Source organism: Asterias rubens, chromosome 13 (genome assembly GCF_902459465.1).
Source record: "Asterias rubens chromosome 13, eAstRub1.3, whole genome shotgun sequence".
Taxonomy (NCBI): Eukaryota; Metazoa; Echinodermata; class Asteroidea; order Forcipulatida; family Asteriidae; genus Asterias; species Asterias rubens.
The window spans coordinates 6,778,391-6,922,569 of NC_047074.1; the positions used below are offsets into that span (position 1 = coordinate 6,778,391).

A 144,179-nucleotide genomic window follows, 5' to 3' on the forward strand; every position below is an offset into this window, starting at 1 on the left:
ATCTCAGTAGAATAGAACAAATGAATAAGGGTTTATTGAATAGTTCAGACTTAAGGAATACAATTATGACAAAGTACAACGTCAAACGTAAGGGTGTGAGTGTTGTAATAGAGGAGATTAAGCAAAGGGTTAAGGCTAAGGCTGCAAAAGTGAAGAGGTATGACGACAGGGTTAGGCAATTTCACCAGAATATATTATTTAACACCAATCAGCGTCAGTTGTTTAAGGAATAGGAGACTTTCCAACGCTAGGCGGCAGCAGACATACCGGGTAAATTCCCATTGTTTACGTAGTTCTGAACATGCGCATAATTCTGAGAACAATGGATTTACCCGGTAAGTCTGCTGCCCTCTATCGTCCCAGAAAGTCTCCCATTGGATGGGAAGGCTGACAGCACGCAAGCGGGCCCGAGACCAACAGAGGCAAAAACTTTCTGGGGTGGTATTTGGGACAAACCAGTAAAACACAACCGACAAGCGGAATGGCTAACAGATGTGAAAGATGAATTGAGAGGGGTACAACAGCAAGAAGGGTTCCAGATTGACGTGGACAAGGTTAAGAGTCAGATAAAGAAGGTGCCAAATTGGAAAGCCCCGGGTATGGACCATGTGCATGGGTACTGGTTGAAGAACTTCCGTAGTTTGCATGAGCGAATGGCCCTACAATTGCAAGACTGTCTAGTACAGGGTAAGGTCCCATCTTGGATGACTGAGGCAAAAACAGTGCTGATCATGAAGGATGTCAAGAAAGGTAACATTGCCAGTAATTATAGACCAATCACGTGCTTACCTGTGATGTATAAACTCTTGACCAGTATGATTGCAGAAGACCTATATCGCCATATGGATGACCAGCAGTTGTTTCCGGAGGAGCAGAAAGGCTGTAAGAAGCGGTCCAGAGGTACGAAGGATCAACTTATCATCGATAAGGCTGTACTGAAGGACTGCAGGAGCAGAAAGACTAATTTGGCAATGGCGTGGATTGACTACAAGAAGGCGTATGACATGGTATCGCACACATGGATAATGGAATGTCTGGATATGGTTGGAGTGGCTGATGCAGTAAAACGTCTTTTAGGTGAGAGCATGAAGATGTGGCGAACAAATCTGACAGCCAACGATGATAATCTGGGCAAGGTATGCATAAGAAGAGGTATTTTCCAAGGTGACTCTCTGTCTCCGCTGCTGTTTGTTCTTGCACTGATGCCCCTGTCGATGATTCTAAGGAAGGTGAGTGCAGGTTATGTAATGAAGAAGGACGGATGTAAGATCAACCATCTGCTTTTTATGGACGATTTGAAGTTGTTTGCGAAGAATGAGGCCGAGATCGACTCTTTGGTGCAGACCGTCAGGATTTTCAGTGATGACATTGGGATGCAGTTCGGTCTGGAGAAATGTGCTTCAATGACCATGAAGAGGGGGAAGATGGTACATTCCGATGGCATTGCTCTGCCAGATGGTGCACAGTTGAGGGCTTTGGGTGAGGAGGAGAGTTATCGGTATCTTGGTGTACTTGAATCGGACCATGTCCTTCACAAGGAATCAAAGGTAAGGCTGAAGGCAGAATACATCAGGCGTGTAAAGAAATGTTTGAAGTCTAAACTAAACGGGGGGAACATGATTAAGGCGATTAACACATGGGCCGTGTCTTTGATGAGGTACAGTGCGGGTATTGTCGAGTGGACTAAGGAAGATCTGGATGTCACTGACAGGACAAGAAAACTAATGACCATGCATGGCATGCTACACCCGCGGTCAAATGTTAGTAGACTCTATCTTCCGAGGTCAGAGGGTGGAAGGGGGTTGCTTAGCGTGGCGGACAGTGTTAACATCGAGCGCAGAAGCTTGCATTGTCATGTCAGGAGGACCGAGGAGAGCTTGTTGGAAGTTGGGCCGAAAGAGTACAAGAGGGAAAGGAAGGAGGAAAGACATCAAGATTGGAGGAACAAACCACTTCATGGCCGGTTCTTGAGGTGTACTGAGGAAGTGGCCAGCAGCAAGTCATGGAATTGGTTAAAGAGTGGAGAACTAAAGAAGGAAACAGAGGGCTTGATTACTGCGGCGCAAGACCAGTCTCTAAGGACAAATGTAATGAAGGCAAGGATAGAGAAAGCAAACGTCTCTCCTATGTGTAGAATGTGCAATAAAGCAGAGGAGACTGTATTTCATATTGTTAGCGAATGCAGTAAGATGGCCCAGACGGAGTACAAAGGAAGACATGACAAGCTGGCCAAGGTGATTCACTGGGATCTGTGTAAGAAGTATGGTGTCAAAGTGCTTGCGAAATGGTACGACCATGTTCCGGAGAAAGTTGTAGAGAACGACCAGGTCAAGATCCTATGGGACTTTAACATTCAGACCGATCATGTTATACAACATAGGCGTCCGGATGTTGTGCTATTAGATAAGACGAAGAAGATGTGTCATCTCATTGACATAGCTGTGCCAGGTGATATAAGGGTAGCTTCGAAGGAGATGGAAAAGATCGAGAAGTACCAGGACCTGGCCAGGGAACTTCGTAAGATTTGGCAGGTAAAGGTAAAAGTAGTCCCCGTGGTGGTTGGAGCACTTGGCACCATTCCCAAAGCACCGGGGAAACATCTAGATGAAATAGGGACAAATGTGAGGGTAGATCTGTTACAGAAGGCAGCGCTTTTGGGAACAGCGAGGATCCTGAGAAAGACCCTTGAAATCTAAGGCTACGGGACGTAGCCCGGCTCGAGGAGTTACCGGCACAAAGGAAAATGAGATCTTTCTTTTGCATGCTGTGATAAAATGAAATAATAATAATAATAATAATAATAATACTAATAATAATAATAATAGTTGTGGCTTCGTATAGCTTTTTGTTGCAACCAACGAGGTTCTTATTAATGAAGTATGTTTGTGATTACGGTACCTTCCAAGGCTGTCAGCAACTATGTCACGGGGATGTGTTACACCCTGCCATACAATAACCCGTCTCTCTGATCCATCAGTTAATGATCGTTCGATCCTACTATTGGGACTGGTATCCGTCCAGAACATCAGCTGTTCCTGTGGGTCAAGGGCTACACCTTCGGGACCTGCATTGACGTCATAAACGGAACACAATTCAAAATTTTTAGTTTTGTTTTAACCTGTGTTGCACAGTTTACTCAGTACTTCCCCGAATCGTGTGGAAAAAAAATATCACAGGCATATTACACGAGTGGGATTCGAACCCACGACCCATGTAATTCTAGAGCAGTGTCTTACCAACTAGACTACCGAGATTGCCCGAGAGGCAGTCCAGCGAACTTTGGTTTAAAGAAACGAGGTATCAATATTCGAGTACATGAACAAATAAATGTTACATTTAGAGCATTACTGCATTGGGCCCGCCAGACACCCCCCTTGGGTTAAACATTGGAGGACCACCCGAAACCAAGTTGAAATGACCTATTGATATACGTCTTTGCCCCTGGTTTTCCTTGCTTGCCCCCCCCCCCCCGCCCCCATGAAAATGACTGCATCTTCCACAATGAAGTGACTGGCACAAGAAGTAATAATGGAAACATCAGATATTCAACTTACCGGATAGATTTTCGGCAACCAGTGTTTGTTGCAGAGACCCATCCAGTCTAGCCCGTTTGATTCTTGGTTTGTCCGATTGAGTCCAGTAAACCATCTTATTAATAGGGTCATACTCAACAGCAACCGGGCCTTTAACGTTATTTAGAGGTAGAGGGCTAAGATCAAAATCAACAAGACTCCCTACGTAGATGGTCGAATTGCCGTAATCTGCCACAAGCAGGAAGTCCGCTGCAGCAAAGTCAAATCAAATAACTTAATTGCAAAAACAGTCCAGTGTATTATCTGAAAGTCGAAATCGTTGTAAAGGTTACGAGAAACATAAACACATACAGAAATATTCACCCCCCCCCCGAGAAGGATGATTATTACGTCTTAATACCGTGAACTTCCCGTTCAGATTGTGCAGCATGCATATAGACAGGGGATAGCCCTACTAAATTCGGGCAAACGGTGGGAAAACTTCAGACCACAGCAAGGATAGAAAACCCAAAATAGGACAGAGAAAGCAAAATAACCTTCTTACCCTAGAATAGAAAGTAGGTCTGTAATGTTTGTATTTATTTTTTATATATAATGTCGGGCAAAGAGTCCCCACATGTCTACGCCCCTGGCAGCAGGCTATGTCAGTCAAGATCGTAGCCATATAAATGATTGCGACAGCTCATAAAAATAAAGAAGTCAATCATTCCAGCAGATTTAGGGTTCTTATTAAAAATACAGAACAAGTTGAACAAAATGTTAACTTATATGCCCTTCACAAAAATTACCACTACTGTGGATGTATGTTTGCTCATTTCTTTTTGCTTGAGACATGATCGAGTTATTTTAATTGTCATAAACTACACTCCACCCTACCCCTACCTGTTGTTGAAAGGCCCCAACACCGTGCGAAACAAACAGCAATAAAGAAGAGCTGCGATGCTAGATAAATTGGCTTCATTATTATGTGTCCTTTATGAGCTCCGGTTCCCTGCGTCCGATGGCGACGACGTCTACATAGAAAATGCGGAAGAAGCCGAAGAAAAACCCCAGTACATCCAAGAGCGTGCCGATAAGATCAGGAGTTTGGTTTTCTTTCCCTTTCCACGGTATGATTGCAACGACTAGGTCCGGAAACCATTGTCAATTCATTTGCGGACACATTTTTTTTAACAGAGTGAACATATTTTAATAATTGTAAACTAAGGATTGAAATGTTGTTTTCAGCATTTTTGAGGATTACATTATTACACTTTTAATTTATAAGTGAAAACACGACGCCATAACCGGCATGGTGCTTCTCACCATTCAATCTGTGTTTCAATAGACATGTTTACCACTTTACACTTATTGAATCTTGGCAGCTCCATTTGGATCGAAACCAGAACACAAACAATATTATTCGTCTGTTGTTAAAACACACGAGTGTCCGGGTAATAACAAACCAATTTCCGGCTTAAGTAAAAAAAAAAAAAAAAAAACAAGTAATAACCAAAGCCTACCAAAAAGTAAACCAAAACAGACATCAAAGTCTTAAAAAAACAAAAACAAAGCTGAATTAATACTGTAAACAGAGTTGTGCTTACATTGTCAGGTTATGAAGGAGGAAAGATAGATACACAAGTCACGTCGCCATTTAAATCTGAATAGTGAACTACTTTAGAGCCGTTGGGTTCTTTGATTTTATTACACACTCTGTTTACTAGACAATACATTGAAATGGTTCAAAATAAATTTGAAAAATATTGAATATTGCGGTTAAGAGTCATGAGTGCATATACTTGCCAGGTAGATAATGTTCTTTTGAGAACTTTTTTGAAAAACCACTCGTTTTGTCCGCCATTACACTCTTGCAAAGAGCAATGTGGCGGACAACTCCTTCTATAGAGTGGAAGACGGGAAATTTCAACTCCATTTAGAGTGAAGTTCGTTCAAATTTCACTCAGTAAGAGTGACACAGATTGACTTTCACTCTCAAAAGAGCGAAACTTACACCACTCGGACAACAGAGTGAAATGTTCACTCTTTTACTTAAGAGAGTATTCTACTATATATACCGTGGAGTAGAATTTTCGGAATTCGGAAGACTTCTAACTGAAAAGAGCTGCCCTACTTGTTAAATACCTGGATGCAGGATTTTGAATGCTCTTAAGTTAGTGATCACATAATATTCTGGCTTCACACCAAAATACAATACACCGCAGACCACTTGTTTTAATGAAGGTGTATTTTCTAATCATTTTCTACTGTCTTATTAGTACCATTCGATGCATATGACGCCAACTCTTGACCTCCAGTTTCAAAAGTGCTTTATGAAACCATGAAGATAAAACACACGCAAAAGTAAAGAGTCCTGGTAGCATATTTGTGTCTATTATGTGGGTCGTTCCATGGTCGTAGCAATCAATGAAACAATAGCATCATACATAACAACCACCCGGTGCCTGCATGCGCAGCTAACACCGCGACAAATACAAAGTGCTTTCAATTAAACTCATTTGCTCAGTTTCGTCTAAACAACCTGTAAATTCAGTCGAGAAACTGATTTTCAAGCTCAACAAGTTTGGCTGGATTTCCTGTCGTCCTATTTCAGTAACCCGGTAAGTTAAATACACTTGGCAGCTTTGGCAATGTAAAAAGACCAATATTCGCACTTGTGTTCAAACATGCATACAATAACAAATCTGTGAACATTTTGGCTCAATCGTCATCGAAGTTGCAAAAAAATAATGTAAAAAAAAACTCCCATTGTTGCACAATATTTTGAGTGCTGTTTATGCTTACAATTATTTTGACCAATTGGCAATAGTGTCCAGTGCATTTAATCGTTGAGCGCTTAAATTGTTTTGAAGTGTGTGCAAAAGTTGCAGTTCTAATTGCACATAATATTCAGTTCTTTTTTCAATTTGAGCCTCGTTTGTTTTTTTGAGTAAAGGAGAAGAACAAGAGACTAGACAGAAACAAATTGTGTTATTGTTCGTAAGCATATACTCTTATGTTTGAAAGAAAAAAAAATTATATTTCCAGGTGACTTTAACAGTTTGTATGCGTCTTATTATGAGCTTAGCCAGAGTATGAGAAGACGATTTGTCTTTTACAAAGAGTGCTGCTCTGCAAGTCTTAACGTACGAGAGCCACGGCGTTTGGGTTGATCTTGCTGCACCTAATCCATTGCCTTGTATACGGGCAAACATCAACGTTACAAGTTTTGATGGGTTTTGATTTTGCAAATATTTCCAACGTTAGCATTAATTGTAAAAAATAAACAATCTTTCTTCTTTTATCACTGTAACTTCACAGAATACGCCTGTAGCTGAAGAAGAAACCTTGAAAATACAATGGCATCACGAACACGTTTGATAGTGGTTAGTGTGGTGGTGTTGATGATGTTGGTTGGGTTTCAGGAGCACTCAGTAACTGCAGAGGGTGAAGTAGCTCAAAGTAAGAACACGGACTAGTATTTATCATGGAGGAAGAAACTATTTCCTTCCTCCATGTATTATCAATCGTAGGCTGGTATTCAAACATCGTTCTAGTTAAACCTTGACAACACCCGCTTTTTTCAAAGCGCCCTCTTTAATCTAAATGTTTGTTTTTAAAGTCACCTGGAAATAATTTTTTTATTTTTCCAAACATAAGAGTATATATATTTGGTAACAATTTTATTGTTTAAATTATAGATAAAGTTATTTAAGGGGTTGACTCCGCCTACCCCTTTTGTGACGCCAATCGAGGCAACAGACTTTGCCTTGATGCGTAGAGTAAACACTCGTGCAAAGTACATGCAAGTCCAAGCCGTGAGTTTGTACGTTTCGAAAAAGAAATTTTTCTTGCATTTTTTCCGGCAATGCCGACCAAGTGTATTGCTGATGGATGCAGCAAAACAACTAAAGAGTCTGCATGGCTGGTCAGACTCAGAGGGAGCAATAGTGCCGTGTGGTCCGGTCCGACGTCTTTTTTAGCGCTGTGCAGCATTTTATCTTCAAATATCGCGCCTCGATTGACGTCACGAACAGCACCCTCTCGGGTCGGGGTATACTCTTAAATTTGTAAATAAGATAACAACTAATTTTGTAGAACCTTAGTTAACTGTTTATTCACATTCCACACATCAAAACACATTTAATATAAGTGACAAAAGCTTTATTTTGACAAAATACCACTTCCAGGTGACTTTAAGGGGTTCGTGTTATCTAGCACCCATTCAAACAGATTCTGATTATGTGTTATTGCGTCTATATAGGTGGAGTCATTCCATGGGCATCTTGGGTTTCATACCTGAGACGTGAAGCGGAAGTACGTCTCCGTAAGAGAGAGACACGTGACTGTGACACCACCAACACCAACGAGGCCGCGGAACCTAACAAATAAGGTGAAAACTTTTAAATTTCACTTGATTTATCTGAGCCCCATCTATCGTGCCTCCGTTCGTTTCAACAACAATAACTTCCAATGCATTGGTGTACAAAAGGCACTGCAGTGATTTTGTTCCCTATAGAATACAGTTTAGCCATCATTCTCAAACAAATTCCGATTTTTTTTCAAGGATTCCCTTTTTTAAATCGATTTAGAAAAACAAAGTCCTTAAAAGTAACACGACAGTGGCAGTTTTGATGCAAAGGAAATAACATTGCCTATAGGCCTGAACCTTTCTGGTGTGTCATTATGCTTTATTTGCGTATTTTAAAAAGGTTCTTGGACATGGTTGGTAATTGTCAAAGACCAGTATTCTCACTTGGTGTATTAACCTAACATGATGCATACATTAACCTGTGAACATTTTGACTCGGTTGGTCATCGAAGATGCAAGAGAGTAGTAAAAGAAAAAACACACTTGTTGCACAAAATTGTGTACCTTCAGATGCCTATAATTGTAATAAAAGGCTTCAGGCATGAAGTCTTTTATTATACGAGTGAAAAATTACCTCTTTCTCAAAGACGACGTGACTTCAGAGGGAGCCGTTTCTCACAATGTATTGTTCTATCAACAACTCTCCATTGCTCGTTACCAAGTAAGCTCTGATGTCAACAATTTTTTTTAGTAATAAATACCAATCATGTCCAGTGCCTTTAGCCAATTTATTATTCATTTTCTATAAAAAATGTCAACATCAACGCATTAACAAAGGTGGACCCTTGGCGATTCCTCATAGTGTGTGAGCGGCATGCAATGCTTTTGGTGCATTCTAAACATCTTTTGAGCAAAAGCAGCAGTTTTATCCTAAATTCTGTTCTAAAAAACAAACCACCAAACAACAACAACAACAGCAACAAGAACAACAACAAAAGCAAACAAAACAACACAACCTGGGCCCGGGGGTCTTGGGCCTGCTCAGGGAACCGATTTAATTTCGAAATTAATACTCTCTGATGCGTTATGGAAGTTCGGCTTGTGTACCTGGATGTATGAGCACTAGAAGTTCAAATTACTCTTTGTTGTCCCGAATCTTCAATATTAGTAAATTCGCAATTTAGATTTCAAGCGTTCATTGTGTTGAGGTCCGATGCACGTTTTATTATAAGGGTCTGAAAAAATAAATGTAGGAAAATAAATGTATTCTCTTTTAATTTCTCACTCAGCTTTTCCGTTATCTTTTGGGCAAGGGGTGGGGGTTAACTCAACACAAGACGTAACAGAAAAGTAAATAATTATGTGATGACAAAAACTGCGGCCACGGAACAATTTGTATTTCGAACATAAACATTTATGGACGTTGCAGATCTTAATCACCTTTCTTTTCTGATTAAGATTCTGGTCTGTTTTTGATGCAGGTTTGGTTGGTGATCAATGTCCTGTATTATGGCAAAGTCTTATCTCTTAGTGCCACATGGTGTGCGCCATTAAACCAGCTAGCTGCCGAGTTCAACCCTTGACCCTGCACAGTCTGTTGGCGACATTGACGCATCACACAGGAAATGTTTTTGACTTTTATTATTTTAAAGACTTTCAAAATCTAATTATTAAGTTTTCTTTTCAACAACCTGATGAGAACACCGGGATACGAAACATGAGAAACAATGGGCCTAGCCTATACGGGAATGCATTGCGGAAACTCAACAGAGGCCCTGGTTTGAACAAGATAACAGGGCGACCATGGTAAAACAGCATAACTCAGACATTTTTGTTTCTTAAATATTAAGATAATTTCTGGTGGAATCGAGGGCTTTATTATTTTAATGTTTGAAATGCGTACTATGTTTGTTTGTGAATATAACTTGTTCTATCACAACCTCTTTTAAAAATTTCATCTAATTTTATGGCAAAAGAACATATCTCCGTGTTTGCATGATTTTCTCAAAATTGATTTTTTTTTAGTTGGGCTCTTTTGCCATATGGACGGTCCGAGGGGGTCGACAGTTTCCGGAATTAGGTTGAAGGGTGCACCCCATTTAATGAACTCCCATAGAATACAATGTACAATGCTTAATATTCAAAAACACGAAAAATACTTAGAAGTCTGACAGCTTTTTACAGTAGAGGGGATTATTCATTATTCTCGAGCCTGCATCAATACACCCCTACACCAGTGTAATTTTTCCAAACGTCCGAGCATCAATCTTGAAAAATGTCCCTAATACCTCTCAGCAACTAGGACCAGTTTTTAAGGGCCTTTATGCATATCATCCAAGTTATGTTATCAAGTTGGAAGTCAACAACCCCAGGTCACTATTCGGCCGTTGTTGAACCCCCTTTCGGAGGCCCTCAATGCTCAAACAAACAATTAGTGACATCGTTGTTTTGTTTTCTCCTTGGGGTGCATCCGGTACTTTTTGAAGCTTTGACGGCGGCTTGTTGCTCTGTCGAACTTGTTTCAATAAAATACCGACGCCTATAGACCTCTATCACGGTGTGTGGTCATCTTGATTTTACTTCATTCCAACTCATTACGGTAATCAAACTGAGGCTGGACGAAATAATAGTCTGGTGCCATGCGCAATGAATGTTAGCATTAATTACTGTTATTGGAAACAGGGAACTTGACCAAGATAGTGACAGCGTGATAAAGGTATTTATAGGCCACAATTTAGAAAAGAGACAAACGATGTGTACGTAACAATTTGAGAGTAATGACGTTATCAATGTTATCAATATTAAAGACATTGGACACTATTGGTTATAATAATTGTCAAAGACCAGTCTTCTCACTTGGTGGATCTCAACATAATGCATAAACTAACAAACCTGTGAAAAATTGAGCTCAGTATTGGTCGTCGTTGCGAGAGAATAGTGGAAGAAAAAAAATGCCCTTCTTTGTTAAGAGACCTATAAATCAAATTCTGGGTTTCGAAATCAAATTCAAATAGTTTAGAGAGAAATTACCTCTTCCTCAAAAACTGCTTCAGAGCGAGCTGTTTCTCACAATGTTTTTTTTACACACTGTACAGCTCTCCATTACTGTCGTTACCGAGTAAGGTTTTATGTTAATAATTATTTTGAGTAATTGACAATAGTGTGCCTTTAACGAGCCAAACACTCTAAACTCAGTTTGGGCAATAATGATTTCATTTTCATATACGGTAGAGTTCTGCAGATCACCTAACAATGAAATGGTGGTATAGTGAGAAGGAACTATACGCCTCTCTTAATACTTATGCATGACGTCATAAGTCTTACCCAAAATGAGGCTATGGGCGCACGTCCCCCATCACTTACAGTGGCTGCGCCCATCGCCTCGTTTTGAGTTAGCATTGTGACGTACCTCATGCATAAATTAAATATTAAGAGAGCCAATGTCGAACATCTGGAAATCGCATGGCAGCCTAAAGCCCGGTTCATACTTCCTACGAATGCGAATGCGATACGAATGTTGACCTCACAAATTCGCAACGAATAATTCGCAGCAGTTCAACTTTGGGCAACTCACTTGCAAATATCGCTGCGAAAGGAGGGTTGTGACGTCACATTTACGTCAAATTCGCTTCCCATTCGCATTCGCAGGAAGTATGAATCGGGCTTGATGCTACTCTCACACTTGGGGTAATATGCTAGCGAATGAGCTTACGAACGGAACTATTTAAACAATCGCTCAAACTTAGCAACATTCGCCACAAAGTCTCTAAACGTTCACAAGTCATTCTCCACCTCCTTACGAAGATCGGTCACTTTATGCTGCTCTCACACGGCGAATTATGCTGGCGAATATGCTATCGGAAGGAAATATTTGACAATCGCTCAAACTTCGCAACATTCGCCGTGTCTTTGTAAGCGTTGGTAACAAATTCGGAAAGTTCACAAATTATTCCCCACCTCCTTACGAAGATCGCTCAATTTACAAACCGGTTTGTAAATTTCAGCGAATGTTGCGAAGACGGTCATTGGTAACGTTGGTAAAGCGTGCGTAAGCGTTTGCAACGTTCGTAAAGGCATTGGCAAGCGTTGGTAAGCATTCGTAATATATTCGTAAGATATTGGCAAGGAGAGGGCCGGCCGAGGACGATCGAGGGGTGAGACTGAGATGAAAATATTCACTATCCAACCGACATTTTGGACGAATTCAACGCGAAATTCAAATATTCATGTTCGCAAGAACATTCGCCACTCTGTGAGAGGGGCAATACGAAGCGCTTCCGTACATTCAGCGAATGTTGTGAAGACGGTAATTCGCCATTGATTTGCGTAAGCATTTGGTAAGACATTGGTACTGATGGTAAAGCGTACGTATTATGCGTAAGATATTGGTAAGGAGAGGTTTAAGGACGACCGAGAACATATTATTCACTATCAAATCGCAACTTTTGAGCGAATTAATTATGGGTAGAAAGACGTTGTAAAATACAATGATCCTCACAAACATGCCTCGATATTGCACGGTTTTCCTTTTACCTCGTCGACTAACACGGTCGGCCATTTATGGGAGTCAAATTTTTTACTCCCATAAATAGCCGACCGTGTTAGTTTCGCACAGTTAAAGGAAAACCACGCAATTTCGAGGCAAATTTGTGTGGGCCATTGTATTCTACTTTTAAAACATCTTTCCAACCATATTTATTTTATAAAAAAGGGTTACGAACGCTTTTTGTAGACCAAATCATCCGATGCAAGGCAACGTGTTCCTTTTAACATTTGAGTGATAAATTAATCTTTCTCACAATCTACTTCCAACAACTCTCCATTGCACGTAAAATTAAAATAAAAAGTTGGAAGCGAATGCTCATAAGATTAACAAGATGGCAATACAACAATGGAGGTAACTTGCATCAGTGTTGGAGAAAGTCAATAACCCGAAAAAGTTTAGTTAACATCATAAATTCATACAAAAGAATGTTTTTAAGTATAATTAGGGCACGCAGATCGGGGAAGTCTTTAGGGTGTCTGGAAGAAGAACGTGTTCGCTGCTGGCAGAAGAAGGCCTAGTTGAACTGTCAACATTCGAGCACTGAGTGAACAGCACACAATGAGCAACGGCCGCAATGGACCATATCAGCAGGGACTCGGACGGCTGACACTGTATTACAAAAATGTACGAACAGTGTACACTTCGACGAGGCTGGATACTATTGCCATTGGTAATTGGCAATGACCAGCCGTTCTCATTATCTCAACATAAATGTATACATAAAATAACAAACCCGTTAAAGTTTGAGCTCAATTGGGTCGTCGAAGTTGCGAATTAATACCATAGTGAAAGAAAAAACACCCTTGTTGACACTACTGATAATTGCCAAAGACAGTCTTCTCATTTGGTGTATCTCCACAAAAATAACAAACCTGTGAAAATTTGAGCTCAATTGGTCGTCGATGTTGCGAGAATACGCCACTATCAACCTTTCCCCATTACTCGTTAAAATAAGGCTTTAATAAGGCTAATAAACATGTTGAGTAGTACCAAGTAGTGTCCGCCCCTAGTGTCCACGCCATCATAACCCCATAAGCCGAGAGAAGCAAGGGTCGCTCCGAGAGCTCCCTGCTGGTTGTTCAACGCATTGCATAGGCCCTAAGGCCCCTAACTATTATATAAAAACAAGTGCATCACTGAAACTGAACTTCATATTACCTTTATTTTAATACGAGTTAAGATAGATATAAGTTTACTTTTGACCTTTCTCTTTCGAAAGCATGCAATCAATCACTTTATAGTTAGTCAAAGTAAACAAAATTGTTTTGTTATAACGTCCTCAGCATTTTGTTGCAAGTGTATAGCTCAGACAGACTGAGTGACTTCTAAAGCTATTTCGTCAGTTTTTATTAGATTTAATCAGTCAGTGTAGTTGCTAAAGGTCTATAATTTGCTGAACAACATTCGGCCCCACGCAAGGCGATTGTTTCTCATGTTTCTTCCAGTTAAGAATAGTTCCTCCATGCTCCATGGATGGAACAACGAGCAGGTGCGGTGTGCACCATAGACCTTATCGCAAATACCAATGCGCAAGCGCAGACTGTTGAATGAGGTGCATTGTGGGATATATATGGATCAAATTTGGATACCAGCTAGACCACAATGCACCTCATTCCAAGCTTTACGCGCGCGCCCCGGTATTGCGAAAAGATTTTTATGGAGAGCGCCCTCAACTAAATCATAGAGGAAAGATGGCGGCCCCCGTGAACGACTTACTGTAGACGTTTTTTGCAACTTTAAAATCCTTACAACTGGACAAAGTCATCATTTGGTAAGCCCTGTCATGTGTCATAGTAATTTCATAAATGTAAGGAATAATACGAAGTACATTAGAGTAGTATAGGATCTTTCTAAGTGGGAGAAATTTGCAATAAAAAATATAAAACAAAGTACCACAGCCACACCACACAATTTGCTACCTGTTTATAATTTGCCTTTGAATATGAAAACTTCACACTTGTGACGGTGTTTAGACAGCTCGTCCATTTACCGGTTTACCTGTTTACCTGTAGATTCGGGCTCTGCATAATGAAGGCTAAATGAAGCCTTATAAAACGCCCATCCATATTCACACAAAACTTACTGCAAAAGTACTGAATGCAATGGAAGTAGCGAAGTCAAATGTGAGAGCAGAAGAGAATGAACTTAATATTTCCATATATCCTGTGGTGAACATCCTGCAAAACTGTACATGTCAATGTTTTTGGTGAGGTACTCATCATTTCATATGGCAATTCCCTTAAAGATGGAACAATTTTGGTTGCCCTCCGTTGCACCTTTTCTAACTTGTTAATGTCTCTCTTCAAGTAGGGGCACCAAACGCTGTTGGCGTACTCCAGATGTGGGCGAACCATGGTCTTGTACAATGCCTTGAAAGTCTCCTCATCCATGTAGTCAAAGGTCCGTTTTATTACACCTAGAATTCGAGTTGCCTTGTTTGCTATTGCTCCAATGTGCTTACTGAAAGTTAGTGACTTATCAAACAGGACACCAAGATCCTTTTCGTCGTCAATTTCTTTCAAATTTCTGGAGTGGTTTCCTTCTGTCATGGTGTAAGTGACTCTGTCGACCCCTTTCCCGTAGTGCAGTACTCCACACTTAGCAACATTGAATTTGAGCTGCCATTTTGAGGACCAGTCACCCAACCGGTTGAGGTCTTCCTGTAATTTCTGACAGTCGTCTTCTTCCTTGACTGGAGTGAAGATCTTGGTGTCGTCCGCAAACATCATTACAAGACTGGAAACTACATTTGGTAGGTCATTGATGTATATTATGAAAAGTATTGGCCCAAGAACACTGCCCTGCGGGATGCCACTCCTCACACTGGCCCAGTCTGATTTCTCACCATTTAAAGACACTCGTTGCTTTCTTCCAATCAAGAAACTTTTGATCCATCGAATCAGCTTGCCACCAATTCCATTTGCTTCGGCCTTCTTCAGGAGGCGCAGGTGTGGGACAGAGTCAAATGCTTTCCGGAAATCTAGGTAGACTACATCAATATCCGCACCTTCCTCCAGCAGTTTTGTCCACATTTCCATTAGAACGAGTAGTTGCTTTACACACGAGCGACCCTGTCTGAATCCATGTTGTTCCTCCTGAATGATGTTATGTTTGTTCATAAATGCCATAGTGTGGTTTCTGATGATAGACTCCATAATCTTGCATACTATCGAAGTGAGGCTGACTGGCCTGTAGTTCCCAGCATCTGCAGCACTACCTTTTTTGAAGATGGCAGTAACTTCAGCAACTTTCCAACCTTTTGGAACTTCACCTTCATCCATTGACTTTCTAAAGATGATGGCAAGTGGATGTGCTATCTCATTACATACTTCCTTCAGTACCTTTGGGTGCAGTCCATCCGGTCCAGGGGATTTTGTTGGGTTGAGTTTCTGCAACTGTTTCGCCACTTCTTCCACGGTAAAGACTACATCTGTAAGTTTATCGCCATCAAACATATTATCGGGAACTGGTACATCACTTAAATCTTCGTCTGTGAACACACTAGCGAAGAAGGAGTTCAGAATCTCTGCCTTGTCACCATCTGTATGTGCATAAGATCCATCTTCTTTTAGTAGGTCCTTCACTCCTGACTTGACTTTGGTTTTTGACCTCACATACTTCCAGAAGGCTTTAGGGTTAGTTTTTGTCTCATTGGCAAGATTTCTCTCGTAGTATTTCTTGGCTTTTCTCACTTCTTTGGTGGCTTCATTTCGTATATGGCAATATTCTTCATAGTACTTGTATTCTCTCGTTCTAGTATAACGCTTCCAGGCATTATATTTCTTCTTCACCTTTTGCATGACGTCTTTATTCATCCACAATGGCTAGAATTTCTTCTGCTTTTGGTCACATTTGGTAGGGTTGACTTTAGGAATGTGGTTTCCCATTGCATTCTTAAGTTTATTCTCAAAGAATATCCACGATTCGTTGACATCAAGGGTGCACATATCTTGTTTCCAGTTAACATCTCCTAATTCGTTCCTCATCATATCATAGGCACCCTTCTTGTACAGAAATCTTTCTTTAATTTTTGTCCGGTCGGTTGTTACAAAGCAGTCCAATTTGAAGAAGAGGGTGACATGGTCACTCTTTCCAAGCGGGCTGCTACTTTTCACATCACTAATTAGTGATTCGTCGTTGGTAATTAATAGATCTAGTAGACTGCTGTTCTGTCCTATTCTGTGTCTAGTGTCGCAATCGATCAGCTGGTGGAGGTAATTATCCTGCAGGCAGTCGATGAGTGCTGAACTACCATGGCCTTCACCTGCATTTGATGTCCATGATTCCCACTCTACATCTGGGTAGTTGAAGTCTCCAACTATAACAAGGTGCGAATACTTCATCTTGCTAGCTTTGCTAATTAGGTCCGTCAACCTTGTATTATTCAAATCTATGGAATTTGGACTTCTGTAGATACAACCAAGTAGTAGTCTCTCTTCACTCTGCAGTCTCATCTCACACCAAACACTTTCCTCATAGATTGAGCTAGTCAGGTCCTCAACGAGCTTAGCGTTAAGAGACTTTCTCATATAAATACAAACTCCTCTTCCTGTCTGGCCTGACAAAAAGCAATCGTAGTCCTCTAATTCTAATGCTGATTTATCAACATCAATATGAGTTTTAGGATACACTTCTGTGATCGCTATGACATCTGTCTTTGCTGAGGATAAGATGGCCGTCAATTCACTCCTTTTGTTAAGAAGGCTATCAGCATTCGTGTAAAAACAAGCAAGTCCACTTGATACTTGCAAATAATCTTTATCTTGATCGGGTGCTGTGCAGTGCTTACTGGCATTGGGTGTGCTAAATAAAGGTGCAACATCAATCAACTCATGTACAATGTGCTTCCCGTTGCCGTCTGATTTTTCTTTCGCTGGGTTAGCCTCGAAAAGGATCGCTGCTAGTGGCTGTGTCCTCAACATCACTGGCTCGAGTCTCTCCTTCCATTGTGAGTAGGGTAATTTACCCTTTCCTTATTACGAGGCGTTCTTCACCCAGTTCTCGTCTCCTCTTAAGTTCTTCTCTCAGCTCTTTATTTTTTTCTCTTTCCCTTGGTGTCATGTCTGGAGTTATAAATATCTCCTTCCAGTTCTGGGTATTACACAGCTTTTTAGCATTCCTCAGCACCTGGATCTTGCGGCAAACAGAGTCAAGGGTAACCTTTAACAATCTATGTCTATCGGGTATCCTCTTGCCTAATCTCACCACTGATGTCATCGTTACATCTTGGATTCCTATCTCGGAAAAAAGGTGTTCAATATTTCCTTTATCTTCTTCAACTCTATCATTTGCTTCTGGTTGTGTTGACTCTGACACCTGGTGTATGATGATATTACATTTTCTATTTTCTCTGTCTCTGTATTCCTCAACTGCCTGCTGTACTTTGTCATCGATTGAGCTCTCCAATTTCTCAACCTTTGTATTTAGGATGTTTAAGTCTGATCTGCATGAAGTCTGTTCATCCTTTACTCCACTCAAGACTTTGGTGAGATTCTTAATTGTAGGAATAGCGTGAATACATGAGTTGCATGTCCAAACAAAGCCTGGTATTTTGTCATCCACATCCATGTCATATACAGATTCTGGAACCCCTGAACATGCGAGGCATGACCATACAGCACAAAACTCACACTGCAGGGCTTTCACATCTTGATCCACTGAGCCTTTACAGCCTGAACAAAAGAATTCTTCATCATCTTCAGTCTCAGTTTGCCCCTTCGTATTTCTTCTGTTGGCTTGCTTTGGCTTTGACTTTGCACTTGCCTGCAATTTCTGGTTTTGAGTACTCTGACTTGGTTCAGCTAATGAAGGCATGCTTTTCCCCTGCCTCCTTGTGTTAGGTTTCTTTGCCTTCACGGTCACTTGGGTTCCGCTCATTTTGAATCAGACTTTCATAAAAGCACCAGTCTAGCTAGATAGTAGTAGCACTAGTTGTTGCAGTAATTACATGTCATGCATGTGGATGGCAGAATGGTACAAAACAATATCTCAGATTTCACTGCGAATACAACATTTTTCTCCGTTCAGCAATTTCAACATCGGGCATAGAAATGGAAGATCTACAGCAGCATATCATCAGAGACAAATTGTGGTATATCTATCAGTATCACTAGCACATCTTGGTTGAACAAGCCTTGCCTACATCTTACAATGCTGAATGTGCATCATGATGGATGATTCATACACAATCAACAATGTGATGCAATGTACTGTCAAATAATCCCTCAAAATCACTCAAAAAATGCAGCCATCCAAGCTCAAAATACTCAGGAATAGTCAATATATGTTACACACAGTACGATTGCAGCATGATTTTTGATATATGGATGATATATGGATGAGAAATAATTAGAAAACGAAAATCTTAACTGAAGCTATCTTCTTGCCCGTCCACCTCCACCTCGATTCAAAACCAAAACCATTGTCAGACAACTCGATCGTTCGCACAACTCGACGGTTGAGATAGCTCGACCATTCGGACAACTCGACAGACGGTTTTTTCAACTGTGCCAGACAACTCGACTTTTGGAATAGATTAGTCTAATATTATGTAGTAGGACTAAGCAAGACAAGACAAGTCGACAAACGACCGTTACGGGGCCTCAACTCAGCACTAAGCCCCACTTGTGTGTCCAAGTGCAAGGGTGCCTTGGCAACTCCCTTGGTCACACAAGTGGGGCTACTCAGCACTCTGCACAGGGCGCGCACAGGTCGGACCGGGAAAGGGGGGGGGGTAGGGTTGAAAATGAACCGTTTTTAGCATCAAGAACTTGTTTTATCTACGAACTCTAATCTAAAGTTGTCCCAGGCATGGAAACATTTCTGTATCACACCACCATTTGTTCATTCGATATGATATAATATAGTTTCTTATTAACCTCAATAAGATATCCCTATTAGTAAAAATGAGTGAAAAAGTGGTGGCAGGATACGGAAAGTTATCCATTCCATTATTTGCCCTGGCATTCAAATTTTGAAGGTGGATGGACTTACCCACTTCCGAACAAGACAACAGATGCATAGTGAGAGCTCAGCAAATTGCCTACATTTATAAGGAGGTCGATGACGACATCAAGCAAACCCCTGAGCGTACATGCGCATCAGTTGACTGGTTCCATGAACCCTTTTTCCAAATCTGTCGGTCCCCATACTTCCAGGACCTTGATTTTGAGGTCAACAGACAACAAGAACTGACTGTTGGACATGGTGACTGAAATATTCGTTTGACCCGAGATAGGCCTTCTTATAAGCTCAGCGATTTCTGCGCGGAGCAATTCAATCAATAGAATGCGTTTTTGTTATCACTAAAGTGTGATTGGCCCTTTAATGTCCTCTTACAGAAAGTAGGGTTGATGACACTTTGTAGATCTAATTACTCATGTGATATCTTAAACACACATGTGACCCTGTTTGACCCTGTTTGACCCTGCCTTACGGTCTAAACTGGAAGTTCAAATGGAAGTACATGTACTAAACATACTTTGTGCTTTTACCTTCACGGTGAGATGTTTTGCAATCAAGTAACCGCTTGGTATTTTTAAGTGATTACAATGAGCTATAGTATCCCCTAAAGTTTATATAAGTTTAGGTATACATACATGGTAAAGTTCTACTGTTTATGATTGTTTTGTCTGCAGGGACTGTACAGACAGTGGCAATGACGTCTGCCTACAGCCTGAGGCCATGTGTGTATGAGCCGTGTTTTAAAGGCAAGTAGTCATTAGTTATTGTATCCGACACAAGTAAGTTCTGGCCTCATATTGACAAGAGGGGCAATTCTTGATTCTGCATTGAATGCCCAAAAATGGTTTAAATCTGCCAGGGGCAGGCTGGGTGCATACAATGTAAATGAGCCCTTGGGGGTTGAAGCACTCTCACCATTTTAAAGGTACTTCATGAACATCTAAATCAAATTGCTGTGAGGCCACTGGCCTTCAAGTTCTAAGGCTATGGGGCGCATGTACATGTAGCTTGACTCATAAAGTTGCATATGTAAATGTACAGTTTACCTGTTCAAAGGAAAATCATGTTCTTTTGCATGGGAGCACCGAACTCAAAGCTGTGGTGCTTCAGCAGGGTGTGGGTTCGAGACCCGGTCATGATACTTGTGTCCCCGAGTAACACCCGTTTCAGACAGGGCGCTCTAGAGTCCCACCAAACTAAATTCTTAATTAAGTACATGAAAAGTTTGACGTCTCGACGTTTCGAACAGTATACTCTGCCCGTCTTCTGGAGAAGAGTATACTGTTCAAACTGTCGAGACCGACACCGGCTCTTTTTACAGCCAACACTCACCCTAAGAGATTTACACATGGTTGTACCCGCAAGTTTACTATTTATTTATAGTTTCTTCTTATGTCTCCACACCATGCAAAGCTTCAAACAATACTTACATGTATTAAAACAATCAAACGTTTCTAAAAACTAAAAGTATAATTTGCCTTTTAGTCTGTAGCTACGCTGATCCTTATGAGTTAAACTTATTATTGAATTTTTTCAGTGAGTGTCTGTCTTCATGAGCCTGTATGGAACAACACAAACGACTCAAGTAATATTTCTATTGAGATGTTGTCTCTTTGTGTCCTGCTTGAACAGATGTATAGCAAGGATCAAAATAAGGTAAGCCTCAGCTGAGTTTGGTTACCAGCAAAATTGAATTAATCTTGGTTTGGGTAAATCCTTAGTTAAATGGCAGTGGACGCTATTGGTAATTACTTAAAATAATGGTTAGCATAAAAACTTACTTGATAACGAGCAATGGAGAGCTGTTAGTAGTAAAAAACATTGTGAGAAACGGCTCCCTCTGAAAGAAGTAATTTTCCACAAATTTTATTTGTTTAATAATAATAATAATAACCCGTTTTTATATAGCGCTTTTCACACCCGGAGGGCGTCCCAAAGCGCTTCACATTATTACCCCTGGTCACTGGGCCTTAAATCACTCCTTAAACCCATCTCAGCTCCCTGGTGGGGAGTATACAGCCTTTGACAAGCAACAAGGGTGTGTTTTCTTCCATTATTATCTCAATGACCAATTCAGTTCAAATGTTCACAGGTTTGTTATTTTGTGCATATGTTGAGATACACCAAGTGAGAACACTGGTCTTTGACAATTACCATTAGTGTCCAGTGTCTTTAAAATTGAACTTCTTGTTTTAAAGGCAGTGGACACTAATTGGTAATTACTCAAAATAATTATTATCGTAAAACCTTTCTTGATTACGAGTAATGGGGAGAGGTTGATTGTATAAAACATTGTGAGAAACTGCTCCCTCTGAAGTGACATAGTTTTTGAGAAAGAAGTAATTTTCCACGAATTTGATTTCAATACCTCAAATTTAGAATTTGAGGTCTCGAAATCAAGCATCTGAAAGCACACAACTTCGTGTGACCATGGTTTGACAAGGGTGTTTTTTCTTTCATTAATATGTCGCATCTTCGATGAATTTTCACAGGTTTGTTATTATGCATAATATTGTGTTGAGATACACCAACTGTGAAGACTAGTCTTTGACAATTACCAATAGTGTCCAGTGTCTTTAAAATTGATTTTCTTGTTTTAATACCTGCCTGGACCAGAATTTTGTTATCGATTTGGAACTGTGGATTGCAAGATCTCATTAATGAGTGGTTTTGGCAGATGCTTCCAGCACCTTTTGTCTCTGGCTTAATTAGCTGAAGCATGTAAAAGGGGGAAACTGAAACCAGCAAATATTGTTGTAGATATCAAGACAGGTCTTGAGACCTACGTTTGTACATCACTAAATCACAAGTAAAGCAAATTGCTATAATTAGACCAACTCAGCATCTTTGGTGCTATTATAGCTTATGACACCCATGCAAAAATTATTTATAGAATGTCAGATCTATGACACTCGGCCTCTCAGATGATCTACAGGAAATGTGGGATTCTTGGAAGACTGCAGTGATCAATAGAAAGGTTATGCAAGCGTGCGGATATAGGTACGGATATAATAACCAAATCTGTTCACGTCAGTGGCGCGTTGGATTTCGTTTCGGAAAATATAGGTATGTGTCACCTCGCATTCATCATGAATGTTTCCCAACAAGCATGACCGATAGAGACCCTGTGTATTATACACTGTTTTTCTCTAGGTTTTGTCTGCAAATGACTAATAATTGTCTATCTATATCAAGCAGGATACCAGTGAAAGCAATTCTAAGAGATTTTTTTTTGATCTGAGACAAAAAAGACAACTAAAAGTCTGCAAAACCGTATTCGTCTTTCTTGACATGTATGACCACCTGTCCATCGCTTACTCCTAGGGCTGAAACAGGGTTACCCCTTTCACAGTCCATACGAATGTAGGCTTAGGTATCCTCAATCCGAAGCCTGGCCGGTAGCATAAATCACTACCTCCCCAATTGTACGTAGCAAGTGCTACGACCGGGATCCGAACCCACACCTTGATGATCAAACACAAGTGCTTGAATCCGGTGCTCTTAACCGCTCGGCCATGACACTGCTACATGTATGTGTGTGCAAAATACGATAGTCACGGATACGCGTCATGTGACCACACAAAGTGGCAACGTATTGGTATATATCAACGAACTGAGCACGTTGAATATGGACATCATAACTCTCAGGGAGACTAGACTCTCCTCACCTGGAAGTGTCAAGGAGAAAGACTTCACCTTCTTCTGGCAAGGAAGGCCTCCTGAAGAGACCAGGGTGCAGGGTGTGGGTTTCGCCATCAGAAACAAGCTGCTTATCTCCATCAGACAGTTGAAGAAAAGTGTAGGGAGCTACTTCGCCTTCAAAAACCTCACAAAGGCCTTTGACCTTGTAGCCCCCAACAAAGACACCGAGATGCCATGAGTTGAAGACTAACAAATTAGTGGTTTTTGCACTGAGTGCGTTAGCAATTGTAAGCCCAAAGCTTTTGGTTGGAAAAGACTAAATGAGAAAACAACTTGTATTACATATCCCAAGATGGGCAAGTCTGAGCTTAAAAAGTAGATTTGACTTAATATCTTGAATTGACCTACATTAATTTGCTTAAACTCTTTTGTAGCTACAGAAACAACGTCCGTGCTTGAAAAAGAAATTCAGCAACACATTTGAATCTCAAAGTAAGTAGTCAGTTCAGCTTCTTTTATCAGCCATTTACTTTTTTTTTATTGTGAATATATTTTGACTCATTGTTTTGACATTCAAAATAAATATCCAACGTAAATAAACAAACAAATAAACAAACAAATAAAACAAATGATACCAACAGGGAAACTAGTGCTCCATTAAAAATAAACTGACAAAAAGTTAAAATCATCAACTTCATTTTTTTTTTTTAGTTTTAAATTCCAGAGAATGGCAAATATGGGGTCAGTCAGAGTTTGTTTTTAAAAACATGTACAGATGTTTCACACATGTATGTGTATTGTATGTTAAAAACAGTGAAATACTATCATGTTTGTTCTTGTAAAACCTGCTTCATAATTGACTTTAATTTTACACACTATACATACAATACATACTCTTCTTTTGAATTTATTGAACAATTTGGTCATTGGATGGTGTGCATTAATAGGGGAATCAATGTGTGGTGAAGAAGTTTTCAACTAGTAGTTTAAACCCAACGAGGCCTGGTTCTTGATAATTTTACCGAGACGAAGTCAAGGTAAGTTAACAATAACCAGGCCTCGGCGGGTTTAAACCACTAGTTGAAAACCAATTCAACACACTTTTATTCCCATTCATAAATACCTTTTTGGTTAAAAGGCGGAATAAAGTAAGAAACTCTGTAAAATTTATCCGTTTCCGATGTGCTTGAGCTCTGTATGTTTCCACCGCCATGGTAGGTTCAGTATACATGTTACATGTGCATGTACGAAGTGTGTACACGTGTGTTATCGGTTCCGTACGTGCGCATGCATATTCCCTGGTTTTCCTTTTACACACAGCGCGGCCAACTCACCGACAGCGCCTGTATCGCCCGTAACAAGAAACGTCTTGCATCAAGACTAGCGCGGAGTCTCCGCTCACAACCGGTTATAAACAAAGGTTTAAACACCCCCACGTGACGCGCTCTCAACCAATAGGAATAGCGAACCTGTCTGAGGTATTTATGAATATAAATTCTTCCCTGCCCTGCCTGCCTATTTATGTGCTGTAACTGGTTTACATGGTCTGAATATTCTCTGACTATTTTGCTCCGTTCTTTCAGAACCGCTGATTGTGGACAGGATGCATACATGTTTAAGTGCATTGGAAGAGCCCAGTCTCACTATGAAGGTATTTCGTTTTAATAAGCCAGTATTTTCTATGTGCAAAACTAGTACTTCCCTGCCCTACAATATATTTTTAAAGGCAGTGGACACTATTGGTAACTACTCAAAATAATTATTAGGATAAAACCTTACTTGGAGAGCTGTTGGTAGTATAAAACATTGTGAGAAACAGCTCCCTTTGAAGTGAATCATTTTTGAGAAAGAGGTAATTTTCCACAAATTTGATTTCGAGACCTTAGAATTGGATTTTGAGGTCTTGAAATCAAGCATCTGATGAACCCACACAACTTCGTGTCACAAGGTTTTTTTTCTTCCATTATTATCTCTTAACTTTGACGACCAATTGAGTTCAAATTTTCACAGGTTTGTTATTTTGTGCATAATATGTTGAGATACACCAAGTGAGAAGACTGGTCTCTGACAATTACCAATAGTGTCCAGTGTCTTTAAAGCATGGGATCATCTTAGGATTGTTTGCACATATCTGGACATATTTGTACATATCTGGAATGGAATCTTCTGATGATCCAAGCTGAATGATTGGATAGCCCACCACTTCTAATAAGCTAACTTGTGCAGGAGATAACACTGAATGCATGTTTAAGAAATGATGAAACAGAGTTCCAAGGATGTTCATTTTCAGTTATTACGAATTCGAATTGACCAGAGTTGGCAGCAAATACTTTTTTGCAAGTCATAATATTGTCTTTACAGAGCAATTCTTTTTTACACAAAGCATGTTGTCTATTTTTGTTTTTGTAGGAATACTTTGAAAGGACCGGACTGAGTACGTTGTTTCCAAAAGTGATGTGTGGTTTATCTCAGGAATGTGTGCCAAGCTTGTCTCCTCTGGATGGTAAGCTCCTCACAATCTTTGGTAGTTACTTAGAACTAGGCCTACTACTTGTCTCCTCTGGATGGTAAGCTCCTCACAATCTTTGGTAGTTACTAAGAACTAGGCCTACTACTTGTCTCCTCTGGATGGTAAGCTCCTCACAATCTTTGGTAGTTACTTAGAACTAGGCCTACTACTTGTCTCCTCTGGATGGTAAGCTCCTCACAATCTTTGGTAGTTACTAAGAACTAGGCCTACTACTTGTCTCCTCTGGATGGTAAGCTCCTCACAATCTTTGGTAGTTACTAAGAACTAGGCCTACTACTTGTCTCCTCTGGATGGTAAGCTCCTCACAATCTTTGGTAGTTACTTAGAACTAGGCCTACTACTTGTCTCCTCTGGATGGTAAGCTCCTCACAATCTTTGGTAGTTACTTAGAACTAGGCCTACTACTTGTCTCCTCTGGATGGTAAGCTCCTCACAATCTTTGGTAGTTACTAAGAACTAGGCCTACTACTTGTCTCCTCTGGATGGTAAGCTCCTCACAATCTTTGGTAGTTACTTAGAACTAGGCCTACTACTTGTCTCCTCTGGATGGTAAGCTCCTCACAATCTTTGGTAGTTACTTGGAACTAGGCGTACTACTTGTCTCCTCTGGATGGTAAGCTCCTCACAATCTTTGGTAGTTACTAAGAACTAGGCCTACTACTTGTCTCCTCTGGATGGTAAGCTCCTCACAATCTTTGGTAGTTACTTAGAACTAGGCCAACTACTTGTCTCCTCTGGATGGTAAGCTCCTCACAATCTTTGATAGTTACTTAGAACTAGGCCTACTACTTGTCTCCTCTGGATGGTAAGCTCCTCACAATCTTTGGTAGTTACTTAGAACTAGGCCTACTACTTGTCTCCTCTGGATGGTAAGCTCCTCACAATCTTTGGTAGTTACTTAGAACTAGGCCTACTACTTGTCTCCTCTGGATGGTAAGCTCCTCACAATCTTTGGTAGTTACTAAGAACTAGGCCTACTACTTGTCTCCTCTGGATGGTAAGCTCCTCACAATCTTTGGTAGTTACTTAGAACTAGGCCTACTACTTGTCTCCTCTGGATGGTAAGCTCCTCACAATCTTTGGTAGTTACTTAGAACTAGGCCTACTACTTGTCTCCTCTGGATGGTAAGCTCCTCACAATCTTTGGTAGTTACTTAGAACTTGGCCTACTACTTGTCTCCTCTGGATGGTAAGCTCCTCACAATCTTTGATAGTTACTTAGAACTAGGCCTACTACTTGTCTCCTCTGGATGGTAAGCTTTACAATCTTTGGTAGTTACTTAGAACTAGGCCTACTACTTGTCTCCTCTGGATGGTAAGCTCCTCACAATCTTTGGTAGTTACTTAGAACTAGGCTTACTACTTGAGAGAGCAAATTCCTTTCGTTCTACATTATCAATGTGTTAGGGTTTCAATGACATCAATCTATTGGGGTTTTAGTGTTAGAATAATATACTGATGTGTTTCAAACTGTTTTCTTTACAATTACATGTTGTCTTTTGAATCTGTATGTTTTGTTTTCAGGATATTTCAGTCACTTATCAAGATTAAATCAACTTATGGTGCTGTGCAAACAGATTGCCAATGATGTCACCCTTGGCAACCACAAGTACATTGCACATCAGTTAGCACTGCTTCATGTAAGATATCAATTGTCCATTGATGAGTAGCTACAATCCCGGCCATATCTATTTGGGCCCCCCCTGCCCCCTTTCAATGTTGGTTCTGATTGCACGGTCTTTTGCATTACAGTCAACATTGAGCGGGGGGACAGGGGGAGAGATGATTATTATCAGTGGGAAGTGGACAGGGATTGGTTTTATGTAACGTTAGGAATGGGTGGCCCGAGCATTTTGGCTGGGATTGTAGTTCTGAATCTTCGTATGATATTAGCCTAATAACACATGTACATGTATGTGAGTACATTGTACTTCTGGATTCTCTTCAATTCTTGGCCCTAACAACACACACGGTCTTGGGTCATTCCGTGTCAAACCACCAAAGGGTTAAACCCTAGCCTCTACTCAAATTTGATAATTTTGGCTCAACAAGCTCAGATTTCAAATTGCAGCTCCATCCGATAAATGGTTTATCGCGCTACGGCATGGTTTTTCTCGCGTATTTCGGCCAAAATGCGCCTGACCTCAGATATATTCGGTAACCATTTGGTCAAATTGGTGTCTTTGGGGAAATTACATGAGCTTTCCAAATCTGGCATTACTTTTTGTAGAAACTTGGTTACTTTTGACCTCTACTTTGACCTTGAATTTGACCTTGTGGATCATGTGATCTGGCGATGAACTTCGGTGATAATTTACCTCCATATGTTTTCTCCACAATATCAAAAGATTAGAGAACAAATAATAAATTTGGCTTGCTTTCAAGCTCCACTCAAAGTTTCCTTACTTGCCTATTCCACTGCAAAGTATATGTCCATTATATACCTGTCCATACATGTACGTATGTAGGCTATATCAAGCAAGGCTATTCAATGCAAGCAAAATTATGGTACATACACATACGTATACATGTTATAATTTTTATTTAAGATCATAAACACCTAGTTTCGAATGTAATTTTTTACAGATTTTAAGTGATGTTTGATTACGAATGCATCACAATGTGTAATGTTTTTTTTAACAACAACCATGTACTACCTGTGCACTTGATGTTATTGCCTCAATATGTGTAAGGTTCTCTGAAAATCTCCTATACATGTGCATATTCTAATACATACATGTACACACAAGTTATATAAGGGGGCATACATGTAGCTATTTCCATACAATCAGATTAGAGCATTCTATACATGAGGTATATAATAACAAAAATATATTTATATGTAGAATGTACTACAGTGGTAAACTTGGCAAGTTTGTTGAATATTACAGCAACTGTTGAACCAGGTGTGGAGTGGAGACTCGCTGGTCAACATCAAGACTGACATTGAGACGAGATTCAGGAAGTTAAAATCAGCCATTGAATCCCAGAAGAAACAAACCAAGCCTGTGCTACCACAAGTATACCAGTCCTGGTAAGTTATGTTTCTAACACAAAACACAACGTCCACAGATTTACATTATACTTACACAGTTGGAAGATACCACCCCATGAGTGAGGAGACTTGGGTTCAATGAGGAGAAGCGTGGAACTTGATCGAAGATTTCTTGATGGAGTGTAAACTTAGGTGCTTTGTGGACAATGAGCATAGGCTTGAAGAATATTCGTTGAGAGATAGGGAGCCAGTGTAGTTGTTTCAGAAAAGGGGTACGCATTTTTACGATCAATTGATGCCATAAAGCATTGTTGTCACTTGTCAGATTAACTGCAGTGCATAGTGAATTGTTACAATTTGTACAATGGACGAAGTGACTGATTTATTCAATAGGAGACTTTCCAACGCTAGGCGGCAGCAGACATACCGGGTAAATTTCCATTGTTTACGTAGTTCTGAACATGCGCATAATTCTGAGAACAATGGATTTACCCGGTAAGTCTGCTGCCCTCTATCGACCCAGAAAGTCTCCCATTGGTTAAGGTTGATAATTGGGGGGAAAGTCCCGTCTTTCTTTGGACAGATGAAAATGTTTGATACAAACTCACCCTATCATCAGCATGTGTAATTGCTCCTTTTTGGAGAAGTTTATCAATTTCCCTTGAGATAATTTCAACCTCATTGGGAACAAATTTAATTGGGAACGATTGACAGGGTCGTTTCCCAAATTCTACTTCATAGTGCTTTATAGCAACTTCAGATAAGTAGGTTCTAGATCTAGAACCTACTTATCTGAAGTTATTGCTTGCCATTTTGTTATGAGCTGTGCTAATCTACCTACAATTTTGCTACATCTGATGTGTACTTACCAGTGTGGTTGTACTTATAGTGACATGAGGGCTTACTTTGCCGTTTCCACGTCTTACCGTGACTTGGCATTCCACCGAGTGTCTCGGTTTCTGTTGTGGCGCTGATAGTTTAAATGCTGACCACCTCTTCTGAATTGGCTGGGGTAGTTTGAGTTACCCCTGTGGTTGTGCATGGGTTGTTTCCGATCATGTTTGTCGTTTCCTATGAAAGTCCACAAGCCTACTTTGTTCCCAATTTGGTTGGTCTGCTGTATGTTCTTGCACTGTTGGGGCAGGTTGTCACCAAATAAAAACCCTGTTACGGCATATGTGGCGAGCAAGAAAATTTTTGTTAAGGTCGGGTTTAATCAAATCCCGTCTTCACACATTCAGTTCCTGGTTGGCGTGTTCAATAATGGCCACCGTATCCAATAGCTTGGTGATTTCACCCTTGAAGTCCTGTTTTACCTGAGTGGGCGGGTCAGTAGCAGCGGGTCTGGACATACGTGAGTTTATTACTCCAGCTACGGGAATAATTCCCCTAAGAAGTACATGTACCTGTTGCACCATCTGGAATCTTATGTCCTGAGAGCATGTCTTTGGCTTTAATGAGCTCCATATCTCCTGGAAACCCGTGTACAATCCAAATGCTTGACGTTTGCTGGTCTTTGGAGGGCCTTGAGCTTTTCCACGGTCTTGTCCTCCGGCAATTTGTGCGGACCATTTTATCCACTACTTTAGCCAATTTGTCATTGACTGCATTGGCGGTCGGTGCATCTTCTGCATATGGTTGTTCGAAATTGTCCAACAACTGGTCATCTTGGCATAAGGTGTTACCCCTGCTGGCTCTCTTGTAGGAGCTCGTCTATGGCCTTTGAGGCACTCTCCAGGTGGTATTCTGAATCCAATGTCAGTCAAGGTCGCTTGTTGGGTTGACTGAGAATCACTGTTTGCATGTTTTTGATAGCTTCCGCATGCAAGCTTCCCTGAAACATCTGCAAATTCTTGCCCGGAAACTGTGTCTGATGACAAGACCGTTGAGCGCTTAGGCTTTGGCCCTTTAACTTTCTGTTTGCCCGAAGCTGCGCCTATTGATGAATTGTCCGGGTCTTCTTGGGTATCAACTGCACCCAAAGGGGCAGCCAATTAACTCAAGGAAATCTGGTTCGACGGAGCTTTCCATGGTGCAAAGTGCCAACAAATACCTGTAAATGTACGAAGTATAAAATTTGATCTCCAGCACAGAAAAATGTATTGGGTTGCACGAGGCGTAGTCGGGCATTTATATCAGGAACATCTTTTCATGTTCTCTTAACTGTGTCTACATCCATGGACACTAGTGCCTCAGAAGACCCCCCCCCCTGATGCTGACTCAATTTGGGCTGAATGGAAGTGCCTCAACAGACTTAAAACATCAACTGGCCGGTGCAAAGTGTGTCTGAAGAAATGGGGATACCTAGACTCTGCATATGTGGGACAGAGCTACAAACTATGAATCACCTGCTGAGATGCCCCCTAATGGAGCGACAATGCAGAATTGAGGACCTTGCAGAGTACAATGATATTGCTAGGAGCTGTGTTCAGTTCTGGCTGAAACACAATATCTAGTGTGTAAACACGATAAGAAGAAGAACTGTGTCTAATTACTCCAGTGGAAAGTGTAATCTCATGTAAGTCCGAAGTGGAGGTGATGACGAGGTGGAATGCTGCCCAACCTAAGCTTTTGCAGACTGACACAGTGACAAAATGAACATTCTACCAACTAGCACACAATTTATTTAATCACTGCATTATTTGTATTACTTTCAAATCTTTTCATATGAATTTAAAGGGTCAAAAGATGTCTCTGAAACGACCTACATGTAGATTGCACCAGAGAGCATCTACTACCTAAAATTTCCCAGGTCCATAAAGCAAGCCCCGGACTCCAATCCTTGAAGACATATTGACGACCAAGCCTACATGTTGGCCCCATTTAATATTTATATACAGTGCTAACACACATCAGTGTATGGGTAAAAACCAAAATTTAATATTCCCTATCTCTGATGCACATTTAACATCTCTATGATAATTATGTTGTACTTTTTCAGGCTTCAAGATACAGCAACTTCTTTACTCGACATGATCATGGACTTTTCCCTGGAACTGCAACAACCTTTATTGCCTGCCATTGGCTTTTTGCAGCAGAGCCATCATACAGCATCCATTTCATGATCTTAAAAAATTATTTTTCAAAACATAAAGTGATGTTGGTAAGTTTTAGTATGATTCAATAATCAATGTCATAATGGCGCAGCCCGGATTATAGCTTGTTTGTATCCACATTCAAACCAGGGAGCTATAACAAAAGGAAAAATGGGTCTCGGGTGCCATCACAAAGAGTTGAACAAAGGAGGGTCCACGATTACAGGTGTTTACACACTTGTGTGTGTATGGGAATGCTGCGTGGTGCATGCTTCATTGATGTACGCGTTTGGACGCGCATACGGTTTGCCCCACACAAGATTGCAACTTTCATAGCAACAAAGGGATTATTCAATACAGATTTTCAGAACATTCATGTTTTGCTGTAGCACATTATTAAAAGTTTCATTAAAATTATTTTTTTTTGGAATGACATTTTAGAATGTGACGGACGGGCCTAGAATTACCTTAGAATTAAGGGGCAGGGTTTGAATCCAACCTCAGTAGTTTGTTTGTGGATTTTTTTGCCACAGAACTCGGGAAAAGCATAAAGTATATACAGTGCTTATTACTCATTGCTGTAAAGTAAAACCTAAATTTTATTCTTTATCCAAGATGAAAATTCTTACATATTTTAAAATCTCTTGAAAACAAAATGGCATCATGTTATCATCACAATTAAGTGATACTAATTTAATTCTTATACATTGTACATTAATAAACTGAATGACATAGTTTTGTAATGATTACACTATTTTGTATTTTGTATTTTATTCAAATAATTAATGTTTATGAGTGCAATGGTGCGAATATATTCATGAGTTGAAAGACGAGGCGTATTAATTTATTTTTCTAGTGCATTATTCAAAGGTAATTTTGTATGAGGTTTGCTTTTTTTAATTTTTGTTTATAAATTAAATCGTTCTTTATTGATTAAGATTTATTGATTATTGATTTATTCAGATTTGTATACAATTTGCTTGTGTACCTGAAATTCAAAGTATTTACATTAAATTTTATTTCCAATTCAAGTTATGTCTTTTTGTATAAAATGTGTTGGTTGTCTGGCCAAGTGCAGCAGACTTCAGCTCTGGTTGTGTCCGAGTTTGGGATCGGTTGAGAAGTAAAACCCTATGCGCTGTGTATACCCGTGACACTTATCTTAGAGAAGTATAAACCTTTATCACGTTGTGGCCGTCTTGATTTTACTCCATTCCAACTCATTGAAAGCAAACTGAGGCTGGACGAAATAATAGTCTGTTGCCATGTTTGTGCAATTAATGTTAGCATTAATTACCGTTATTGAAAATAGTGAACACGACCATGATGGTGATAGCTTGATAAAGGTCTATTTATGTTGAAGTTCAGCTGTTTCTACTTGTTTCAATCTGCATGCAGTCCAGATTTCATGCAGGTTGAAACAAGGAAACAGTTGAATACAGTTTCACCAAAAGTGTTTAAAGATGCTATGTCAGATTTTTGGCCCCAAACATTAATTTATTGTTTTTTTGAGTGAATGGTATTTCAAAGAGCATCACCTGCTCTAACGAAAACAAGTTTAACTTTTACTTTTAATGGTCAGGAACCATGACAAAAATTTAAAACGTTTCTTATAAAACACATAAGAATTGGTCACGTGATATATTGTCGGGCTCCCGACAAAAACTAATTTTGAGCACTTTATTTCACTGCTACTAATAATTGGCGGCCTTTTTTGAGCAATGGCTCAAATGAAAGCGTGTAACTTTCTCGACCCCTATCAAATCGGCAAAAAATCTGACATAGCATCGTTAAAGGGTGTGTACAACATTGGTAAGAATGGAAATAAAAATGTTCACAGATTTCCACAAACTTACATGGTACAAAGATGATCATGGTGGAAAACTTTTGCTTGAAATACCATAGTTTTATTAAGGGAATTGGTTAAATAATAGTCTTTATTTGCAGGATAAATTCCAATGTCTGAAAAGAGGTAAAAACACATGTTTTTTCACTGTTTTCTTATGACTCCGATTTAGCTTAAACTTTCACAGGTTTCTTATTTCATGTGTGTATGTTGTGTCACATCAAATTTAGATACAGGTCTTTGGTAATTAAAGACAATGGACACTATATGTAATTGTCAAAGACCAGTCTTCTCACTTAGTGTATCTCAACATATGCATAAAATAACAAACCTGTGAAAAATTTGAATTAAATCGGTCGTAGAAGTTGCAAGATAATAATGAAAGAACCAGCAGTACCAAGTAAGTTTTTATGATAATGATTATTTTGAGTGATTACCAATAGTGTCCACTGCTTTTAAAGAAGATAAATAAAGGGAGACAAACATCAAAGTTTGTCCAAACAAAGGCTGAAAATACACCAAAAACGGTTTATTGATCCCTTATTCCGGGTACCATCTTCGAGTGGCAATCTTCCCCTTCTGTCCGTTTTGCTCCTGACCAATGCACGCTCGCTCAATAGCAAGATTGATGCGTTGGAACTTTCTTAAAACAGCACTGTGTTGATGTAGCAATAGCGGGAAACTTTGTAAACTGATTATACCATCCAGGCGGCTAGTATTCCACGTTTCAAACTTTTTACTAGAGCAAGGTGCAACAAGCCTGGAGGAGGAGTGGCTATCTATGCAGCGGACTCTACAGATCTCCAACCACAAAAATGTGAATCTGAATTTCATTAGCTCAAGTAGCATTGGCAATAATTTTTATGAACATCGGAGTCATCTGTAGCCAATTAACGTGTTCTCTCAAGAGCTTCATGACTCTTATATAAAAAGAACTTCCCACTCGTTATATTATCTCTTTTAAGTAGAAACAAACTTCCCACTCGTTATATCTCTGTTATGTAGAAAGGATAACTAACATAATTATTAAACAAACAAAAACTACGCAACCAAGTTCAAAGAGACGTTCGAATCGCTTGTATACTGTATGCATTTTGAGAAAATCAGGGGTTCCCATTCAAAGAAATGGTTACTGTCTCAAAATCCTACATCAGATCCAGACCCGTTTTAGAATATGCCTCGCCAGCTTGGCATAGTTCAATTACTCGATCCCATGCAGTCAAAGAAAGAATAGTTATGTATCCAGAAGAGAGCAGTCCAGATAATGCATGGAAAGAAATACCATTCAGTCTACCTGTAGTACACTAATCCCCATTGTTATTTATCTGCGGGGATATGCAGCGTTTTTTCATGCGTGATTCTATGTGAATATTAATTAGTCAAAAGGGCTTCTGGAATTCGGTCATTTTCAGCCTTTTCTGAAAAGTCTCAACCAAAATAATGTACCAGTAAATTGAAACGAAGAGCATATCTGTCGTTATGTTCAAAAACAATCGGTGCAACTCAAATTTTAAAAAGAGAAATTTGTACGTAAAAAATGGCTTCCAAAACGGAGAAAACAAGTCACAAAAACACGGAAAATGTTCATGTTATGAATGTCGGCAACAGTCCCCAATTAGTATGTATGGATAGATTATTTCATATTCTACCTGGAAATGTTAAAATTAGCGTTTGGATTAAGTGGAAATCGCTGTATCCTGACTGGACTAGGAACGATCCGGTCTTGCTCATTGAGCCATAAGGAGCAGGCAGTTTTGTTTCCATTCTGCTACTTGTGAGTAGTAAATTGGGATTTAATAAAACCATGCAGTTAGGAATTGTCTGTCATATTTTGTTCTGATATTCTGCACCACAATCGCCTAAGGCCATCACGTTTGCCATATGGCTAGCAAAATGCCTTCAATGAGGCCAATCAAAAGACGAATACGACAACTGCCAGGTCGCGTGTTTGATAATAAAGTGTTTATGGATAATGTGCATGAAAAGCTGACAAGTTTGAGACAATGCGAATGGTAGTGATGAAATGGTACCGTGTGCACCTTTAAAGACAGACTGAAATTTAATTTATTTCAAACACCTTATCGGTAGTTGTTTTTTCTTGTATCCCCCTTCATTTTGCTGTTCCCTCTGATTCCCTAGTGTCCATTTCGCCTTTCTATGTTGCTTTCTTTTCATGAGCTTTGAGCACCTTATAATTATGCGCACTATAAATAAGGGATACTCAGCCAATGTTTCCCTTACTCTTCGATGAGTGCATAATTCCTCTGATCCGAGAATACCGACAGATTGTTACTGTTACATTGTTGCTGGTAATATTAGTTATATACATCGATATTCTAAAAGAAGAGCTCATACTTTGAAGTAGTTATGACAGGATATGGTTTAAAACACATTATAGTTTGCGTAGTTATTAATACATCATACGGTTGTATACAACATTAGTTTCTCCATGGTAGGGCCCCTAATCAAGTTCCAAACGTACTTGTACATTGTTGACATTCTAACCAAACCCAAGTAACAGTGAAATCAGACTTGGTGTTCTAAAAAGGTATAGACCTTCACAAATTCTTTCACAAGTATACACGATGGTTTCATTATGCGACTAATATAGAGGTTATGTGCTACTACACAACATTCGACTTTTATAGGCTAAGCTATAAATGTTACACAAAATTAATTTTAGCGTAGACACTTGGGGTCACCTCAACAAAAGATAGTCTCAGCTTACATAAAGGACTTTAGTTGTTGGACTTATTTTGAGTTATTACAAACTTAAGTTAAGTTAGGAGGAGTAACTCGTCCAAACTGGAGAAAAGACTACATGCACTGGACACTAAATAAGTTAGCGTAAAAAAATTATATTACAGTAGCAATGTGGAGAGCTGTTAATAGTACAAAACATTGTGAGAAACGGCTCCCTCTGAAGTAACTTAATAAAAAAAGAAAAAGTCAATTCCCCACTCAAAAAATTTAAAGCCTGTTACTGTGCATCTTTAATTTTTCTCTTGCAACTTTGATGACCAATTAAGTCCAAATGTTTACAGGTTTGTTATTGTTGGGATACACCACGTGCGAATGCTGGTCTTTGACAACCAAGTGTCCACCAGTGTCTTTAACCCTTTGTGAAATCAACCCCTGTCTTTGATCTTTACATGCACGAAGTCAAATTAATTGTAACGGACAAGAAAATCACTCTAAGTATTTGGATTCGGGTGGTGAGCCCCTGACAAGAGCTAAATGGAACGAACACCCACCCTGTCGTGGTGACGTCATGCACCTCGGGCCAGCCAGCCCCAAGTGACCCGTTCCGCAGGGTACTTGGGGTTGAGCCCCTGGAATGACGTCAAAGCTATTCAAACGTACATGTACCATGGGCAGATTACCTTCTGTAACACCTGTAAGTTATTTGTAAATCTGTGATTTTTTTTTTCTGTTCCGAAAGTGTCCAATGGCTTTAAAGACACTGGAAACTTTTGACAATTGCAAAGACCTGTCTTCTCACTTGGTGTATCTCAACATACACACAAAATAAAAAACCTGTACAAATTTGAACTCAATTTGGTCGTCGAAGTTGCGAGATAACTATGACAGAAAAAACACCTTGTCACCCGAAGTTGTGTGCTTTGGGAAGCTTGATTTCAAGACCTCAAAATCTAAATGCTGAGGTCTCGAAATCAATTTCGTGGAAAACTACTTCTTTCTCGAAAACTACGTTACTTCAGAGCATGGAGGAATAAATTGTATTCCTTCATGTTCAGAGGGAGCCGTTTCTCACTATGTTTCACAGCTTCATTACCCGTTACCAAGTAAGGTTTTATGCTAATAATTATTTTGAGTAACTACCATTATACTGCCTTTAATCACCATTAAATTCCCGTTCTTGTTGTATACCACGCTTGAATGTCAGTTTTTTGTATCGTCAGCATTAGATTTGAATAGTTGAAGGTAAATTTGGCTTGGTGTTCGTGGAGGATGCCGCAAATGACTTGCGTTTATGTGATTTACAACACTGTGTCTGCCAGATACATTTATTGCTGTCGCTGTGCTGGACTTGTTTTTGCGACTCCTACCGCATCTTAAATCTAACTTGAAACAAGATAGAATGATTTTGAAAGCTCTCCTGAATTCACGGTTTAGCAGACCATAGATGAGAGGGTTTACCAAGCTGTTAGTGTAACCAAGCCACAAAGCCACCTGGTAACAAACATCAGAGATTTGCCAGTCACATACAGTTGTAAACGTGAACATTGTAAAATACGGAACCCAACAGACGACAAAACAGCCCATGACGATGGCAATTATCTTAATGGCTTTGTGTTCATCAATTTGCTTGTGATGTGTGTTGTTACATGTACTTTCATTTCGGTAAGGGTTTACCATAACTTTCCCAATTGCTTTAGCTTGACGGTTAGCGATTAAAACAATCCTCACGTACACGGCACACATCAAAAATAAAGGAACAAAAAATAGTATAATACCGTCAAATAGATTATAACTTGTATTCCAGGTAAAAACACATCTGCCTGGTGTATCATAGTTTTGGACATGGCCGTTGGGGGTATTCCATCCAAGATGCACTGGTATAAATGAGACACAAAAGGAGACAATCCAAACGAATGTGATAACTACACCACTTTTATAATGATCCATTTTAGACTTGTAGGAGTAAGGTCTTGTAATGGCAATGTAGCGATCAAGACTTATAACTAGAAGATGAAGAATTGACGCAGTGCTAAAGAGAACATCACATGAAATGTAAATATTGCAGAAGATGACCCCAAACCACCAATGGGTAGTAAGAGCTGATATTGCACTAAATGGTAGAACGGTAACTCCCAGTAAAAGATCGGCAACAGCCAACGAGACCAGAAAATTGAATGTTACCGTTCGTAGTTTACAGCTGATAACTGGGGACAGACACACCAATATGTTGCCTCCAATTGTTAGAAAGATTATGATTCCAAAGATAACAGACAGTCCAACAATTGTTGCAGGGTTGGTTGGCGATGAGGCTTGACTATCAACAGAAGGAAAGGAGTGAGCTGTCTTGTAAGTACTGTCATTCTGTGAAACTACCAAAGCAGATATCATCTTGGCGACAGAAGAAGAATTCTCCATTGCAGAGTCATCAGCCGGTAACTTCGGAGATGAACAAATTAAAAATAATTTGAGTTTGAAAATATTTTAAGTTTTGTCCCTTGCCATCAACACTTTCCTTGAGATGTTCGGCATAGACAAACACTGCATAGAATCGATCAAGTCTTGCGTTGTGTCGAAAAAAGATTCCTGCAGAATATTGTTCATGTGAGTAAAGGATCCGTGGAAAGATTATGATTCCGAAGATACATGACAGTCCAACAATACCCGGTGTAATGAAATGGGCGATTATGATAGAAGATCAACACATGCATTAATCAACACAGGCGTAAAGTGTTATCCTTTCCCAGATTAAATCTTTTCACAGACCCATGGCCGACGTTAACCCGCTGAAATCAAACATAGGCGTTTCATGCATGTTTCGTTTCATGCAAATTTTCAAATTGTTGCCAATATATTGTGCGAGATCATAATCATCATCGTAGCCGTCCTCCTGAGGTAGGTCCCGGAGATGGCTTCCCAACAACTATGAGTCTCCATATGTCTGTGTTCCTTGTGTGGGATATAAGACGTGCAAAATATCGTAGATTCCTGTGAGGATAATATTCCGCACGATTAACCCGTCAAAGTCCGTCACACAAGGATTTAGAATCACTTGTCAATTTGTTGAGATTAACATCACATCTACAACAACATCTATCCAGCTACTAAAGCCTATTCATAGCAGACTGATACAATCATCTCTCCACACTGCATCGGTTATTGCTCTCGAGTAAACCCCAGGATGAAAAGTTCTATCCTTCAATTATCACGGATAGGCCTATAATTACAAATAAAAGTGCACGGTTATGGTTACATCAGCAGTGCAATTAAGGCTCCACACTGCGTCGGCTATTGCTCTTGAATTAACTCCAAAGATGAAACGTTCTATCCTTTATAACTTTGGATAGGCAAAGTGCACTGTTCTGGTTAAAGTTGCAAGACAAATGCTGTTGTACATTCCTTGCTGTATGCATAGAATAAGATCAGTCTTATGAGACAACGATAGTTGAAGCAGCTGGTAGTGTTTCTTGTGCAGGTCTACTCATCAGTTGAGCAAGGCCTCCTCCTTCGTAATGAATATTGACTTGCTTCTATCTGTACCGTACGATTTCCTTCCCATGGGCCCTTTGACATCAGCTCACAATAGTTGACTTCACTGCTGTAGCCTCATATGTCACTCAAGTTCATATCAATATCGATTCTTAACCAAGATACATGTTACCAGTATAACATCACAAAACAAAATATAATTATATTATGCCAAAAGGAAAAATTGAAAATGCAATATGTTACCCTGGCAACTGTGTATATAAAGCTACTATACAGCTTTTGCCGGACAATTTCAGCAAAAATGCAATCAATTAATATGCATGCATTCGAATTCACCCTTTCCCCACAATCCTCTCAAATGATATAAGGGTTTCTTCTTAGCTAATATAGACCGTAGTGCATTCAAATTAGTTAAGATTTGTTTCAGCCACTTTTTAGTTAATTTATAGGCATTCCAGAATACACTTTGATCATTCGTAAGTTGCATTTCTACAGTCTATTTATAGTTGATGCATTCAAATTTAATTAAGACCCATCCGCGAAGCGGATATGATTTTGTTGCTAGTTTACCTTTTCTGTTTTCGTGTATGGTATGAGCAATGAATTTCATCTTCTTTGCTCTCACATTAAATATAAGATATGACCTTATGAATGCTGGAAACTGCAGCTTCTTTACTGGTGCATAAAGTTGCCCTTTAATGAGGTGTTACATTCTATTTACATCATGTGTTTTGAATTGTGACAAAAAGAAGTACTTTTTAAAATAAACCCAACATGACACATACATTTTAATGAACTTGTTTTATTCTAAACACAGTTACTCCATATTTTCCACCAAGGGAAACCCCGACCAAATACATATATATAAAATGCCTCTCCCAACTTGGGTTACAATCATAAACCAGTTAGCTATAACTCACCACCGTCACCTTTTTTTGCTCAAAATAATTAAAAAAAATTCTTTCCCAAAGAGCAACCCCCTACCCAAGTTACAAATCCAGAAATGAAAGTTCCCAGCCGGACGGATGTCATTTGGAAGGAAACACATCTGCATAGACACAGTGCATAGACACAACAGTACCCCTTTTAGCCAATTAAATGGGGCTGATTTGTGTACAGTTGTTATACCGCCCTCTATTGATTATAGTTGTTAGTTTTAAAGCTGTTAAATTTGCATCAGGGACAAAGAATATTTATTTTGGTTATTACCCAAATACACTGCCAGAGTTCTGTGAAAAAAAACATCACAGATTACTTGGGTGTGATTCGAAACCATGACCTTTGCAGCTCTAGAGCAACTAGACCACCGAGATTGCCTGGTGGCTAGATGCAGTTCGAATCCTATGTTTTAGCAGCGGGAACTGCAAACGATTTAAAGAAATTAGTTAGTTTCTATTCAAATCCAAGATGTCTGATCAGCGATAATAGACAAATCATTAAACCAACAGATCAGTCTGTCTAGTGTGTCAGTGGTTAAGCCTAAACACCACAGATGGGTCAAAACTTAACTTGATCAACCCTGGTGCATGGTGACATACCTCACAAAGGCATTGGTTGGCCATAAAACTCAATTGTTTGGCAACTTGGGAACAGTGCAACATCTTATCCAAATACTGACATAAAAAAATAACACCCAAACCTCACGAAAGCCACTTGGAGGGGGGAAAGGAGGCAAGCTTATTTTTAAAAAAGGGCCATATATAAAAAAAATTACCCAAAACTTAAGCTGATATTTTGTGTTTCGTTGTGCCCGTTTGGTAAATTATAAAAGGAAATTCAAACATAATGTGAGGCACTGGCTGACAACCACACCCCAAGGTGACCCAAATTCACATACAGTTTTACTTCTGTTGGATCTTTGAACAGGCTTCATGAAAGCTGTTACTATTTTGCATATCAAGTTTGTGGGCACTAATTGGATTAAAATAATGCGAACGCTGGTGGTTACTGCGACTGCACCAACCAAAATGTCACAATGTGGTTACAATCTTTGCTCTTAGTAAAACTTCATCAAGTAACCAATAAGTTGTCATTACTCTGTGTTTCCGTATCTTTGCTATTATTGTAAATATAAATAGCCAACAGCACTATTGGCGCCTGCAGGAAAAACTCAAGGGATGGTTTGAACCCCATTAACAAAACAGACAATGTTATTACCACTACAGTGAGGATCTGCGCTGATAACACATGAAACATGTTGTCTCTGAACTTGAGTATCAACGCTACTGTCAGCCCCATGAAGGCATTCACAAAAATCAGAAGACATGAGAATTCGTTATAACCATGAAAAAGGCCACACTTTGTGACACGTTCCCAATATTTATCAATGAAAACAATTGATGATAAATTAAAAAACACACCAAACAGATAAAGTTTAGTGTTCTGAATATAGATACTATCCTCCATTCCATGACCCTCTTTAAATATCTTTTCGTTGTAAATGTTTGCCATTGAAGATAAGAAGCACTGCAGTAAGACCCAACAATGTCCTTCATATTGGCCGAGTAGGGATAACTTGTAGCGCCAAGAAGGTAACTGAATAATCTTTGTTGAGCAAATAGGCAAACCGTCTGATGAACAATAGTCGCCAGGTTGTACATTGCATTTGATGGTTGGGGATGACTGCTGGCTGTCATTATTTTGTCCTTGTTTATTATGATGCATAAGTTTACCATCTGAACTGCTGTGTGTAACATTTGCCTGTCTCGATAGACACATGATGGCCAGGAACAGTATAACAAGTGAGGCCCACTGTAACTTCACAAGTTTTCTCCTGTAATTGTACAAAAAGAACACAAATTGTTTTAATTGACAAACACATCATACATATCAGACAATGAAAATCCAACATCAACATTTTGAAAAAATTGCAGCGATTCGAAGTTTAAAAGATGTGATTCTAGGCATATAAATTTCTAAAAGGATTTTGGTACCTTTTGAAGGACACAAAACACAATGTCCACATATTTACATTAAACTTACATGGTTTGAAGATACTTGTATTTTAATACAAATACTGGTATAGGAAAGCTTTCTACCACCATTGTCTTCAAACCGTGTAAGTCTACAATAATGTGGACATTGTGTTTTGTGTTACAAAAAGTACCCAAACCCTTGAAATAATGCATTATGAATAAAATGTAATTTTACATCTTGCGCAACCTTTTGACATCAGTGTTAACTTCTCATCTAGAAAATAACATTTTAATATGGCAAAAGTTATAAACTCTTAATCAGTGTATTTCTTCACCCAAGAGTGGTGTGATGATGTCATCCTCTCATAGAGACACACAAGATTGAGGCCACTACTCTTTTAAAAACAGACGAGCATTCACCAACATATATTTAAAGCAAAATCCAGACAATGACTTTATGTAGGGTGGAATTGAACCATATAGTGCCATGAATGTTAATAATATTATTTTGAATGCTCTCGGTACATCCTTCACTGCATCGAGTAAGCTCTACCTCAACACGCATCTCCACTTCCAGAGCCCAACAAACAACAGTTAGACCTAGACACCTCAACCCCGGTTCATACTGCCTGCGGATGGGAATGTGATGCAAATTTGACGTCACAACTCTATTTTCCCTGTGATATTCGCAAGAGTTGAGCACAACTCAACCCACTGCGACTTTCGATGCGAATTTGTGACGTCAACATTCGTATCGCATTCACATTCGCAGGAACTATGAACCGGGCTTTAGACAGTCCCTCCAGTCCACCCTCAACTCAACCAACAAGATTACGCCAAGATTCAAGATATCAACCTACATGTAGCTTCAACCCAGCCATCATTTCAAGGTACCCCCAAGAAACAAGTCACCAAATTCACCCAGCTTTGATCCAGCAAAAGAGTCAAGTCCCCTTGCAAAAGAGATTTAAAACAAGAGATTTCCGTGGTACTCAGACCTTTGCTATCAAGCCCCATCTCAGTACACCCTTGTGAACCACAGTCATTGCTGTCTCACCCCAAATCTAACCAATGTTCCCTCCAAAGGCATGAATTTCAGCCCCACGTACACCTTGCACGATTTCAAGGATGCTCTAAAACCAGTTGAAATCCTTGTGTCAATCGGTATAAATACTACAGACACTCATTCATTTGTCGTAGGAAAATCACACCTGCTACTTTCAGAAACAATTAATGGAGAACTTAAATGTGAACTTACTTTAAAATAAGTCTAAACAGAACTGCAGTTGATATGATTGCAAAGTTGTTCAAGAGAACCACCATAGCCTGGACAAAAATAAGATAAATCATTAGGTTATCATCTGGACAAAAATGGATTATTAAAGACAGTGGACACTATTGGTAATTGTCAAAGACTAGTTTTCTCACTTGGTGTATCTCAACATATGCATAAAATATCAAACCTGTGAAAATTTGAGCTCAATTGGTCGTCGAAGTTGCCAGATAATAATGAAAGAAAAAACACCCTTGTCACACGAAGTTGTGTGCGTTTAGAAGGTTGATTTAGAGACCTCAAATTCTAAATCTGAGGTCTTGAAATCAAATTCGTGGAAAATTACTTCTTTCTCGAAAACTATTGCATTCAGAGGGAGCCGTTTCTCACGATGTTTTATACAATCAACCTCTCCCCATTACTCGTCACCAAGTAAGGTTTTATGCTTATAACTATTTTGAGTAATTACCAATAGTGTCCACTGCCTTAAAAAGTGTATAATTGATCCAACAGCTCCAAGTGGTGATAGCAGGGTAGACAGGAGATGATAAATAACATGTTTAGAGAATCCTCAACCAGGCAGGGACTGTAGTGTTGTGCCTCCCCCCCCCCAGCAAAGTTGCCCCCAATACATTATAAGACAACTCCTAATTCTTTTCTTACAGTTACATACAGGGCGACTAAAAAAACTCTACACTTTTGAAATGGCTGCTGAATATGATTCTGGGGGAAAGGTTTAGATGTATGGATAGCTTATGGACTAAACTTTATTATAACACACCTCTTGCTTGTTCTGTATTCTGGTTGGCTGAAACACGGTCACGTGGGATGAACTAATATAGGCTAGTGAACGCGTGCGTTTTTTGCGGGATAGTACCAGAGCGGGCACTAGTCTTTGCAAATAGTGCCCGCAGTAACAGCGCCCTCTCTTGACTTGAACCATGAACAACAACTACAAAACTCCTTTTTCTGTTCTTATTTGACATTTAAAGCCGAGCTGTGTCATAAAACACATATTGACTGGCATAATTTGGTAACTAGTGGACGTCTATTCAGGCTCGGGCCTGTGAGTGACCAGTAGTGGGGCCTATATAATTAGGTCGCTCTTCTGGTCACTCAAAGTCCCTCGTGGGAATAGATGACACTAGTTACCACGTTGCCAGTCTATATGTGTATAATATGACACCAACCAGTCCGAAAATAATACATGCTCGGGTTGTAATTAGCTTTTCAATTTGTGAGAGGTAAGTCCCTTGGAGCTCACAAAACTCACACTAAGATGTAGGCTACTTATTCTTCAGTGAGTGGTGTTCATCCAAGCATGTATTTTTTCCAGACTTTTTGGTGTCATAAAAAATGAAAGTTGCAGCCATAAACTATCCATACATCTAAAACTTTCCCCCAGAGTCATATATTTTTCATTCAGCAGCCATCAAAAGTGTATAGTTTTTTTGAGACACACGATACAAATGTATAAACACAGGAAATGTATGAATTTTGTGTGTTCCTTGTAATCCTCCAGCCCAAGGAGACAGTGTCAGGGGAGAGTTTTTTTGTTAGGGGCATTACAACCATGACAGAGCTAATTTGATGGGGTATCGGGGGCAATTTGGTTGGGGTGGTTTTTGTTGTTGGGAGCAAAGCTTACTAGAGGGTGAGATGACTATCATTCTTTATTTCACATCAGATAGACCAATACAGCTAAGAAGAGGAACATACATGTTGACATGCATGGGGTGCTATTCCTATTCACCAACATGAATGTAACTTAAGCTATAAGCTGTTAGATACCATGCATGACATCCAAGACATCACAATGGGTGCGTTCGATTAGCTTCCCCAGGTAGACCCTGCGGTGCTCATTCGGTTGAGCCCCTGACAAGAGCTAATCGCACGATCACTCGCCCTCTCGTGGTGACGTCATGCACCTCGGGCCAGCCTCAAATGACCCACTCCACTAGCAAGGCTATTGGGGTGACCCGGGTGAGCCCCTGGAATGACGTCAAAGATATTCGAACGTACCATGCCAGACCATGGTTGACCCAGGGAAGCTACTCGAACGCACCCATTGATAAGAAAAATACTAAAATATTCATCAAGAGCAAGGAATATAATGTGTAACAAGAACATTATAATTCATGGCGTACCGGTTCAAATGAAGCAACAACATAAAAGGTGATGAGGTTATCAAGGAAGTAAAGTAGACCAGGTACACTCCACTTGAAGAGTCTTAAAACATCTCGCCAAGAAACGCAAATTGTAAGTTGCTCTGAAAGATAAATCACAAAAAAGAGTATTGTTTAAGTTGCCTTAAAGGCAGTGGACTATATTGGTAATTACTCAAAATAACTGTTAATATTAGCATAAAAACTTACTTGGTATCAAGCAATGGGGAGCTGTTGATAGTATAAAACATTGTGAGAAACAGCTCCCTCTAAAGTAACAAAGTTTTCGAGAAAGAAGTACTTTTCCACAAATTTGATTTTGAGAAAGCAAACAATTTTGTGTGACAAGGGTGTTTTTTCTTCCATTACTATCTTGCACCTTCGACGACCAATTGAGTTCAAATTTTTACAGATTTGTTATTTTGTGCATTAAAAAACTATGTTGAGATATACCATGTGAGAAGACTGGTCTTTGACTACCAATAGTGTCCAGTGTCTTTAACAATTCAAGGTGACCACTAAAGAATGCCACATCTCAGAATAAACAACTTAACGACGGAAATAAAACATTTTTACTGTGCCTTTGTGTGGTGTTAATGTTTGGAAACTTTAAAATAACAAAACAAAATGTTCTCTTATTTAGTACACTATTGGCAACTGAAACAAATTCTTATTTTACCACTGCATTTTTACTAGTTTAAAGCCATTGGACCCTTTCGGTACTGAAAAAAAAAAACAGATTTACAAATAACTTACAGGGTTTACAGAAGGTAGTGGTGAAATACTTCTTTTGAAATATTATTCCATGAAATGCTTTACTTTTTGAGAAAACAGTAAAACAATATCAATTCTCGTTAACGAGAATTACAGATTTATTTTAAACACATGTCATGACATGGCGAAACGCGCGGATACAAGGGTAGGTTTTCCCGTTATTTTCTCCCGACTCCGATGACCTATTAAGCCCAAATTTTCACAGGTTTGTTATTTGATTTAGAACTTGTGATACACGAAGTGTGGGCCTTGGACAATACTGTTTACCGAAAGGGTCCAATGGCTTTAAAGACATTGGACACTAATGGTAATTGTCAAAGACCAGTCTTTTCACTTGGTGTATCTCAACATATGCATAAAATAACAAATCTGTGAAAATTTGAGCTCAATTGGTTGTCGAAGTTGCCAGATAATAATGAAAGAAAAAACACCCTTGTCACACGAATTTGTGTGCGTTTAGATGGTTGATTTCGAGACCTCAAATTCTAAATCTGAGGTCTTGAAATCAAATTCGTGGAAAATTACTTCTTCCTCGAAACTAGGGCACTTCAGAGGGGGCCGTTTCTCACAAAGTTTTATACCATCAACCTCTCCCCAATACTCGTCACCAAGTAAGGTTTCATGCTTATAATTATTTTGAGTAATTACCAATAGTGTCCACTGACTTTAATATGTACATTAATAATAATGTCAAACAAGTCAAAGTGCTTGCTTGTTTATTTTTTTAACAAGAAAAGCAGAGAAGAAAAAATTTCTGTAATAAGTTAAGAGAAACTAAAAAAAGAGTCTTTGAAGTTTACCTGAGCCTTTCCTGACAACATTTACAGCCATTATGCTACACACAAGTAACTTGATCATCTCAGCACATAAATTGACTGTCACTGGTAAATAATCAAACTTTCCATCTGAAAAAGCAAAATAAAACCATTCCTGCTGACTTTACAATACCACCAACAAAACAGTGATTAAATTAATATCATAATTAATGAAACATTTTTGGGGTTGAACAAAGAATTTACTAGAGTGGGATTTGTACCAACGACCTCCGAACTAACCATAGAGTTGCAGAAGGAACTAGAGGGCGCACTCGTGATGCTTCGTGCACAAACACAACGGGACCGCAAGGAGACACGCGCGCACCATTCTGTATGCACGTTGAATATGAAGTACACATTGGAGTTTGTGTTTATTGAAAGCTACGCGATGTTGTTTTGTCAACTTACAAAATGGCTGCACAAACACACGCTGTGCGATGCATGTTTTTCAACTTAGAAAATGGCCACCTGCGTGCATGCCGGGGCGCGTATATAGGCCAGTGCGCCCTCTAGTTCTTATATACTCTGTAGAAGTAACTGAGCTATCAAGCCCAATATTGGCGCTGTCCCTATTTTGTCAATATCTTTGTTCGGGGTAGCCAGTCAGAAGCCATACAACCGTTAACTGCCGTGTAGCCAGGGATCACACCCTGGATTACAATACAAACTGGGAAGCCGCAGCCAGGGGATCAACTTAAGGGGATGCGGGGATCATTCCTTAAACCATCTCAACTCCCTGGGTAGTATTATATAGCTTGTGCGACAGTTATAGTGCGCTACTTGGCTAAACCAATCACAAGAACCATCTCTGCCCTCACAGGTACCCATTTACCCCCCGAGTAGAGAGAAGCAATTATAGTCCAAGATGCATTGTGGCAGATGTTTGCTACAGGCGCAATAGTAAAATTCACTTTGAAAGGATTGAAAGATTTTGTCACTGATGTCTGATTGTGTTTCGGAAGTAAATTATGTTGTTGTGAATAGTCGTGAGCGACACAACTGGTTCACCAAACCGACAGTCGCAATCACTTTTGTAATCAGTGCGATTATTTTTGTAGTAGGCATGGTGGCACATCTAACCGAGTCGAGACTCAACTTAGCAAAAAGTTGCATCTACGACAATAATGGCACTAGTCGCCCAGGCTTGGTCAAATGTGAAGGTGAGTTATTGAACCTTCTATTGTTTTATTACAGGAACTTTATGCAAGCAGTCGTCTAATAAACCCACCTTTATTAGCAGAACACTTTATCAGCAGTAAGCGTAATCCTCCAAATGTAATAAAAATGGTTGCCAAGGATGTTGTTGTAAAAAGTGCCCATCGTCTTGTCACTTCTTCCACAGCCATTTGTTTGGGACATCAATGGATAGGAAGTAAGCTATAATTATACAAAATACAAAAAGTAGAAAATTTTCAGTTTGCTACATAACAAAAACAAGGTGTTGTATTCTTGAATGTCATCAAATGATGATGTCACTAACTAAATGATGATGTCATTAAATAATAATTTACACTCATTACGATGTTGAACGGTTCCGCATGTTTCAACTTTAACTCACTCACTTTTTAGCTGTGTCACAGTGTGTCATAACAGTTCAGATTGAAATATATTTTATTTCATTACTTCAAAATTCAGTCCTTCAAAACTCAAAACCTCAATACAAAATTTGTATTGAAAAATGTTTTAATCTATAGACTGATCCATTAGGCTCCGCCCATGACGCACAGGTGAGCATAAACATGCGAGCCTCTCCAATGCCATTCTGCACAACACCACCGCGTGCGCCAAGCATACGCGCACGCATGTTGGACTTTATTTTGTCAGACTTTTGGTGGTGCAATGGGTTGCGATTGGTCAATAAGCCATGGGGCGGAGCTTAATGGATCACTTTATTTGTTTTACTCTTCAAAATCTCACATGTCAAAACACAGAATGATCACCAGTGTAGTTGAGGTTGTGGGTATGATATTTTAAAAAGCTGTTTGAGAATAAATTTGAGAAAGTAAGAGCTTCTTTCAAAAAAGGAACGTACGTATATGTTTGGTTATTACTCTTAAAAATTCAATTGCAATAAAAACTTTTTGGTTTGTACAGCTGTTATCCACCTGGTTCCCAGACGCGTGTCCTTATGTTTGTGCAAAAGGAATTTGTTCTTTAGGACGAACCTGTGCAGATAATTCTCCATGTTTGTCCTGGGAAAAAACATGTGCACGGTTGGGGACAATCAGCATTGTGTAGTGGTAAACCCGAGTAGTTGGGGACTTAATTACCGAAAAGAATTTATCATTTTAAACAATTTTTGAGATTGCGGAGTTGATTTTCTAACGCCCACAGGGCCAATGAGAGTTTTAAAGGACACATAAAACAGCCTAATTTTGGCAAAAAAAGAAAGAAAAAAAAGGAGATTTGCGCAGCAAAATTTAAATGAACCATATCTTTATTGTCTTGTCAAATATTATAAAATATAAACCTATTATTTAGTATTAGGCCCCCGAGGTCATGCTACAGGAGACGATAGCGGAACGAAACCGAAACAGTTCTTGTCTGACATTAGTTGCTATATAACGTAACCCTCCTCCCGTGCGGCCGTCGGGAGGAGGGTTTTTACGTTATCGCAACTAGTCTGACATGGTTCTAGGGAGGTCCATTCAACTGTCGGCTTGTCTTGGCAATCTGTCAAGTTGTCTCAATGTCGAGTTGTCTGAACCGTTGAGTCGTATGTATTTACTTGTCCGACCGATCCACCGAGTTGTCCGACGGACGAGTTTTCTGCTGACTCTGACATGTCTGACATTAGTTGCTATATAACGTAACCCTCCTCCCGTGCGGCCGTCGGGAGGAGGGTTTTTACGTTATCGCAACTAGTCTGACATGCACATCCTTCAAGACGCAAGTAGTTTCTCTAAACTGTCCTAAGATAAGAGTCCAAGTTCACCTAAGTCATAAGTGGAGATTAGACAAATCGACGGTCAGACAACTCGACAGTTGACAGTCAGTTGACGACGGAGTGCCAAGCAAGAAAAGTTGAAAGGTGTGTGTGTGGGTGTGTGATCATGGGGCTCCGCCGAACAGCCGAATGGGGCTCCACTCCAGCAGAGTTGAAAGTTCGGCAGTTCTTCGCCACTGACGAGATAACCGATTGAAATCGCGCGGTACATAGTCATCGAACTATTAAAATTATGGGATAATACTCCAGACTAATCCTTATCAAAAAATGAATTACTTACCACTCAATTACTTTCTCTCTCGTCGGTACGTGGTCACGGTTGTTTTTGCTGTTTGGTTTTTATTAGTCACCGATAGAGGGCGCAACACATCGAATGGCTCGGTCGGAAGACTTGATTCAAGTCCTGTTCTCTGTCAGAGTGTTTATTGTGTCAAAAAGAACTAAAGAAGGTTGTTACATGCCAGCTCTCAATTGATCATTCTTCAAACGTCCCTTCCACTCTTTCGGGGTGAGTGTAGACTTGTGGACAAGTCGTTAAATCGGCCCCACGCGCTGAGACAAGGAGTCGAAATCGGGGAGCCATCAGTTCGCGCGAGAGCAGTGATCTCGGGGAGCACTATCTCAGCGCGTGGGGCCGATTTAACGACTTGTCCACAAGTCTAGGGTGAGTGAGGTGCAAATCTGGTGACGATAGAGCATGGTGTGAGAAGCCTTTACTCGCTCTTGCAAAAAGCCATGGCGGAAAACTGTTTTGAGAGTGAAAACAAGTACTTTTAACTCGATTTAGAGTGAAGTTCGTTTCAATTTTACTCAGAAAGAGTGACCGAGGGACTTTCACTCTCTCAAAAGAGCGAAAATGCCACCACTCTGACGACAAGAGTGTTCACTCTTTTACATTTTTTAGAGAGCACTTTAACTCGCCTTGCATCAATTTGGTGTCAAGGGCCCGGCTCTGAAATGGCTTCAATCATATTTATTTCAGTATAGGATCCATTAAAGTGAACATTGCTGGTATCCTGTCTGACTTTGATCCACCTTACGAGCGAGCGTTGCCGTTCAATGAAGACCCTCGCCTTCGGCCGGCCCTGGCCTTTATCGCACGGCCACGACCCAGTGCCGATTTTAAACGGCAGTTAAAAGGAAAACGTTGCCATGGGTCCCTCTTCTGGTCACTCTAAGCTTCATGCTCAAAAGAGGGCGCTAAAAAGCGCGAATGTTTGTACACAGTTTGCCATAATGGGGGAGGGGAGGTGAATCTCGGGGGGAAAGAATCTCCTACCACACCAGTCTATCCCCCTCGGGCCTGTGAGTGACCACGAAGAGGGATGTATGGGTCCCTCTTCTGGTCACTCAAAGCTACATGCTCAAAGTCCCTCGGGGAATAAACGTGCACTATTTACCTCATCGACAGTCAATAGAGGGCATGCGTTCGATTAGCTTAAATCCCAGGGTCGACCCCGCGGTGCTCACTCGGTTGAGCCACTGACCTAATCGAACGATCACACTTGCCCCCTCTCGTGGTGACGTCATGCATCTCCGGTCACCCCAATGACCCAATCCACAAGCAGGGCGGGTGGGCTGACCTGGGTGAGCCCCTGGAATGGCGTCAAAGCTATAGACGATGTGACCTCTGACGTCACACGAAAACCATAACATGGTTCGCGCGCATACCGCCGGGCAAAACCTTTGTGTTTTGGCAGCCAGCTAGAAAGTGTACGCAATCTTACTATGACTACGCAACTCAGTGCCCGGCGAAACATGACGTATACAGTGTTTTGTCAACAGAGGGCGGTTTGAATGTAAACACAGGTCACATCGTCTATTCGAACGCACCTGGGGCAGACCGGGGTCGACCCGGGGAAGTTAAACGAAAGCACCCAATGTGTATAATGGAGATATGGAGATTAATGATCTCGACGCGGGTAATTATTTTAAAAACAAAATTGATTGGTTACGCAGCGCCCTCTCATGATGTGAACGGTGAATAGAAACTAATAAACAGAATCTTAGAAATCTTCAAGCGTTCCTTAAGTTTCTGAATTGCTAATGATTTAATGCTCATAAGCTGTTTGGTGATTTAAAAAAGTTAGAAAATATTGATTTTTATTGTATTTCATAATTTATACAGCATGTTGTAAAGCAATAGGCACTGACATAATCAGTCATCAGTGCACATCCCCCCGTCCCCCCCCCCCCCTCGGGCAGCATGCTAGTCACCAAAATAAACACATTTTCCGACCGCTAAGCTTCGGTTCCTTTTCTTGTCACTCAAAGTCCTTCGGGGTGCTGATTATTGACCCCATTGCCGGTCCATAGTGTTTAGAAAAATGAAACAGAATACGGCACATTAACAACTGCCACTAAATGGCGAAACAAATCCCGACATATTTACATAATATTAACAAAAAGAACCTGCACAATGTATACCCCAAAATATCATACAGTTAATGCTTTATATCTACTTGCAGGATGATTGTTGATCATGATCTACATTGTTCTAAAATATAGGCCTGACAAACATCCGACTAGCCTGAACATCTGAAGTCACACTAACTTTGAGGCTCGTGAATATTCCAGAGACCTACATTCATTGCACAAAGAGATACGCAGTCAAATTCTTTATGCACCATGCCAACATTGAATACATGCAAGTAAAATACATGCATGTATAATGTACTGTATACATAATAACACATACGTGGACACATGCAGACGACCGAAAGTAAGCTGTAATATCTGTGTTTTGATTGGTCGTCCGAGGTGACCTCAGACCAATCAAAACAAACCCAGATACAGTAGCTTTTATTCACTGCATGGGTGTGTTCGTTTAGCTTCCCTGTGTCTACCCCGCGGTTGAGCCCCTGACAAGAGCTAAACGAACGACCACTCACCGCTCTCGTAGTGACGTCGTTTACCTGAGGCCAGCCCCCAAGTGACCCACTCCACAAGCAGGGCACTAGGGGCTGACCTGGGGGCAGACCGGGGATGACCCAGGGAAGCTAAACGAACGCACCCATTAATTTATCCAATGATATCTTTGTGTCCAATAGAATCACTTGATCTGAGTAGCAGGTACCTGCCTTTATCCTTGCATGTAGATAAAGACAGGGGCCAAGTCTAACATCCGGCTAGCCGAGGATACACACCCAGATGATTGATAACCCTGTCGTGGAGAGTTTAGTTTGGGTAGGGCTTACCAATTTATTTTGCTTACTTTTTATTATTACAAACCTAATTATTTTGTTTAGGCCTCTACAAAGATCCAAACCCGTTTTGTCAACAATACGTTAATATTTCGCGGTCAACGATTAACAATATAACATTATTTACAGCATCATCCAAACAACCTTAATAGTATTAATTTTTAAAAGGTGTAACTGATTTCGCAGATTATTCAGCATCCATTAAATTAACTGTAACCTGTACATAAGTTATCACCACTTAAAGGCAGTGGACACTAGTGGTTATTACAGTACTCAAAATATTAATTGGTAGCATAAAAACTTACTTGGTAACAAGCAATGGAGAGTATAAAACATTGTGGGAACGGCTCCCTCTGAAGTAACGTAGTTTTCGAGAAAGAAGTATTCCACGATTTTGGTTTTGAGATCTCAGAATAAGATTTTGAGGTCCCGAAATCAAGCATCTAAAAGCACAAAACTTCGTGTGACATGGGTGTTTTTTCTTCCATTACTTTCTCGCAACTTCGAAGACCAATTGAGTTCAAATTTTAACAGGTTTGTTATTTTGTGTACATGCCTATATTGATATACAACAAGTGATAAGACTGTCCCGACGAGTATTATTTTTTTATACATTTATATTACAAACCTGACATTAAAGGCAGTGGACACTATTGGTAATTACTCAAAATAATTATCGGCATAAAACCTCACTTGATAACGAGTAATGGGGAGAGGTTGATAGTATAAAACATTGTGAGAAACGGCTCCCTCTGAAGTGACGTAGTTTTCGAGAAAGAAGTAATTTTGCACGAGTTTGAGTTCGAGACCTCAAGTTTAGAATTTGAGGTCTCGAAATCAAGCACATGAAAGCAAACCACTTCGTGTGACAAGGGTGTTTTTTCTTTCATAGTTATCTCGCAACTTCGATGACCAATCAAGCTTTAATTTTCACAAGTTTGTTATTTAATGCATATGTTGAGATACACCAAGTGAGAAGACTGGATTTTGACAATTACCAATAGTGTCCATTGTCTTTAACGATGTTGCCTTTACAATGACTATGGCTATTATGACGAATCACTGCAGCATGTGTTCTGTGACCAATTGATTGAAGAAACCTTGGTCGGTAACCAGACCTGTCTATGGACAACGCCTTAAGTCTGGATCTACATCCATACTGCTACTCTTTGACAACAGGAACGCGCCAAAATAACTGCCCGGTCCGTTATCCTTTGTGAAGTAGTGTGAGCCACCTTGTAGAGGGCGCACTCCAACTCGATCGTTGGCCGCCAAGTAAAATACACCACCGCCATATCCACTATCACCACTCGGTGTCTGCCCAGCATTGGGGGTTCTGTAGACAGCAATATGGGGAAATAAATATTATCCATACTGCATCGTTTTATCACTATGCATGGGTATTGTAAAAATTCTATGGAATTTCTTTTTTCCAATCTATGCTAGCACCTCATAATCATTACGGTGGCACATTGGTTCATTGTTACTTTAGATCATAGATAGTTTTTACTTTAAATAATTGCACTTGCACTTTTATGGTTACACTTACACTTGCAAAGCTCTAGATTCCAGAATAGCGAACTCGTTACCATCGCCACAATCAGGTCTAACCACCACTTCATGGCCTATAAAATTACCTCCTCGTCCCGCATAGGTGATCTGACTGTACACAAAGTAGTGTCCAGGCAGTTTTATCTGTAATGGTAAACGAAGAATACTTCATCTTATTGACTTATTGCAAATAATCAAAACAGAACTTACATAATATTGGGAGAAGGCTCTGTAAAAGTGTTGGTAGTTGTTTGCATTTCTTGAAGCTCAGTGTGTCTGATTTTGTTTACTGCTTTACACGTGGTTTTGTATAATATAAAAGTAGTAACGGCTTGTAATCCGAACAGTTCAGCTGCACGGTAGTTAAAGGCATTGGTAATTACTCACAATATTTGTTATCATAAAACTTACTTGGTATAAAGCAAAGGAGAGCTGTTGATAGTATAAAACATTGTGAGAAACGGCTCTCTCTCTGAAGTAACGTAGTTATGGAGAAGAAGCTATTTTTCACTTTAATATTTGATTTCGAGAACGCAGAATAAGATGTTGAGGTCACGAAATCAAGCATCTGAAAGCACACAACTTCGTGTGACAAGGGTGTTTTTCTTCCATTATTATCTCGCAACTTTGATGACCGATTGTGTTCAAATTTTCACATGTTTGTTATTTTGTGCATCAAGTGAGAAGACAGGTATTTGACAATTGCCATGTTATGGTAGCGTTGTAGTGAGACCTACCTCTATGAATTGGTTGTGCACAAACACCAGGCTCTCGTGTGAGATTCTGCCCAACATTCCAGTATCACTACTCGTATGAAACGTAAACCAGTTCACTGAAATAGTTACAAAAAAAACATCATCACTAGACAACAATTGTTCCGATCGGTCAAAACGAATCAGTGCACCTGCCAGGAAAACGTAATTAGTGATAAACACTTTATCTGGTTCCTTTGCGAACCAGTAAAAAAAATACTGGTTTCCATTTGGGCACTGCTTATTACATTGTTAAGAACAAACAAATTAACACATTAAGAAGTAAATATACAAATCACATTATAAAAATAACGATTTAGAAGTTGTAAACTAAGCGTAAATATGTAAGAATCTAAACGGAAAATTAAAAGCAATATAAACAAATAATGAAGAGTACAAAAATCACTAGAGTAAATTTCATAAAAAGAAGGCTTTTAAAAAACAGACCAGTTCAAAACAAAATAGACCGGTCCCTGTAATAGACATTCAGGAATTTAAAAAAAGTTGTAATTTAGATGAATGTACAATAATAAAAGGCGGGAACTGCTGTCAAGAAGTATAAAGCAAATCACAATCTACAGAGTACAAATTAAGCGATTAAGAATAGAAAAGCTCAGTTTTTTCCTCGGACTAACTGGTACCCTTGCTCACACCGCACGACCCAACCAGTATACACTGTCACATCGCTCAACACCTGTCGTACGACTAATGTGCACAAGTCATCCGCACTCGTACCACTTATCCGCATGCGGAACCGTGTCCGCATACGGCCTCCGCATTCGGTTGTGCACGGGGGGGGGGGGGTGGTTATACTCATTATACGAACAGTGGTAACCGGTGGGTTTTTATAGTGGCGGTCTTTTTCGGAGTGAAAGATTCGACTGCCTTGAGCAAGGCTAACTAACTGGCAGATCGTTCCACATTTTGGCAAAGCTTGAGCACAAGCTTTCTTGAGCACAAGCTTTCTTGAGCCCAAGCTTTCTTGAGCACAAGCTTTCTTGAGCCCAAGCTTTCTTGAGCACAAGCTTTCTTGAGCACAAGCTTTCTTGAGCACAAGCTTTCTTGACCAACTCTCAGAGTAACATTAACATCTTCCTACCTGTACTTTGTTCCAGATAGTCCTGCTGATTACCGACAACATGAAGAGAAGGAAGGCCATCCGAGAGAAGCTGATATTAAAACGAACATGACAAGGAGTGCTCATTTAGCTGTTTTGTCTTACATTATTTGTAACATCAAATCTTCATCAGCTTCTTTTGTGTGATATGACGGCAAACCGGCACTTAAAAGATTCTCGTCTAATCAGAACTGCCTCTATAGGAACCGGGCAATCTCGGTTGTCTACTTGGTAAGACACTGCTCTAGAATTTCAAGAGTTGTGGGTTCGAATCCCACTCGAGATATATGCCTGGGTGTTTTTTTTTACAGGATTTGGGAAAGTGCTAAGTATACAGTGCTATAACACACATCGGTGTACGGTAAAAACCAAAAACAATATTCTTTATCCCCGATGCAAATTTAACATCTATTATATATAAATATCGTTGCGGTACCCACTGCCAAAACATATGATTAGAACTGCCTCTATAGCTACCCGGGCAATCTCGGTAGTCTATTAGGTAAGACACTAGAATTGCAAAGGTCTTGGGTTTAAATCCCACCCGAGTAATATGCCTGTGATTTGCTTTCACAGAGCTCGGGAAAGTACTGAGTATACAGTGCTAACACACACCAGTGTATGGGTTACAGCCAAAATTAATATTCTTTATCTCCGATGCAAATTTTAACATATTAATCGCGTATGAACTAACGTTTCATTATGGGTTTAAGCTTTCATTCAAATTAGAATTCAAAAGCATCGAAAGAGCATGCGGCGTGATACTCTTCTTCTTAATATTTCAGTCTCTCTTCCGATGTTTTGACCTTGTGAATAAATCAGATTTGTTTTTACTATAAGGCCTGCAAATTCTACTAAAGCATACACCCCGTTAGTCAGCCTTTGTATACTCAGTGAGACGTTCCTTTCCCCCTTCAAAATCGTACCAAGTGACAGATTAACTACAAATTATAGTCTATAACTTACCGTATCATAATCGTATGAATACGTATCTGCAGAAATGAAACAGATTTTAAAACAATTCATTAATAAAGTACATAATAAAATAGGCTAGAAATACAAATGTGCTCTTCATAGGATGGACGAAGGAACATGTAGCATAAACTGTTTCAAGCCTAGTTGGATAAAAAAATCCTGTAATGTTGGTATATTGTTGAATTTAAGTGCTGCTAGAATGATTATTACTCAAAATAAAAAAAATATCTATATAAACCTTTCTCATTTTCCGTATTTACCCCGCCCCCTATCTCCTCGAAAAGCCAAACTTTCCAGGAAGTCCGGCTGGGGTTGGGGGCGGGGGGGGGGGGTATCCTTGATGTCGAACCGTAAGGTGGCCAACCACCAAGCCGGGTGGTTGCGCAAGCCCACGGGGTCATGGTCTTTGTGGACGCAAAGGGGATTGAGGGTCCAAACATAATCTTACCTGATGAGCCACCGACTTGCGCTTGTCTCCTTGATCGCTGTCTTGTATTTAAGTTCACATTGGAATCCTATATTGAAATAAGAACAAGATTAATATTGGACTCAAGTTCGGACGTCTGAAACAGTCGCCCTTGTTATTGTACACATCTATATAACACAATCATTCTACGGGCATATCTTTGAAGAATGCTTAGATTAATTGGAATTTTTGAGTTTTAAGGCCTGTAATGTAAACCATTTGGTGCTTATTTTTGCTATGATACAATATCTGAAAACAACTAAATTACAGCCTCGTATCCATTAGGCCTATTACGTTTGCATATCCAGTGCTCAGACGGCGTTTCGTCCCAAAAGGGCAGATCTGTCAGGATGGAGCATGCGAGTGTTAACGTCCGGGGAAAATTCTGCATTCTAACGGTGCAATCTTAAGCCAGTTTATAAAGGCCTATTAACGAAACAGAACACATGCCTTCGAAATTTGAGCAGAAGAATTTTGGCCTTTTGGATTTTGGAAAAAATATGTCTAATTGATAGCTTGCAATGTTTGTATACGCAAGGTTTACTGAAAAAGAAAATCTTTAATCACTTTAAAAAAGGAACGAAAGGACGGTGACAAATTTGTGTCTGTATTCGCTATTAATAATACCATGTGCTATATTAATAAGGATAAGGACAATCAAATGTAATTCAAAGTTTTGTTTCGTTCTAATCGTACTTTACAGAGGCTACTCAATCTGTATTAGTTGTCTTCTTCTAACACACCTAATTAATTACTCCTCTCTAATGTAGGTTTTCCCGTTCAATTTCGGAAAATGAGCGGCCAATTTAACCACCAGCCTCTTCTATTTCGCACGAAATCGAATGCCACTGAAAAGGGTAATTCGATTACTTTTTAAGACTAGTCAAAGGTACTTTTACGTCATTCGGTTTAACAAAATAATCATTCAATTTAACCATTCATCGAAGCTGCATTCAAATTCGCAGCATTTTTTTGAGGCGTGCGTTTAGTCATTCAATTTCATTTTGGGCAGTCAATCCTGGAATGTGTGCAATCTTTAAAACGCTTGGTTAACTTTTTGTTTCCTTACGAATGTTAAAGGCATGCGGATAATTTTTTTGGCACCCTTGAACATATAGGTTTTCTCGGTCAATTTCGGAAAATGAGCAGCCAATTTAACCACCAGCCTGTTCTATTTCGCACGAAATCGAATGCTACTAAAAAAGGGTCATTCGATTTCATTTTAAGACTAGTCAAAGCTACTTTTACGTCATTCGATTTAACAAATAATCATTCAATTTAACAATTCATCGAAGCTGCATTCAAATTCATAGGAATGTTTTTGAGGCGTGTGTTTAGTCATTCAATTTCATTTTGAGGCAGTCAATTCTGATAGTTGTGCAGTCTTAAAAACGCTTGATTAACTTGTTGTTTCCTTATACGAATGTTAAAGGCATGCGGTTAATGTTTTGGCACTCTTGAACATAATATGCCAAGATGTCTGGGCACGCCAACAGATGGTTGGTGAATATTTACCAAAAACAACAACTGGAAAAACATTCAAACCCCCCCCCCAAAAAAAAAAAAAAAAAACCAAAACAAAAAACCATTCAAACACATTCAAATGTCAGGTCTTGGTCAGTTAACCATTGATGGTCTCCCGAAAAAAATAAAGAAGAAAACAACCCTTATGGGGCCCAAGGTAAAGTCTACTGGAAACATAAAATAAAGAAAATAAATTTTAATTTTTTTAAAGATTGATTGTTCAACTCGACTTCGCCTTTTTGAAGGGAGCATTCCATCTTGAACCTGTGAAGGTACGAAACGGTTTGCCTCATACAGTTTTTCTGTTTACTCATATTTCTTTAGTCGTACTTATTTGAATCCCCGGTGAGCGAAATTGACTGCCTCTTTACGAAATTGAAAATGATTTAATCAGCAAAATCTCTAGTCGAACCAGCTTTGCGAAATTGAATGATGATTGTGTGTCATGAAAAAAAAATGAGTGTGCTAGGAACTTGAATGCCTCAAAACGAAATTGAATGACCGAATTCTGAATTTGAAACGCAGTAAAAACCGATAACTATGAGGCGAGCTTTATGAACTTTTACTTAAATTGCCATAACGATTAAATATTGATGCCCATGCGGGACACAGTACAAAACTTTAGCTTTATGATGAAATTTGTCAAAAACAGGAAGGGGGGGGGGGGGCGAGGGGAACATAATGTCCCAACTCTTCACCCCCACCTTTTTGGGGGACCGGGGGTGGGGGATCTGTCAACGATGGAACATCCAGACGTGAAGTTTTTCCGAAAATTGTGCACTTTAGATGCACTGTGTGGTGCAATCTTATGCCAATTTGAGGGGGGACATTTGATATTGTGGTGTCCCATCACCCAACAGTTGGTGGGGGATCATCCCCCTGTGCCCCCCCCCCCCCTCGATTGACGCCCATGATAAGTAACCTTCGAATACAGAGGTGGTGGCGGACTACCCAGGGCTGCTTTATTCTCGCTCCTGTCCAGCATGCACAGCACAGCCAATATTTTACGTGTAGGACCTACTTATTTAAAGTTGATGATGGAAATTATCTTACCCATTTTAAAGCCACCGGTGAACATACCGTAAAGAAAATCAAATGTAACTTACTTGAATAATTTCATCTTCTGCTTGTTGGGTTGGCTTATGTTGATCATCACGCCAATCGATACCTCCCATCCGTGTGTTCTCATTATGCAACCGGGCAAGATCATACCTGAGTTGAACTACTTGTACGATTAACCAAATAACGGCTGTAAAGGAAACTACGTGAAGGAGAAGACTCGTGTATGATATTTGAAGTCGGCTCGCTTGTGTGTGTTTCGAATCTTCAACATGTCCGTTGGTAGTCTTCTCTCCAGTTGCTGTATCTTCAGGTACATAACATGCTTCCACATTGCCATTGATGTAAGATGATGCCATGATGCTTTTTAAAGATGTCTATCGAGTGAAGGCTGCTAGGAATAATACTGTCATGAGAATTGTTCCACCAAATATATAGGCCTACGCTCAAGATGTGAAAACGATTTTAACATCTCTAAATGAAATGTGCGTGTTTCCAAAAAAAGATTTGAGATTACAAAATATGGTAATCTCTGAGAGAGAAAGTGACTTTGCTTTGATATGAAGTAATTTACACAGAGCGAAGTTCCATTGGATGTAAGATACGGGGAATTACCCGATTTGCGGCAGAGCATGTTCCAATGCGCGTTAAGCAATCGATACTAAACTGATGTGCTGCCGAGTCGCTACATCAAGATTGCACATGCACTGGGTCGAGTTGACAACCAGCACGGGACATGAACACATCAGATTCAACACACCATAATGGGAGGAGCGACTATTGTACACAAATGGCCCCGTATTATGAATAACGTATACTACGGAGTAATTCTGAGCAACGATGTAATTCACTGAAAAATAAACATCAAATTGATATGTTCCCCGGTTTTCTAATAAACTTACAAGGGCTTATTTTGAGATGTGATAAGCTCGTTATCTTATGTTGCCAGTTTTTTTTTGATCTGCTATTTTAGTTGTCAATCTTTATTATGTATACAATGTATAATCAAAGGCATATGTTTGTCGATAAATTGAATAGTATCGTCATTTTTATATATTTTTTTCTCTTGATGTGGAGTTATACTACTCCGTTTATTCAACAACAAACATCAGCAACAACATACATCAATAAAACAAGACTAATAAATACTGCTATTAAATAACAGATACAATGAGCTACAGGAGGTAATACAAAGGTATTTATTCTTTTATTTATTCATTTATGTAATTTATCTCCAGTGATAACTATGTACAATCATCTTCCATAACTTTAACAGAGATACACATAGATCAATACATACAAAATGATAATTAAAATTACAATGAACAAATGGTGATATTACATACCAAACAACACGAACATCAACACACGATAAAAAAAGTAAATTTAAGTACATCGTAGAAAACGATTAACTTAAGACGACAGTAAAAGGACAGTAACTGTTAATTTATTTATTTATTTTTCTCTTTTTAAAATATTTTTTTTGATCATTTCTATTTTTGTATTTATTTATATACAAATATACTTTTTAAAATAATTATAATTTTTTAGGAGTAGGCTGATTGATGTATCGAACCATTCCATTTTGTTAATTTGTTCGATTTTTTTTAAGCCAAGGGTTCATGACCTCCAATGGTTAACGCCACTGTAGAGACTATAGGAAAAAATACAATAATTATTAATAGTGTCCAGTGCCTTTTATAGTTAACCAACCTTAAACTGTCCGCTTCTCGACTCATTTATGAGACGATGTCCAGCAACAAATACAACAGTGTTTGAAAGTTCGAGCACCTGTAATGGCGATGTTATTATCAGGGACTGTGTTGGTTTCTGCTTTATCCAAATTCGAACGTTCTTCCGTAATCGCATAAATTTCCACAAGCAACGCTGTAGTCTTGACCAAAATATTGAGTTTTAGAAAATATTAAAAGCATTGCACTCGTGTTGTGTAATAGAGCCGTGTATACAGCTAGTATAGGATGTGATTGCAAACAAATTCATAGACCAATAACATCGATGTTTTATTTATTTGAATTTCCTCTTGCATCATGTGGTTAATCTAATACTGTACGAAAGTCCTATCTAGAAAAGGAAGGACTAGACACTGCAACGCAATAGTCTTCGCCATAATACTAAATAAGACACGGCACTAGTTTTGTAAAGGAAATCATTTATCTATGTTCATGGTGATGTAATTTTCTGCTTTAGGTCGCAAACAATTTCGCAATATTTCACATGGCTAATGATGGTACAGCAATGTCAAGGAAGAGCTGTGCGATGCTTCTATAGCTGCGGTCAAAATTACGACCATTTGGCTGCTATAATACAAGTTCGTATTATAAGTATTGTATATATAGAGATAGTGTTTCATTTTGTATTATTTACGAGTGATGTCGTTTTTTAAGGTGTATACCGGTTTAGAGACTGACGGTTGCAAAAATGAGTATGACGATTGCAAATTTAATTTCAAGACCTCTGCAAGATTGTTATCATACCTTGCTTATTTATTTTGTTCACAGGTCCGGACAAATGATAATTTTTTTTCAAAGACACTGGACACTACTGGTAATTGTCAAAGACCTGCTTGGTGTATCTCAACGTATGCATAAATTAATAAACCTATGAACATTTGAGCCCAATTTGGTCGTCGAAGTTGCGAGATAATAATGAAAGAAAAAAAAAATCTAATTATGAGGTCTCGAAATCAAATTCGTTGAAAATTACTTCTTTCTAGGAAACCACGTTACTTCAGAAGGAGCCGTGTCTCACAATGTTTTATACTACCAACCTCTCCCCATTACTCGTTACCAAGTAAGGTTTTATGCTAATAATTATTTTGAGTAATAACCAATAGTGTCCACTGCCTTAGAAGTAATGCACGAAAATGGAACAAGATGTAGCTACAGACCACTGTTGAGACCACTTTCCGCATATGCAACCTGGTTTATGATCTGATAATACTGCCATACAGTATAGGCCTAGGCCTATTGATGACATTGGGTATTGTCTGCACTGTTCTAGTACATAGACCTTTACGTCTCATTTCAACCCGAGTCACCCATCTGGATATTTGATATTAATAATAATGACATTTGCCCGGAGCACCCCTCAACCACTTCGTGTTATTTTGTGGGTGTGCAGCTCTTTTTGTAAGCAAATCTAGTGCATGAAAAAACACAGGTGCTGTCCCTGGGTGCTGTCCCTATTTAAATAGGGAATATTAAAATAGGGACTGTCCCGGTTTCGAGTGGCCGCGTATACATAATGGTTGTAATGTCTGGCCTTGAAATGACATGTTGATAAGCTCAAGCCAAAAGGTTGGCAACCTATTTACTTAGGATAATAAAAAAAAGGCTCAGAGAAAATCACAACAAAGCCCAAACAAAAAACATAATTCATAAATACCTCAGACAGTTTCGCTATTCCTATTGGTGGAAAGCGCGTCACGTGGGTGTGTATAAACCTTTGTTTATAACCAGTAAAAAGTGTTGAAACATGGGCGTGACACGCGAGCTTGCACCTGTGCTTATAAGACAGTTTCTTCATTCCTATTGGTCGAGAGCAACGGCTGAAACAGTTGTGCCACATTACGCGATACGCGCGACGCGCACAGCAATCTCCTTATAAGGAGTTGTTTACCCGAGGGCCTTACCATTTCATAGCTGGAGGTGTTGTGTTGAAAGAAATCATTGAACAATTCCCGCCAAAGCCTGGTTCTTGATAGTTTACCTCGCCTTCGTCTCGGTACAATAATCAAGAACCAGGCCTCGTTGGGATTAAACCACTAGTTGAAAACTTCTTCACCACACATTGATTCCCTTATTTACTACCAATTAATGCCATGAAAATAACAGTAAAAACTGACAGAAGATGGACAGGGTTGTGTTTTAATTTAGAAAACTAATTTGTTTATCTCAAAATATCGACTTAAATGTACTTAACACTATAAGTATAAAATTATTACTCAAAATAATGATTAGCAAAACCTTATACTTGGTAACGAGTAATGGAGAGTTGTTGGTAGTATAAAACCTTGTGAGAAACGGTCCTCCCTTAAAAGTGACGTAGTTTTCGAGAAAGAAATAATTTTCCACGAATTTCGTTTCGAGACCTCAGAGTTAAATGTTGAGGTCCCGAAAACGAAGCATCTGAAAGCGCACAACGTCGTGTGACAAGGGTGTTTTTCTCCCATTATTATCTCGCAACTTCGACGACCAATTGAGTTCAAATTTGCACAGTTTTTGTTTTTTGCATGTTGAGATACACATAGTGAGATGACTGGTCTTTGACATCTACATGAAAATACGTTTTTACAGGCAATACAATATTCGTTTCACGATCACTGAGACGAAAACTATTTTCAAGACATTGTTTTACTCATTTATCAAAAACTACAGCACCTCAGCACGTAATATTTTCAGGGAAGCTAATCATAATCTTCAAACTGTGTAGGTTTGATGTAAATAATATGTGTGTTTTCTGTCCTACAAAAAGTACCCAGACCCTATAACCAAGGTGGATATAATAGTATAGAAATATTGGCTTTTACAAGTAGGCTGGTTTAGACAAGTGACCCCTGGAGTGTTTTATTTTCCCGAAGCTGGGGAAAAACTTTACTCTTGGAAAGGGGACTACCAAGATTTCTCCACATTTCAAGTTCCCGGCCACCATTAAGATCTTATAGGAGGAGGTGAGAGTTGACCAGGAGCAGGTCGATGAAACACTTTTGTTTCGTCAATGTTGAGAGACAGCCCCTGACGTTGGGACAAGGATGGGTTTATTTAATGTTACATTTTGTGAAACCCCTTTAATAACATTTTGTACATTGTGCTTGACAAACGTATTTTCAATAAAAAAATCTCATGAAGAAGCTGGAAATACCTTTATTTTCAGCTTCAAATTATTTAGCTAGAGTCGGACAACTTCGCGATCTCCCTTATCTCAGCCCGACTTCACGCCGTGCACAGCGCAAAATCCACGGCGCGTGAGCTAGCTCAAGTCTCAGCTAGAGTCGGACAACTTCGCGATCTCCCGTATCACAGCCCAACTTCACGCCGTGCACAGCGCAAAAGCTCAAGCCTCAGTAATTTACGTAGTCTAACCATACTCTAAATTGTAGTAGAACACTGGAAAATCTAACAGTAAATGTGATTTCGATCAATGTCACAACATTCAACTTCATACAAAGAGCTTCGTGTTTAGTTAAAAGTGTTATTTATCGAAAATGCAGCAGATTATGATCCATCGGTACGAGTCTTCCCATGTCTTTACTGTGTATTTGTGACTTCTCTACCCAATATAGGTCACGTGATCACATGTGAACATTGGTAGTTGCAAGGAAGGAAAAAACACCCCTGTTGTACAAAGTAGTGTGCTTTCAGATAGGAATAAAAGGCTTCTGGCCAGAATTCTTTTATTATTTTAGTGAGAAATTACTTCTTTCTAAAAAAACTATACGTTACTTCAGAGGGAGTCGTTTCTCACAATATGTTATACTATCAACAACTCTCTGTTGCTCGTTACCAAGTACATTTTTGAGTAATTATTACCAAACGTGTACAGGTCATTTAAGTGTCACTTAATGTTGCCAGGATACCACTATTACTTCAGTACGATAAGCCATGTACAAATGTTGCATGCACATGTAGTTTGTGTACATTGTCCATGACATTTGAGAATTTGTTTTTGTATGTTTTAAACTTAAAGGAACACGTTGCCTTGGATCGGACGAGCTGGTATACAAAGCGTTTGTAACCGTTTGTTATCGATGCATGGTTAGAAAGAGGTTTTAAAAGTAGAGTACAATGATCCACACAAATATATATGCTTCAAAATTGCGTGGTTTTTCTTTTACCTCGTCGACTAATAACACGGTCGGCCATTTATGGGAGTCAAATTTTTTTGACTCCCATAAATGGCCGACCGTGTTAGGAAAACCACGCAATTTCGAGGCAAAATTGTGTAGATCATTGTATTCTACTTTTACAACATCTTTCTAACCATATGCATTTTATAACAAACGGTTACAAACGCTTTTCAAAGACCAACTCGACCGATCCAAGGCAACGTGTTCCTCATCATCATCTCTAAAGCTTCGTTCAGAATATTTTGTTGGCAGGCAAACCTTCTGAAGGACGCGTTGTTGTTCCCATCGATACAGCAACGTGTGGAAACCCATTAATATAATGGGCGAGACCTGCATGACGTTTACTTTTTTTAAACATCTGCTTTATCTTGTACATACGTGATTAATAACAAGTTTTGGTGATGTATTTTGAAAGTTTTAATGTATTTTCGTTTTATAACGAATCCAACCGTATGTGGTTACTAATAACATGAACATTACATTTTGTTTTTTTGAAGGTTCTACTGGCCTGATAAGAAGTAGTTGCAAACATTTTTAGTCTTTGTTTTTACAAAACACCCAAATGCTGTAAAACGGGCCTCTTTATTGATATCTGATAAATTTACTATACAATAGCCAATTACTCTTTAGTTTAACACTATGGCAAGGCGTGCTTGGCACGAAAAATACCTAATTATACGCTTGCCAAATGTTAAATCAGCTGTGTCTATTTTCCCACCTTTTGGGTAGTCTTGGTGCAAGACGTTTTTCGTTTTCCTTCCGCGCACAGCATGGCCAAAATATCACCAAACCGCCAGTACAATAACCTGACTTTTTAGCCCACTCACACGCCCGCGAGAACGCGGGGGTTTGAGTGGGCTAAGTCAGGTGAGTGTTGATGAGCGCGGGCGATGCGGGAGCTGTTGGCGAGTTGGAAAACGAGAAACGCCTTGCACCAAGACTACCAATTGGGTAGAGAAACTCTCAACATTAATGTATTACCTTGTTGAGTTGGAAAACAACAATACTCCTTCGTGACGTCATGAATGCTTAGGGAACACCGCAACTCCCATTGATAATGAAAGCACACGGGAAAGGGTGCAATGTTGTTAAAGAAAGAAAAAACGAAACTAACAATGTTGCATTCTGAGGGTATATCCCTTCTACACCATTGATTACAAATATTAACCAAATGTAAGGAATTAAAAATGTTTATCTCAACATAAATCTAGGCAAAGTTATCAAAATAACAAGATACAATAAAATTAACCAATATGATAGTTTCTTATTTCACTTCTTGTTGAGGAAACAGCAAGAAAACAAAGAAAGTTTTAACAATATTTTCAACAAAATCGTACCTATTTACGTTTAGCGCATTGACAGTGGGCAACAACCCGATATCTCACTGAAACATTCAGAAAAATGGACGCAGGGAAATTGTTTGAATCTTCAAAAGTCGCCTTTGAGTGATCTTTGGTTTTCAAGTATTTCAAAATAGTGTTCGTGATTATTTCTAATTAACGGGGATATAAATCATTTCGCACGGTGCTTCCTACTATAGGATATAGGATAAAAAATTTAAATAAAAAGAGAAGCTAAATTAATATCATTGAAAAAAGTCATTCATGGGACTCACTTTGCCAGCATTCCATTGTGAGTCCCGTTTACCACACGCCGAATGAGATGTTGCTGTCTCTCAGAAAATCTATGCGGTTGATATTGTGTAAATACGAAACCACAACGAAAATGTTGACGTGGAACCAGACTAACATTTTAAAAAGTAGTCATTGCACGCACGCTAAGGCTTTCAAAATACCGCCACCGAAAATACACAAATTCAAAACAAAAAACTCCACCAAAAACAGTGGCCGGGAAAAAAAGTCACCGACTAATAGATGTCCTATGAAAGGCACCAACTTTGACTTATAGCTATAAAGTTTCTTTGCTTCTATATAGTTCTTTTGTCAGATACTAACAATCAAGTGTGTTAAAGATTAAACAATTCTCGGCTTAAATAATATGCAAACCCTAAACATTTCACCAAAAGCCAACCCCGTCGTCAACTATAATGTACACTTACTAAACTCAAATATTACAGTATACCCATGACTTTGTTAAAGGCACTGGACACATTTGGTAATTTTCAATAACCAGTATTCTCACTTGGTGTATCCCAACATATGCATAAAATAACAATTTGGACTCAGCTGGTCATTGAAGTTGCAAGAAAATGATGAAAGAAAAAACACCATTTTGTATAAAATAAGTGTGCTTTCAGATGGGAATACAAGGCCTCTGGCTAGAAGTTTTATTTTATTTTAGTGAGAATTTACCCTCTCTCAAAAACTAAATTACTTCAGAGGGAGTCGTTTCTCACAATGTTATATCAACAGCTCTCCGTTTGCTTACCAAGGAAGGTTTTATGCTAATATTTTGAGTAATTACCAAACGTGTACAGTGCGTTTAAAACGTAGCCAAAACACGAGTGCAAATGCTGAAATTGACTATACATGTATTTACATTATACTAAATGCCTATCGGGTTGTACGTGCATTATAAAACAACGGATGATATAGCCCCTTACTCCATGTTGGTGCATCTTTGGGGTTTTAATGCAATAGTAAAGAAAGTGAGTCATTGGGTGCGTTTGATTAGCTTCCCCGGGTCGACCCCGATCTGCCCCCGGTACGTTTGGGCTGACCCGGGTCAGCCCCAAGTGCCCTGGAACGGGTCACTTAGGGCGACACAGGGAAGCTAATCGAACGTGCCCATTGTTTATTGAAAAGTGCTAATTGATGGAAATCCCTGAATAACATCTGTATTTAAGAACATGACCAAGCGATAGGCAGACTCTGACTTTCAACATTTCAACAGTGAATTTTAGGAAAGTTTAATGAGACCAAAATGAGTACTATCTGGATGCAGGTTTATGACCCGATTAGCGTATGACACCCTGATCCCCACCTTGTCACCATTGTTGATTTGTACAACACCCCCAATGTAGCATGTGTTGAACTTACGATCCCGATCCACTGTACATTCTGTGCAGCTGAATCGCTTCTGCTCTCCAATGTACAGACTATGTCCCATAAACACACTAGGGTCGTAGTACAACATCTACAACAAACAAAACAACATAACATACACATAATTGATACCAATGCTAATGTGTGTTATTTGTATATAGAAATGAGGCCTCGAATCAAAATGCGTTAGATTATACGTCCAAACAAACTAGAAAGTTGAATAATATAGACACAACGTTAAAGACGTTGGACACTATTGGTTATTGCCAAGACCAGTCTTCTCACTCAACATTTTATGCACAAAATAACAAACCTGTGAAAGAAAGAAAAACACCCTGGTCACACGAAGTTGTGTGCTTTCAGATGTTTGATTTCGAAACCTGAAAATCGAATTCTGAGGTCTCGAAATCAAACTCGTGGAAAATTACTTCTTTCTCGAAAACTACGTCACTTCAGAGGGAGCCGTTTATCACAATATTTTATATTATCAACCTCTCCCCATTTAAAACTCGTTACCAAGTAAGGTTTTATACTAACAATTTTTTGAGTTATTACCAATAGTGTCCAGTCCATTTTTAATAAAAGGAAAAGCTGAGTTTGATCGGAAATCCAGAGGTCAAGTCAAGGTAGCCCACCGTGGGATGATGTAACGTCAAGGGTCTGTAAAACCACTAGCCCACCCTGTGGGAATGATGTCCCCCACCGCTATAGTATTTGTATAAATCACAATTGTTTTGTTAGAAAACTTTTGTAATTTCATCGTATGGCTTTTCACACTACATCCATTTCGAACCGCGTTGAAACCTGGTCCTCTCCGGTTCAGCCTCGCTTCTTTCGACACGGATCAGAGATACGCAACATTCACACTGGGTCCAATTTCACAGCGCTGCTTAGCGGCCGATTTTGTGCTTACTGTGCAATTTCTATTTCATAGCGCTGCTAACCATAAGCACACGAAAAGGCATGCTAACCTTCCGGTGCTTACCGCACGAAAATAAATGACATCACAATGCAAATCCACGGTAAACACGCAATATGGCCGCCCAATTGTTCTGCTAACCTGTGAAATACGCTAAGGCTTAAGCATATTTTTCACCGTTAAGCAGCGCTATGAAAGTTGGCCCAGGGTCCAATTTCATAGCGCTGCTAAGCACACAAATTTGCTAAGCATGTAATGTCTTCCTTGATAAAAACAGGATAACCAACCATAATTATTTCCATTTTTTGCATATTGCTTGTTGCTTGTATTCAACTGTTGTTTGTTTATCCTCAAAACCACGTAGAAATTTGGTTAGTAATTTTGTTTTTATCGAGGCCAAAATTTCATGCTAAGCACATTTTAGTGCTTAGCGGCGCTATGAAATTGGGCCCAGGTCTTCACGTGAACCGGCTATGCGCCCGTATAACAATTAACGCCGAAAAATGCCATTTCGATCCGTATTGAGATTTTCAACCCTGGTCACTGCCTGGGTTGATTTCAGTCCGGCTAGAGCATGCGACCAAGATCGGAGGCGGATTTAATTTGTTACCGTGTGAAAGGGGGGAACAAAATCTCTGGTTCGGAACCGGTTCAAACCCTGAGATTTTGGACAGTGTGAAAAGGCCTTATGATAAGTTCAAAATGTTACAAGAGAGCCCAACTAAAAGGCTCCGTTTAACGGTTGGACCATTCACTGTGGAGGTATGTATATGATTTCCTACCTGGCTGTAAACATAGTAGATTCCCCCCTCTGTTACAGTCACGTTGCCTGTTTGACCCAGGATAAATCGTGACCTTACATCTGAATCCATCCAATCAGCATACTTCCAGTAGGGAACCCATCCACCTTAAACAATCAAGTTAAGAAACATCACAATACAAATCATGTTGGCAACATTAACAACTAGCAGGGCGCTATAGAGGTGCGTTGCTCCCCAGAACAAGGTTCTGCAAATTTATTCTACCATTTTGACGGATGAAGCTATAACACTTTTAACTAAAAACGAAGCCCCTTTTTATAAAGTTGACTGTTGTGATTGATTTAAATCACATTTGCTGTTTGATTTTTCTCAGTATTCTACTACAAAAGAGGTTTATTTTGAGAGTATGGTTAGATTACGCAAATTACTGAGGTTGAGCGAGCTCACGTGCCGTGGAATTTGCGCTGTGTACGGCGTGGGGTCTGGCTGAGCCAAGGGAGACCGCGAAGTTGTCTACTCTAGCTGACAGCTACCCCCTTCTCAAATCAAATCATTTGAGGGTGAAAATAAAGGGATTCGCAGCTTCTTCTGAAGATTTTCACTGAAAAAATTGCAGCAAAATCATTACAATGAGATCTATGTAAAACCACAGTTTCCGTGAACAAACACATGACATCGTGTAAACATTCTCGTAGAATTTCCTAGTTGGTGGAACTGTGTTTATCCTTAACTGACGTTGTTCAGCCACCAGTCCCCCTTGGCACAGCCCGACTTCACGCCGTGCACAGCGCCAAATCCACGGCGCGTGAGCTCGCTCAAACCTCGGTAATTAATACGTATAGTCTATAACCATAATACTCTCATATCAAAAGAAACCCCTTTTGAAGTAGATTACTGGGAACATCAATCATCAAATGTGATTTAAATCAATGTCACAACATTCAACTGTATAAAAGGGCTTCGTTTTTAGTTAAAAGTGTTATTTATCGAAAATGCAGCCGATTATGGTCCATCGGTACGAGTCTTCCCATGTCTTTACTGTGTAGCTTTGTTTTTCTATACTCATTACAGGTACAGTGATCGAATGTAAACATTGGTAGCGCAATCGGTTTGTTATAAGATAAAAAAAAGACGTTTTCAATGTGCTTTTAAAGCTTCCGAAGTTTGCTTTTTTGGGGGGTAAAATGACAAGAAATTCATTTAGATTGCAAGGAAGTGGGCACAGGGGCGTACATTATACAAGTTATCAATTGTTGAAAAGGGGTTGAGCAGAGGTCATCAATGATTTGAAATAGAGCCAGATGTTTGTCGAGTGATTTGATCCATGGGGGGATGAAGGAAGGAAAACATATATTTACTGTTTAAAGGGAACGTACACTATTGATAATTGTCAAAGACCAGTCTTCTCACTTGGTGTATCACAACATAAGCATAAAATAACAAGCCTGTGAAAATGTGAGCTAAATTGGTCATCAAAGTTGCGAGAAAATTATGAGAGAAAAAACACCCTTGTTGGACGAATTTGTGTGCTTTCAGATAGGAATAAAAGACTTCTAGCTAGAAGGCTTTTATTATTTTAGTGAGAAATTACCTCTTTCTCAAAAACTACGTTTTTTTTTAGAGGGAGCCATTTCTCACAATGTTTTATAATATCAACAGCTCTCCAATGTTTGTTACCAAGTCAGTTTTTAAGTTAATAATTGTTTTGAGTAATTACCAAAAATGTACCTTCCCTTTAATCAAAGTCAACAACATGTTGGTCTTTGACAAAATGGACCCCTTATTCCTAAAAAAGAAGAAGAAAAAAAAGGAACCCAACTCAAAAAGCGTAATATAATCGATGCTAAGATTGGGGTTAGGGGTTGGGTTTGGGTTAGGGTTAGGTTAGGTGTATTAAAGGGAGGGCTATAATGGCTAGGGTAGAAACAAGAACATGCACTAGGTTTGTCGGAACACATGTCGGACGTTACATGTAACCGTATATGTCCACACAACAAATTTCACGCCGATTACGTGAATGTGTTGCGTAGATAGAAAATCATACAGTCATATCAGGGTTTGTTTCAATCTTCAGAAGCAAGTGTGCATTGTGTTACTATACACGGTCCTCAATCACGTCTGCGAAACAGAACCATGCACGCTGATCATTGCGAAAACAGAACCACACACACACACACACACCAAACTACATTACTGTATACTCTCCTCAAACTTGGCCATGCTCCAGCTTTAACATTGCCTTGCGTGATTAGGGGGATTCCCAAAATGGTAAATTTGTATGCAATACGATAACGTACCTGGATATGACACAATGCACTGCACAAACAACAAGTTATTTATAGTACATTGGACACTGTTGTCACACAAAATGCTTATCAGTAAAATCCTTGGGCAGAATGTTTTTCTGATGAGGTTTGACTATACGCACATCATCACCAGACTGTGTCATTGCTTTTATATGAACGTAGTTTTACGATCAATAGCAGAACCTGTTGCTCTATTGTGACTCAATTGCAGAAACTGTTGCTCTATTGTGACTCAATTGCAGAAATTGCTGCTCAATTATGACTCAATTGCAGAAATTGCTGCTCTATTGTGACTCAATTGGCCGACCGTGTTTGTCGACAGGGTAAAACGAAAACGACGCAATTTTGAGGCATATTTGTGTAGATCATTGTATTCTACTTTTACAACATCTTTCTAACAAACGGTTACATAGCGCTTTTCAAAGACAACAAGTTTGAACCAACATTGAAAGGGGGCAGGAAGGCCCAACAAGTTGGAACCAACATTGAAATGGTGCAGGAGGGCCACACGAGTTGGAAGCAACATTGAAAGGGGCAGGAGGGCCGTACGAGTTGAAACCAACATTGAAAGGGGGCAGGAGGGCCACACGAGTTGGAACCAACATTGAAAGGGGACAGGGGCCAAACGAGATATGGCCGGGATTATAGATTGCTAGTGTGTCAGACACTGAGAGATGATGTATATTCGTAAGTGGGCAGACAACATTTTCGAAAAAAATACATACAACACCGCAACAGCACCCAAACCAACAAAAAGAAACACTTTTATGCAGAAGCTATACCCTGCATCAGTGATGAATTTATAAATTCTGCCACAAACTGAAAATTATAAATTCTGAAAAATAAAAGCTACATACCATCGAAATCACTTAAGTCGACATATCCCCTGTTTATTGGATCCCACCCTAAAATGAATAGAAAGACAATAATTCAGTCAATGTCCAATGCCCCTCACATGTCAGATCCCTCCATGGGGGGTTTGAGCAGTTAACCCGAAAACTTGGATAGGACAGTTACTTCTCTATAGTGTAATTAATTGTTTAAAACAAAGAAAATGTGGTTAAACGATACGTGGGAAGTTTAAAATTTGAAAGTCAATGTTCAATGTTTCCCATAGGTTTATTTATTAATTTGTTGTATGTATTCAAATACACATCCAACGGCACTAGCGCCGAAAGAACGATGTTGAGTGGGAATGTTCTGTTTTAGACATTGGAGGGAAACCCCCCAAAAGGGGAAACCTATTCAATTAGTTAAGGATTGAGAACCCAATCCCAAAGCAAGGCTTTGGTCTGAAGTGGGATTCGAAGTGGAGTCCACAGAGGTAAACATTATAGGGAAATACACCACTGAGACGACCTGATCCCCAATAGTCCTTTATGGATCGAGATAAATTGAAAATTGTTTGATCAATTTGCATTGAATCTTACATTATATCAACTGGTCCAAATACTCAAAACACTTTTTAGCATAAAAACTTGGTAAAGAGCAATGGTATAAGAGACAAAATTGTGAGAAACGGCTCCCTCTGAAGTAAGGTTTAAACCTTTTGAGAAAGAAGTAATTTCTCACTCACATAATCATTGTTAAGAGACTTCAGGCCTGAAGCCTTCCTAAAAGTACATACATTTTTTGCAACAAGGGTTTTTTGCACTATTCTCTTGCAACTTTTATGACAAATTGAGTCCAACCAGTGATAAATACTGCGCTTTGACAAAAAGTGCCCGGTGCCTGTGATAATATCGTGTGGTTGTGTATATAGAATGACAATAATTATTCAACTACAGTATTTGCCCCTTACCCATCAACATATTATTTCAAACCACTTTTCATGCAACTTTCATTGTCTGACAACAGTTAATGTAATCAAAACTTGCTGTTTATGCACTATAAGGTGGCAACCAATGATGTAGTCTTTCGTCAAGGCCCTCGTGGCTAGGACAAAGTTGTTTCGACATGCGCAGCGAAACCTCTCGAACGTATGGTTTGAAGTCCCTCTCACTGCGCGGCTACACAGCTGTCTACGCCACGAAGGCCTCGATGGAAGGCTACCAAATGATAACAACCAATAGTATTAGCATACATGCGCTGTTTGTTTATTGTTGACTAACATTTAGAGAGATTTGATTTCTCACAATAATTTGTCTGACAAGCTTTCAAAATAGAAACAGTTCTTGAAACAAATGTGAATCAAATGTCAGAATTTATGAATTTGAATTATTGATCAAACTTTTGATACATTGCAAAATTAATTATGACCAATATTTGTTCTTACCAATCCCGGTCATATCTATTTGCCCCCCCCCCCCGCCCCATTCAATGTAGGTGCTGATTGCACGGTCTTCTGCATTCCAGTCAACATTTGGGAGCTTTCGTTTTCGACGACGGATATTCCTGCGACGGTAGGTAGTTTACAGCCAAACGTTGTCGTTTTCAGCACAACGCAGATTCATCCCATGTACCGTCGTAAGAAATTGAGGGCGACCGTTCTGCATGCGCAGATGACGCCAAACGTCACCATTACCGTCGCAGAACCACCCGTCGTCCAAATTGGGGGGACGGGGGTCGGGGAGAGAATGATTTGTCAGTGAGAAGTGTATGTGGAATGGTTTTTTATAATGTTAGGAACGGGTGGCCTAAGCACTTTGGCCGGGATTGTGGATCTCTATAACCCCTTCCCAATGCGCTATACAAGAATTAGCTATTAGTATTATTAATATTATTATTATTTTGTATATTGATCTATAAACATGATGATTTGATACAAACTTACTTTCCACGATTGCAGGGGATTCAACATCTCCTTCAAAATGAGCAGAGAGTATCACTGAGTATTGATGGGGCTAAAGGGTTTTAAACATTATACAATAGTTACCATTAGACATATAGAAACTGTGTGTCAGCACTAAGGTCATTCTACTAAAGACCGCGGCCAAAATACTAGATATGATTCACAATAAATGCCGTGCACACAGGAAAAGCACACCGAGAGGCATCGTCCACTATCATGTTATTAGAACAGGCGAAAAGGAAGCAATATACCACACTGATTGTTTGTATGCAGTTAAAGTCTCCTTGCATAAACCACGAAGTGTGTCATTTTAAAGGAACACATTGCCTTGGATCGGTCGGGTTGGTCTTTGAAAAACGTTTGAAACCATTTATTATGAAATGCAAAAAGTTGGACATGCACTGGTTTTCCTTTTACGCCGCGAAGAAACACGGTCGGCCATTGTGTGGAGTCAATTTTTGGCTCAATAAAATGGCCGACAGTGTGAGTTCGCGACGTTATAGAAAAAAACGTGCAATTTCGAGTGATACTTGTGTGGATCATTATATCCTTATACTTTTTATAAAAAAACATCTTTCTATGCATTTCATAACAAACGGTTTCAAATTCAAACGCTTTTCAAAGACCAACTCGTCCGATCCGAGGCAACGTGTTCCCTTTAAGACGTGCTCGAGTAAATCGGGTACCTAAATTTAAAAATAGTGTACGTATCCACTGCGCCTCAGATCAAGAATTATAAAATGACTTACTCTGATCATGTTCGCTGTTTTGTTTAAATAATGATGTGTATGTGAAACCAGCATTTTGACTCGATCGTCTAAAAGAATGAACTTAGGTGACACACGTTTTCAATCGACTTACTTTCACTAGTGTTGATGGTAGCATATCTGCCTCCCTCAAAGTGTGCCGCAAGTAACGCTGGCCATACAAGCTGTCCTGCGCCCTGTACACCAGGACACGAAAGCGAGTCAAGTTTCAACTTATCAGGCGCACAGTGGATACTTAAAGGCAGTGGACACTATTGGTAATTACTCAAAATATTTATTAGCATAAAACCTTACTTGGTAACAAGTAATGGGGAGAGGTTGGTAGTATAAAACATTGTGAGAAACGGCTCCCTCTGGTGTAGTTTCCGAGAAAGAAGTAATTTTCCACGATTTTGATTTCGAGACCCCAGATTTAGAATTTGAGGTCTCGAAATCAAGCATCTGAACGCACACAACTTCGCCTCACAGGGGTGTTTTTTCTTTCATTATTAGCTCGCAACTTCGACGACCGATTGAGCTCAAATTTATACACAGGTTTGTTATTTTATGCATATGTTGAGATACACCAAGTGAGAAGACTGGTCTTTGACAATTACCAATAGTGTCCAGTGTCTTTAAAGGTAGGATCATAGTTTGGTAGAGAACCCAGAACAGAAACCACGGTATTTACTAAAAAAAGAACTGCTTTAAAGATGGCAATGAAATCAAGCATCCTCCAAAATTATTTTGTTATAGAAGTTGATAACAAAAATAGCAAACAATTATTACAGATGCTATGTCAGATTTGTTGCCGATTTGACCCCAAAAATTTGATTTAAAATTCAATAGGTATTTTGATGGGGGTCGAGAAAGTTACAAGCTTTCATTTGAGCCATTGCTCGAAAAAGTCCGCCAATTATAAGTAGCAGTGAAATAAAGTGCTCAAAATTAGTTTTTGTCGGGATCCCGACAATATATCACGTCACCTATTCTTGATAAGAAACGTTTTAAATTTTTGTCATGGTTCCTGACCATTAAAAGTAAAAATTACACTTTTTTTCGTTAGAGCGGGTGATACTCTTTGAAATACCATTCACTCAAAAAAATATTTTTTTAATGTTTGGGGCCAAAAATCTGACATAGCATCTTTAACGTTTAATAGCATCTTTAACGAAGATCGCCCGCAGGCGACTTTAATTTCGAGGGTGTCCGTGTGAAGCGCTTAATACAGAGAGCGATGCGGTTGGTACCCGCTATCGAAAAGGCGTTACGGTGACGAAATTCAAACGCTGAACAAAACAAAATGAATCGCGAATATACAGGGTGCGTTCGATTAGCTTCCCTGTATCGACCCCGCGGTGCTCACTCGGGTGAGCCCCTGACAAGAGCAAATTGAACGACCCCTCACCCTCTCGTGGTGACGTCATGCGCCTCGGGCCAGCCCCAAGTGACCCGTTCCACAAGCAGTGCACTTTGACCCGGGTGAGCCCCTGGAATTAATTCAAAGCTATTCAAACGTACCGCGGCAGACCGGGGTCAACCCAGGAAAGCTAATCGAACGCACCCATGAGATCTGACTGCTGATTAGGATTCGAACTGCCGCTAGATAGCCACCATGCAATATCGGTGTTCTAGTTGGTAAGACACTGCTTTAAAATTGCAAAACTCCACCCGAGTAATATGCATGTGATTTTGTTCACAGAACTCGGCGGGAAAAGTACTGAGTAGCTTGTGTGTTTCTTCGTTTGTTTGTTTGTTTGTCTTATTTTCATTCATACATGAACATCCATTGTACATAAATAACAGTTTGTTGAACTCCAAACAATGGTTAATAAATGCAGTTGAACAAACACATAGTAAATGAATGGGGGTACCATCCAAAGGACTATGACCTTCTGTTATCGGAGCATCCCAAAAACTGCTGTCAACAAAAGTCATATTGTCACATAGCATTTCAATATACTAAAATAAATTTTAGTTAAGGAAAGGTATAACAATTGCAGGGTGGGGGCCAACATCATAAAGTAAAATTTATTTAATTTTTGTTTTGTTTTTTTGTGGAACATATCGTTTCGTTTTTTAGTTGAAAAAGTTCATACACTGTATGTAATGATTAAGGACGTAAACCAATTTATCATTCGGCTTTGAGATTAACTGAATCACCCTACACCATTACTCTGTGCTCGAGGCAAATCTGCTAGCTCTTTTTAGAGGCCAAGATAATCTAGCCTGAACACCTGATGCCACATTTCGAGGCTTGTGAAAAACGCCAGAGATCTGCTTTGAACCTACGCCAACCCCCGTACATAATCATCTTTGACACTACACTCACATATATTTTACATGGAAATTCGCAGTAAAATCCTACGTACATTGCACGACCGTAAGTGGTAGTTGCTAAACATCACCTGGGACTAGTCAAAACACAGATATAGAAAGTACGTCATTGCACAGCAATCTAATGCAATCTTCGTATTCAATGAAATCATTGCATGGTTCTGTAAGAACAATTCCTGTCTTTATCATTGCGGACGACAAAGACAAGTGACCAGTCTTGGTAGCTTTTGTATTAAATAACGCTAGAGGGCGCAACATCGACATGCTCGAAGGCTGGTTTGGAGGGACTGGGCAAGTCAATGAATCTTGATCGAAACCCAACCGTTAGTTTCGAGCAGAAGTTAGTGTGTTACAATCTCCAGTAATCCACCCTTTCATACTAAACTTCCTTTGTACTCCTATCGGTTCACAGCAACCAATTGTTTCTGAAATAGAAACTTGATTGACTATATTTTCCCCACTTTTTTTCTGGATCTTCCCATAATCCCTTTCCCCTCTTTTTTTTCTATAAATGGATAATGTATTTGTTTGTACTTGTTTATGCCTCTGCAGAAGGTCCAAGTTGGATCAAAAGCTAAGGCCATCTACCCTATTTATTATTATATTTTTCAATATAATATATATTTTTGAGGGGGTTTGCGTCAACAGTATGTGTAAAGTTGACAGGTATAGAGTTTGTTCTTAACTGTCTTGCTATATAATATTCTACTACCGCGTAGTCTCCTGCTGGCGATGACTAGAGAAAGCTATAGTCGGAACGTTGAGAGACCAATGCTTACTCCGCGATAGTGCAGTTGATACGCCTCTCTCAATACTTATGCATGACGTCATAATTCTTACCCAAAATGAGGCTATGGGCGCACGTCCCCTATCACTTGCAGTGGCCGCGCCCCATCGCCTCGTTTTGAGTTAGCATTGTGACGTACCTCATGCTTAATATTAAAAGAGGCGTATTGCGATCACAAAGCTAAAGTAGTAGTCCTAGCCAACTTGCGACCTTCCGCCTAGTAATTAAAACAAAAAACAGTTCTTTTCAGAACTGAGAAGTCTCCCGAGAAAAAGAAAAAACTACTCCGTGGTAGTAGAATACAGGTATGGTAGAATAAAGGAAGACAGTTCTCTAACCATGCTCTAACTAAGAACAAACTCTACCTGGCAAGTACATATTACCGCAAACCTCACCATGCAATGCATCAAATCCCATCGTGTACAAATTTCCTCTGAAAGCGCCCTCTTTTGAATCCTATTACTCGATCAAGCCCACGTTATAAACTAATATTATGGTGCAGCCATCTTAAATTTACCTCATTGATATAAATGTTACCAAAACCGAGGCTGGAAGAGCAAACTAGTCTGGTTCCTAACTGAAAGGTGATTATTAGTATGCATTGTTGTTATTCGATACGAGGGACATGACCATATGGAGGCAGCATACTCATAGGGAGCTTTCGAGTCAGTACAGGATGAGCAAGGGGACGGTAATAAACTCGAAGCCTTAAACACACAACAGGGTGGATACGTGCACTTTACAAGTCCTAATATTTTTTTTTATATGTTTTTATATTATTATTAAGCGGGGGAGATGAGGCCACTTAGCATCAAGTTGCGTGTTTTACCTACTATCTCACGCGGTGCAATTCCAACCAAGCATGTACCCAGTCACCTGAACAAAGACGGAAGACGGTTGCAATCATTTTGACCAAATAGTTTACGTGTCTGTGTATGCTCGGTAAAAAAATGCTCCTCGAAATGACAATAATCTTCAACGCGGTTGTGCTCCCTACAACCGCTTAAGCACTGTGCTGTCAACAAAACTTATATGGCCACACAGCATTTCGTAGTATTTTCAATATACAAAAATATACAAAAATAAATTAAAGGTACATCAATAGCACATTCTAAATGATTATAACTCTAAACCATAAGTGTGACTAATTACTGCCTCGCTGATTGAAGAAATGAATAGCAATTGAATTGTTTTACTTATAAATTTTTCTCATTTCAACAGTTTTTACACACATCGGTGTAAGGGAAAAACCAGATAATGAGTTTTTCTTCCGGGTCCATTGGCATCCTATGGTGTGTACCGTATCAATCTACGGTTCCTGGCACTGTCACCGCTGCTGCCTCCAACCCAAATTAAAAAAGAGTGTATAGTTTGCTTACGAAAATCTACCCATTGTGTAGGCTCATTTTACAAAAATGTCACAATTTAGGATACCCCGGATGGACAGAAAGATTATTTTACGGTAGCGTGTATATATGATTCGTTTCTTTCTGTTTTTGTTTTGTTTCCAAGCAAAGAGATGTTCACCAGCTGCACACACCACCGCTGGTTTAGTTTGTATGGACATTTTTCAATAGGGACAATAGGCCCTCACTAGTCGGTACTTTGTTTTCATGGGTCCTCACTAGTCTTTTGTGTTTAAAACTAATCGGGATTGCTTCAATACAGGAACACCAGAAAGTACAACAGGTGTTCTCTAACGTAATGGGCAAACACGACTGCGCGTGTGTGGTGTTTCTTACCATCAACGACGTCACGGGGTCATTATACATCAATGTCATAGATTAAGCAGTTTTTGACTTCCGACTGATAAGCCGCGCAAAGAGGTGCATTTTTGCTTTCAATTCTGTATTACTAAAAATTAATACAAAAATGTTAAATTAAAAATAGTTAACCGGTATCTACGATGCCTACTCAACCATGCCAAGGTTATAATAAATAAATTATTAAGAGCATTTTAAACGAATTACACCCGGCTTTTTAAAAGCCGGGTGAAATTAATAGGTTTGTTCTGAGGATTAAAGGTTTGTTATAAGAAATGCTGTTTATAAACTATAAAAATGGGGAATTTTTCGTAACATTGCACACATTAAAAGCATGTCCACTTTGCAGCCTTAATAGAAGTTGCAAAAACTGTGGGTGTACAGCAGACTAGAAACGCTCGCGTGTGACGCAATGACTGACCTTGTTTAGCGTCACACGTGTGCGTGTCTGTTGCACTCCGAGATTTCGCTACTTCCGGCTCCGAAGTTTACTTCGTTCTTCGGATGGGACGTAAAGCCGTTGGTCCCATGTGGTGTGTAACGCATGTAAAAGAACCCAGCATTTATCGAAAAGAGAAGGGGGTTCGCCCCGGTGTTCCTGGCTGTGGCTGCTAAATGCGCCGTAGCACCTTGTAAACCCTTATTAATATAAGGTGCCAAACAATTGGGTCTCGGAATTCATCACTGCAATAACCTATCTTTCTGGAAGTGTGTATATACTCAGCGCCTTGAGTACCTTGTTTGGTAGACGGTGCGCTATATAAGACTTTGATATTATGAATAAGATGTGTTTGAATTACCTGTGTGCCCTGACGAGGAGTAGTTGAGTCAGTCGTGGTAGAGTGTTCACATTCCCCTGGAGGGCCTGCAAAGGCAATACGAAACCTCTCAAAATGAGCTTGTCACTATGACCAGCAATATACCTTTATCGCGGTGTGGTCATCTTGATTTTACTCCATTCCAGTTCATTGTAACCAAACCGAGGCTGGACGAAATAATAGTCTGGTTCCATGCGCTATGTTAGCATTTATTACTGTTATTGGAAACAGGGAACATGACCAAGATGGTGACAGCGTGGTAAATGTCTATTATATTGGAAGTTTTAATAGCGGTGCATCTTAGACCTATAGACCTTTATCACGGTGCCTCCATCGTGGTCATGTTCCTCGTATCGATAATGAATAACAATAATGAACGCTATTTTTCATTTTGAAAATAGGAACCAGACTCTTTTTCTTCCAGCGTCGGTTTGGTAACATTGACTTCAATGGTAGAAATTCAAGATGGCTGCACCGTGATAAAGGTCTACATGTATATGCTCATATCACAACAATTGATTATGAGTACGAGAAATTAGGATTTGAAAACAGTGGACACTATTGGTAATTTTCAAAGACTAGTCTTCACAGTTGGTGTATCTCAACATTTGCATATTAAAAATAACCAACCTGTGAAAATTTGAGCTCAATCGGTCAACGAAGTTGCGAGAAACAATAATGAAAGAAATAAAAACACCCTTGTCACACGAAGTTGTGTGCTTTCTGATGCTTGATTTCGAGACCTCAAATTCTAAACTTGAGGTCTCGAAATCAAATTCGTGGAAAATTACTTCTTTCTCGAAAACTATGTCACTTCAGAGGGAGCTGTTTCTCAACCTCTCCCCATTACACGTAATCAAGAAAGGTTTTATGATGATAATAATTTTGAGTAACTACCAATAGTATCCACTGCCTTTAAGTCCTCGACATTATTCCGAGCTTTCCCGACTTTTCATGACGAAGGTTTACTCGTAACACAAACATTGCCATTTTGGAGAAGTGAAAGGTGTATAATAACCAGTCACCAGTGTTACATTAGGATGATGTCAACATTTAACTTAATATAGTATGTTTTGTTTGTTTGAATGATCTTCCCATTCAGGGAACTCGGCAAACTCCCACAAAGGGATATAAACACCAAGCTGGCAACAGCCAATCTCTCTCATACAAACTTGATTATGAATTACACAAATCCAGAAATTGTGATTCAGTATCTAGACGACAATATTTATTCTAGTCATTGTGAAATCAGCGGTTAGCTTGGGGGATTCGAACCCACAACCTTGTGATTGCAAGTTCTGCAGTCTAACCACTTGATCACGGTGACTGTAGTATAAGATAAATGTAGTCGCAATAGGACCCGGCATTACGGTGTGTACGTTGTAGACCTATACCACGTACCTTGCTCTCCAACGCGACCTAAAGAAAAAAACACAATGATCAAATAACAGCTTCATAATAATATAAAGTATTCTATTCAGAAATTAAATCAGAAAGAATAACTTTATATCCCAGAATAGTGGCATAAACGCACTCCAGTGGCAAAATGCCCCTGGTTCTACTTTCTATTTATATCCTCAGCTATAATTAAAGGCAGTGGACACTTTTGGTAATAGTAATTACTAAAAATAATTATTAGCATAAAACCTTACTTGGTAACGAGCAATGGAGAGCAGCTGTTGATGGTATAAAATATTGTGACAAACGACTCCCTCTGAAGTAACGACGGTAGTTTTCGAGAAAGAAGTCATTTTTCACGAAATTGATTTCGAGACATCACAATTAGATTTTGAGGTCCCGCAAGCAAACATCTAAAAAGCACACAACTGCATGTGACAAGGGTGTTTTTTCTCCCATTATTATCTCTCAATTTCGACGACCAATTAAGCTCAAATTTCCACAGGTTTGTTTTTTTATGCATATGTTGAGATGTCCGGAGTGAGAAGAATGGTCTTTGACAATTACCAATAGTGTCCAGTCTTTAAAACCCATCTTGTCTATGATGACCCCCCCCCCCTATGATTGTATGTACTTTAGGCTTCTCACCCCTGTGACCTCGTTCTCCTTTTGCTCCCTTTTCCCCTCCAAAAGACGTACGTCCAGGCTCACCTTTTTTACCTTTCACAAATGAAACGAAACTACAATTAACACATTAAAGCACAATATTAAGAAATTTCTCATTAATATTGGAAAAACATTATATATTTGGTTTGCGGTAACACCATTGTCTGTATCTACTTGCCAGGTAGAGTTTGTTCTTAGAGAACTGTCTTTCTTTATTCTACTACCGCTGAGTAGATTAATCGGATGTTCGGGAGACTTCTCAGTTCTGAAAAGAACTGTCCTGCTTTTTAACTACTACCCTGGTGGAAGGTATAGAAAACTCGCTTGGGCTGAAAGATACACAAAAACTCGTGCATACCTTTGCATCTTTTGCATGCTTTTCGTCCTTCTGTAATACAAAGGAAATATCAGACAATAAAGGTACGTTTAATGTGTGATTACATAATGACAGAATACAAGAGAGTACGTTGAACAAAATGAGCAATTAAGCAAGCTAGACAACATACCTTTATCGCGTTGGTTACGGGTTGATCGGAAGGTCCGAAGATGAAAATCATCCTTTTCTTCTGATCTTGCTTTTTCCTGACAACATACAAGAACGATTATCAACACAACGAGGGTTTAAAGGCAGTGGACACTAATGGTAATTAGGGAGCTGTTGATAGTATAAAACTATGTGAGAAACGGCTCCCTCTGAAGTAATGCAGTTTTCGAGAAAGCAGTATTTTTCCACGAATTTGATTTCGAGACTTCTGACTTGATTTTGAGGTCTCGAAATCAAGCATCTGAAAGCACACAACTTGTGTGACAAGGGTGTTTTTTGTTCATTGTTATCTCGCAACTTCGACGACCAAATTGAGCTCAAATTTTCACAGGTTTGTTATTTTATGCATATGTTGAGATACACCAAGTGAAAAGAATGGTCGTTGACAATTACCAACAGTAATGCGCTATGGTACTAATTCTACCTCCATCATACTACCGTGCGCAACTTACCTCCGTGACTCTGTCGCCTTCTATGAAGGCACCATCATCACCCTTAGCCTTTCTGTCTCCAAAGACCTCTGCATCAAGTGCTCCTTGATTTACGGAGTTTGGAGGCAAATCACTGGTAGATAGCCTTCTGGCAACATGATCACCGTCAGTCTTCATTGGATTGTGTTCCTTTTTATTCAACTTCCATTGTATATTCTCCAGCACCAGATGCAGGTTTCTGTTCTGTATTTCAAGAATGCTAATTCTTGATTCCTGAGCTCTCAGGACTGAATGTAAACTACTGATTTCGCTTGATGACTGGTTTACAATTACGATCATGCCGACTAGTCCACAGCTCACCAAGCAGGCGACGACTAAGCCTAATTGCCAACTTCGTTGCTCCTGCATGGTTGGCGGACTGCAACCTTTGTTTTACTTTTCCAGAGCAATATGATCTTTCATGACATTTAGAAGATGGGTCCCTCAAGTGATTAGTCCTAAATATACTGCGCACATTTCAGTGAGAAATGAGCAACCGGTGCATGCAGATTTCTACCTCAGCCGTTGGCGGCAAACAAACCAGGTAGGGATTTCCCGGTGCTGGATTCACCGAACAAACATATAGCCAGAACTTTGGATAGTTATTTTATTATTCCGATGCAGGGGCCATTGCTGCAAGTTACTTTAATAAACTGTATTGATATCAATAACAATACAACTGGGCGGAGTTTGAAATGTGTCCCCGTAAATGGCACCGCCAGTCCACGAAGTTTTGGCCCCTCTATGCAAATTGACAAGTATTGCAGTCGCGACAGTAATATGATCTTGCATATGACTAGCGATAAGGTCCTTGCACACAGCAGCCGGGGTTCAGGGAAATTCAGGTTGACTTCGTTTGTATAATGGTACCAGGAAGCTACCTGTTATTGCAGACTATGGGACAATCAGACACCAATTGGACGTGCGTCCCTGGATGCGTATTCAACCTTAACCTTCCATTTCCAACTAAAGTTCCTTACCAATAATTTGGGCTGTGCTGGTTCACCACGGGCAGGAGACGCTGGAATGCTTAAAGGAACACGTTGCCGTGTATCGGACGAGTTGGTCTATAAAAAGCTTTTGTAACCGTTTTTTATAAAATGCATATGGTTGGAACGAAGTTTTAAAAGTAGAATACAATGATCCACACAAAATATTTGCCTCGAAATTGCGTGGTTTTCCTTTTACTGTGCAAACTAACACGGTCGGCCATTTATGGGAGTCAACAAATTTATGGGAGTCAACATTGCATTAGAGGGTACACGCGAAGACTAGTCTATGGAAACCACGGCCCCTTGGTTTAACGTGTGATGTTCCCCCATGTAAATGCGCACGCGAAGCCCCATTTTGTCACGCGACAATGTTTATAGGGTGCACAAATAAACTTCCATAGCATACAGTGAATGCTAAATATTTAAAAATACATGACAAGTACTTCAAAGTCTCCCAGCGTTTTACAGTAAAGGGAAAATAAGTCATTGGCTCTTGAACTTTAGTCCTTGGCCCGTCGAGTTATTTCCCCTCCAAGCCAAAACAACCCTACACCAGAGTGTATTTTCCAATCGTCCGAGTAGGTTCAAGTGCAAGTTCACAGCTCGTGAGAGCAGTAGTCTCGCGGGGCCTGTAGTCTCGCGAGAATACCACGGGAATCGCGGGGAGATTCGGAACGCTATCACCGCCAGACTTGTAAGGTACCGACTTAGAATCCATTAAACTTGTGGAAAAGTCGTTAAATGTCATAGCATTCCAACTCCCGCGGTATTCTCGCGAGACTACTGGCCCCGCGAGACTAGTGCGCTCACGACTACGGTCCCATTTAAGGGGGAGTAGAAGTCGGCAACCAGCAGTTCGCGCGAGAGCAGTGATCTCGCGAGAGCACCGCCACCCTTGACTATCTCACCGCGGCAGACCATTAACGACTTGTGCACAAGTCTAGGCATCCCTGCATAGGTCTGGCATTGCATTATTAGCGAGAGAAAAGAGTGTTGATAGCTCTGAGCTCTATGGTGCTGACCCACCGGCCGATCTGGCAGGGTCTTCCATCGCATTGGAATGTACCATGTTGCTGGAATTCAAGCTACCTTCTTCGGAGCTTCATAGTTTGTTTGTTTGTTAGTTGATTTAGATGTCCTCTCCGTCAATATTGAACTTGGCAAACTCCAACAAGGGGATATCGGATATAAACGCCAAGCTGTCAACACCAAATCTCTCTCATATAAACATTGGTTTCTAGTTTGTGCATAAAATGCTTCAAATAATAACGCGTCAAGAAAATGATTGTTCTACGACAATGACATGAACAATGTCGGTTTTTTTGTTTGAATGCTACCGGACTGCAGGTTTTGTTGAAAACGTGTCAGTTGAAAGCTCACCCCTTCTAATCAAACCCAATTTAGAAACTGTATTTAACCACCACTGGTTGATTTTTGATGGCATGACATACCCTAGCTTCCCGTTGTGCCCCTTACCACAATACATACTTGTTGTCTTGACTCGGTATTTCGCGTTATTTATTATCAATGAAACAATAACCGCAATGGCGCTGTCCAACATCAACTTTTAAAACCGAAAACCCCATTTCACATCTATAATTACTTAGTGCCTATCATATCGGGCACATAACATATCCTCGTCCGTCTAATTCAGCGCAAACCTACCTTGCTATCGATGTGCAACACCTCCCCTCCATGGTCCGCCTTCGTCAATGAATTAATGGACACTCCATGGAGCTACAGAAACTAAAGCACACTCGTCTACCTCATTCACCGCTTACCTACCTTGCTATCGTTGTGCAACCCCTCTCCTCCATGGTCCACCGTCGTCAATTATAGACACACCATGGAGATACAAGTACTAAAACATTCTTATGGTGTGCCGAGATTCTAGAACGTCCATCACTTGCAAAGAGAGGAAAGAAACGATCGCCGGCTATAGCTCTCTTCATATCATGGGTCTTAAAACATAACTAGATAGCGACTCGACTTGTCATAGAACCAACCATTGAACAAGTAGCAGCATTAGTAAAATAATATGAAAGAACTGAGTACGTAAAGCGCAAAGAATCATTGCGAAATGATCAACCTTGCACATGGGGGACGCCCCGTGTGTTATTACCCAATACGTGATTGCGCAACCCCGCGCTTAAATACCCTTATTTTGGGTGCGTTCGATTACGATAGCTTCCCTGTATCGACCCCACGGTGCTCAATCCGGTGAGCCCCTGACAAGAGCTTATCGAACGATCACTCACCCTCTCGTGGTCATGCACCTAGGGCCAGCCCCAAGTGACCCACTACACTAGCAGAGCACTTGGGCTGACCCTGGTGAGCCCTTGGAACGACGTCAAAGCTATTCGAACGTACCGGGCAGACCGTGGTCGACCTAGGGAAGCTAACGCCTTTTGCCGCTTCCACAAAGAAAGTTGGTGTGGCCACAAAACGAAAAACTCATCATGTATTTATCTGGGCCTAACATGCGTCTAGCAGGCCTTCTTGAGCCTAGACTTGGTCCCTATCTTTCCCTGCAAGGATCCAGTGAATATCCATTGGATACAATGATATCAATGGATAAACGTAGTGACTAAAAGCTACCGTAGCTGTGTTTGTTTTGACTGGTCTGAGGCCAATCAAAACACAGATATGGAAAGCTTACTTTCGGTCTTCTGCATGTGTCCACGTGTACATGCATGCACTACATGCATGTGGATGTACATGTACTTGCAGGTAAACGCCAACTACACTACTCGCAATACCAGACACTACCCGCTCACGACTCCGACCAAATCAGGAGGCCCGTTTCAGACAACCAGCCAGACGACTCGCAACATGGAGTTCGGGTGACCGTTCGCCGAGAGCGTAGCCAATCGCGGAACTATCGTGGGCCAAACGTGGGAGGATCTCCATGAAAGTGGTTTGGTCGGGGTGGGATCACCTATGTCGGGACGCTGCAAACTCACCCATGAGTATGTTCAAAATAAGCGTAGCCGGGTCGTGGCCAACAATAAGCGGGGTACAGTCGTAGTGGGAACGCCATTATCGTACACTAATAATTTAATAATTTGGGGGGCTAATCATCCTTACTCGCAGCTAAGAGCTAAATTGCTAAGGACGCGGCTACAACATGTTCGAGAAGCAGGCATGCAAGGGCGCCTTAGGGTTGCCAGCCACATCAACCCATTATGACCACGGAGCACAGCCAAGATCGAAAGTGTTTGATTTTTCACGAGGGAGGAAAACCGGATGGTCTGGAAAACCCTCGTGGCACATCAGAGAACCAACGCACAACTCAACTCACATATGGCCCCAGCCGGGAATCGAACCTGGGTCACCTTGGTGAGAGGCGACCGCTTTACGCACACGCCAACCATGCCACCAAGCAGCATGGTAGCAATGTGGTGAGATATGTGGTGAGATTTCTGTACACCGTCGGCAACCATTTCGAATAGAAAACCGATTGGTCGGCATTGGTCTTGGTGAAATCGTCAGTAATCGTAGTGGCAGCGAGTCAGAAACAATGTTTACGTATAGAAAGCAGTCAAGTTGGGCGGAGTCTTCAATCTGCCAAATTGCTGGATTATGCCGGCGATTATTATTAATTAACATTTATTTCATCGTTGTCCATTCATCTTACAATACATAGATTAACATTACATTCAGTTACACAATAACATGTTTATGATAAAGTAGGCTATTACAATGTATACGCAATATAACTAATAGATTAATAACAATTTTATATGTAATAAGCGGTAGGACAACAATTAGGTTCAGGTGAAGCCGTGGCTTTTGTTCCTTAACCTATGGACAGACGAACACAAAAATAACAGCACCAGCACATATTGTACAGACAATAGACTTGACAGACAAACACAACAACGGCTAATGTAAGGTGTGTTGAAAGATAACATAACCTAGGCAATGCAGAAACAGTCATAATCTATGAATATCCATCAAGTAGTTGCTTTTTCAAATTTCTTGTAAAGACAGGTAGAGTAATTGATTTTTTAATTGAGTTCTCAGACCATTCCAGAACCCAACTCCACGCTGAACAAAACTCTTTTGGTATAATGATGTTCTTTGGCGGGAAACAAACAAATTTGTCTTTGCAGTACTTCGAGTATTATATGAATGGACTTTTGAAGTTAAAGTGAAAAATGAACTAAAATTATACCCCGACTTGCTAAATGTTTGCGATCGGGGTGATTGTCATGATCTTAGTAAGGTCGTAGTGCTGTGTGAACGGGGTATAACAAACTACGCGTAGCAGATTGATATTTATCTCACTTCCCAGACCCATGGGTGTGGGTCAACTTGCTGGTAATATCTGGCCTCGCTCGTCGCGTCTGTCACAACATTTCTGTTTTTTACTGTATATTTTTCTGTATAGTAATGTGCCTTTAAGTTTTAAGGTTATTATTATAGTTGCTTTGAGATTGACTTTGAGGTTGACTTTGCTTGTGTCGGTGCCGTTGCTCATGGCGTTGCCCCTACCATTGCCGATGCCATTGGCCGTGGCGTTGCCCCTACCGCTGCCGATGCCATTGGCTATGGCGTTGCCCCTACCATTGCCGATGCCATTGGCCATGGCGTTGCCCCTACCGCTGCCAATGCCATTGGCCATGGCGTTGCCCCTACCATTGCCGATGCCATTGGCCATGGCGTTGCCTCTACCGTTGCCGATGCCATAGGCCATGGCCTTGCCCTACCATTGCCGATGCCATTGCCCATGGCCTTGCCCAACCATTGCCGATGCCATTGGCCGTGGCGTTGCCCTTACCGTTGCCGATGCCATTGGCCGTGGCGTTGCCCCTACCGTTGCCGATGCCATTGCCCATGCCGTTGCCCCTACCATTGCCGATGCCATTTGCTGTGGCGTTGCCCCTACCATTGGCCGTGGCGTTGCCCCTACCATTGCCGATGCCATTGGCCATGGCGTTGCCCCTACCATTGCCGATGCCATTGGCCATGGCGTTGCCCCTACCATTGCCGATGCCATTGGCCATGGCGTTGCCCCTACCGTTGCCGATGCCATTTGCCGTGGCGTTGCCCTTACCAATGCCGATGCCATTTGCCGTGGCGTTGCCCCTACCGTTGCCGATGCCATTTGCCGTGGCGTTGCCCCTACCATTGCCGATGCCATTGGCCATGGCGTTGCCCCTACCATTGCCCATGGCGTTGCCCCACCATTGCCGATACCATTGGCCATGGCGTTGCCCCTACCAATGCCGATGCCATTTGCCGTGGCGTTGCCCCTACCGTTGCCGATGCCATTTGCCGTGGCGTTGCCCTTACCATTGCCGATGCCATTGGCCATGGCGTTGCCCCTACCATTGCCGATGCCATTTGCCGTGGCGTTGCCCCTACCATTGCCGATGCCATTGGCCATGGCGTTGCCCCTACCATTGCCCATGGCGTTGCCCCACCATTGCCGATACCATTGGCCATGGCGTTGCCCCTACCAATGCCGATGCCATTTGCCGTGGCGTTGCCCCTACCGTTGCCGATGCCATTTGCCGTGGCGTTGCCCTTACCATTGCCGATGCCATTGGCCATGGCGTTGCCCCTACCATTGCCGATGCCATTTGCCGTGGCGTTGCCCCTACCATTGCCGATGCCATTGGCCATGGCATTGCCCCTACCATTGCCGATGCCATTTGCCGTGGCGTTGCCCCTACCGTTGCCAATGCCATTTGCCGTGGCGTTGCCCTTACCATTGCCGATGCCATTGGCCATGGCGTTGCCCCTACCATTGCCGATGCCATTTGCCGTGGCGTTGCCCCTACCGTTGCCGATGCCATTGGCCATGGCGTTGCCCCTACCGTTGCCGATGCCATTTGCCGTGGCATTGCCCCTACCGTTGCCGATGCCATTGGCCATGGCGTTGCCCCTACCGTTGCCGATGCCATTTGCCGTGGCATTGCCCCTACCGTTGCCGATGCCATTGGCCATGGCGTTGCCCCTACCGTTGCCGATGCCATTTGCCGTGGCGTTGCCCCTACCGTTGCCGATGCCATTTGCCGTGGCGTTGCCCCTACCATTGCCGATGCCATTTGCCACGGCATTGCCCCTACCATTGCCGATGCCATTTGCCATGGCGTTGCATCTACCGGGATTCGAAAGCGTCCTTGGGAGAATGTATTTTGGAACGTAAGCATATCTTGGAACGTAAGCATATCTTGGAACGTAAGCATATCTTGGAACGTAAGCGTAGCGGGGTATCTTGGAACGTAAACGTAGCTGCGTATGGAACGTAAGTCTAACTTGACTCAGGATTGAAAGCGTACCTTTTGAGTTTATAGCGTAACTTGAAGGAACGTAAGCGTATGTTTGAATGTAAGCGTACCTGAGTAGCTGCGTAGCTTGGAACGTAAGCATATCTTGGAACGTAAGTGAGCTGGTATCTTGGAACATAAACACGAAACTGCGTATGGAACGTAAACGTAGCTTGACTCGGGCTTGAAAACGTACCTTTTGATATTATAGCTTAACTTGAAGGAACGTAAGCGTAGCTGAGTAGCTGCGTAGATTGGCGCGTAACTGTACAATATCTTTTGGAACGTAGTCGTAACCATATCTTTTGGAACAGCTCATGGAAAATTGCGAATTTTGATTGCATATTCGAGTCATAAATTCCACTAGTTGCCCAATCTAATCATTACCTCAAAAATAACACTTCATCCACAGAATTAAAAAATAATATTTTGTTTAACAAAATTACGCTTTGGGGGAATTTTGTTTTATCATTATTTTTGTTTCAACCTTTAATAACAAATTCTTATTCACCTGTCCTTTTTAGGTTCGTTTTTTATTTAGAAGTTGAACTGGCATGACTGAATTTGAAGTTGAACTTGCATGACTGGATCGAGTGGAAGTGAACATTAAAAACAAAAAAAATGCGGTATTCCTACCTTTTGACACATCAATCTTTTTGAATTACCTGAAAACTCCTAACAAAAAGAACTTAGATGGCCATGAAACAAAACAGAGCATATTGGAACGTTGCGATCATAAGAAATAACGCATTCGACACGAGGTGTACCGACTGACAAACCCACGATGACAAAAATGTACTTTGATGTCTGGCTCCCAACCCCTCCCAAGCTCACGGTGAGACCCGCAAGCTGGGAGTTCATAGCGCCCGGGGCTTACACCTCCAGCCCCCACGAGACACGGCATGGGCGGTACGTGATATGCCCCGAGGCTTACGTTCCGATTGCTCCACGCCGTGGGGCCATATAACAAGCTTTCGTTACACGGACTCTCTGAATGCTAATCTTACGTTCGATTTTTGACCATTATCTGAATACGTAGTTTTTTTTGTCATATACTCATGAATAATTGTAAACAAAAATATTTATATTGGGTTCAGCGAATTAGCTTTTCTACGGCTCGAAGTAAAACTAACTCGGAAGGTCACGTCATTATTCTAACCACTTTTTAGTACAAACTATCACGCGACTCTAAGTATTTGGAAAAGTGCTCAAAAACGGCTAAATTTTATGATTTTCTTTAGTGACTGCTCTCCTCCAGACCTTTGAAGTCATAGCTTAGTCTATTTTGTAGCTCAAATAGCCCAATTCAGCCGGTGTGCCCCTTTAAGCATGCGCATATTATTTCCGAGAAAAATTGATGTTACCTGGTAAGTCTGCTGCCACCAAGCGTCCCAAAAGTCTCCCATTGTTTACCAATTAAAGAACTTAATCAATTGTTCATGTCACTGAATTGTAGTTAATGAGCAGTTGAATAAGTAATTTGCAACCATTTTCCCCAGATTGTTTTTCACATACTAGTGCAGCTGCAATTCAAGCTTAACTGTCGTCCATATGTAAAAACAGCGCCACATGGCAAAATAAAAACAAAAACCCGATTAAAAATTAAAAACAGAATAACCAATCAGGATGCAAAAATACAGACTGCCACTTTCTGCTCTTGCTTGACCCTGATTAAAAAATAAATATTTCTGATTATGTTTATTTTTATACAATTCCTTTTTACTGTTGAGTTTAAAGGCAGTGGACACTATTGGTAATTACTAAAAATAATTATTATCGTAAAACCTTTCTTGATTACGAGTATGGTTGATAGTATAAAACATTGTGAGAAACAGCTCCCTCTGAAGTGACGTAGTTTTCGAGAAAAAAAAAGTATTTTTCCTCCAATTTGATTTCGAGACCTCAGATTTAGAATTTGAGGTCTCGAAATCAAGCATCTGAAAGCACACAACTTTGTGCGACAAGGGCGTTTTTCTTTCATTAGTTTCTCGCAACTTCGACGACCGATTGAGCTCAAATTTTAACAGGTTTGCTATTTTATGCATATGTTGAGATACACCAACTGTGAAGACTAGTCTTTGACAAACCAGTAGTGTCCAAATCCAGTGTCTTTAAGAAGTAAGTTTAAGTTTTGACTCTACACAAACAGGAACTGGCTGTGCGATAAAGTGTTAACACACTGCGACAGTTATGTTTCAGACCACTGTTTAAGGTGATTGGTTGTGACTGGTGATCATCGTAGCATGCTGTGTTGAAGCGATAGGCTTAATCTCTACCTTAATGCCCGCTAATTTTATAGTAATGCCGGTAAAAATGTCAAGGAACGGCTGTAGAAACTCTCAACACAAACTACTTTTATTCACGTTGTCAATAAGCAGCGGCATTTCCGGAAGTTACAATGCTTTTTTTGTGCACGCAATAAAATCGTCATCATTCTATACACTACTGCAACATTTTCTAGGCATCACGCACCAACAAACGCAAACTTCAGTTTTTGCCTACTTAAGAGAGCCATTCGTGTATACACTTTCTCTCATTCTCAAGACCCCTGTGCTGCCTGCCCTCTTCAAACAACTTACCACTCTCACTCCAAGTAACTAAGCATACCAAAACTATGCTTACCAGAATAAGGTTACCGGCTAAACTACCATGTCACGTGTACAATTTGTGACTGGTATCCTAGTCAGTTCTGTTTAGCAGACATTTGTTAAGCAATATTTTCTGCTGAAGCATCTTTATGAAATTGGGCCCTGCATGTATTTATATACTATTACTAACAATCTCCACTCTAGTATAACACGAAGGCCGCCAGGGCTAAAGGCATTCTTCGCTTATAGAAAGCCATCGCTGAAATTTGGCGCTTGCATAGTGAGCGGAGAATGGTGATCGTATAAGCGAAGAAATCAGCGGTAAGCATGGCAATGAAATTTAGCCCAGGTCTTGACTTAAAGGCAGTGGACACTATTGGTAATTACTCAACATAATTATTAGCATAAAACCTTTCTTGGTGACGAGTAATGGGGATAGGTTGATGGTATAAAACATTGTGAGAAACGGCTCCCTCTAAAGTGCCATAGTTTTTGAGAAAGAAGTAATTTTCCACGAATTTGATTTCGAGACCTCAGGTTTACAACTTGAGGTCTCGAAATCAACCATCTAAACGCACACAACTTCGTGTGACAAGGGTGTTTTTTTCTTTCATTATTATCTCGCAACTTCGATGACCGATTGAGCTCAAATTTTCACAGGTTAGTTATTTCTTGCATATGTTGAGATACACCAACTGTGAAGGCTAGTCTTTGACAACTACCAATATTGTCCACTGCCTTTAATCTTTGTTGTTCCTTTCACTTGGACTACTCCAGCAACACTCTTCGTTTGTACATTATGTGAATTTAGAACATTTTATTCATTGCTGATTATAGTTCTCTGGAAAAAAAAATGTTGTGTTTTTCAGCAAGAAGTTCGGAGTGTTTACAATTATACAGTTTTAAATTGAAACCGCATATGATACGAATAAACTGTGCACCTTCACTGGGGAAAAACTGTCAATATCAGTATCACTTAAATATGTTTGACACTAAGGATATGTGAAGTTGCAACTGTGACACAGTGAGGTGTATATGCTTGATTTGTAGACAGCGGGAGGGAGGTGTAGATGGCGTCTATCTAGTAATTCCATATACCCACATCATTCTCGCAATGGTTCAACCATACACCTGCTTCAACGTATCACTTGTTTCTAGAGAACCGACTGATATGATTTTGCTCCTGCCAATGCTTCCCGTAATGTGCTACCAAATCAGCTAATTGACAACATCTCCGGGAGTCCAACTTTTTAGCAAGGAAATGTCATGATTTATTCCTGAATGGTTGGTAGACAGAATCAAGCTTTCGAACGCACACAACGTGACAATCCTGACTCTTGCGTGGAAATATACTTATCATTGACGATGCAATACAATCAGAGTTCTCTATAAATCAAACTTCCATCTTTAAGTTAATTTCAAACAACTACCATGGAAATTCGTGTGTTGATCATCGGTTATGGATTTACTGTCATGTTTTTGTTCAGTATTTTAGAAGCTTCAACCGTAGATGAAAATCGCCAGTGCACCCGGTACTTCTACACAGAAACTGTCCGACATCCAAAGAAGGATTGCAACGAAAAGGTATTGTAACTTTTGTTTTGTAAACTGATATGCATGTGTATACCCGATCAAGAGTAATATTTAACTCTAGGCAGTGGACACTATTGGTAATTATTACTCAAAATAACTATTAGCATAAAACCTTACTTGGTTACGAGTAATGGGGAGAGGTTGATAGTTTAAAACAGTGTGATAAACGGCTCCCTCTGAAGTAATGTAGTTTTCGAGAACGAAGTTATTTTCCACGAACTTGATTTTGAGACCTCAGAATTAGATGTTGAGTTCTCGAAGTCAAGCATCTGAAAGCACACAACTTCGTGTGACAAGGTTTTTTTCTTTCATAGTTATCTCGCAACTGCGACAACCGATTGAGCTCAAATTTTCACAGGTTTGTTATCTTGTGCATATCTTGAGATACACCAATTGAGAAGACGAGTCTTTGACAATTACCAATACTGTCCACTGTCTTTAAGTAATGTTTAGCCTCCGAGAAAACCTCTGCTATTGGGTCAGAACGTCAGGCCATGAATAGCATTTTTAGTATTATTCTTATTTGATGAAAACATTACTCTTCAAGTGTTTTTTATTTCATTTTATGAACCCCTTTTGAGACCCACACATACATCGGTAATGGCTTGATTAAACCCACAGCAAGCTGCAGCTAATGAGCATAATAATAATAGAGCCATGTAACTTCGTTATAAGATAAAGTGAGAGTTATCCCGTTGGTGGTTGTCTCTTGGCCACCATTCCAACAAGAGAAACATCTCTGTCAGAGTTGAGCTGTTGGGATAAATCTGAACAAATTAGTTGTGTCTTCAGCAGTTTGTTGAACACGAGTAAGGGCTATGTAATAACCAAACGAAACATAGCAGCCTTGGTACAGAGGGTTGGGGTGAGAGAGTTTCAACCTTTTATGTATTAAAGTAAGCGATGGCCAACACAAAGGTGAGAACATTTCTGAAATAAATATGGTGCTCAGTCACGCACGGTCATACAAAAAGAAGAACTGTTGTTGTTTTTCTGTTGGGAACGGGAATCAATGGAGTTCTTGAAGAATTCTGAATTCATATTTTGCTGTTCCAGTGATTAGCGTGTTGTTTTAAAGGATTTGGGTACTTTTTTTTAAATGTCCATTGATTTACATTAAACTTACAGGGTTTGAAGATAATGATGGTGGAAAGCTTCCCTTCAAATATTACTTACAGAGGTGCTGTAGTTTTTGAGAAATGAGTATAACAATGTCATGAAAATACGTTTGTAAATGCTTAAAATAATTTTCGTCTCATGAGACGAAAATTAATTTCATGCCATTGTTTTACTCATTTCCCAAAAACTACAGCACCTCAGCACGTAATATTTCAGGGAAGCTTTCTACTATCATTATCTTCAAACTGTGTAAGTTTAGTGTAAATCTGTGGACATTGTGTTTTTTGTCCTACAAAAAGTACATACACCCTTTAAAGTTGTCCATGTTTAGGGTTAGGGTTATGGTCAGGGTGAGGGTTAAGGTTAGGGTTAGGTTGGGGTTAGGGTTAGGGTTATAGGGTTAGGGTTAGAGTTAGGGTTAGGGTTAGGTAAGGTTATGGTTTGGGTTTGGGTTAGAGTTAGATTTAGGCTTATGGTTAGGGTTAGTGTTATGTTAGGGTTAGGTAAAGGGTATGACAATTAGGCTGCAAGGTAATATTAGCCTTCCAATTTTTAAAGGTAAGTCCTTTGGAGCTTACAAAAATTCACTCCAAGATGTAGGCTACTTCTTCAGTGAGCAGTGCGCACCCAAGTATGAATTATTTTCGGACTTTTTGATGTCATTGGAAAGTTGTTCCACCAGAATCATATATTTTTTATTCGGCAGTCATTTCAAAAGTGTATACAGTATTTTTTATAACACAGGATGAATGACAACACACATTATACCCATAGATTATACAAGAATGTTGAGTTATTGGCAAGAGAGCATGTTGGGAATTTGCCGACGGGCGCGACTGGTTTTTGGGGCCGTCTGCGGTCGCTAGCGGATTCATAGGCGACAATTGACGGCAACACACGATGATTGGCGGCAAATTCAAAATAAAAATTCACAGCTGGACATAGCTTGCCGTACCCCCTATTAGTCATAGTGTTAGCCAGCCTCAAACGACTGGAAAATAATGCAACCAATTATAGATTAAAGATACTATCTAGACACTACTGGTAATGTCAAAGACAAGTCTTTTCTCAGTCGTTGTATCTTAACATAATATGCATAAAAAACAAACCTGTGAAGATTTGAGCTCAATCAGACGTCGAAGCTACGAAATAATAATAAAAGAAACAAACTTCATTGTCACACAAAGTTGTGTGCTTTCAGATGCTTGATTTCGGGACCTCCAAATCTAATTCTGAGGTCTCGAAATCAATTTCGTGGTAAATTACTTATTTCTCGAAAGTATGTTAGTTCAGAGGGAGCCGTTTCTCAACATGTTTTGTACTCAACAGCTCTCCATTGCTTGTTACCAAGTACTTTTTAATGCTAACATTTATTTTGAGTAATTACCAATAGTGTCCACTGCCTTTAAACGACTGGAGGATATTACAACATTAATATATGAGTATTATCTCCGTTCCAGGTTGTCTTGATGTCGAGATGTGCTGGCCGATGTGAGTTGATGTCATCAGCTGATCCAGTCATTGGTTTCCGTAGTATTCTCAAACACCCCTTTACTTATCGATGTAGTAGTTGTCAGGATCAAAGCTCAATGATGAAGGCAGTTCGATTGCGGTGTAGAAATGATGAGAGGGTGTATGCTGTATACCGCTACATACTACAATGTCACTGTTCAGCATGCAAGATTGGATTACATCGCCGTTCTGGCTCAACGGTCATTACTTACAACATTGTTTTACTTCTTCTATATACTTATTAATTCACATTCCGTTTAAAGACACTATTGGTAATTGTCAAAGTTTTCTCACTTGGTTTATCTCAACATGTGCATCAAATAACAAACCTGTGAAAACTTGAGCTCAATCGGTCGTCGAAGTTGCGAGATAATAATGAAAGAAAAAACACTCTTGTCACACGAAGTTGAGTGGATTCGGATTCTTTATTTCGAGAGGGAGCCGTTTCTCACAATGTTTTATTCTATCAACATCTTCCAAATATTCGTTACCAGGTGAGGTGTTAGTAATTATTTTGAGTAATTACCAAAAGTGTCCACTGCCTGTACGTAACTCGTGAAACAAATATTATGGAGGAATGTTTACATATTGTAGTTTTTGTTTGATGATATATTTTATTTAGTCAATGTCGTGAACTATTGTGTTTTGTTGTCCCATGGGAGTGGCCCTTTTCTGTGGTCAAATGATAATTGTTTTAATATTATTCGCCATTTCATATTGTAACAAACGGTTATACAGTACACATAATTAATTAGAATACTGAAATGTTATTAGAATTCATTGAAGGTTTTTATGTATGTTTTAATATGCCTATTAATTAGTTTATCCGTCTTTATCGCGCATTAGTGTTGTACAATAGCGTAATATTCTGTAGGCGCAGTGCACCTTAATTTACTAACTTTACAAACAAATTGCCCCAAACATGTGCCGGGCTGTACATTTGAAATAAAAAGACAAAAAAACATTCCCCCGAGGTATACTTCTTGGTAATTTTTTATTTTATTTTATTTTTTAGGGGCTGCACGCACTAAAAACTAAAAATTACAAAGAACGGGCTGTTGAAATTTTAAAACCAAAAGTATTACAACATGTTATATACATGTTTCTAACATACCATATCGTCAGTGTGAAGTAAGAGAGTTTGATACCCCAACTTCTCTTTGTGTTCTCTTAACTTTACAAATTCTGAAGACCTGAACATGAGCAATACAATTTTGTTGCACGCATTGAACCAGCCTGACTACCATTACATTATACATAACCACTGGTCGTGAGTTGTTATGTTAAAGGTAGTGGACACTATTCGTAATTACTCAAAATAATTATTAGCATAAAACCTTACTTAAATACAAGTAATGGGGAGAGGTTGATGGTATAAAACATTGTGAGAAATAGCTCCCTCTGAAGTGACGTAGTAATTTTCCACGACGTTGATTTCGAGACCTCAATTTAAGAATTTGAGGTCTCGAAATCAAGCATCAGAAAGCACACAACTTCGTGACACAAGGGTTTTTTTCTTTCATTATTATCTCGCAAATTCGACGACCGATTGCGCTCAAATTTTCACAGGTTTGTTATTTTATGCATCTTTCGAGATACACTAACTGTGAAGACTAGTCTTTGACAATTACCAATAGTGTCCACTGCCTTTAATCGAAAAATGCAAATGTCGAGAAACCTCGTCGGAGGTCCACTTGTTGGTTTATTGAGTTTCACTTTTCTTTTCGAAATCATACTCAAATGATATGTACTTTTCGTTACATTACACTGTCTTGTAGGTCAAGATACAAAGGAACTGAAGTACAGCACACTGTGTCATGGAGTTACTTACGGAGTGAAGGGCAACACCGCACCATGCAGAAGATACAACAAGGAATCATCCACTGCGAATTCATCACGAAAACCGTACAACAATTGGGCAACAATTAGGCCATGGGCCGAAAGTCAAAAAGTCCTCTAGAGATAGGAGAATGTTGCAGCCCCAAGGGTGAAGGGGAGATGTATTTATCAAAATGTAGGGAATTGTGGCCTCTTCAAGAAGAAGAAAAAAATTGTTCTACTTAAAATACTGGTTAATGAGCGATAAATCAAAGACGGCGGCAATAATTCAAGATGGAGGCCGTTTATTTTATTCTTTTGTAATAATGTGGTAGTGAACATGTAACCTGGAAAAGGGAACACTTGGAGATTTACTAAATAAAATTGAATTTCTGATAAATATCGCTCTGGGGAACTCGCTTGCAATGAGAAGTGTAAATCTAAAATCGAGTGAGGATAAGAACGCGAGGCAATTTGATAAAAAAAGAAACAATGACCACTGACTTTTATAGGAACAAGGACAAATTGTATTTATTTGATCCACTCAAATCTCACATAGAAATTGTATGGAGAAGAAACCAAACAATTCCAAGAAATTCAACTGGAAATCATTTCTAAAAATAGATTCAACAATCAACACATCTTAAATCTGTTTTCACCAAGTACTAAAAAATAGATCCAGCACACTCGTGAAACTAATGAGTTGACTGTACTTGAAATAAACAGTGGTTTTGAATTGAATCAAACACTAATAAAAACCCAGCAGAATTTAACTATAGGATAGGCTAGTAATAAAAAAAACAAAATGTGAAAACCTAAACAAAACAAAAACCAACACAAACACACTGAAATTAACAGCTTTATACAGAAATGTTGAGAGCTTGCATGCAAATTATCATCTGGAAGGATTTCACAAGAACATGGAAAGTGGCTGTTAACAAAATGGCTACCATTATCAACCTAAATGCATGTTTTACCAATTAATAATCAACCAAGTATGTACAGTATGTATGTGCGGCCGTTGCAGGAGATGTAATTTTGTCACGTGAAATTTTAAGTAGTTAGTTTATGACCTGGTGTAATACGATTTAAAAATGGCCAAAACCAGAAAGACTTGTGGGATGGGGTGGGGATGATGTGCCCCCATTAGCCACGCCCCCCAAAAAAATACAATCTCAAAAATTGAAACCGTCATCATCACAGTTACAAATGTACAACTCTTCAAGATAGAAAACCTTTTGTGATGTACAATTTAACAAAGTATGTGTGAGGGAAATGTAGATGATGGAAGAGGGGTCCAGTGTCTGCTAACATCCCCACCCCACCCCCGTTCTGAACAATTTTCCTGTGGAGGCATGCACAATTCGCATTTTGGTCAAAAAGTTACGGCATAATTTGACAAGAAATCGTCGATTACCGCCAAAATATAACAATGACGGGGTTCATATTTTCACCAGCACACTCGGATGGGGTATCCGCAAGAAGTAATCACGCTAATTCGGCTATTCGGGGTGGCTCGAAAATTAAAAAGTCTCTTCACAGAGATCACCCTAGGCAATCAGTAATGTACGCAGTATGATGTTGCTTTTTGTTTTTTATTCCCCATTTTTGCTTGCGAATTTTATTAAGTTATTGTATATAATATTGTTGTTCTCTTAATGATGTTCTTTTAACCTGTTATAATGTTGTATCATAGTTGCAATTCAGTTGTATGCTGTGATGGCTATTGTTAATAAACCTTTTATCTATCAATCTATTTATAACAGCAATCCGGGTTTTTTTTCTTTCTAAAAACGAAAACCAACCCACCAACCACTGTTTCGATGTCAAACCCGTCCAATCAATGCCAATACGTTACAAGGTACCACATCCTTCATATACCCGCGAACGGGATTTTATATAACAAATTCCTCTGAAATTATGGTTCAGTACCACAAAGCATCTAATTAAAAAAAACAAGCAAAAACTACCCCCGTTCACACAGGGACAAAACAAAAATACTTGCTCAACATACCAGAAAACCAAAACAGTCCCCCCCCCCACACACCCACACACCAACCTGTGACATATATTTCCTGTTTTGCAATCGGAAGGAAACAAATAACCTGGCTCAAACCCACATGGACAACTCATTGCGTTTTTTAGAAATGGAATAAATGTTTTGTTTTCTCATTTCTCCCCATTTGTAAAAAAAACAATGACAGTTTATTCAAGCAAACAAACACAAACTTGCCAAGGAATCAAGAAATACCACAATCAGTTTTCCCGCGCATCTTTTTGAAAACGACTGGACCACAAAACCCTCTTTGTAAACACGAAGGAACCCCACAACCAATCAACTACTCGCAACCACATAAAGCTTGCCAACACCTGAGTGATCACGCCCACGTCCGCCCTGTTGGTATATAATCACTGTCACCACGGCACTAACGGCACTGTCATCATGTCTACCAAACTTAGCAAGTTCCTGAAGCGCCACAGCAAAATCAACAATCTACCTTCAACTTCAAGCCCGAAGATCCAGGATCCACCGTCTCCCGCATCCTCTTCAGCTTGCAGTGATGACACACAGTTTGACCGTCTGGTGAACTCCTTTGAAGCCCATTGCAGGGACATCACGGAAAAGATCGCATCCGATACCCCTGTAGCTCGATTAAGACTTTCTTTTGCGGTAGCAAAATTCAAGGCACAAGAACTACGGACAGCCACGCAACTATTCAGTTATTTTACACGGCCCAGAACATCTGCGAACAAAGGTACCAAGAGGAAACGTGAGACGTAGAAACTCGTCAAACAGGCAAACTGGTCCTTTTCAGGACCACCCATCTTCCATAGAGAGACATATCATTGAATTGCTAACTTTTATACATGTTATTGCTATACATGTACTAAATGTATTTATTTTATGAGCAATAAACAAATTTCTCTTCTCTTCCACGCAGTGATGCAACTTTTCCGATTTAATCGGAAAACCGATTTTGTTCATATTTTGGGGGGCTTAAAATCTAAAATGTATTAAAATCTAAATTGACCAAGTCTTGTCCCAAGACGTCAGCGATCAACGAGTACGTGCTTAATACACAATCCCTAATAATTACAAAGCTACACAAAGCTTTTAGTTGACAGTTCTATGCCTCTTTTGTGGATTTTAAAAATATATTGGAGGAGTTGACGGCACCGAGCGAGTAGACGGCGAATTAACGGCAAGGGGTGTATTTATGTTAAGACCCTATTTTGCAAAAACAAAATATCATATCATATTTGCATAATGAGTAAGTAGATGGCCTAAGCTTTCGATCCAAGAGGCATAAAACAATTACAAACAAATACATATCCATTTACAGAAAAAGAGAGGGGAAAAGGATTAAGGGAAGGATCCAGAAAGAAGCGGGAAAAATACAGCCAATCAAAGTTTCTATTTCAGAAACAATTGGTGGCTATGAACTATGAGTAAAATGGTGAGGACAAAGGATGTTTAGTATGAAAGGATGAGTTACTGGACCATAAAGTGGTTCGGTAACAGTACAGGGCCGCACCAAAAGGTAGGATTGGAGAGCATGTTGCATCATAATGCAACTAACAATGGTCAATTAATAGAAAATAGCAAAATAAGAGCTAGGATGTTTTTAAAAATAGGTGTGAGCATCTCATATTAGCATTATATAGCGCAGTAGTATAAACAAACTTTCAGAAAGATAGGTTTATTGCAGTTATGAATTCTGAGACCCAATTATGTAACACGTTATATGGGTTTACTACGGCCTTTAGCAGCCACATCCGGCTCCATGTCATAACGTCCTACTAACCTACATTTCGTCTTCCGTTCTTTTTCAGACCACCACCACTGAGTGTAAACTTGCACCGCGTTTACACTAGATCCTCCTACAAGGATCCAAGGAGGATCAGATCCCGAAAGCGATATCAAACTTTTTTGTGCCGCGTTCACACTTGAGTGTGATCTCACATTGATCTCGCATAGTTCACGGAAGTTCAGTTCAGCTGACGTCAAAGGTTACTGTGCGAGGTCATTGATTGTGCGCGAGCATGTTCCCTGAAATAACCGGAACTCGACGAAAATTTAGACACAAAACTGACAATAACTATGTTATAACTGATAAAAAATGTATTTAACAATAATTTGTTTGAATGCTAAACAATATGCTTACGTTAGATGAAGGACGAAAAAAGGTCGGTACTGAAAATTCTGGAGGACGCAAAGCGTGTGAGTTATGCAATCGCTGTGATGTTGGTTACCATTGTCATACAAATTAGTAGGGGACCAGTTCACGATAGAGTGCACATGCATACAATCCCCATGTACATGTACGTTACACCATGGGGGAAGGTTACACAGCGTTGTCCCTCTGATCTCGCAATGAATGGAGGTCGAAAAGGAGGATCTGATCCCGATCCTGATTGCGTTCACACTAGCCGTTGACCTCCCTTTGATCGCTCTTTCGAGATAAGATCCTCCTTTGATCCTCCTAACAGGATCAAGTGTGAACACGGTGTTGGTTTGAATCGCAATACGTGAGTAGGTAACTTAATGCTAAGTGGCCTCATCTTCCCCAGGAAAAACATTACGCCTAGATTTGTTTACCATCGTGTGTGTCTCCGTTCTCGAAATCGAAGCGCCATACTTCGAGTTTTACTGTGTCACCCACTCTTTAAAAAGTGGTTTGGGGACACCGATCCCTCCCTCGCTTTTAAGTTGAGATGTGCAAATCTATCAGCAATGGAGCATTCGGGTGTTAAGCTTTACGGCGTGGGATAGGGTCCGGGTCCGCGTAAGGGCCCAGGAAATGTCACATCAACATAAATAAGTGCGTGTCTCCTCCCCCCCCCCCACGAACAGTTCGTCATAACATCGTATGCACTGTATGTACATGTACTGTATATTGTGTACTGTACTCGTTGATCACTGACGTCTTGGGACAAGACTTGTTCATGCCTGCCATCAGCGTGGTAACGAATAGTTCGGGAAATTATCTGACGTTTTCGATCAGATTTCTACATTTTAGATTTTAAGCCCCCCAAAACATGAACAAAATCGGTGTGTGACGCTCAAAATCAGTTTTCCGATTAAATCGGAAAGTTGCATCTCTGCATGGTAAGATAAGAGAAATTTGTTTATTGCTCATAAAATAAATACATGTACATTTAGTACATGTACTTAGAATTAGCGTAGTAAAATATGCTATTTTAAATAACAGTTGACAATTCAATGATATTTCTCTCTATGGAAGATGGGTTGGTCCTGAAAAGGACCAGTTTGCCTGTTTGACGAGTTTCTACGTCTCACGTTTCCTCTTGGTACCTTTGTCCGCAGATGTTCTGGGCCGTGTAAAGTAACTGAATAGTTGCGTGGCTGTCCGTAGTTCTTGTGCCTTGAATTTTGCTACCAGCTCGCTTCTTGCAGACTTCATGGCCACCTCTATGCTCTCCTCGATCACTTTGGCTTGGTGCGTGTACTCATCAATGGCCAACCTGACGAGTACCAAAGATGCCTTCGATGTAAGTCGATTCCAATCCTCTAAGAATGATGGTTGGAAAGTCATGCCTCGGTGTGGGTGAGGTGGCCTGGCTGTGTGCATCAAGTACGTCGGCGGCTTGTTGGTTTGGATCGACTTATTGAAGACTGATAATTGTGTTGTAATGTGACTGCTGGCGGCTGTGAGTTTGTTCACGAGTTCCGCCAGACGTTTTACAAAATTGAAATCAGTTTCAGAGAGTCTTAATCGAGGTACAGGGGTTTCGGATGCGATCTTGTCCATCATGTCCCTGAAATGGGCTTCAAAGGAGTTCACCACACGGTCAAACAGAGGTAGCTGGCCATCACACTGTGTGTCGTCACTGCCAGCTGAAGAGGATGCGGGAGACGGTGGGTCTTGGATCTTCGGGCTTGAAGTTGAAGGTAGATTGTTGATTTTGCTGTGGCGCTTCAGGGACTTGGTTTGGTAGACATGATGACAGAGGTTAGTGGCGTTATTGTCGCGGTCAAAGTGTCTATGTACTAACAGTGCGGACGTGGTGTGGGCATGCGTCAGTGGTTGATTGGATGTGGGATTCCTTTGTGTTCACAAAGAGGGTATTAAGGTGGTGGTCTACTCTGGTTCGGGTGGGTCTCAAACAGATGCGCGGGAAACTGAAAGATATTCTGGAATCCATGGCAAGTTTGTGTTTGTTTGCTTGCTTGTAGATATAGTCGTTTTTCTCTTTCCAAATGTGGAGAAATGAGAAAATAAGATGTTCATTCCATTCTAAATACACGAAATGAGTTGTCCATGTGGGTTTGAACCACATTATGTGTTTCCTTCCGATTGCAAAACAGGAAAAAGTTGTCACAGGTTGGTGTGTTTGTGGGGGTTTGTTTTGGTTTTCTTGTATGTTTTGTTCTGTCCCTCCTGCAGATGTGTGAACGGGGTAGTTTTTGCTCCTGTATTAGCATTGATTTAACGGGTTTGACATTGAAACGGTGGGTGGTGGTTTGGTTTTCGTTTTCAGAAAGAGAAAATGACGGGTTGCTGTTTAGAAACATAGATAGATAAAAGGTGTTTTGACAATAGGCATCTTAGCATAAAGACTGAATTGCAACTATCTGGTGCAAAAGTGTCGTCATAATTTGACCAAAAATCGTCGAATCACACAAGCAATTAGGCTTTTCGGTGGCTCGAAAATTGAAAATGTATTCCCCGGGCGCATTTTGTTTCCCCGTACCGCAAAAGAGCCAATACCCACACGCATAGGTATGGGCGCTTTCCCGGATGCGAGACTATTTTTCCTACGAACTTTTTGACACCCGCGCATGCGTAATCAATGATTTATTCTAAGGCACGCCTAATGCGTGTGGCCTGTAAATGTCTTGAAATGGTTACAAATGAGCACCACCAGACTATCTGGCTTGTCATCCTTGCTATGATTTTTCTTCATTAGTACTGTGACATGGTTCTACACTGTTTACCCTAGAGGCACAATCATGTCAGTGGCGCAAAATTGTTCCAAACATCACCAAGCTTTATCCATAGTAGCGCGATCGAGTGCCTTTCCTTTTGAGGGGGCTTCTGATACTTAGGTATGAAGTCGTTCTACATGGTTACTTTAAAGGGATGCTCAAGGGGTAATAATGCAACCACCTTGCTCCAGCCAATTTTTCTCAAAACTTTATACATGAAGTTAGGAAGTAGCAATATTAGACAACTTCTATGTAGCTGGATAGACTTAAGTTGACTGGAGCAATACACCGATCCATTAAGCCGCGCCCATTTCTCATTGACCAATCACAGCCGCGAAATCTGATCACCATTTGAGCCGTTTGGTGATTTTTGCTCTAATGGTGATCAGGTTTCTTTGCCTGTGATTGGTCAACTTGTAAGGAGGCAGGGCTTAATGGATTGGTCTATTTGCAACCCAATTCTCAGAAATTGGTTCAATTGCTACAGTGCTAAGGAGGACAAACTGTTCTTTTATAAAATACAGGGTAGCTCCATAACGATTTCATCTTGAAATAATATTTTTAGGGGGAAACATTAACAAAACTACTGAGTGGCCCAATAACAATGTAACAAAACGTATGCAAATATAATGTTACATTTTCATGGGACAATCTTGCAGTAGAAAGGCCACAAATTCTTAAAGAAAGACAAGACAAGTGGAGGTAATGCTGTCAGAAAAACCTATATAACATAACCTGGTATAAACATGAACTCTTATAAAAGCTTAGACCATAGACACATCGGCTCATCAGTACATAGTGATTATTTTTTAATTTGTAAAACTTTGGGAATTACAACTTTTTGGTGCAAAAGTGACGTCATAATTTGACAATTTTTTTTCGATTACACCCAAAATATGATAGTAACGGAGTTCAAATTTGCACCAGCATACTTAATGGGTGGGGTATCCGCATGAAGTAATCGCGTTAAAGACCCGGTCACACAGGAATTCGATAACGAGAGCGAAAACAAGAATGATTACAAGGCACGCCCTCGATTGGTTGAATAAGCGTATTCTGCGTTGAGCAATTCAACCAATAGAATGCGTTCTTTTTGCGTCGTTATCGTTATCGTTTTCGTTATCGCTGTAGTGTGACTCGGCCTTAATTCGACATTTCAGGATGGCTCGAAATTAATTATTGATTCCCCGTGCAGGGAAAAGCTTTCCTGTCAAGCCGGTCATGGTTGAGTCTCCCATAGCAATTGCCAGACCTAGTCCAATGATCCTGAGGGTAAGTTCTCCGCCCGACACGAATGGTTGCTATACCTTGAACAGGGCAAGTTCAGGCTCAGGCTCCATCAAACAGACAAAGACTTGAAGGAGGTAAAAGACGCGAGATGGGACAATAACAACCTTATACGCATTATCTTTTAAATCTTACAATGTTATTTTATTTGAATTCGTAAAATACCATAAAAAATACTTCTTGAATTTGTTTTGATTTAAAGCTCATTCTATAAAAACTGATCCGTAAGAAGACGTTTAATAGTTACTTTAATGCAAAAAGTAGGCCTTAACATGTTTAGTTGTAAAATCTTTATATACTCCACCTTTTAATAGCAGTTAAGAAAACTAGTTATATTATTAACCAATTAACCATACATCGTTGTGTGTTAAGATTCTGATTCTCTCATCACTTTCCTGTGTCCTGTTGAGAAAAAAAACACTCTCCAAATGCAAAAGAGTGAAAGGGCACTCTTTGAAGAGCCATATGAACGACAACTCAGTTTTGAGTGGTCTTTCACTCTTTTTGACTGAGTTTTGCAAGTTTTTATGTTTTCCTGGAGTGAAACCCCTCTAGAAGAGTGAACTAACCACCACTCTTTGTAAAGAGCCATTTGAGGGACAACTCGAAATGTAAAGAGTGGTGTTTTTCATTCTTTTACATTTAGGGACGCAGTCTCTCGCTACTATAGGTCTTGTGGAAAGACATCTGCTCGTCGGTGAAGGTCGTTGGTTCAAATCCTAACTGAGAAAAATGCATGTGGATTTTTTTTCAAAGGACTCGGGTCGGGGTATTTGTAAAACACAAATCATTTTTTCCACATTTTGTTCAAATTAAAATAAAGTAAAATGAGGTGTACTTGTACATGTTTATATCAAAGTCGCATAAACAGTGTTACTCTTTGTTAGGGATTTCCAATCAGTTGCTACCTTTAAAAAAATTTATATGCAAGGATTATTTCTGTTAGTACTCTTGATCTACTCTAACTATTGTCAAAGCATAATATAGTCTCAATTTTAATAAAATGCACAGATAACAAGTAATACTTATATATACTTCTACTTCCATTCTCAACCTATCCAAACTCAGCAGCAGGGGTGTTTGATTCTCCTGTACTTTAAAGACACTAGACAATACTGGTAATTGTCAAAGACCAGTCTTCTCACTTGGTGTATCTCAATATAAAATAACAAACCTTTGACAATTTGAGCTCACTTGCGTGATAATAAAGAGAACCCTTGTAACACGAAGTTGTGTTCTTGATTTCGTGACCTCAAAATCTAACTCTGAGGTATCGAAATCATGGAAAATTACTTCAGAGGGAGCCGTTTCTCGCAATTTTTAATAATATCAACCTCTCCCCATTACTCGTTACCAAGAAAGGTTTTATGCTAATAACTAATTAAAGGCAGTGGACACTGTTGGTAATAACTAAATAAATAATTATTAACATAAAACTTGGTAGCGAGAAATGACGAGCTGTTGATAGTATAAAAGTTTAGAACGGCTCCCTCTGAATTAAAGTAGTTTTCGAGAAAGTAGTAATTTTTCACGAGTTTGATTTCAAGACCTTAGAATTAGATTTTGAGGTCTCGAAATCAAGCATCTGAAAGTACACAACTATGGTGTGACATTTGAAATAAGAACAATTAAATGTTGTTTAAGCGTGTTTAGACAGATTGCATTTGGATTCATATACTAACTGTACATACATACATATCAATTATGTATTCATTATATGAAAGCCTGTGTGTATTAAATCATATTATTTACTTTAACATAATCTATTTTTTTGAACTAATTTAAACCAATTTTGTTAATCGTAATGCTGACTTGATTTATACAATCACATCCTAATACTAGTGAGGTTTGGCAACACGTTACACCAGCTGAAATGTGAACGTGAACGTCAAAAAACGTGTTGCTTCTGTGTGACGTCACCACTTTGGGCTTCATATTGCATGCTTACGTATGACGTCTGCACGCACGTGCCTGACGTAAACCTCACGTATGCTAAAAACGACACAGTTTTCTGACGCGGAACGTGCAGCTAAACCTCAATACTATTTGTGCTCATACACGCGTGATTAACAATATGGCACAAGTTATATACATGTAATAATGTGAGAAAAACAAATTAGCCAAATTTGTTTTTTAATGTATATTTCCACTTAAAAATATATTGAAACTCATAATATTGTTTTGTCATTCTCAGATTTTTAATGAGATAATGAGTTTTTACTCTTGCTTTCTATGCAAGCACTCTTGCTATACAAGCAATATCATTATCAACACATGGCTTTCACGTTTTGAACGTAAAGGTACGTTGATAATTTTACTTGTTAGCAAGGGATTACTTCTGCATCTTTAAAGGCACTATTTTTGGTAATTGTCAGAGACCAGTATTCTTGCTTGGCGTATTCCAACATATGCATAAAACAACAAACCTGTGAAAATTTGGGCTCAATATTGGTAGCTGAAGTAGCAAGAAAATGGTGAAAGAAAAAAACACCCTTGTTGTACAAATTAGCGTGCTTTCAGATAGGCATAAAAGGCTTCTGGCCAGAAGTTTTTTATTATTTTGATCTGAAATTACCCCTTTCTCAAAAACTACGTTACTTCAGAGGGAGTCGTGTGTCACAATGTTTTATGCTATAAACAGCTCTCCGTTGCTCGAAGTAAATTGTTATGCTAATATATGTTTTTAGCAATTACCAAACGTGTACAGTGCCTCTAAGATGTATTAACTTAAACAATGACTAACAATATGATTAAGTGATTTTACGAAGCAGTTGACCATATACAAAGTTTTCAATTTGATAAGAAAATGAACTCCTTATTAATTTCGTGGTTTTCTTATCTTTTTTCCTAGTGACCCTGAATCTATGACAACAAAGGGCACAGATCTAAATGATGCAAACTTTCTTATCAATTGTTTTCCACTTGGTTCCATTTCTGATGGTTTGGTGTCTCTATTTTGAACAATCTTAACTAAACATTTGTGGGGTTTCTTCAGTTCAAACCAATAGAATATTATCACATTAGCTTTTGCTAATCGGGTTTTGATGTTGATTTTAAACTTCTTAGTGGAAAGTCAACAAGATTTATCCATTATTATGTGAAATGAGTGGTCTAATTAAACTTAAAAAAAGCCACACCCACAGCTATAATATTTAATTATTAACTCATGTAGTCCACCTACACCATCGAAACCACAATTGTCATGTTAATTAGTTAGCTGTGCTTTGTTGTTGTTGTTGCTCTTCTTAAATGCACATTAGAGTCAATGGATTTTTTTATATTTTTATATCATCATCGTTAGACCGTGTAAGTTTTATGTAAATCTGTGATCTTCACGATTTTTGTTTCTGACCAATTCTGTAATGTTCTTTTTAGAGGGATTACCAGTTTTATAACAAGTGACATTCTTGATTATGAAGTTTGTTTTTACTCATATACACCGTGTGTGTTAGCACTGTACATACTCGGTACTTTCCCGAGTTGTGAAAACAAAAAATCACAGGCATATTACTCGGGTGGAATTCAAACCCATGACCTTTGCATTTTAGAGCAGTGTCACTACCAACTAATTAACATCTATCAAAGGCAGTGGACACTATTGGTAATTACTCATCTCTTGGTCAAGTTGCGAGTGCATACAATAAATTTAATGTGATGAGAGGAATATAGGATTTCCTTCCGACCCCGCGGTGCTCACTATGCCCCTGCCAAGAGCGAATTGAACGATCACTCACCCTCTCGTGGTGATGTCATGCACCTCTGACCAGGGGCCAATTTCATAGAGCTGCTTAAGCAAAAAAATTGCTTAAGCACAAAAATTGCTTAAGCACGAAAATAGCTCCCTTATTTTACACATGTTACTGGCCAAAATGTCCTGCCATATACATTGCTTATGACTAGTATTAAGCTGTTGTTTACTTAGCATTACAATTGAGTGGAGTCTTGGCCGGTCATCTGATTTTACTAAGCAATGAATTTTTTGCTTAAGCACAATTTTTTGCTGAAGCAGCTCTATGAAATTGGGCCTTGCCCCCAAGTGATCCGGGCAGGGTACTTGGGGCTGACCCAGTGAGCCCCTGGAAGCTATTTGAACGCACCGGGGCAGACCGGGGTCGACCCAGGGAAGCTAATCGAACGTACCCATAGATTAAAGATCATGTGTGGTTGCTTCATTATCGTCAAACACTGGATTTACATGGGTTTGATCTGCTGGTTCATCATCAGGAAACTTTGTCTGGGAAGATTCTTCCTTCTTGGTGTCACCCTTAGCGCCTGCACCTTTCTCAGCATCAACCTTCTTTTCATTCTTATCATCTTGCTCCACCAAATCATCTTCATCTTCCTTCTTTGGGCAGCAAACATATCTGATACCTACATAGCCTAAGGTAGCCACAGTACCTTCTAGCAGGCTAATTAGACTGATCATCAGAGCTACCCGACCAACAAGATCCGACTCTGGGCGAGGATAGAATAGATCCAACATAGTCTTAGCGAGAAGGCTGTTCTGTGCTCCCGTCTCTAAAGCCACAGTAATGACAGACTTCTTGGGGAGACAGGCTATCTTGGCTATCAACGCGCCCGCTATGACCCCTCCCACTGGGAGGAGAGCGGCAACAACCCATACCTGCCATGGTGACTGGAAGATGTAGAGCTGGGATGGAATCCCTAGGCCAAGAGCCAAGACAATGAGAACACCAGCAAACGGCTTCAAAAGCTTCTCACAAATCTTGCGGAACTTAATGAACTTATAGCAGAGACCCATTCCAATGCCGACGGGAATTATGAGGAGAATAAGCTGGATTGCAAGATCTGTAAATGGAGTCTGGAGTTGAGAGTTATCAGAAACAATGGCTGATGCATAGATGAACAGATTAAGGGGCATCATACCAAGTGCCAAGACAGTAGAGAAAAAGGTCATGGTCAGACTTAAGACAAAATCACAGTCTAGGAGAAGACTGAAAATATTACTTAACCAACCACCCGGACACGTACCAACAAAAGTCAGACCAAGTGCCGTCTCGCTGTCCAAGGCAAAGATTTTAGTCAGGGCAAATGCCCAAAGGGGCATAAGGAAGAATTGCCCAAGCATACCAATCAAGATTCCCCATGGGGGTTTCATCTTGCTCCAAATGATCTTAGGTTGCATCTTGGCTCCCATGGTGACGTAGGAGAGTACTAACCATGCAAGTATTAGGTATGTAAAGAGGGCGTCTAGGATGGTTGGTACCCGTAATACCTTCACTGGATACATCCCAATTGTCACTGGTGTTACATCGGATGAGTTTGTTAGAACAAGCTCTATGTCCTTTATACCAACAAACTTGCCATGCACGTGAACAGTGAATGTGAACGGTAGCTCATCGCTACTCAAGAGTTCGTTTTCAGTGGAGTTGACAACCTCGAATATGAATTCATCTGTAGATCTGACACTGAATTTTCCACTCTGTACTCCATCAAAGATGGTAATGTTCATGGGAAGTACTTGCCCTTCATCGACCAATAAGTAATCTTCTTCGTTGATGTGGCTAACATTAAAGGTGACTGCATCAGTTGATGGGATCAAGACGGTGAAAAGTAACGCTCCGAAGACAGCAGAGGACAAAATGGAGTGCAACTTCATCTTGAATGCTTTGATAATCTGTAAAAAAAATAATAATAATCAATAAATTAAAACAAATCATCGGCCGCATTAACAAATATAGAATCATTTTTGGGGTTGAACAAAGAATTGACTAATAGAGTGGGATTTGAACCAACGACCTCCGGATTAACGTGATATCTGATACTGATATTTGAAACTAAAAGTCGCATCCCATTCGATAGCTCAGTTGGTAGAGTGCCGGCACGTTAATCCGGAGGTCGGGTGGTTTGAATCCCACTCTAGTCAATTCTTTGTTCAACCCCCCCCCAAACTATCAACCTCTCCCCATTGCACGTTACCAAGTCAGGTTTTATGCTAATAAAATATTTTGATATTTCAGTGGCTTTTTAAATGTTGTGAGTATACAAAGCTTCTCCATGTGTCAAGTGAGAAACAAATTTTAAAACTGATTAGAAAATGGGCGGCGCGACAAAAGGTCTAATTAAAAAACCGCTCCGCAATACAATGAAAAACAGGCGTCACGACGGCAGTGCGCACTTACCGCGACGGCACAGGCAACGTGACGACACGAGTGACGCACTGCACATTTTGACCTCTATAATATAGAACACCAGTGTGGGACACCAGTGTGGGATCCGGCGGGCGAATTAAAGAAGTTTCACAGGTGCACAGGAACACTTTGTTTTTATAAGGCGGGGGGGTCTAAGAAGACAGTTATTGGTTGGTGCCTCCTCTGACTTTCTTGTTATGTTTTGAGGCAACTCAATTTGACACGGGAACATTTTTTTTTATAAGGGGGGGGGGTGTGATTTGAGGAACTCAATTTGTTTTCCCTCTTTCTCCCTACTTTAGGTGTTATTTTTAAGGTAACAATTTTCGGGTTTTATTCATGTTGAAAAGACATAAGAAACTAAAGTGTGCACAGTTTTTATTTTGAGAAAATAGAATTAGATGTTGCAAACTTACCAACCAAATGGACCGAGGATATAAATGCAAAATATAGTTAATAGTTTTTATTTTGAGACAGTTCAAACACTTCGTTATAATTTCCTTCCCACCGAAAACTAGTGGAGTGCTGACCCTCTGCTTGAGCTGCCCCAAATCAAACAGTGGCGTGTACAAATATCCCATCTCCTCTTGTGTATACGCCCTGGGAGTAAATTAGCAAAATACACAGATTCGATTTCTGAATCTCTCCATGGGAGTTTGCTGCAAGGTCACAATATTATTTACAAGTTATTTGTGAATGTAAGGCCGAATCCGATTTGGCGGCTACGGCTTACGGTTGTTGCTACGGGTGTTGCTAAGGACGTCCTATATCTCACCGCATGGTGACGCGGCATCTAGCCGCAGCCGTAGTTGTAGCCGATAATTCGGACACGGCCTCAGATTGTGATGGGGTCCACCGCGTAGCCGGCCCATCACACACATACTGCTCAAGGACCGTTTATATTATTGGCTGCTAGTTTATACCACGCTCTAACCAAACATAATAAATAACACCAAATATTGGTATCAGTGAAGACAATTTATAATGATTTACAACCTAAGATTTAATGATTCATTGCTTTATGTCCTTGACGAATCTGGGAGACTTTGAAGTGTTTGGTCAATAAAAGACTTGAGGTAGTGATATGTTGTCGTATAAAGGTGACGCTACTTTATACTAGTCATAACTTTATTTCAGTAGTCAAGCTACTGGGCATACACACCATTGTTAAAGGGACACGTTGCCTTGGATCGGGTGAGTTGGTCTATGAACAACGTTTGAAACCGTTTGGGGGCGAGTTGGTCTATGAACAGCGTTTGAAACCGTTTGTAGGCTAGTTGGTCTATGAACAGCTTTGAAATGTGCGAAAGGGTAATCAGCTTTATAGGCCCAGATTGCGGTTTCTTGTGCAAGTTTTATAAATCTTGACTTTTACTACCAAATCAGTAGCAAAAGTCCAAACCAATCAGAAGCGACGGGGTCAGTGGGTCAGCATACATTGGGTGCGTTCGTTTAGCTTCCCTGGGTCGATCCCGCGGTGCTCACTCCGGTGAGCCCCTGACAAGAGCTAAACGAACGATCACTCAAGCTCGTGACGACGTCATGCACATGGGGCCAGCCCCAAGTGATCCACTCCACAAGCAGGGCACTGGGGGGCTGACCCGGGTGAGCCCCTGGAATGACGTCAAAGCTATTTGAACGTACCGGGGGCATGCAGACCGGGTCGACCCAGGGAAGCTAATCGAACACACTCTGATGGGCAAACAACAATCATCCAACTTGGATTCATTATAAAACGGTTGTTTTTTTTTTTTGGGGGGGGGGTTGATCAGCATTTATCAACAATTCGTAGGGGTAATTTAATTTCTACCTCCATTTAAACAAAATCCATTCAAAGGATTTACTTTGACAAATAAACGAACGTTCCCCCCCCCCCTTCATGTATTGTTATTGAGGAGTGTTTGTTGTGTTAAGTTTGTCCAATGGATAAGTGTTTTTAGGATATGAGGCATTGCATGGTGTATATATATTTGGTTTGCGGTAACACCATGTGTATCTACTTTCCAGGTACTTTCGGATGTGTTTGGCATACAATGAACCGAACTTAAAAACGTTACATAAGACGTTAGCCGTCTATTCAACATATGCATAACATAACAAACCTGTGAAAAGTTTAGCTCGATTGGTCATCGGAGTTGCGAGATAGCTATGAAAGAAAAAACACCCTTTTCACACAAAGTTGTGTGCTTTCAGATGCTTGATTTCGGGACCTCAAATTAATTCTAAATCTGAGGTCTCGAAATCAAATTCGTGAAAAATAACTTCTTTCTCGAAAACTATACGTCACTTCAGAGTGAGCCGTTTCTCACAAAGTTTTATACTATCAACAGCTCTCCATTACTCGTTTACCAAGTAATGTTTTATGCTAATAATTATTTTGAGTAATTACCAATAGTGTCCACTGCTTTTAATGTAAAAGAGTGAAAAAACACTCGTGTTGTCCACCGTACTACTCTTTCAAAGAGATGGAACACAACTACTCCATTTAGAGTGAAATACGGTACCTTTACCTCGATTTAGAGTGAAGTTCGTTCAAATTTCACTCAAAAAGAGTGACACGCGATTGACGTTCACTCCCAACAGAGTGAAACTGACACGTCCACTCGGACAAGAGAGTGAAATTTCCACTCGTTTACATTAAGAGAGTACGTTATTTAGCGTCGACAAGAACTAAGTTATCGCTGTTGAGAATACCTGACTTAAAGGGAAGGTACACCTTTGGTAATAGTCTTCTCACTTGGTGTATCCCAATATAAGCATAAAATAACAAACCTGTGAACATTTGAGATCAATTTGGTCATCGGAGTTGCGAGAAAAATATGACCGAAACAGAAAAAACACCCTTGTTGGACGAATTTGTGTACTTTCTGCAGATAGGAATAAAAGACTTCTAGCTAGAAGTCTTTTATTATTTCAGTGAGAAATTACCTCTCTCTCAAAATCTATGCTACTGCAGAGGGAGACGTTTCTCACAATGTTTTATACTATCAACAGCTCGCCAATGCTCGTTACCAAGTCAGTTTTTAAGTAATATTTGTTTTGAGTAATTACCAAACATGTACCTTCCCTTTAAAAACGTCAAGGTGTGACAGGGCCTTATAAACACAAATTCGTCCAACAAGGTTATTATATAGCTTCAGATCACAATTCATTCAATGCGTTATCAAGACTAAGCACGAACCTCAGGGTGGTTGGTGTTTGGAACATGTAAGCGCGATTTTCAGAGTGTTTGTAACATGTGTCCATTTTATTTATTCAGATTCAAATGATCATAAGAAGGTATATCAGGTGTAGGCCTCCTACTACTACCGAAGAAAGACTGAGTATGTGGCCGTGATGTGAGCCTATGCATATGGGTCATTTACAGTGGAAATCATTTTCAAACCAACGCATCATCAGCAATTGATGGGATGCGGGTTAACTTTCCTGGAGAATTTTAGGGAGCGCACCAAGTTCAGAGAACTGCAAAAAACACTCTTTACTTATCTCCGAACCCAATTTATGTCAAACCAATATTAATGACGTTTCATGCTGAGAAACGCCGCTCACCTTAGATGCCAATTTGGGAAATGACAGTAAAGTATCTTTCTATACATTTTTCTGTGTATATTATCTGAATGAATTAACGTTCTCCTCTTCTTTTACCTTTCTAGAGCAGCCTTCATAGTTGAAGATAGTCACACTGCCAGACACACCGGGGTCAACCCCTTCTCTCTGCGATAAGTTAGTGTGTACTGGGCTATTGTACGTGCGTTGATGATTCAAAAGCGTAATTGGTTTATTAAAAATTAACCAATTATATAATAAATGCACAGACGCAGAACAAGGATAACTTTTCGGATATGGCGGCACCACTTTTTCCGCTTATTTCTACAAAAATGGATATCTTATTGAGGTAAATTAGACACTATATTATTTCATATCAAATGAAATAGCGAGTGGCGCCATCTACGCCATCCCAGAATAATTTAGAAAGAAATAACCATAGAAAGAAATGGGAATTTACCTGCTCTGCTGGCTTTACACGACCATCTCTCCGTTAACTCTCTCAAAATGTCGGTGTATGAACGGGCTAAGTTAACCTCAACAGTGACGATGTTCATGGTTTGAGGAGGTGTTTGGGAAGGCTGTGTATTTGTAAACACAGTGTACGGGGCAGTATCGTCTTAACGTACCCCTCAACCAATCAACAACCGTTATACCTATTTATACCGCCCAATAAAAGGCCTCATTTACAAGACAACATCAGTTATATAACCAGTCGATCCCCAATGCTTATTTTGATCCGTTGTTGAAGTATCGAATTCTTCCAAGGGGAGGCGGTTGCCTACAGGTCATTCATTAAACCTTTTGTTATTGTGTCTCGGTTTGGCGAGAATTGCGGCCATTCTCTGCCTGTGTGAATAGTGTGTAGTTTGTTGACCGCATGCTGCGGCACTGATCAAAGATAGTTGAATTTTAATTTGATTCAGTTCAGGTGGATTCCTTGGTGGTATCTTAAAGAAAGGACCGGTCCCTTCTTAATGTCTCTTACCACCAAAAAAAATGGAAGACCATTCGAAAAAGAGTTGTCGTTCGTATGGTTTTTCACTCATTTGCATTTATGGAAAGTAACGAAATGTGCCTCAGTTCGTCATGTTGACTTTCGCCCAATTCGTGGTGTCAAAGTCGGTGAATAATGACGCGCATATTATTTGACATAAATCACGACTTTATGTGCCCCGAGTTGTAAATGACGCCAATAATTTGACACCGAAATTCACGACTTGGGCATCAAGTCATGAAGTGACACCAGCATTCATATTTTATTACCGCAAAATAAATCGTTATAATCTTTTATTAAGTTAATAAGAAAAGTAGATTCGGATATATTATAGATATATAATTTGGGAGAATAAAACATTGGTGAATAACGACTGAAATAAGTACACAAAATTGAACTCACTTTGGAAGCAAAAAACACACTAACTTGTGCACACAGGTTGTGTGCTTTCAGATGCTTGAATTCGAGACCTATGCTGAGGTCTCGAAATGAATTCAAGTATTCTAGTGAGGAACTATTTTTTCTTAAAAAACTACGTTACTTCAGAGGGAGCCGTTTCTCACAATGTTTTAATGAACAGCTCTCCATTGCTTGTTTCCAAGTAGGTTTTTATGCTAATAGTAAAGAAGGGATGCTTATATGCCGCTTGGTTTGCAACTCTCCCGTACCTGGTAAAACAACGCGGAGCAAACAGGCGGAGCGGACAGACAGTAAAGGCCGTCCTCTTTTTATATTTTTTAGATTATAGATTATAGATGAGTGACAAAATTTCCAATCCATGTATCAATCATGTCTGTTACTTAAGGTTGGTCACCACACGGTCACCTAATTTTGTTTCGTTTATTGGGACGATGACGCAAATCGTACATTCATAATAAAGTTCTATTTTTATAGTTTTGACGTATGGCCTGAAAAATGACCGTATCGTCTTGTTAAAGGCTCGTAAAACTGTCCTCAGAATCAATTGGTATACATTTCCGCTGTATACTCGGTAAACATTCAATCAGCATTCTAAAAAGAACAACAACAGTTCTAAGGTTGTTCTGAGGGCAAACAAAGATACAAACCATAGGCCCTTTTCGAAACCACGGCTTCGGCTTCGGCTTGGCTCCGTCCTCTCGTCTGAAACCCTGGGCGCGTATACGCAAAGCACGCACAATATTGTCAAAACAACCGCTGGGCCATACTAGCCTGAGCCGAATCCTAAGCCAAATCCAGTCGTTTCGAAAAGAGCCGTAGAGCTAGCTTGGACCACAGCAATCTTCTGCAGCTAAGCTGGGTCGCGGTGTCACACCAGCTCCATGTTATGCAACTTCTTTGCAACTTCTTTGTTAAACCTTGCCCTATGGTTAAACTATTATTCTCCAACCCGTGTACGGATAGTTACGTTTATATTTAAAGGAACACGTTGCCTTGGATCGGGCGAGTTGGTCTATGAAAAGCGTTTGTAACCGTTTGTTATAAAATGCATATGGTTAGAAAGATGTTTTAAAAGTAGATTTCAATTATCCATGCATACACCAGTGCCTCGACATTGCGTGGTTTTCTTTTTACTTTGCGAACTAACACGGTCGTCCTTTGACTCATGCTCCGAAAATGGCCGACAGTGTTTGTCGACGAGGTAACAGGAAAACCACGCAATTTCGAGTGATATTTGTGTGGATCATTACAATTATTCTACACAAACGGTTTCAAACGCTTTCAAAGACCAACTCGACCGAACCAAGGCAACGTGTTCCTTTAATAACATTGGGCAGAACTTATTGACATTTTAATGACGTGGGTCGTTGGTCGTTCACAATAGATCAGGATCAAAAGAATGCAGTGAAGAAAACAAACTTATAGCCTAATAATAACCAAACAGCCAACTCGAGGTTAACAAGTCACAATAGTCAAGGCAGGATACAATGGTATCATTAAGGAACGGTACGCCTATAATACTAAATCAAGAACTGTGTTCAATACAAAGACAAACACGTGGAGAGTCATCTGATACGGAGCCAAAGTTCATTCGCCTCTGCAATCCCCATCTTACACCATTTTTTTTCTTCTTCGAACTAGGGGTCTGAGTTCTTATAGTTTCGCTCAATAGCCTAATGACACTGTTAATTTTTTGCAAGGTTAAAAAACTTTCAGGTACTTGTTCTACACCAAATTAAATCTTAAATTATTTAAGCTCCACTATCGGGAGCATAAAGTTCATCCTTGATCTTTGGAAACATAGGTCTGTAAAGCTGATGTACGAATCAAGACAACAGAATGTCACAGCAAGATTTAGCATCCCCCTATACACACACATTATCCCTCATCAAGACACTGTAAGATGTTCCATCCAAAAACTCCCGGCAGAAAAACTGACCCGGAATTTGCTTCAAAATTACCAAAAAATTGTCAAACAGACGTAGAATCTGAAGTAAAATCATATTTTAGCCAGTCTGGGTCAACTTGACTCGGAAATAGGTCAGGGTCATCGACTCGGAATCCAGGTCAGTTTTAGACTCGATTCAAGCCCCGTTCTAGTGCGAGAGCTCCCTAAGCATGATGAGTGCTTTTGACATGTGTTTTACACACTGCATTTTCTCATCGTTTTGTTTGCAGATGACTAACATTTTTCTATCAATATCAAGAACGATACAAGTAAAAGCAATTCCTTGGGAAATATTTTGATCTGTGACAAAAAGACAACTACAAGTCTGCAAAAACAGTATCCGCTTTTCTACGACGTGTATTTAAAGCTAACATGAATGCAAAATACGATAGTCGCGGATACGCGTCACGTGAACACACAGTGTCGACGTATCGGTATCTGTATGTGTATCCGTAGACTTGCGAAAGCTCTCTATTGTGGAACAGATGTGGGGAGTTTTCTTATGTTAAGTTATGTAGACGATAGGATTGAAAGTAAAAGGACTCTCACAGGATTGGGACTTGAGTCAAGTCAAGTCAGTTTTTACCCGGGTGTTTTTTAAGTCAACTATAATGCCCTTGCATAACTCTCAAACGTTTTAGATCCATTGCAACTTTTCTCTTATGATACCGAGGCTTACTGTTCACAGGATAGTCATATAGTGGGCCACAGCAACTTAGTTTCCTTTAAATAAGTATGACATAAGCATCAGCTGCCATAAACTTGGTTTATTTCCCTTTCTCTGAACTTTTCTAACCACCATCACTTTGGACAAAAGCCAAACATAAAAACACAAACCCTTTAAAGACAGTGGACACTATTGGTAATTGTCAAAAACTAGTCTTCACAGTTGGTGTATCTGAACATATGCATAAAATGATAAACCTGTGAAAATTTAAGCACAATCGGTTATCGAATTTACGAGATATGAATGAAAGAAAAAACACCCTTGTCGCACCATGGTCACATGAAGTTGTGTGCTTTCAGACGCTTGAAATGCTCAAATTCTAAACTTGAGGTCTCGAAATCAAACTTGTGGAAAATTACTTCTTTCTCGAAAACTATGTCACTTCAGAGAGAGCTGTTTCTCACAATGTTTTATACTATCAACCTCTCCCCATTACTCATAATCAAGAAAGGTTTTATGGTAATAATTTTGTTGAGTAATTACCAATAGTGTCCACTGCCTTTAATAAATTGATGTTAACTGTAAACTGTAATACCGTTTTTTTTTACTATACTGCCACCATGTTGACAACCAACTTTCCTTTTCATACAATATCCTTTAATGATCAATTAGTGTTCTATCTACCTCTACATCTTTTATATAATTATGCTCCCCTTTTCATAGTCCACAAAGTAAGGTGTTGAATACATCAACAGCAACTCGAATTGACATCCCCCAAAATGCCCCTTATAAGTTTGCATTTTTCGTCTTTAAAAACACAAAACTAAATATTACTGCACTAACAACAGCTCATGACAACACTGTTTCAACGTACTTGAACTCTTTTCTTATAAACTTACATCTGTTTAATGTTTTTAACTTTAACTAATCTTAAATTGTTCACGTGTCATCGCTTTGTAACTTAATACTTATCTCTACCTTTTACTGCCATTAATTTAGCCAACAGGTCAATAATTCATTTCTACTCATTTACTCCCCTTAACTTTATATTCAACACATTGAGGATTACAAACTTTCGATCTTTCTACCCAAGCAAAATTAATGCGTATGTGGACTGTTTTCGTTTGCACTGAGAAGCTCGGAGAGAAAGCCTTCCAACTACGCCCTCAACGTCAGATAAACTGTTTGAGAAAAAAACAATGTATTGCAAATACTTGAGGGCGCTGTTGAAGATACGGCTCTGAGCACAATAAAAACACAACAAAAATGGCAGCGCCCAGCGGAAAGCTTGCGGGTTCTTTATTTGTACGTTTAGCAGGACTATCTGGTGCCACAGCTGTTGGATTGGGTGCTTATGGAACTCATGGTAATATGAGTGAAATAGTTTATTCAAATTTAGGGAATATCATGTTGATAGAGTGTGTATACGCGAACGACATGTTTGTGTCTACGACTATGTAGCATCATACGTTATCGACCCTCATATGTTTTCGAACCCCATTAGTGATTCCCGTTTACCGCGAGATTGTGCACCGGTGACAGAAGGAATACAGTTTACTCACGGTCTGTATTTTCATCAGGCTCAATCATGCTGATAATAAAGTTTCCTGTCGTGGGTTTTGCTCAAACATTTTTAAAATGATTGATTTTTGGTACAAATCACTAGTACATTATTATGCCAACATTAAAATGAGTCAAAGAAACATCATCCAACCTCGAAAGTTCAAAACAAAATTACTATCTGCTAGATTGAGTTTCATTCTGCTTTAGTCACTAGATGGATCACGTGATGTGGTTACTGTTTGGGATTCTATGGTGTGCCAATATGGGGGGGAAAATAAAATATTTTAAATTTAAGTGAATGACAAAAAAAATTGTTTTGATTAACTGCATACTGTAATAAATTCCGATGAGCGTAACAAATATTAAGTCTACATTAAAGAGAACATATCATAGATTGGTTTCTTATCTCCTGAAACCAAACATTACTGGTCTGAAATGGGGGAAAACGGATTGTTATGAAGTGTGTGTGCTTCAAGGGGGGTGGGTGTTTTACTTTCATGCCTTGATGTCTCTGGATTCTATTGTAGCCATAATGCCTTTGGACAAAATGTAATTAAATTTATTAAGTAGACATTGAATAATATTTTTTATTTATTTTGCACGCCATACTAGCTTCTGAATATTCAATAAAATACCAACCAATGAAAGGTGTGAAAACATATGACGTTGCTCCAATGTCGCGCATGCATGAGCACTGTTAATGGCGGACTGTCTCTCCCAACGTAAAACCAAAACTTAAACATTTTCAACGCACCATGAAGTGTAAGTGTTATTGTTAAAAAATTGGATAGATGATTTGAAAAAAAAAAAAAAAAAAGTTTTTGATTGTGAACAATTTTCCTGTTATCCTACTGAAAACACATGACACCAGGACGTCTATGATGGTCTTATTGTAATTGTTGTATTGTTGTAGCATGCCGTTGACGTGACAATTAGTTGACATGATGACTGCAGGACTTGCAATCACGACACAGGGTTGTAAGTTCGAATCCCTCAGCCAACCACTGATTTCACAATGACTAGAATAGATATTGTCGTATAGTTACTGAATCACAATTTCTTGAGGTGTGATTCAAAACCATTCATAGACGTTAAACCAATGTTTGTATAAGAGAGATTGGCTATCCAGCTTGGCTTTTATATCCCATTGTCAGTTTTAGGAGTTTTTTGAGTTCCCTTGATGGGAAGATCGTTCAAACAAACAAACAACAAACAATAAAACTAAAATACAAGCAACACAAACAATTAGTAGTCCAAAGTGTTTCTGTATGGATGATCAAAAATGCCTACTCAGAAATTGAGTCAGAGACCAGAAAACCGCAGAAGTGGTTCCTAATTGGCAAGTCTTCTGGATTTATTTGCAAATTATATAATACTAGTTGTTTTTGGATACTTGTGATCAGATGAAATACTCTGGTGCTTCCGTTCAGCATAGTGTGGGTTCGAATCCTGGTCGTGACACTTGTGTTCTTGATGCAGAAGCTTAGCTATAATTGCTTCCCCACCCAGGGGTAAATGGGTACCTGTGTGAGCTATCTATCTATACATGTATATCTATCAGAGATGGTTCCTTTGATTGATTTAGCCGAGTAGCGCTTATTAACGTTGCGCAGGCTGCATACTCCCCACCAGTGAGCTGAGATGGTTTAAGGATTGAATTAAAGGCAGTGGACACTGTTGGTAATTTAAACGCAAAATAATTATTAGCATCAAACCGTACTTGGTAACGAGTAATAGGGAGATGTTTATAGTATAAAACATTGTGAGAAACGGCTCCCTCTGAAGTGAAAAGTTTTCGAGAAAGAAGTAAATTTCCACGAATTTGATTTCGAGACCTCAGATTTAGAATTTGAGGTGTCGAAATCAAGCATCTGAAAGCACACAACTTCGTGTGACAAGGGTGTTTTTTTCTTCCATTATTATCTCGCAACTTCGACGACCGATTGAGATCGAAATTTCACAGGTTTGTTATTTTATGCATATTGTTGAGATACACCTAGTGAGAAGACTGGTCTTTGACAATTACCAAAAAGTGTTTAGTGTCTTTAAGGCCCAGTTACCAGTGGTAATAATCACAGACATAAAGAACCTATGCTGAAAGCGCTTTGAGACACCCTCCGGGTTTGAAAAGCGCTATATAAAACTGGTTAAGAAATATAATGTTAGTTTTTTTACTGGCAGGTGTTTCAGAATATATTTTCTATAAAAAAAATAACAATTATATTAATTTAATCCAAAAACCTATAAGCTGTGTTTTGTAATGCAATTTTGTAAGTTTACTTTTTTTCTTGATACACATTGACGGAGAGTAAACGTTTTATAATCGAGTTTTATATCCTGTTTTATTTTAGAAGTTAAACTTTGTGCGTAAGCAATATGCCATCTATCAACGTATTTTACACAATCGAAAAATCATTGAGATTGGTCAATGTATGTCAAAGTTCATAATATTTGTTACCTCGGGGTGGTCTGGCTGGGTACACAACCATAATGGCGCTCCTTAGGATCGGTCAACGTCAATAAGCCATTTCGAGATATGGTGGACATTAGTTTTTGCTAATCAGTCTGTTTACACCTAAACCAAACAGTACACCGTTATAGTGCCCGCCATACCTAAAAGGGTTAAAGGCACTGAACACGTTTGGTAACTGTGAAAAACCAGTATTCAAACAGTTGTGTATCGCAATATATGCATAAAATAACCAGTCTATGAAGATTTTGACTCGATTGGTCATTGAAGTTGCAAGAAAATGATGAAAGAAACAACACTATTGTTGTACCAAATAGTGTCACATAGGAATAAAAGGCTTCTGGCCAAAAGTCTTTTATTCTTTTATACTGATAGACCTCTTTCTCAAAAGCTACGTTATTTAGAGGGAGCCATTTCTCACGCTGTTTATACTACCAATAGCTCTCCGTTGCTCGTTACCAAGTAAGGTTTTATGCTAATATATATTTTGAGTATTTATCAAACGTGAACAGTGCCTTCAATAGCAACCTTATCTTATTTGACCATCTTTGGAAAGATCTGATCTGTCTCTTTCGAGTGTGAAAGTTTGCTTGATCTGGTGGGTTTATTCAGACACAAAACTACAGTTTTACAATATAGTCTTTGCGCTCAGGCTTGATCTTTTTTGTTTGTGTAAGCTTCGTCGACCATCGCCAATGGAAGATGTATACACTTTACAAAATGGAGTTTAAAGTAATTTAGTTCTTAATTTTGTGTTTCAGTATTGAAGCCCAGAGCTGAGATAGAGCATGAGAAACAGGTAATTATTATTGTATTAAATGACCCAGGTGTGATACTCGTAGAGGTGTTTTCATTTCTGCCAACTTTTAGGCTAAATCCCTGAATACCTTTTCAAAATTCTCAATTTGGACAATTGGCAACAAACAAATTTAACAACCTACTCTGTTTTTGCTTTGGGTTTCAACAAAGAGGTATATATAATGCCATTGCAAGGTCCCGATGAAAATTTGTCTTTGGTCACCTCTACCTTTGCACATTGTATGTTGTGTGATAAAGCACTTTATAGAAAAGAATTTCAAACTAATTTTTTCTAATCAGTAAAATATCAGTCATTTCATGGACCACTGAGTGTTTGGAAACCCGTTTGCAGGGCACGACGAGCGTGCGTTTCCGTAGACTCGATTTCAAGTCTGAGATCGCGGTTAGCCACGAAAAACGCCCAAAGATTGGGGCTCTTGGGGCTGTCCCGAGGTGCACTGACGTCACCACGGGAAGGCTCACGTGGTGACGTGTCTGGGGTTTTTTCCTGGTTCGAGGACGAACGTGGGGTAATTGTGTGCCCACGTTCGTCCTGGAAAAAATAAAATACACAACATCGGGGGTCGACCCAGGGAAGCTAAACGAACGCACCCTATATGACCCGCACGAACACACAGGCTTTGGTGTCGGCCGTTGAGATACGTCATCGTCGCCGCAACCCACCGTCAGGTGGCGTTCCTTGCCGCCACACAATACGCTGCCAGCCGCCAGACCTGGTTCCTTGTTGCCAGGCTCCGTCAAGACATCGTCACTCGCCGCCCAAACAACGTCCGATTTTGCTCGCTAGACCCAGTTCCCTGCCGCAGCCGTTCGTCCCTTGCCGTCGCATTGTCGCTGAACGTCGTTCCCACCCGTCAGCGAATTTTGGTTTTCCCTCTTTTGCCTTCGCTTTGCCGCCAACGTATTGGGATTTTCACGTTCGCCACCTTTCGCGGGGTCTTCGCTGCTAGTGAGCCAGCCTTTACTCAGCAAGTGCCAAATTACAGCTGCACTGTAGTCGTGTATTATTCTATAACTTCTATATAACTTGTTCGTCTACATGGCTTACAGAAGCGTCCTGCTTCCGGAACGCAGATTATTTTGCTCGTGTTTACCATGGCCATGCAATTAAGCCCGGTACATGCTTGTTGTGCAAACAATTAACAGAGATCATTTTTGCGTAGAATCTCAATGAACTCAAATAAGGAGCCATTGTTTGTACTTTTCTGATTCCATGTAACACTTTAACTTTCATTTGTTTTGTCAGGTATTTGATTCAGCCAACAAGTATCATTTCCTACATAGCTTAGCTCTATTAGCAGCACCGTTAACGAGGCGCCCGATGCTGGTTAGTACCATCCCATATCCTGAGGAATACCTCCATGTCTTTTATCTGAAAGGGTCTGGGTATTTTTTGTGAGGCTCAAAACACAATGTCCACCGATTTATATTAAGCTCATATAGTTTGAAAACAATGATGGTACAAAGCTTCCCTTAAAATATCACTTGTTTAAGTGCTTTAGTTTTTGAGAAACGAGTCAAACAAGTCATGAAAATTATTTCAGCATGTATACGTTATCTCGTAACATTGTTTTACTCATTTCTCAAAAACCACAGCACCTTAGCAGCTAATATTTTAAGGTACGCTTTCTACTACCATTGTCTTCAAACTGTGGACATTTTGCAAAAAGTTCCCAAATCCTTGAGTTTCGAAATGATGTTCAGACTTGCATCGTGATACTAAAACACAATAAAACGTTAACCATCAGAGGGAAATTTGATCATTTAGGATAATAGCTTAGTGAATAATTATGTTGATTTGGGTCTGTTTAGAGTGACAAAAGGCCTACAGCTAAATGCGTTACGAGAGAACAATTTGCTAAAGAATCTAATACCATTACTTGATTTCCTTTCTAGGTTGGTTCGTTGATGGCAAGTGGAATGACCTTATTCTGTGGGCCGTGTTATTACTATGCAATGACGAGTGATCCGACTCCAGTGAAAGTAGCTCCGTATGGAGGTACGCTTCTCATTGTAGCGTGGGTTGCTATGGCCCTTTGAGCGACCAGACAATGCCGTGGTTCTATTATCTCTAGAACTATTATTCTCATATTTTATTTCTTATTTTCTGGCTCACTTAATAACATGTTTAAAAGGCAGTGGACACTATTGGTAATTACCCAAAACAATTCTTAGCATGGAAACTTACTTGGTAACAAGCTATGGAGAGCTGTTCATAGTACAAACTACATTGTGTTGTGAGAAACAGATCCCTCTGAAGTAACGTGTTTTTTTTAGGAAGAAGTCATTTCTCACTTAAATGTATGAATTGCGAGACTTCAGCTGAGGTCTCGAATTCAAGCATTTGAAAGTACACAACTTGTGCGAGGAGAGATTTTTTCTTCCATTTTTATCTCGCAACTTCGCCGACCAATTGAGTACAAATTGAGTACTGGTATTTGACGATTACCAATAGTGTCCAGTGCCTTTCTAAGGGGCTATTTCTAAATAATTATTGAAAAGTCTGATAGTAGATTCCACAAACTGCAGTTGGTTTCAGTTATTTTCAATACATTGACGTGATAGATGTGGCAAACAAAACTATATTTCATCGAATCACGTCTTTTGATATTTTACTACAAAGGAGTCACACAAAGTCCTCTATTCTTGAATCGTCATCGGGATCAATACGCCAGGCGTATTTCGAAGGATCTTAAAAGGTTGTGTAATGACAGATTTATAGATCATAACTTGTAAGTTCTAGGGATTGTATGTTTGGGTAATTAACTCTCAACTCGGGGTGTTTGGTACGAACAGAGAATATTATTATGTTGGTAATACTTTGGTCGCTGGCGTAGGACCACTTTTTCAAATTTACTGAGTTGTTTTTATATTTGTCATGGGCGGCTGAGGCCCGTGGACACCCCCCCCTTCAAAAAAAGGGGGCGGGAGAGAAAAGAAAAACAATAAAGTGTATATTCCACCGAGCATTTTTGTTTAAAGCCATTATACACTTTCGGTAAACAGTATTGTCCAAGTCCCACACTTCGTGTATCACAACTTATATATAAAACAACAAACCTGTGAGAATTTAGGCTCAATCGGTCATCGAAGTCGGGAGAAAATAACGGGAAAACCAACTCCTGTTTTCGCGCGTTTCGCCGTGTCATGACATGTGTTTATAACAAATCCGTAACTCTCGCTAACGAGAATTTATATTGTTTTACCACTTTCTCAAAAAGTAAAGCATTTCATGGACTAATATTTCAAGAGAAGTCTTTCACCATTACCTTCTGTAAACCCTGTAAATTATTTGTAAATCTGTGAACTTTTTTTTTCTGTACCGAAAGGGTCCAATGGCTTTAAAGGCTGTTACTTTTCTAAATTGATGAGCATTTTATCACCTTTTGATTGGACCACAAGAGAGCGATATTCAGGGTCAATAACTTAAATGCAGTGGACGCTATTGGTAATTGTCAAAGACCAGTCTTCTCACATATGCATAAAATAACAAACCTGTGAAAATTTGAGCTCGATCGGTCATCGAAGTTGTGAGATAATAATGAAAGGAAAAACACCCTTGTCACACGGAGTTGTGTGCTTTCAGATGCTTGATTTCGAGACCTCAAATTCTAAATTTGAGGTCTCGAAATCAAATTCGTGAAAAACTACTTCTTTCTCGAAAACTACGTTACTTCAGAGGGAGCCGTTTCTCAGAATTTTTTATACTACCAACCTCTCCCACTTACTCGTTTACCAAGAAAGTTTTTGTGATTATTATTATTTTTAGTAATTACCAATAGTGTCCACTGCCTTTAAAAACCTTAGGGTGACAATACATTTTTTACTTTGTTTTCTCCGATGTTAAAGATCACGTTAATTTCTTATTGTCAAGTTTCCAAACCTGTGTCGCAGTTGAAACTATATACAGAGGAATCTTTAAAATAATCAAATTACTTTCCATTTCTTATTATCGTCTGGTAGGTGAGGTATATTTCGTGTGAAGTAGCTAAAGCACTTGGACTGACAACAAGTAGTATTTTTTTAATGGAACACGTGGCCCTAAATATTATAACACATTTTTCAATGAAACAAATATCTAAGTTTATAAGTGTATCATGTTTTTTTTACCTTGACTGCTTTGTAATTTTCTTCTGCTGAACTAGATTTGACCCAAGTACCAGTCCCATGAGAGTCCTTTTATTTGGAGAAAACTCCAACCTGTGGCGGGACCACAACAGCTAGAATTTGACGGCGGGTATGCTGGGGACCTCTCGCACGAGAACGGGACTTGAATCAAGTCTACTGCTGAACAAGCAACACGGACCATGGAATGGTTGTAACCCATAACAGAAATAATCAGCAGCTGCGAGAACAGAGCAGACAACAAGAACAGAAAATGGCACCACTTTAAGTACAGAATAAAAGCACATGATAGGATTTAGCAAGAATATTCATCGACGTCTTCCAGTAAGTGCAACATCTTTCACACAATAATAAACTTGCGCTTCTGGAGCCCCACCAATTGTTATAGGTATAGTTTTAGTAAATGACGAAAAGTACCTTAAAACAAACAAATAAACAAATGAACAAACAAACACAGACACAAAACAACCTGTCCACCCTTTCAAGTGATCACCAACGCGGATTGCCAATTTGATCTCCATTTACTTTGGACCCTTATTTACGCCTGTATGCCCAACCAACGCTATTTGCAAGGATTGCATTAGTTGCTTGTGGGATCATACCTTGATGAAATCTCATTTTAGGGCGTCACCTTTCTCCAACTGCTCGCCAAATAACGACTGCAGCAACAACCTGCAGGCACGCGGTCAGTGCCCATGCTAAGTCACCAAACCCAGTCTATAATAGAGCAGTTAATCTAGTTAAGACCCAATTTCTTTTCATCACTTTGCGGATAGCATTCCCATTAAAAGTCAATCGTTCCTTACGTACCATTGGGAGGAAATTATCAAAACGCGCATAATCCAATCGCGACACCGAGCGAGCTGTAGACGGTTTTTTACCCCGAAGGAGAGGTGCGTTCAGCTAGCTGCATATTGCAATACTCGGCTGATTTACTCCAGCTCATAAGGAAGGGAGACGTTATCAGGCAACCAACCATAATCTCAACTGGGATGGTCATCTGATGGTGTCCAGTTTCTATGTTGATTCAACTTAATGCTCTTTTAGTTACGAGTTTTCAAAGGTGGTGATTGTTAGCCTGGCTGCGCATCCTCTGGGCAGCTATTGGTCGATGTAATTCGCTTTCAGGGATTGTGATCATTTTGATTGGATTAGTAATTCCAGTCCATTAGTAAGCATTGAGGCTTTGGAGTTGGTGATACGATCATCATTACTGAGGCTTGTCACCAACCCGTAGACGGATCGCCCTTAAACTCATCCTTTGGCACGCCTTGTATTCAGTCCACTTTGAACCATTCATTTCATCATTAGTTCTAAAACAGATCGCACTGCTAGAGTTGTCCAAGGTACATTACTAGTTACACTCTCGACCAGTTATCGTATAATTGCACAGTGCTAAATAACATTCCAACACAATTATAAATATTGGAAGAATTGGTTCTGCAAATTTATTACTTTGATCTTCAAAATATATCGATCGAAATACTCTTTTGTTTTTTATTGGAGAAACTGTACATTGACGACATGGAAGAACTACAAGCTTTTGTCACGAAATCTTTCGAATCTTCCGAATCTTCAAGGAATAACTCGAACGTTATCTCTCTCAAACGAACTCTGCCAAAGTTTGATGCTACAGCCTGGCTGAATGCGATCGGAGAAACACCAGTGAACCACCGTAAGACTAGCAAGGCTTCTCATGGCAAAACACGGCCGACTAACGGAGCTAGCGACCCGTCTGATTCATCAGCAGCCGTCGTGTCTCAGGCCGTACCGATGGAAGCCAGTTTGCCGCCTATTCCCGTAGCACTCATTGGCTCTACTGATTCTGAACTGGCCCGTATTGCAATGTTTAAGAGAGGAACCAAACCATTAGGAAAAGTTTCAACATCAAAGAAGCACAAAACTACATCAGGTTTGTTATTTTAATTCAACGTTTATCTTGTTTATTTGCTATATATTAAACTATATATTAATTTCTTATTTTCTACATCCCAAAATACATTTTATTGCAAAACCTTTAGACAAGCGATTGCTTTGACGGTAACCGGAATTGTGATTTGAAATATAAGTTTATATATTAAAAGTTGATAACAGTTGTATGTATAACTTTAGTATGGACTCATTGCAGTAACAGAGATATAAGAATACTTTGATGAAAATACGTCGCATTAAAAAATGTTTTTGTAATTGCATGAAAAACATGTGCTATCATTAAATGCGCGTCATATTTTTCTTTCCGTATTTTCAGTTGTTTTATTAACCTTGATTTAATGCTTTTGTTTTTATATGCTTGTCGCGGGCAGCTATTTCTAAAAACTATCAGGTATTCCCAGTTTCTTCTGTTGAAATGCCAATCCCATAAGAAATGGTTCTGAGATGTAAACAAAACAGAATAATAAGCCTACGTCATTTTTGGCCGAAACAAAACTTCGGTAGCACTAATTAAACCATTGTACGATTTCGCTCATACTGGTCTCTTTGTAAGTATTGATTGAAGCTTTGTATGGTGTGTGGAGAAAGAAGAAGAAAAATAAATAGTCAACTTGCGGGTACAACCGTGTGTAAATCTTCTTCATTTTTTCGAGTGAGTGTTGGCTCTGAAAAGAGCCGGCTCGACGTTTCGAACAGGTTACTCTGCTCGTTTTAGACACGGTTGAACCCGCAAGTTTACTATTTATTTATAGTTTCTTCTTGTGGTCTGTTTGTGATGGTTCTAGTTTTTTTTATCTCGTTTACTCTGAATGATGATGGAATGTAACAACTTATGAAATATTAAGCTTAGCCAAAGTTGTAATTATCCGAGTTGCAGTTAAATGATCAGAGCGCTGTAAAACTGTGGAAACAAACAACTCAACACACCCAATTACATTATGTAATCAATACCATGTAGATGAACAATCATTGCGATAAGAATGTTTTCAAGCTGCTTCCTGAAAAGATAATTAAGATGATGATAATCTGACAACGATGGAAGACTGTTTCAGATAATAGGTCCAGGGATTGAAGAGGCACTGTTTGAAGTAATGTTCCCTCCACCCCCTCCCAAAACAGAAAGAAAAAAGAAAACGAAACAAAGAAAAACGAAAACAAAACACGTTATTTATTTGACTATGTTGAAAACACGTCGCATCCCAAAAATGTTGGAATATATAATTTTCTAACCAAACAGATAAGAGCAAACACGCCGGTCACAAATCTCCATGGGATGATACAACATTGACTGATGAGACTCATCAACTCACGGATGGTTCCATCTCTCCAAATGAACAAGACGATTTGGATGCAGATACAGACCCTGATCGAGACACCCTCCTAGACGTTGGATCAGACTCCGCAATCCAAGACGACACCGAACATCAGTCTCAACAACACCCGAGTCTGACGACGATATCTCCCGGTAGTCCGTCCCTAAGCCACGGCGGAGCATCCAGCCATCCGAGCAAACTCAAGCAACGGAGGAGTCGGACTAATTTCACGGTGGAACAATTGGGCGAGCTTGAAAAGCTATTTGACGAGACGCATTATCCGGATGCGTTTATGAGGGAAGAATTGAGCCGCAAACTTGGTCTGTCGGAAGCAAGAGTGCAGGTAGGGCAACTATTAAGGCAAAGTCAATGTAAAGTCGTCTATAGGAGATAGTTGAAATTTCTTTTATAGTGACACTGTTATATGTCTTGGATGACCTGTGAAAATTTGAACTCAATTCGGCGTCGAAGTTGCGAGAGAATAATAAAAGAAAAACAACTATTGTCGCACAAGTTTTTTTCAGATGCTTGAATTCGAGACCTCATCAGCTGAGGTTGCCTCGAATTCAATTTATGTTATTATTTTAGTTAGAAATTACCTCTTTCTCAAAAACTACGTTACTGCAGAGGAAGCCGTTTCTCACAATGTTTTTTTTTTTTTTTTTTTTTTTACATCAACAGCCTATCCATTGCCCGTTACCAAGTATAAGGTTTTATGCTAACAATTGTTTCGAGCAAATTACCAATAGTGTCCACTGCCTTTAAAATAACACACATTTTTGTACAAACAATTATAATGGTGTTATTTTAACACGCTATGATGTTAAGTGTAATTCCCTCTTTAGTATTTATATAATTATGTGACAACACTTATGTTGTGAATTTTAACACCCTATATAGTGTTTGCAGTGTAGGCTCGTGGTTTCCAAACCAGGTCTTGCACAAAATGTGAGTTGAAGGTTGATGATTAATTGGTGAATATGTTGCATGAGACCTTTTCAATGTTGTTTTTAATAAGGATGATGATATATGCAGCCTGTCGTGTCACTATGCATGCCAACCACTATATGTATATCCATATTGGCCACAACTCTAAGAGTTTTATTCTAATAATGTCGCACAATTCCTCGTATTTTCATTCAGCTGGTAGAAATAACAAATCGTCTGGACGTTACACGATGTGTTTTTAGGCATTCTTGGACAATTTTATTTTGGAAGTTTACACTCTTTTAACTTTTTACGTCTTTGGTTTGACAGGTTTGGTTTCAAAACAGGCGGGCAAAGTGTCGGAAGCAGGAACACATAGGCGGGAAAGGTAAACACTCATTTTACTTTGTTGAATTTTAAAGGAACATTACAGAATTGGTTTTTCTTACAAAACAGTTGCTGGAAGTGTAAGCACTTTAGGTTATCCAACAAATACACTAACTGACAAACCTGTAGGAGTTTGAGATCGATCAGCCATCTGGGTCACGAGAAAATACTGGGGGAAAAACACGATTATTTTGCCTGACGTCGATGCAAACAAAATGAATTAAATCCTCAATGAGCTCCTAAGGGGATATTAGTTTTATTTATTTCTCATTAAATATGACATTTCAGACAGTAGATTTCAAGGGATCTTTTCTACTATCATCACCATTAGACCGTGTAAGTTTTTTATACCAATTATGCTATGTTCCTTCAAGTGTTTCTTCATCTGTATTTATTTTAACACCCTATGATGTTAATTTTGACTCTCTTTTCGGTATCTACATGTTTGACAACAAACACGGTGTCAGTTTCGACACTCCAGTTTTTGCAGTAAAGGTGTTTATGGCTAAAAAATAATATATAAATAAAATTTTAATTAGGTTTAATTTATGATGACGAAAAGAAGGAATTTAAATATGTGTGAAAACAATCTGTACATTAACGTTTGCCGTAACATCACGTGATAAAATCTCTTTAATGAACTGTTGCGGTTCTGAAAAGATCGATGTTTCGTTCTAAGTGCGGATGATCTTCAGGAGAGAAAGCAGGTGTAAGAGTAAGAAAACTTCACAAAATCATCGAGACTTTTAAAAACTGAAGGAAATCTGCACAATTTCATATAATATTATAAATGAACTTGAAAATTTCATTGTTTTGTACAAAGGTAAATTACACCTTTTTCTTCTTCTTTTTTTTGGCAATTGTAATCATATTTAAACGTAGATGTATACAATAAATCTATAGCATGTGACAAATTTATGTCACAAACCTGTGAAAATTTGAGCTCAATTGGTTGTCGAAGTTGCGAGATAACAATGAAAGAAAAATGATTCCGAGACCTCAAAATCTAATTTTGAGGTCTCGAAATCGAATTCGTGGAAAATTACTTCTTTCTCGAAAAAAATTACTTCTTTCGTGGAAAAAAATACTACGTTACTTCAGAGGGAGCCGTTTCTCACAATGTTGTATACTATTAACCTCTCCCCATTACTCGTTACCAATTAAGGTTTTTTTGCTAATAATTATTTTGAGTAATAACCAGGTTTTTTAAGGCAATAGATCGTGTAAGTTTCGCGACGACAAGGTCACCGATGAGCTTTCGGTCACATCGGATCCATCAGCTATGGGAGATTAACGTGGGTGAATTTTTGTGTGAATTTTTTCTTTTGCCAAATCATTTTGTTCAACCCAAAGCATATTGATGGTATGAAAACTAACATCATGAACAAACATATAATCAAATCTGGAAACTTAAGAGAAAACGAAGAAATAGTGCACGATCTCCAATATCTAGACTTGATTCAAGTCCCGTTCTCGTGTGAGAGGTACCTAAGCATACCCGCAGTCAAAATTGCGGCGTAGGTTGGAGTTTTCTGACGTTAGGCGATAGGATTGAAAATAAAAGGATTCTCAGGGGGATTGGGACTTGAGTCAAGTCTATCGAAGTGTCTGATTGCGAATTAATTTTACGCCAAAGCGTATCGCAAACCGTGTGGACTGCACTAACAAACCGAAGGTTATTTTAAATCGGGATGTAAAATGGGGAGGTTTAGCTGCTCGTTACGTGACCAAACACGTGAACGTGAGCGTCAAAAAAATGTGTTGTGTCTAAAGGTGCCGTCACCACTTTGGGCTTATTTCATGCTCACACGTCTGCACGTACGTACCTGCCATTAAAAATTGTAACTTCACGCATGCCAAAAAAAAAACAGGGATTTAACAACGAAATTTTCTGACGTTCACGTTCACGTTTTGCTTGCGTAACTTGCAGCTGAACTTTCCTATTGTGATGTTGCATGCGTCGCCAGAAACGGCGGCCTGGTTTGGCGCGGTCTGGGTACCGTACTACTAAATGTAGCAGCTTGCTCTAGTTTGCATGTCATATACACCAGAGACTACATTGCATAAACGTAAAGTGGATTGAGATAAACTTTTGAAATAATATGCATCATGTATCTAGGTAAAACATATTTAAAAATATGGCAATATTGCAATACAAATTGTTTTTTTAAAAACAGATGCCACATTACACGCTGCTGCAGATGCTATGCTATGCGAGGTGCCCTTTAGCCCAGATTCTCGCGAAATCTCGTACGCTCTCGAGGTCAACTTAACATGTGGTGGAGGCTTAGATAGGCATACACCAACGTATAAACATTAGGTTTTAGAGTCCTCGACAAAAACAACAGGTAAAACACCACGTCCGCTGTGAACATTCTTGTTAGTAATATACAACACAACCAACTTACACATCGGATTTGAGGCATTGCATGTTGAGGTATCAATATATTTGACGATGACTAGAGCCAGCTAGTCGAAACGTTGAGACCAATTCAAGAACTGACTCCGCGGTATTGCAGTTAATTATGATCCTTAAAGCTAAAGTATAGTCCCAGCCAATTTCCTATACCTTCCGCCCGGTTATAGTACTTGTAGTTAAAAGCAAAAGCAGGACAGTTCTTTTCAGAACTGAGAAGTCCCCCGAACATCCGATAAATCTACTCCGCGGTAGTAAAATAAAGAAAGACAGTTCTCTAAAGAACTCTGGCAAGTAGTATTACACACATGGTGTTACCGCACACCAAATATCAACTTACACCAATTCCTACGTTTCTCAGGCCATGCAGATAATCAAAGACTATGATGAAGCTATGAAGAGCTATTACTACTGGATCCATAGTGGTTTGCAGTCAAGCACCTTTATCATGTACTTTTTTCTTACACACAGTCTTTTTGGACAGTTACTTAACCAAATCACTGTGATTCGATTATAGGAACAATACACGAGTTCGTTATTGCATCAACCTCCTTCGTTAAAGCCAGATTTATAAGCCGCAGATTAAATCCTGACTCGCAAAGCATTGACTTAATACGGATAAAGAGAGAACATCTCCAACGTAATGCTGGTAATCCCAAACTTCGTATTGAATTGAACTGAATTTTTAATCCAATGACAAAAATGTTCCACTGGAAATGATGTAATATACTTGACAATAGAGCTGTGCATGCATAAATGATGCCGGTTACAAAGCAAACATAATTTTATATATATAAAAATACTTAAGAAAACGGAAAGTAAATTTCTCTGAAGGGATTTAAACAATTTGAACCTTTTAAAGTATTACCCCTTTGTTTTTATCTGGTACACCTTTTTGGGGTCTTTCACTAAACCCCCCCCCCCACCCCCCCCCCCCCTTCAAAAAGAAATTCAAGCTAAACCACCGAGAATTTTCCGTAGCAGACTGTATATTTGTATGTATTTGTGTACGTTCTTTATAGGTAAAATAATGTTTTTTGTGTAGATTCTCGCCTCTTCAGCATTGTCCCATTATAAGGCAATGCAATCAGGCAAATGAAACTTGACTGTGCACCACGGCGTCTTAACTTCTCCTTCTGTGTATTTGTTTCGCTCATATAGTCAACTTATACTTCTAACGTTTTAATTGTTTAAAAATCCAGAGACACTATTGTGAGATTTCGTTTGACTTAACTGTTTATAATACAATTGGGTTGATTGATTAATTAAAGCAAAGTTAGTTCGTTCGTCTTTTAAAGCCATAATACACTTTCGGTACAGAAAAAAAAGTTCACAGATTTACAAATATCTTACAGGGTTTACAGAAGGTAATGGTAAAAGACTTCTCTTGAAACGCTTTACTTTTTGAGAAAACCTTTTTTTTTTCAACAATATAAATTCTCGTTAGCGAGAATTACGGATTTATTTTAAACACAATCATGTCATGACACGGCGAAACGTGCGGAAACAAGAATGGGTTTTCCCGTTATTTTCTCCCGACTCCGATGACCGATTGAACCTAAATTTTCACAGATTTGTTATTTCATATATAAGTTGTGATACACGAAGTGTGGGACTTGAACAATACTGTTTACCGAAAGTGTATAATGGCTTTAAATAAATGTTGCTGCCAATAATCTTAAGGTATGTTCCGCTTGAATTCGGAGAACATCTTGGTCTTACACTTGGGCTAGCTATAGAGGATCTTTGATGTGCAAAAAACAAGCAGTTTGAATTTGTACTTGTCATTTTCATCGGTGGGTTTTTAGTTTTTTTAATTTTGCCATGAATTTGGGAAAACAAATTGCATATCTCAGGTTGCTGAGCTGGTCAATAGGGTGAACTAAAAACAACAACTATATTACTCACGTTACTCACGAGTGGTTTTATGTGTCCATCATAATGCATTATGACTCATGTTAAGGAATATGCGTTTTATTCATAATCATTAAAGACACTGGATACTATTGGTAATTGTCAATGACCAGTCTTTTCACTTGGTGTATCTCAACATAGGCCTATGCATAAAATAACAAACCTGTGAAAATTAGAGCTCAATTGGTAGTCGAAGTTGCGAGATAATAATGAAAGAAGAAAAAACCTTGTCACACGAAGTTGTGTGCTTTTTTGAGGGGACCTCAAAATCTAATTCTGAGGTCTCGAAATCAAATTCAAATATTTTAGTGGAAAATTATTTCTTTCTCGAGCACTACGTTTATTCAGAGAGAGTCATTTCTCACAATGTTGTATACTATCAACAGCTCCCCATTACTCGTTTACCAAGTAAGGTTTTATGCTAATAGTAATTTTGAGTAATTACCAATAGTGTCCACTGTCATTAAGGGAAAACAAAGAATATTTACTCTTTTTTTTCTCTTTTTATGAGAAGTGTTTTTCATAATCCAGTGCATGAAGTAGCAGTGTTCCCTTTTTGAAGGATTGCAATAAGTTTAACGTTCTTAGAAATAACAAACAAGGAAATATAGTCATGAGTCATTGAATTAAGGACTTTACTCTTTGAATAAAGGGTTGCTTCTATTGATTAGTCAAATTCTTCCGTTTCACAGAGTCTCTGAAGAAAAGGAATAATGCAAAGTAATTTGCCTTTCCATCGTAAAATGCCTTCTTTGGCACTCATGCCTCACTTTTGTCCCACCAATTGGATTAGAGGGCCCACTAATAGCAATTTAACGACCCCTTAATTGACACAAAATTCACTTAAGCGTCCTTTTCGGGGCCTAGTAAATTGATAGCACATCTCAAGCGGATTTGAGCCCGCGGATCGAATCCAATTTAAGGGGCCCAGATTTTCCTTTGGAGGGGGAGTTCAGCCCTCAAACATGACCACAGAAGTTCAATTCTCTTAATATGACTTGCCTTATTCTTTACACTTTTCACATTTTTCCTGTTTCTGGTATGAATCTACACTGATTAGCTTTAGACACACATTACGTAAGATTACTTCTCGCTATCATTGTAGTGTTGTTCAGTCTCGATATTAATACCCATCTCTACTGCTGTTTAAGTTGGATATCTTAATCCAATATAAGAGAGCTTTCGGGTAGCCCTAGGCAATCTTAATCTCTGTCGTATTATGGTAGTTGCATTACACACTTAACACGTTGTTAATGATATTTTGATAAAGTTCTCTTTGGTGCAGCAATTACAAGTTAATGCGTAGTTTACGAGATTCAATGGTGATCAGGCATCTTGCCCTAATTGGATTAAGACTGCATACGCAAATACCCGCTTCGTTTCCCCGCTATACCCCCCGACGTCTAGTGATTGAATTCGCAAAGGGCAATTTAAATCAATTGGAATAATTCTGTGCTGTTACAATCTCCTGCGCACTTTCCGGATCTTTTCTGTTCCTAGCAAATATTCTGCTGGTTATTCATGTATTAGTTTGTAGTTTGCTTTGCTTTTAAGAGATCAACCGTGATCTCTCTATTCCGTATAATGGCAACACACAACTACAAACGATTATCCCCCAAAACAATCAGGGAAATCGGATTGCTTTTATGCTAATGCTAATAAATAAACTCATTGAAACTGGTAAAAAGGAAGGATAACCTGGGCGCAGTTGCTATATTGACAATGAGTTTGTCAACGACGTTTCGAACGAACCCGTGTTTCTGTCAAGGTCATTTCCCTCATTGTGATTGCATCTTTAGTGCATTACTGGGTTTAGGTCGTTTATGTGACTCCCGGTTAACGTCCAAACGATGTACCCAATCTATAAACTACTCTGAAATGTTGAAATGTAAACTAATTTATACGTTTTCTTTTAACTACTTGTGGGTCAAAGTGAATACTAAACAAACATTTACACTTATGATAATGTTGTTGAAAACTGATCTTAGAAGCTGCAGTGGTTTATAATCGCGCTTATAATGAAGATTACTCTTCAGTCTTATGACTTGTCTGAGTTACTATATATCGCGCATCCTGCGGCATTGATTGCACCTCGTTTCCATCATCTAACACTCATCATTCGATTATCTCTGCCTAGCAAGCGCCTGCCCAACCAATAGTC

At 39.6% G+C, this 144,179-nt stretch overlaps 11 protein-coding genes and 1 long non-coding RNA gene across 27 annotated transcripts in view; 5 read left to right on the forward strand and 7 right to left on the reverse strand.

The window, feature by feature from the left end:
- Window positions 1–5,929: 5,929 nt before the first annotated feature.
- On the forward strand, window positions 5,930–10,657 carry LOC117298715. Its single transcript, XR_004519985.1, has 4 exons — window positions 5,930–6,133; window positions 6,834–6,974; window positions 7,777–7,905; window positions 9,306–10,657. It is a non-coding gene; the product is annotated as an uncharacterized LOC117298715 (long non-coding RNA).
- Window positions 10,658–14,056: 3,399 nt separating this feature from the next.
- On the forward strand, window positions 14,057–31,574 carry LOC117298243. 2 transcript variants are annotated; one of them, XM_033781379.1, is made up of 9 exons: window positions 14,057–14,141; window positions 20,008–20,079; window positions 20,871–20,989; window positions 23,410–23,467; window positions 24,559–24,626; window positions 25,385–25,478; window positions 27,030–27,145; window positions 28,397–28,539; window positions 31,442–31,574. In XM_033781379.1, the coding sequence occupies exons 2-9, from the start codon at window positions 20,028–20,030 to the stop codon at window positions 31,563–31,565; spliced, it is 774 nt and encodes a 257-aa protein (XP_033637270.1). In that variant the 5' UTR covers window positions 14,057–14,141; window positions 20,008–20,027; the 3' UTR covers window positions 31,566–31,574. The 2 variants fall into 2 exon arrangements, with proteins under 2 accessions (XP_033637270.1, XP_033637271.1); XM_033781380.1 differs by having other exon boundaries at window positions 28,412–28,539.
- A 5,710-nt stretch (window positions 31,575–37,284) lies between these two features.
- On the reverse strand, window positions 37,285–38,472 carry LOC117298671 (histamine H2 receptor-like). Its single transcript, XM_033781990.1, has one exon. The coding sequence runs from the start codon at window positions 38,470–38,472 to the stop codon at window positions 37,285–37,287; it is 1,188 nt and encodes a 395-aa protein (XP_033637881.1).
- A 1,884-nt stretch (window positions 38,473–40,356) lies between these two features.
- LOC117298943 (probable UDP-sugar transporter protein SLC35A5) lies at window positions 40,357–50,938 on the reverse strand. 3 transcript variants are annotated; one of them, XM_033782328.1, is made up of 6 exons: window positions 50,740–50,938; window positions 48,741–48,889; window positions 47,498–47,602; window positions 45,906–46,027; window positions 43,744–43,811; window positions 40,357–42,343 (listed from the first exon to the last, which is right to left on the reverse strand). In XM_033782328.1, exons 2-6 carry the CDS (start codon window positions 48,856–48,858, stop codon window positions 41,581–41,583), a joined length of 1,176 nt encoding a protein of 391 aa, XP_033638219.1. In that variant the 5' UTR covers window positions 48,859–48,889; window positions 50,740–50,938; the 3' UTR covers window positions 40,357–41,580. The 3 variants fall into 3 exon arrangements, with proteins under 3 accessions (XP_033638219.1, XP_033638221.1, XP_033638220.1); XM_033782330.1 differs by lacking the exon at window positions 50,740–50,938 and adding an exon at window positions 50,448–50,556; XM_033782329.1 differs by lacking the exon at window positions 50,740–50,938 and adding an exon at window positions 49,983–50,410.
- Window positions 50,939–54,611: 3,673 nt separating this feature from the next.
- On the reverse strand, window positions 54,612–61,790 carry LOC117298864. The gene is made up of 7 exons (XM_033782220.1): window positions 61,154–61,790; window positions 58,506–58,572; window positions 58,049–58,074; window positions 57,065–57,134; window positions 55,951–56,045; window positions 55,212–55,357; window positions 54,612–54,998 (listed from the first exon to the last, which is right to left on the reverse strand). The coding sequence occupies exons 1-7, from the start codon at window positions 61,463–61,465 to the stop codon at window positions 54,785–54,787; spliced, it is 930 nt and encodes a 309-aa protein (XP_033638111.1). The 5' UTR covers window positions 61,466–61,790; the 3' UTR covers window positions 54,612–54,784.
- A 7,548-nt stretch (window positions 61,791–69,338) lies between these two features.
- On the reverse strand, window positions 69,339–89,280 carry LOC117298882 (ectodysplasin-A-like). 13 transcript variants are annotated; one of them, XM_033782247.1, is made up of 11 exons: window positions 89,061–89,280; window positions 85,776–85,851; window positions 85,628–85,657; window positions 85,252–85,323; window positions 84,607–84,624; window positions 83,188–83,252; window positions 77,616–77,697; window positions 76,737–76,806; window positions 74,821–74,868; window positions 71,679–71,803; window positions 69,339–70,068 (listed from the first exon to the last, which is right to left on the reverse strand). In XM_033782247.1, exons 1-11 carry the CDS (start codon window positions 89,090–89,092, stop codon window positions 69,832–69,834), a joined length of 855 nt encoding a protein of 284 aa, XP_033638138.1. In that variant the 5' UTR covers window positions 89,093–89,280; the 3' UTR covers window positions 69,339–69,831. The 13 variants fall into 13 exon arrangements, with proteins under 13 accessions (XP_033638138.1, XP_033638142.1, XP_033638140.1 ...); XM_033782251.1 differs by lacking the exon at window positions 89,061–89,280 and adding an exon at window positions 86,266–86,354; XM_033782249.1 differs by lacking the exon at window positions 85,628–85,657.
- Window positions 89,281–91,948: 2,668 nt separating this feature from the next.
- LOC117298672 (circumsporozoite protein-like) lies at window positions 91,949–92,428 on the reverse strand. Its single transcript, XM_033781991.1, has one exon. The coding sequence runs from the start codon at window positions 92,426–92,428 to the stop codon at window positions 91,949–91,951; it is 480 nt and encodes a 159-aa protein (XP_033637882.1).
- Window positions 92,429–92,438: 10 nt separating this feature from the next.
- On the reverse strand, window positions 92,439–93,374 carry LOC117298673 (circumsporozoite protein-like). The gene has a single exon (XM_033781992.1). It carries the CDS (start codon window positions 93,372–93,374, stop codon window positions 92,439–92,441), a length of 936 nt encoding a protein of 311 aa, XP_033637883.1.
- Window positions 93,375–97,572: 4,198 nt separating this feature from the next.
- Window positions 97,573–102,387, forward strand: LOC117298674 (norrin-like). The gene is made up of 3 exons (XM_033781993.1): window positions 97,573–97,725; window positions 100,314–100,565; window positions 102,144–102,387. Exons 1-3 carry the CDS (start codon window positions 97,573–97,575, stop codon window positions 102,162–102,164), a joined length of 426 nt encoding a protein of 141 aa, XP_033637884.1. The 3' UTR covers window positions 102,165–102,387.
- A 12,006-nt stretch (window positions 102,388–114,393) lies between these two features.
- LOC117298846 (ileal sodium/bile acid cotransporter-like) lies at window positions 114,394–120,723 on the reverse strand. Its single transcript, XM_033782194.1, has 2 exons — window positions 120,581–120,723; window positions 114,394–116,060 (listed from the first exon to the last, which is right to left on the reverse strand). The coding sequence occupies exon 2, from the start codon at window positions 116,040–116,042 to the stop codon at window positions 114,570–114,572; it is 1,473 nt and encodes a 490-aa protein (XP_033638085.1). The 5' UTR covers window positions 116,043–116,060; window positions 120,581–120,723; the 3' UTR covers window positions 114,394–114,569.
- A 4,687-nt stretch (window positions 120,724–125,410) lies between these two features.
- LOC117298883 (transmembrane protein 256 homolog) lies at window positions 125,411–131,323 on the forward strand. The gene is made up of 4 exons (XM_033782253.1): window positions 125,411–125,518; window positions 128,947–128,984; window positions 130,251–130,331; window positions 130,901–131,323. Exons 1-4 carry the CDS (start codon window positions 125,419–125,421, stop codon window positions 131,042–131,044), a joined length of 363 nt encoding a protein of 120 aa, XP_033638144.1. The 5' UTR covers window positions 125,411–125,418; the 3' UTR covers window positions 131,045–131,323.
- Window positions 131,324–132,764: 1,441 nt separating this feature from the next.
- The window catches only part of LOC117298966 (paired mesoderm homeobox protein 1-like), a 14,128-nt gene continuing 2,713 nt past the window's right edge, over window positions 132,765–144,179 (forward strand). The window contains exons 1-3 of the mRNA XM_033782359.1: window positions 132,765–135,041; window positions 136,299–136,717; window positions 137,632–137,689. Coding sequence (XP_033638250.1) covers window positions 134,654–135,041; window positions 136,299–136,717; window positions 137,632–137,689 — 865 coding nt within the window. The 5' untranslated portion in view covers window positions 132,765–134,653. The remainder of the gene's footprint in view (window positions 135,042–136,298; window positions 136,718–137,631; window positions 137,690–144,179) is intronic.

Bases quoted from the DNA above. Each gene is read 5' to 3' on its own strand.
- LOC117298882 (XM_033782239.1), bottom strand. From the start codon at position 86,652: ATGCAGGAGCAACGAAGTTGGCAATTAGGCTTAGTCGTCGCCTGCTTG. The intron at 85,658-85,775 runs GTATGTTGTCTA...TTTGTATTACAG, and splicing joins CCGTAACCAACGCGATAAAG to AAGGACGAAAAGCATGCAAA. The intron at 71,804-74,820 runs GTATGTAGCTTT...TGATTGTTTAAG, and splicing joins CGACTTAAGTGATTTCGATG to GTGGATGGGTTCCCTACTGG.
- LOC117298243 (XM_033781379.1), top strand. From the start codon at position 20,028: ATGACGTCTGCCTACAGCCTGAGGCCATGTGTGTATGAGCCGTGTTTT. The intron at 25,479-27,029 runs GTAAGCTCCTCA...TTTTGTTTTCAG, and splicing joins AAGCTTGTCTCCTCTGGATG to GATATTTCAGTCACTTATCA. The intron at 27,146-28,396 runs GTAAGATATCAA...TGAATATTACAG, and splicing joins ATCAGTTAGCACTGCTTCAT to CAACTGTTGAACCAGGTGTG.
- LOC117298943 (XM_033782328.1), bottom strand. From the start codon at position 48,858: ATGGCTGTGGAAGAAGTGACAAGACGATGGGCACTTTTTACAACAACA. The intron at 47,603-48,740 runs GTGGGTTTATTA...TTGCTTTTTCAG, and splicing joins AAAGTGTTCTGCTAATAAAG to ATGGAAAGTTTGATTATTTA. The intron at 46,028-47,497 runs GTAAACTTCAAA...TTTATCTTTCAG, and splicing joins TGTTGTCAGGAAAGGCTCAG to AGCAACTTACAATTTGCGTT.
- LOC117298671 (XM_033781990.1), bottom strand. From the start codon at position 38,472: ATGATATCTGCTTTGGTAGTTTCACAGAATGACAGTACTTACAAGACA.
- LOC117298674 (XM_033781993.1), top strand. From the start codon at position 97,573: ATGGAAATTCGTGTGTTGATCATCGGTTATGGATTTACTGTCATGTTT. The intron at 97,726-100,313 runs GTATTGTAACTT...TCTCCGTTCCAG, and splicing joins AGAAGGATTGCAACGAAAAG to GTTGTCTTGATGTCGAGATG. The intron at 100,566-102,143 runs GTCATTACTTAC...ACTGTCTTGTAG, and splicing joins ATCGCCGTTCTGGCTCAACG to GTCAAGATACAAAGGAACTG.
- LOC117298883 (XM_033782253.1), top strand. From the start codon at position 125,419: ATGGCAGCGCCCAGCGGAAAGCTTGCGGGTTCTTTATTTGTACGTTTA. The intron at 125,519-128,946 runs GTAATATGAGTG...TTTGTGTTTCAG, and splicing joins GGGTGCTTATGGAACTCATG to TATTGAAGCCCAGAGCTGAG. The intron at 130,332-130,900 runs GTTAGTACCATC...TTTCCTTTCTAG, and splicing joins TAACGAGGCGCCCGATGCTG to GTTGGTTCGTTGATGGCAAG.
- LOC117298846 (XM_033782194.1), bottom strand. From the start codon at position 116,042: ATGAAGTTGCACTCCATTTTGTCCTCTGCTGTCTTCGGAGCGTTACTT.
- LOC117298864 (XM_033782220.1), bottom strand. From the start codon at position 61,465: ATGGCATCATCTTACATCAATGGCAATGTGGAAGCATGTTATGTACCT. The intron at 58,075-58,505 runs GTAAGATTATGT...TCATTTCTGCAG, and splicing joins GCAAGTCGGTGGCTCATCAG to ATACGTATTCATACGATTAT. The intron at 55,358-55,950 runs GTAGGTCTCACT...TTACCATTACAG, and splicing joins TGCACAACCAATTCATAGAG to ATAAAACTGCCTGGACACTA.
- LOC117298672 (XM_033781991.1), bottom strand. From the start codon at position 92,428: ATGGCCAATGGCATCGGCAATGGTAGGGGCAACGCCACGGCAAATGGC.
- LOC117298673 (XM_033781992.1), bottom strand. From the start codon at position 93,374: ATGGCAAATGGCATCGGCAATGGTAGGGGCAATGCCGTGGCAAATGGC.